The following is a 137,052-nucleotide window of genomic DNA, read 5'->3' as shown; positions in this document are numbered from 1 at the left end:
CCAATAGACACGGAATTTTGAAGGAAAGTTTTCACACTTTCTCCACTCTTCATTCAACTTGTGTTCTCATTTCTCAGTGGTTGTAAAAGTTTGAATAAAATGCACTCTCTAAGTCTAAGTAAGAAGAATACAGCTTAGGATGAGAATGTAATGAAAGATTAAAAGTATATTTCATTTCATTTCATTTTTATTTTTACTTTGCGCATAATCTTACACGACTTATTGACCTATTCAGTATTCAAGATCAGCGGCTCCACCAATTCTTTAATTTCTAGATATTTCACCAAGTAATTAATTTAGAAATTTATTGCAAAAAGCATTGAGCTTGTCATCTTTGGTGACTTATCATCGAACCAACTTAATTAATTTACAAGAAAGTCTCAGTTGGCCGAAAACCTAATGAGATGTATTTAAAGCCTTCTTACCATTCTCTAGCTAGCTAATTTTTTTTTTTTTTTTTTAGAATCAGGTAAATTTTAGGTTATATTATTAATTTGATCTTTTAACTTGAATATCTAACTGTAAAGTTCTATTTTATCCCTTAATTATTAATAGCTCCAATTCAGTCTCTCATGTTTTAAAATCAAGTCAATTTTATTCTAAAATATTCAATTCAATTTAAACTTTAATAAATATTAATGTGACAAATAGAACACGATTTCCTTTTTTTTTTTTTTTTTTTACTGAATAAGTATTTATACAAGGATTAAAACCCCTGAATTGAAAGCCACTAACATTGAAAGCCACTAACATGACTAGGTACACTTGGGCCAGCAGACCCGGTGGTAAATAGAACACGATTTCAATTATTTATTCCGATTGAATTTAAATGGACAAAAAACCTAAGAATAAAATTGATTTGACTTTCTAAGTCATCAATATTTGATGAACCACATTGAATTGATTGAGACCCATAAGCAATAAAATAATGGACCTTAGATAACAACAAAAATTCTTTAATACATATTCGGAAGGACAAGGATTTCCTGACACTTGTGTGGAGGAGTTGCTGCAAATAGGATTAGGTGGCAACAATCTATAGTGACACTTGTTCTAGTATCATGTGAAACGCTGGTTAGTTTTAGTTTGTATTGTCCGTCAACCAACGTTTTCTCTCTCTCAAACGTCAAACATCCATGTCTCCTCTAAAACCATGATTCTCATTCAGAAAAGAAAAAAAAACCATCACTTGCTCTCCTCTCTCTTCGAAATCATCAGACTCTCTATCCATCTTTCTTCCTCTCTCTTCGTCCTTCATTCTTCTCATCAGAAACCACAGCCACCTCAACTCATAATAAAAAACTGTTGCTGCCAATCTCAGAAGCTAAAACCGAAGATCCAACATGCAACAAGGAATCCTCCCAAAATTTAGATCTGATCTGTGCACAGTGAGGATTTTGGCTCCGGTATGTGCAATTTTTTTGGAAATCGGGGTTTAGATATGGTGCTAAATCAATTGGGTTTTATGGGGATTTTGCTTCTTTTTTTTTTTTTTTTGGGATTTTGGATTCTTGCTGTTTGGATGGCAAGAAAATATTTAAGACTGAAATTAATGTACTTTTTGATGAATGAAACTAATTCAAAGCTTCTTGAGATGAAGGCAGATTTATCGTGCTTGAGATGGCAAAGAGAGAGAAGGGATGGACGAAGGAGGTGAAGAAAAGACAGAGAAGGGATCTGGTGGCAGATGGCTTGATGGGTGAAGAAGAAAGTGAATTTGGACTTTGAGAGAGAGAGAGTGCTCTGCTATAATTTTAACGGAGAAAGTTAACTAAAATCTAACCATGTGCGTATGACATTATACTAGGACAAGTGTCACGGTAGATTGTTGCCACCTAATCCTGTTTGCAGCAACTCCTGCACATTTGTGTGCAGGAATTCCTTGTCTTATTCGGAATGACCTAAATGAGTGGGAACTAAGAAACAAACATCATAAAATATAAATAGTAATCTAGTGGGGTTGGCAAGTAATTGGGTGATTGGTTTCAAAGTGGCTATTTTGAGTTTAACTAGAAACGCTCTAATTTAAGTTCGGGCATTAACATTTTGAAAAAACTCTTTAGACCAACGATTTACCCCACTATGAGTCCATCCGTCGCAAACCGTGATTAATCTCTGGTTGAAAGTTTTGAAGAAACACCGTAGGAAAAAAAAATTATAAATCTTATACTATGTGTGGGTTTGGATTCACACGTCCACGGCCAATAGCGCATTTTCAGCCCTTTTTTTTTTTCCTGGGCGCGTGTCTGGTACTGTTTAAGTGTTCATTGTCCATGAACAGTGATTTTAGGCTTATGAACAGTAAAAAACAGAATGATCAGTAATTTTTCACACATTAAAAAATTATTTTCTTATAGTGTTTTTAGTTTTCAGTTTTTAGTTTCAGCAAAAATAAATTGTATCCGAATGGATCCTATATAACAACAATAGGTAACGATATAGCATTCGTCAAACCACTTGTGAGAGTGGACTTGTGGTTGGGATTTAAACTAACAGGCCTTAGGTCTTGTGCTCAACTCCTTTCCCCACTAGCAAAATAGTGGTATCCCTTGTACTTCATAAAAGTGAGGTCTTATACAAATACTAAATGAGGAACAATATCGAATGCGTTGTGTGATTCTCTTCAAGTTGAAGCTATAGCCTTCCTGTGGGCATTACAAATAGTGGAGGGAGATTCTAAGATATGTGTTGATGCTTCAAATTAATGTTTATCTTCGGTTGAGTGGTTTATTTTCTTTTTCTTTTTTTTTCTTTTTTTAAGTAATGTGTTTGAGTTTAGTAAATATTTTATCTAATGTGCTTTTAGCTGAGTTAGGAGAGACGTTAATTATATTGCTCAAGCTCTTGCTTGCTTTTGCCCATAGGATTTTTGGATTTTGTAACAAGCATTCTCTTCCTCTTGCTGTTGTTGAACAATTGAGGAAAGATGAAAATTGAGGTTTATCACAAACTTTCATTTACCGCAAAAGATTTCTTTTGTGGTTAATGAAAGTTGGGGTTTCACCCCCACACCCCCCCCCCCCCCCCCCCAAAAAAAAAAAAGAGAGAGAAAAGAGGAACAAAAGTACAAAACCGTAAAAAAGAAAATATTAATGATATGTGTGAGTCTATGTGAGGAGAAGTGGACAATAATACGAAGGCACCTCGTATACGGCACGTATACAAAGCCATTGAGCCCTGGTCTTCGTCTTGTGCGGCATGAATTTCATGCCGTGATTACTACCATTCAGATAAATCGGTCCAAAGTCAAAACAAGCCCAGCATTGTCTATTTCCAAAGTGCCAAATTCCAATTAAGAGCACCAAAGTTATTTTTAAAAAAATTAGAAGAAGAAAATCTCTCTCTCGCTATAGATAGAGAGAGTCAAATGGTTCGGTGTTAAAATTTAGCAATGTATCTCACAAACATGGCTATATTTTGCAAGGACCAAGGAGGCAAGGACTAGGAGGCTAGGAATGGTTTTCATGTTGAGGCTATATTCTTCTTTATTTGGGTACTAATGCCAGCCTAAAATTTTCTTGGTCAAGGAAATTCAGCCCAACTACGCAATATATATATATATATATTTGTGTGTGTGTGTGGGGGGGGGGGGGGGGGTGTTCAGGTCTTAAGAATTTTGGGTTAAATTGGACTAGCCTGGCCCATCAGGCTTCCCAGCCTGATTTGCTCACCCAATGGGTGATTTCCTTTCATAGTATTGTGCATGTTAAAATCCCTGGTTGAACTTTGAACTCTGATAATATAGCAAAGCAGAGCACCCTATGTAATTCTCTTTCATCATGTTTTGCATCCTCCAAGGCTTGACCTAATTAAACGAAGAAAATAAGAATTTAGTGTCTATTTTGATGGGACTGACGAATTCAACTTCCTTAGATGATCTCATCAAATGTATTCGTCCACCTTGACACGACACGAACAAACACAAGAGAGCCATTAATAAGAGCATTCAATACCTTGAATAGTTACCAAACAGTTAGCAGATCATTGAAACCTCATCAAAACCTATATTCATGAGCCTTGAGGCGTTACATAAAGAGCACTAAAGCCACAATTAAGGCCCCCAATGGCTAGGAGCCATGAAGCTGTATATATACACTCTAATCAAAGACAAACCAGGTATATAGACTCACCCAAAAATATCCTTAGATACTTTGATATTAAGTCCTCTTTTATTTTTCTCTAAAAACTTCTATATACTGACTTTGGCATCGGAGGTGTGGTGTTTTATTTTTCTCTAAAAACTTCTATATACTGACTTTGGCATCGGAAGCGTGGTGGCAAGCACCACACCGGTGACTAGTTTAAGGAAGCCATTATTCCACATTTGCAAAGGCAGTGACGATGACCCAACTCCATCTGGACGAACTTACAAGACTAACGATTTGCATTTCATCGTATTTATGTTAGAAATCAAATTGAATAACAATTAAAAAAATTTCTCCAAAAAAAATAATAACAATTAAACAATTAAATTTACTATTTTCAAAATATTTAAACTTTTGGACAAGTGGTTATAATTTATCATCCTATAATATTTTGACATTGACCATGTTTGCTCTACTTTCTAAAGAATATTTTTCTTTTTTGGTTTCAGTATGTAAGAAAAAGATAGGCTGAATACTCTTATACATATACTCTTAAATCTTAATTAGCTCAAAACCATTTCTGCGTATGCATCTTGAAACGCGCAACAATTTCAAGGTGTAACAAAAGAGAAATCAGTATGATGAGTTTCTACTCTTCTTGTTTCATGGTCATCATTAGAGGAAGGGCGCGCTGGACCTTCAATCTCAGAGAGTTCGTTTTCAGAATGGTAAGCCTTAGGAGAGCTGAGAACACTTTCAATGTCATTAGAATTGATTTTATACTTGTGGAGCAAATGTATAGGTGATGAGTTATGGCTTGGTGTATTCTCTCCGCTCATGAACCCAGATGATGAAATATCTGTCGCCCCGGCCTTCCTCAACTTCTTTCTCTCCCTAGCAGCTTTTTGCCATTTCTTTATAGCTTTTGCTGTTTGCTCTTCAAAGATTGCCTTCTTCATGTGAGACCCCCCATCTGCAAATTTTGCAAAGCTTAGTAGTGTTATTTTTGTGATTTCTATTAGTCTTGAATAAAAATCCTCAATGTGGAAGCACTCACTTGTGTCACCAAGGAATAGAGAGGGAAGGTGATGTAACTACATAAGACCTGAAGGGCTACACCAAGAAACACCCTTATCAAGATTTCTGGCAACTTTTCATGGAAGCACGAGGTCAACCCGAACTCATACTGCAGTGGATTATCTATTAATTAATCAAAAAGAATTTCATTAATAAGTGATTTTATAGACACCAGTATGCAACTGGAGTAAGAAATGGTTTCATTTACCCATATCCATAGAAAGTAAGCCATTTGGAATGCGTTCTGTAAAATTGAAAAGGAAACTAATTAGCTCAAAATATATTTGTCAACACACATGATCCAAAGCAGCTTAGGATTAACATGTATAAGTGCTTTTATTGTGACATATTGATATGATTAGTGGTGAAGGATAGCCATTAATTTTCACATGGACCAACCACTAACATTACTTTTATTTACCTCTTTGAAATTAACAAGTCATCAACAATGCTATACACCATATTAAATTTCATAACTTGTTGAAATGACAAACTGTGATTAGTACAAATTATTTTTATTGGGTTCACTACTACTTTTATCATACACCAATCATAACATATTACCTTAACAGTTATGAAAAATGTTGTGTTTAGAATTCTTGAATAAGGCATTATAAATTACCTGGAACAAGGTAAGATGTATCAAAAAAAGAATCCAATCAGGTTGATTGAACCAGAAATATTTGTTACTAGGCTCTACCACAGGAGCCCCTTTTACTACAGTTGTTCGATCTTGGATTTGTTGAGCCATTTCCATGATTATAACTTCAAGTTTTGTTCCAACTAGTAGAAGTGACTGTCTCGCATAATGAGGTCCATCAATCATAGTTATTTTCTACTATTCCAGTAATCCAATTTTGTAATGATGAAAACATTTGAAAAAGACATTCACAAAATTAAGCAAGGCTTTCTTTTTTTCTTTTAAGCATATAAAAATTTGTTACCGCTAGTGGCATGAATGATATCCATGTGAGTGTGTACCATCCTGTTCAAAGTACAGCATTATGGTTTTGTCAATGAAAATCACAAAGTCACCACAACTACAAAGTACAGGAAGAGAAGAAGATGTGAGATGTCCTACCATAGACATTTAAAAGCAGAAAGATGATACAGCACGTCCACAATGGTATACTGTAATATCAACATTGATTCGTGGTTATATGGTAGCGCTAGCACAAAACAAAAACATAGAGAGAGAGACAGAGAGAGAGTGTGAAAGAGATCAACCTAATACCTATTAGTGTATAGCTTAGACTAGTTTAGCCCATTGGGCTTAGTCCAGTATACTGTACTTGTAGTTTACTCTTTTTACTTGTACTGCACACATACCTAACCTATATAAGGCTCTCTATTGTACATTATTAGACACACATCAATATACAGACTATTCAGTCTTTCTCACACTTTATATTGTTAACATAGTATCAGAGTCATTCCTTTGACTTTCTGGTTCCTGTGGACATCTCCGGCGTTCTTCCGCTGCCCTCACTTTCATCCAGTAGTCACTATCAGAAACAAGTCACCGCCGTCACGCCCATAGTCCCAGCAACTCTCAGATCTCATTGTTCTGCTCATCCAACTGTCAAAGCAAAGGCATTGAGTGACAGAACAGACAATCCCGAGCAAAACTCAACCAAGAATGGCCAGAAAACACCTCACACGCGCCTCCACGCGCCAGCTGAAGTTTCTGCCTCACGAGCACGCGCCGCCTCGTGCCGTCAGTATCCCTCACGCGCCAAGACACATGGCCTCCACGTGCCCCACGCGCCTGCTCCGTTTCACGTACTGCCACGTCAGCCCTAGGGTGACATCACACTACCACATTAGCACACGTCATTCGTTGACCGTTGACTTGAGCAGACCATTGACCTTGACCAAGTCAAAAAATTTTCAATAGGACCTATCTTGCTCAGTTTTTCACGTAGATTCTGATTTTGGGCTCCGTTTCTGCATTTGAGGTCTCTAAATCTCACTTTTTGGTCATTTTCTTCATTATGGCTCAACAAAGTGAACGAGATATCATACGTCCTATCACCATTATGTTGGATAGTCCTACTAGCTATCATGCATGGTCTCAAAATATGACTGTCTTTCTCAAGGGTCGTAAACTGTAGAGATATGTGACTGGTTCAATTCCTAAGCCAGTACCAAATCCTAAGTCCAAAGCCACAGCTGCTGAAGAGTCTTCCAAGATTGCTATTACAACAGATGATTATGAAGAACGCCTAGAGGAATGGGAGAGTATTCAGAGTAAGATCTTGTCTTGATTTATCAATACCTCTATTCCCTCCATTCATAATCTTCTTCCTCGTCTTGAAACTGCTGAGGCTGCTTGGAAATTTTTGGCTGATCGCTATAATTGCACTAATGATTCAAGCTTGGAGTTTCACATTGAATCAAAACTTTATCAAATACGCCAAGAGACAAGTCAGTCTATTTCTGATTTTTATTCTTAGACTTCTACTATGTGGGAACAACTCTCTGCTGCAGATCCTCCACTGGTGTGTTCTAAGGACATTGAGCTATTTGTCAAATATCAGGATTGCCGTAAATTTATGCACTTCATGATGGGTTTACGTGAGGATTTTGAGCCTACTAGGGCTTCTTTGCTTAGCCGGTCTCCTACTCCTTCTCTTGATGCTGCAGTAAAGAAGCTCATCTCTGAGGAAAATCGTCGGCCTACTTATCACATGACATCATTTGATCATGTATTGACTACACCCTCACCACAGCCTCCCATTGTTGCATTCACTGCTCCTCCACAAATAAACTCCGAGCGTCCCACCTCTCAGTCTTCCAAAGGTACTTACTGCAAGTTTTGCCGTGCCAAAGGCCATGACATCTCTGTTTGTCGCAAACTACAAGTATAGTATACTAAGCTAAGCCCAATGGGTTAAACTAGTCTAAGCTTTCCATTGATCTTTTGATGTACTTAGCAAAAAGATGATACAGCACATCCACAATGGTATACTGTAATATCAACATTGATTCGTGGTTATATGGTAGCACTAGCACAAAACAAAAACATAGAGAGAGAGACAGAGAGAGAGTGTGAAAGAGATCAACCTAATACCAACGACCACCTTAAAATCATCTTCCATTGATCTTTTGATGTACTTATGAAAGTCAAATTTGCTATTAGGTGCCGGGTGGGCCTGCAAATTTAACAGGAACATTGTCGTGTTAATTTATTTTTTTGGTTTCAAAAAACGCTTTTTGCTGTCTGAAAGTGCAAACAATTCAGATGCAAACAAACGGGCACTTAGATGGTGATTAACTAAGTTGTGAAGCAAAAACACAGGAATCTAAGAGTGAGAATCGTGTTCAAAATATTTAGTCCATGTTTGGTAGCCAATAATTTTGCCTGGGTTGAATTTTATGGAATGGTCTTCACACTTTTGCTTAGTGAAGTTGATTCTTTTGTTTTTTTGCTTGCTTTTCTTTGTTTATTTTCACTCAGTGAGGGGGCCATTAAAATGGTTTAGAAAGTTTTGAGTCTTGAGTAAAACTTTTTTTTAAATTTATGATTTAATTGAAAAATATTAAATACCCAAAACTATATATAGGTGGAATTATCTAATATATCCTTCTTATTAAAATCAATTAACTTTTTGAGAAGGGAAAGGAAATATATATATATGAGGTCCCTAGGTAAGTCTTAATTAACACATCCTTTATTCGGTATTCAATATAAGATTTTCTCTTACCAAAAAAATAAATAAAGGCTTTCCCTAGCTAGCGTAAAGATCAAAAACAAAAATACGAAGTTGTACCCCCAACGAATATTAAAGAAAAAGATGTGTGTGTTTCACTGTTGTTTTTTTTTTTTTTTTTTTTTTTAGAGAGATAGATACTTTGTGGATAATACATACATTGATAAATCCGTGACGCATAGTTAGATAGTCAACCTTTGTTAGTTTGTTACTGAAGCAACAAATTGCCTAAAAAAGGCCACCTGAGAGAACAAAGAAGAGATCTTAGCATGGATAGAGTTGCACAAGATCAAGACCCCTTAAAAGCATAAGCAAAAAGAGCAGCAAAATCAGGGTATAAGCATCTAATTTATGAAGGAGATGTGTTAAATATGATTATTCCGCTACAAAGAGACTCACTCTATTCTCATTGCTCAATTCAACATATTATTGACAAAATTAAGTTAATTTTGAATTTATTCTCACATTGGTTTGTAAATCATACTTTAAGGGAGGCTAATTTTGTGACCCGTAATATATAGTAGCAAACATCATTAATTAATAATAAGGGCGAAACAATCAATTACTGAAGCTTATCACCTTTCGAACGAGGGAAATTACTAATATGCCAACTATAGTTAATCAACTTATTCATGATTTGATGCCTACCAATCCAACGTTGATTAGCCCCTCATGAAGTTTTAAGGCTTTAATTCTTAATTGGTTAGTAACTTTTTTATTGCTTTTTGTTTGCTTCTCAAACTAATTCCTTCCTTTACTTAGGAAGAAGTGAGAATCTTGGAATGGTGCTTTGTTTTTGTCTCTTAAAATTATTGTTCTCTGAAATGTTGATTTGGTCTTTTACTTGAAATAATCTAAATGAGAAATTAATGAAACATTCAACTTGAATATTATCTTGCCTACATAATGTTTATAGACATTTAAAAATAATAATAATTTAATCTCAAGCCAATCTCAAAGAAAATACTCTAACTATTGAGAGAGGGAAAGCTTCAACGGCAATGATGATAAGAGACTACAATAAACATCAATTTTAAAGCTTGTTAAATTATTAGTTGTCCTAAAAAATGTTGTTAGAAAATTGTGAACTTAATCATTTAACCTACCAATTGTCCCAATAATAAGCTATTGTGCAAAGACCTTGACCTACGTCCAATGATTTTGTGCATTAGACTCATCAAAATCATGATATGTGGCCAAAAGTGAATACATGTCATAATCCTGATAGGTCCAGTGCACAAGAGTATTGGATCCAATTTTTGGCCCTATACAAAATGACTTTAAGGTGTTTGTTTTGGTTGCGGTGGAGTTTGCAATGAATGAAAAATTTTATTATTCAAGGGGATGCTAAAAAAGTTGTAGATTTAATTATGAAAGCTTCTAAAATTGTAAGTTGGGATGTAAAGCAAACAATTGAAGACATGCAGGGATTACCTACTTGATGTCTAATTCAGCTTGTTCATGGGCCAAAGGAGGGAGAAATAGGGTAGCTTACCCACTACCTTATAAATGAGCTTCTTATTGTAAGGTTAATTGCTTATGTCTTTTCTTATTAGGGTGGTTGAGACCATTTCTAGGATGGTTCTAACTAAGTTTATGTTTTTTTTTCTATTGTTTCATTAGTACATTTCTTTACATATAAAAAAAATATTTTAAAAAAAAAGTACATTAGTAGATTTCTTTAAAGCAAAATATATATATATATATATACACACACTCTCTCTTAACTCTCACGTAAGATATGAGTTTGATTTATTGGGCCAGGAAAACCCCTGGGCCGAGAAAAGCCCACCCAATCTCAGCCCCAGCTGTTCCTCAGCCTAATATTTGAGCAGTATTATTTTCTCTCTCTCTTTCTGTGGGTGTGTCAGATTCAGACCCAAATGAAATCTTTCTATTTTTGTATTTAATTTAATTGTCCCGATATCTGAAGCATCCGTTGGTATTGGTAAAACCGAAAGTTCGATAACATCGAAGACGAAGAAGTGCTTAGCAAAGGTACAGTTTCAAATTCAATTCGAAACGGAAATGGCCGCTGCTGCTCTACCTACTTGTTTCTCTCCAAATCAAACCCACTTCTTATCCGGTAAATTCTCCCTCAACAATTTCTTCTTTTCAATCTCTTACTGTATCGCATAGATCTCTGCGAAACGTTTTGACATACTACTACGTAAATTTATTATTACAATCATTCTGTACTAGTTTAATTAATTATTTGATTGTTGATTACTAATTTTGTGTTGTTAATTTTGAAATTTAATTACAACCACAATTCTACTATATGCCGTTTACTTTTTTTTTTTTTTTTGAACTTTTCATCTTTTGTAGTTATTCACTGCATTCATACTCTGTTTCAACATCTAGTAGTTGGATTCTAATTTTATGTCTCTCAATTTTGCACCTTTTTGTATAAATAGTGCATACAATCTAATGTTTCATCCAATTATTCCCATTTATGCCATGCTTGTAATATGCTTTCAACATTATATCTTACTAATAGTATAAATTTTACTACGTAAGCTTTACAAATTGATGTTTTCGACTTTTAATAAATGACACAATCGAGATTTGGTCGATTGGTCAAGCCAAGAGGCTTGAAACTCAATGACATTGCTTGTTTGAATCCCCTTTTCAGTCCGCTTATTATAACAATTGAAGTATATGTATCTATGTATAACTTTTAAACACGACACGAAAAAGACGTATTTATTATGCTGTTGATGTGCATGTTAGACTTAGTTTGTATGAATTTTATAGAAAATTTGGTAGTAGCTTTTGCATTTTTCCTATATTTATTTACACAGATTTCAGTCCATCTAATTAATTCTTGAATATTTGAAGCCAGGTTCTTTGAAGCCAACTGACCGATGTCTTTTGAATATTAGCACCTGTGATCCATCTCTAACTCCTGGTTTTCAGCGTAAAGCAAAACTTACTACATCTAAAACCCCTTTTACAGTTCGAGCAGGGTATGTATACAATTTACTTGTCCATGAAAAGAAAAAAAAAAAAAGTAGTGTCATAAGATTTTTTGGACTCGCTACTTTGTTTATTGAGAATTATGGGTGAGTGTATGTGTCTTACTATATTTGAGCATGTACTTGTATCTTTATACGCATTTATACATATAAAAATGGCTACTGTGGTTAACATCTTTTTTGTAGTAGTTGTTATGTAGAGTACTGCTTATTATTTTGCCTTCCAACCATTTTTTGCATCGTTAGCTCAAAGTTGTTCACACAAATTTAGTTGGCCGTATACTCTTTCCTATAAGCATTCTAGCATTTAATTGAATGTGAAAAAGATGTGGTTAAGCTTTACTCTTCCTTTTTTATTTAGCTATGCACTAGATATGTTGGTGTGCATTTGTAGACCAAAAATCTTCTCTTTTTTTTTTTTTTTTTAAAAACCCCAAAGCATGAATGACCCTAAGTTTCTAATATGAGATTCTATGAGATACGTGCATGTCTTCATTCCCCTCCCTCCCACCCACCACCCACCCCCCAACCCCAAAAAAAAAAAAAAAAAAAAAAAAAAACCAAAAGAAAAATCAAATACATTGACTGGAAACCAAATACATTGACTGGAAACATTTACAATTTATGCAGTTATTAGTTAGTCTTGTTTCACTTCCTATTAAGGATTCTATTTTTCCTTGTTAGAAAGATTGATAGCTACTCCTCATGGCCTAAGGATATCCATTTTTTTCTAAACACTTTGTACTTTGTGCAAGTACAGTGCGGATGGTGGAAGACCAAATACTGCAAGTATCTTTGTTGGGGGCTTTGTGTTGGGAGGCATGGTTGTTGGGACACTAGGCTGCATATATGCACCCCAGGTATTGTTGAAGTATCTAGCTTTATATACCTACTGAAATCCAACTTATTTGGTCTTGGGTGTCTGTGTTTCCCTAGGTTATTAATTAAGTAGAGTAGTGTATGTGTTCGTTTTGACACTTTAATGATCTAAAATCTGGTTTATTTGATGGAAAACCAAACTGTGCAAGTATCTTTGTTAGTGGCTTTGTAATGAGAGTGTTGTCCATCTGTCTTCTTAGGTTCTAATTAATTGGAGCAATACATGTGTTTTTGTCACATTTTTGAGCCTATAGCATAAAAATAATTCATTTAAAGTGGTAGTATCAAGAAATATGTAAATGTATGTAATTATTTGGCCTAATTAAACAGCCATGTGATGCATCAGTAAGTATTGGGCTATTGATGTGGTCTATATACTATTCATACAATCAACAGCTCAGATGCACTGTTTATTTATTTATTTTTCAATACTTTTTTTAGGCTGAAGTACTGATGAGTTTACTTTTTGCAGATAAGCAAGGCACTTGCTGGAGCTGACAGAAAAGATCTGATGAGGAAGTTGCCAAAATTTATATATGATGAGGAGAAAGCTTTGGAGGTGAGAAGCTGTTCCTGCATTTGTAATCCTTTAAATTATTCATTGTGTGTAGGCATGTTTGTTAATGTGTTCAGCTTTGAAAGTGAAGTCTTTTTGGTTACAAATAAAGGCCTAGTTATGGTTGGTTGTCATAAGACAAACAAGAAAAATATAATAGTTCATATGTATAAGTAAGCTTTATGAATTGTAGCTTCAAGAAAAGAAATAAGAAAAAGAAACACTGTACAAATTGTTTGTGTTAACTTGTATTTTCATCCTCTTTTAACTATTATTGATATTGTTTTAGTTATCATTTTTTTTTAAATGTTTGCAATGCATTGATATTGCATTGGTGGTGTGATGACTACAGAGAACCCGCAAAATATTAACGGAGAAGATTGCTCAGTTGAATTCAGCCATAGACGATGTTTCTGCTCAGCTTCATGGAGATGATGCCCCTAATGGAGCTGCAGTGAATTCAGATGAAGTTGGAGCTTCAATGTAACAGAATATTTGTTGTAATTGCCATATAAATCATCACTACTTACGTGTGATTAGTACTGGAAAAACAGTGTTTTGAATCCTTTATCCATTTTAATTTTCTATTCTAATTTTCTATTCGGTTAATAAATTCAGGTTGATTGTACTTATATAAAATAAATAAATAAATAAATTCAGGTTGATTGTTAAAGACCATACCAGCAATTAGAAACTATCACAATTGCTGGAACATCTTTGCTGGGGAGTGGGCATCATAAACATTTTTATTCCCAATATTTTTTTTTTCTTCCTTTTCTTTTTAGAATGGAATTGGAAGGGAGGGCTGAGTACTGGTCAATAGACCACGGTCTTCCTTTTCTTTTTCTTTTCCTTTGTTGGGGGTAAAGGGTAAATGATAATTAGTAAAGCAACGGTATAAAACAATACTTGAAAAGTTTCTTTAAATTACATGCACAATAGCCAAACTTTAATATGTCTCTCAAAACAAAACAGACTACCAAGAAAGTGGCAGAAAACAAATCAGACTAACAAGAAAGTGGCAGAAAGAACTACTTTTACATTGAAAGTGTAAAACCCCCTCTTGCTAATTTTAGCAACTCGCCTGCTCAAATTGAGCTTTATCTGGGTGTGAGTTTAATGCAGGATAACCAAAACAAAATTGAAATAACAATAAAATAAAGGGATATGACCTAGGAGTCAGCACTTGGGCCTTGCTTAGAGTCAGCACCAAGCAGGGAAATCACTAGGAGTCAGCACCTAGGGTAGACCTGGAGTCAGCACCAGACCAAAAGAGAGACCGAACGGCCATTTTTTCAATTAATCAAAATATCAACTATCTCCTCAAGGAGTACAATAGGTTGCTTATAAAGAATTACTAAACTTTAGTTCTAATTGGCTAAAAATCCCTAATTGCCTTATTACGAAAATAACCTTGCTCCCAAATTAAAATACTAATAGTCTAATAAACTACTAGGACCTAAAACATAAAAAATACAATTGACTTGCAAACATAAATAATACTAAATAAAAATCTTCTTGCGTCTCCCGCATCATTTTTCTCTAGTTGGAGAAAACTTGACCTCGAGTTTTGAAGCATTGAAGGATTAGGATGCTGACAAATAACATTTGCTTCAAGTTTGAAATCACATTAGGGAGCACAAGGAAAAGAAAAACCTTGAATTCCACCACATCAAACTCATTTGGAATAACAAAATCAATGTGTGGAATCAGTATAATCTCTTCTTGAATCTTATGAACCATAGGAAGCACTGTGGTTTTAACCTCTTCGACTTCACCAAGATGTAGATCTTCAAGGACTGTGGAGGGTTGATTAGAAGCATGTTCAACAACTTCAACTTTCACATCATGTGCATCCTTAAGCTTGCTGGGTAGTTTTTGAGTGGGTGTCATTATCTTTTCTAGTTGGGCATTAATCCTAGTGATTATTTGCTCTCCCAATGTCCACGAAATAGGTGAAACATTCTAATTTGCCTTTCTTACAATAGCAAAAAGTGAACTAAGAAGATCCAAGGAAATGTCTTTACTTTCATTTATGACCAGACTCATAATTGTTTCGAGAGTTGAAAGTACAACAGGTGGATGGTTGGACCTAATCCTTGTTGATACCCATTTTTGCGACACATTTCGTACAAGCCCGATTCAAACAAGCCCGACTTCCTTGTAGGCTCAATTCATATATTATATTATATATTATTCTTTTAAGCATGGTCCAAACTCATGTAACTTATTGGGAAATTGAGAAAGTGTGGTTTGGAGGGTATGGGTTGGTTCCTTCGGACCTTTTGCATGAGCCCAGCCCATGCGTGCTACCAAGTGGGCAAGGGACGCTGGTAGTACCTCAGGCTCATGGAGGAGATCTTGTATCCAAAATTTCCACCCCAAAACAAATTTTATGTTCTGTGTGACTGTGGCCCAAAGTTTCTGCCTGAACCCTTTTTTTTCCTTTAAACATAGTTAGCTCCCATTGGCTAACTCCATTTGCTAGCCCTCACTTAGGTAAGCCTCCCAATGGTCTGAAATTTCTGACCAAAGGCAACCAATTAAAAGCAAACCCACTTTATTTCCAAAATCATGCTGAAAGCATACCAAACTCTTCCCTAAACAAAAGCAACCCAAGCCAAAACACCAAATTAGTATCATGGGGGATAAAAGTCTCTTCCACTACTCAAAAACCAGTCATTAGCAACACCCCAAACTCTATATAAAACTCTCTCTTCAGCTCAAAAATAGGGGCAGCCACGTTTTACCCACAAACCTGAAACTTCGAAGCAAAACTTCATTCAACCAATCAACAATCTCACAATTCCAGAGTTTGGGGGTGGAAATATAGGTACAGGGGAACCTTTCCTCTCTTCCTCATGACCTCCCTCAATTTCCTTTTTTGGGTGACTGTGGGTCGAAGTTTCAGACCTGTTGAACCACGTTTTCCCTATAGAGCTGAAACTTGAGAGCAAAAACCCACGAAGCCAGGAAACATTTCACAATTCTAAATCTTAGGGGTGGAAATATGGGTACAGAGGAACCTTCCCTCTCTTTCTCACAACCTCCCTTAATTTCCTCTTTTGTGTGACTGTGGTTCGAAGTTTCAGACCTGTTATGTTTTTATGCTTTTTCTACACTTTCATTATTAGCATTTTGATTCTCTCTTGTCAAAGCACCATTAGCCTTTGTTTTCTATACATTGTGAATTTTGGGCTTGATTCTCCATCAATAAACACTTTTAAAGAACCCAAGGGGAGATTTGGATCGTTTTCGCATTTTCGGCCCTTGTCGCAAAAACGTCCCCAACAATCATCTTCGAGAAACTTTGAAACATCTCAACAACCAATGTATCACACTCAAGATCCAACATCACCAAGCATAACTTGACCTTTGCAATGGTATCAAGAATTGAAGTCACCTTCTTATAAGAGCGAGTAGACACATAAGACATATTTTCACATGCTGCCACAATCAATTGAAATATTCCTTTATTTGCTCATCCTTATATGGGGCATTTGGTTCTGTTATTATTATAATCTCAATAATGCAAGATACAACTAAAACCTTCACATCCATTTCAGCATGTCTCAAAAGTTTATTATTGATCAGAGCCTTTACTGAGGGAAAAAGTGCATCTAGCATTGATTTGGATGGTACTTGCTCCACGTATGCTAACAAATTTTCAACTTCATCAAGAAGAGTAAGGAGGTCATCAATAGAGGAAGGAGGGTTAAGGAGTCTATTCCCAGCCTCCTTAAGCTACTTTTCAAGTTCACTATAAAAGGAAGTCTTTTTTTTTACTTTTTTTTTTTTTGTGCGTGGGGGCAGGGTCTTTTACTTTTAAAGGAAAATTGGTGTTGTATAAGCTGGGCTTAGGGCTTGTTAAAAGGATCGTGTTGTGGGTTTTGCAATAGGATGACTTTTTTTTTTAATTTTTTTTTTATTGGGTGCTGGCCTATTTGATTGAGCTAAATTTATAATGGGTTGTGTTGGGTTCTTTATTTGGGCCGGGAAAAATTGTGTTTGAGTGGCTAATGGGTCAGGTACAATTTTGAGACACAAATGCCTTGTTTTTTTTTTTTTTTTTTTAACAAAAAGCTTGGTTACGTAAATGGCTAAAGAAGGGAAATAGGGGAATTTAGACAGGCCAATGGGTTACCTCAAGAGATTAGATAGATGCAGGTTTGGCGTTGCAGTAGAACCAGTGGCGTGCGAGGCTGAGGCTTCCGATGGTGTTGTGGTTGCGGTGGTTGGCCCTTCCAGCAGCTTGTGATGGCTATGGGCAGCGACTTTGGAACGACGAGGTGAGATCGGTATTAACGAATTCTTGCGATACTGTTTTGGTGGAGTAGGTTATGGGTTTTTTGGATCTAGTTTCCTTTATGGTGGTTGGCTTTTGTGTGGGTATTATGGTTTGACGGGATGAGAAACATGGCAATGAATTTTTTTTATTTTTTGGGGTGATATTTTCTAGTTCATTCCTGCGATGATGCTTCAATAGATTGGTGTTTGCTCTGATACCAAAACTGACGCAGGACAATTAGAACAAAATTGAAACAACAATAAAATAAAGGGATATGACCTAAGAGTCAGTACCTAGACCTTACTTAGAGTCAACACCAAGCGAGGAAACCACTAGGAGTCAAAACCTAGGGTAGACCTGGAGTCAGCACCAGACCAAAAGAGAGACCAAATGACCATTTTTTCAATTCATCAAAATATCAACTATCTCCTCAAGGAGTACAATAGGTTGCTTATAAAGGATTACTAAACTCTAGTCCTAATTGGCTAGGAAACCCTTATTGCCTTATTACGAAAATAACCTTGCTTCCAAATTAAAATATTAATAGCTTAATAAACTATTAGGACCTAAAATATAAAAAATACAATTGACTTGCAAACATAAATAATACTAAATAAAAATCTTCTTGCGTCTCCCGCAAATTTTCCAAAAAATTTTAGCAACCGTGAATAGTAAGTTTGTATGTATACAACTTACTATTCATGGTTGCTAAACATAAAACACTAGTATCTAGGAATGCATACCAGTCTCTATTTTACACTTTAAAAACTTACTTTATCTATTTTATCATCTAATTTTATAAGTTACCCAACATCTCAATTTCTAGTTTTACATGCAACTTATTAAAATAATATAAACTACAACATTAAATAATATAAACAATCCAAAGGAGAGAGAGAAGTGGGAGAGAAGAGGAGATAGTTTTAAGTAATATATATATATATATATATATATATATATATTTGTGTGTGTATATATATATATATATATATTTTTTTTTTTTTTACATCCTAAGCTTCATTGGTTCTCATATATGATAAGCAATTATTCACAGGTGGTAAAAAAAAATACATACCCACCTCTTGATGTGTATTTTTTGGCTTGTTGGTAGCTAAAATAGCAACAGGGGGTTTTTACACTCCCAATGCTAGTGCTAAAATAAATATAGAAGTATGGTTGCTAAACATAAAAGTAAATATAAATGTACAAAAAAGGTGGAAGAGAGAGATGGGAAAGAAGAGAGAGAATGAGTTGATAGGGTAGTTTATGTTATTTTAATGAGTTGTATGTAAAAATAAAAACTGGGATATTTGGTGAGTTGTAAAATATGATGATAAAAATAAATAAAGTATGTTTTGAAGATATAAAATAAACACTTTTTTGCTTTCTTGAATGCTAAAGTACTTTTAAGAATCCGTTTGGTTGGAGTGGTGGAAAAGTGAGAGGATAGAAAATGGTGGGAGGGTGGAAAAGTGGGAGGATAGAAAATATTTTGTTTTGCTGAGGTGGAAAAGTAGGAGGATGAAAAAAATGAATTTGAATAAATTTACTCATATACCCTTGTTAAAAAATAATGCCCAATTAAAACAAAAAAGTGACAAATAATCACACAAAAAAAGAGCAATCACCCAAATTTATTATAAAAATAAAAATCATGTCCCAGAAAAAAAAAATCACATCTAGTAAAAAAAATATATCACGCCCAAGCCCTAGAAAATCAAAAAAAAAAAAAAAAGATTAGAAAAAAAAGAAAGAAAAGATAAGAGGCAACGTTAATGCCCAAGAAAAAGAAAGAAGACAAAAAAAGGCAACTGGCAACGTGATTGCCCAGTTAAAAAAAAAAAAAAAAAAGAAGAAGCAAAAAAAGGGGCAACGTTGTTGCCCAAAAAAAAAAAGAAAAGAAAAACAACAACGACTTGAAGAAAGTTTATATGCACATGCACATGAGCATTTTTGTCAATTAAAAAAAATTCATCCCCATTTAGTTTTCTCTCTATTTTTGGAAGAAAATATTTTGGTGGGCTCGAAAAGAAAATACTTTGGCCCCATCATTTTTTTTCTTCCTTCCTACCCAACCAAACACACTCCAAAAAAGTTTTCCTTCCTATTTTCTTTCCAAAGTTTTCCATCTACCCTATTTCACCTCCAAACAAACATACTCTAAAAGTAGCAAATATTGAAGTCATTCAAGTGAGTTTCCGTGAACTCTGACATTTTAAAATAATAACTTTTCTCCTTTTCTTTTCTTTTTTTAAATAGAAAAAAAGGGTATATCATGTTTGTGGGGCCAGAGAACTTGTGACCCCGGCTCACTTTGCGTTAGGGCCCAAGGTCCGAACCGAGGAGGGACATTGTCGAGAACATACAGTAAAAGTCCAAATGGCCTAGAGATATAGTCGAGGATGATTTTGTCCTCGACATCCCAAAACGCTCTTGAAAGAAAGGGGAAGTACGGTATAGGAGCAATTTAAGGAAACGTTGAACACCTCCACATTGATGGAGAAAGGACCCTTGGACAATATGGCGACAAAGGATAAAGGAAAGGCTGTCATTACTGCAATTAAATACTCTGCGCCTGACAGAGCAATGCTTTTCAGCTTTTACAACCACCCCCAACCACTCTAGATATAGGCTGATGGGACAAGTATCAGCCCTGGAAAGCTGAACCTACACGTGGACATTAGAGGAAGGGTAAAGGCTAGTATAAAAAGGAAAGATAAGCAATTCAGGAAGGGGCGGGGACATATCGTCTCCCAAGCCATTGAATCCTAAAAAAGGGAGAATAATACAAACATGAAACTTCTCGAACGAGGTCTAAGGATCGGAGCCGCTCAGGCCATGCCGGGGGAAAAGTCTTATTAGCTACGCTAAGTTCACCCTCTTGCGATCCTCATGAACACCATGACTAACTACTGTCCGGTGACCAAGGCCTAACCTTTCAGCCCACGCTCTACAAATTTTATTGTTTGAGCCTTTAACGTACGAACCCAATACTAGTTAGGGATCGTTACAAATTGAGTCCTTACAATGTTGTATTAGATAGTCTTTTGACAAAATACACCCCCTCCTTATCAATGGCTATTAAATTTTAAGATTTCCCAAACACAGGACAATTTTTTTTGTTCTATAATTATTAGCAAAAATATTGCCAAAGGTCTTTCCACTCCAATCTTTACAGTTACAGATACAGTAACTCAGGTCATTTAGGGTCTGTTTGATATATGTACTTAAACAATAATTTTTAAATAATATTACACATATTTTCATACACTTTTTTATCTATATATATTTTTAAAAAATACAAACAACGTTACTAAAACAAATATTTTAAACAAACCTTTAATTATTACCTAACCTACTTTTATTTTTTTTATTTGTAATGAAATATAATAATACTCATTAATCATTAGGGGATGATAATGATATGACTGCCGGATGCTCTCTTTAATTATTAGTGACAGAATCACATATGTTGGCAGTTGGCACATAAAAATTATAGGAGAAGAAAAAGCCACGTCCACGTACATGTTATATATTCATTTGAATTTCATAATTCCACGGATGGCCTGGCGAGCTGGCCTACACACCCACCAATAAAAGAGCTCAAATAATTAATGTGCTCGCCAGACTGGGTGAGAATTTGGGACCTTGGCGATAGCTAACTTTGAAAAAAACAACTCGTTCACGTGGTCTCCACAAACCATGTGACCAAAGTAGTAGCACCAAAATTTTTCGCTAACTTTTGAAGGATTTTATTAATATGTGTCGGTACATATTAATTTATATTTTTTGAGAAAATTTTCTTGAAAATTAAAAAAATAATGACAATTTTTTTAATTCTCAAAAAAATATTTTTAAAAATAAAAATTTTAATATGTGTCATAAAGGCACACATTAACCGGACTCACTTTTGAAATGTGTTTTTGATAGACTCGGTCAAGCTCGTAAATACTGAAGATGATGATGATGATAGTCATAGAAGAAGAGACAAACATTGGTGAAAGTGCCATCAAGTTCCTGGAATCTGGGGCAATTCGGGGGGTCAGTCGTACAAAGATTGTTTTAATAGTTCTATCCATGTGCTTCAAAAGAGTCACGACACTCACCACGCGACATATTAAAGGTGGTCGAATTAATCAGGTTCGCTTTTATTACTTGATTTTTATACAAATAAATAATTTTAATGACCGACCGGACCCACATGATTCAAAATAACACTTACTTTTAATCATACAAATAGATATAATGTTTTTATCTTCTCTTATATTTTTATAATTAAAAAAAAAAAAAAAAATTCTATCACGATTGTTATCTGTTACATGGTTTGAGACCATTTAATTTGCAAAACGTAGGAGTCAGAGTCATGCTGGATGAAAATAACACTTGCTTAATTAGAGTTAAAATAGGTTTTTGGATCAAAAACTGGTTTTTGACACAATTATAATGAATTGGATTGATTACGGTTAAGCATGCCATCATAATAAAATTGATGATCAATATTTATTAATTGCGTTAGAGTACTACTGGGATGATTTGCTTTGATATTAACACTAAATAACTCCAAAAAAAAAAAAAAAAAAAAAAATGTAAACGTATTCAAATGAATTGCGGTTGTCTTATCGGAGGCTCCAAACGAGTATGTAGTCAGCAGTATTGACATTTTAAAGAAGCTAGCCCACCACCGGTGCATTATGATTCATGGCATGGCACACTAGTACCTTCCACCAATTTCTAGAGAAGCATATAGTGGGGCCTTATGGGTAGGGCCCGGCCCACATGGGTTTAACATTTACCTACATTCATGAATTATTCATGTTTCTGTCATATTTTATGTGATGGGATCTTCAACTAAACTTTCCCTTTAAAACCAAAATTTTATCCAAAAAAAAAAAACTAAAGTAAATTTTTTATACTTAATTTCACAATTTATAAGTTTGTAATTTGAACAATACCATCCTTTTTTTTTTCTTTTTCTTTTTTTATGATGAATAATAATATCACTTTGATTATATATCAATATAAAAAATAAAAGAGACTTATATTAATAGTTGTGAAAAAATTATAAATAAATAAAAAGTTGTTTAAAAAATTTATAAAAAAAAATGTGTCACAAAATTAAATAAAGCATAGAAGGTGAGATGTTGGTAACCTGATATCAGATCGTAATCCGAAGCTGGGTGACATCAGCTCTTACGTTTAGTCACAATATTGGTTTGGAAAATTGAAGGCAGTGCTCTGTTTGTTTAGGGAAAATAAAAAGAAAGAAGCTAAGGCAGTGTTCTGTTCTCTCATCTCTCTTTGTTTTTTATATATTAGAAAATCAAAAAAGAATTCTAAAGCCTATTCATTCATTCATTCATTCATGGAGAAGATTCCAAAGCAAAGGCATGTGTTGCTAGCTCATTATGACTCCGATCAATCATTATCATCACATGCTTTTCAATTTTCACACCTTTTTTTTTTTTTTTTGCTTGCGTATTTTCACACCTTTTGTTCTAACTTATTAGAATTATCAAATTACGTTTCTCTTTTTGCATTATTGTAATTATTCAGTTGCGGGTCTATCATTACTTCTCTTACATCGTTGGCTCCTATAAGGCTAAAACTATAATGCCACGTTGGATTGATTTTGACATCATTACCATAATGTTAATTAATTTAGATATATAGAGGGGTGATCGATTAGTGATTACTGGTTCCAACTTCCCAGCTAAATTAAAACACGACTCACTATCACTAATATTATTGCTAACCGACTCTTTTCTATCTTTCTTTCTTTCTTTGGACAAACCAATTCCACTTCAACTTCTTCCACTCTGTATGGGCAATCATGTATATACTCAATTTACTTCTCAAAAAAAAAAAAATTGTATATACTCAATTTCGGACTAGATTCAATGTTACCTTTTATTTTATAGGACAATGTTACATTATTATTATTATTATATAATATTTTTAGTTTCAATGTTTTTTTTTTTATTACTCTAATACAATGGCGACTCTAGAAATTTTGTCTAGAGTGTTCCTTAAAAAATATAAATTACACAATCTTATTTGCTTTTAACCTTTAGGTAATTAGGTTTGATTTAATGTTATTAATTCTGTTCCATTCCGGTCGGAACGGCCGGAAAATACCGTGCCGATAAATAAACCGGAAAAGTAACCCACCCTATTTCACTTTGAAAAAATTTCAGGTCATTTCGGTCTATTTCAGGTGTTTCGAGGCATTTTAGTAAATATTAACCAAAATTCAAGATTTGGTCGACATGAAGTTTGTGTTTAAAAATAAATAAATAAATAAATGTTCTTAAATACAAAACAAATTTGCATTTTGTACAGCGAAAAACCTCAAAAAGAAAAAAGAAATGAACAAAGGTACTTGTACAGCTAAAAAAAAAATCGTATTGAGAAATTTGAAACTCAAAACTTGAGAAGAGACACTGCTGCACTAGTACTAGTAGAAGACACAGAAGTTACGAACAAGGAGGAAGGCAAAACGTAAATGTAAAAGTGTAGATGAAGATGTAATAAAATTTAAAACGTAGATGCAAAAGTGTTTGGGAACCGCTTATTTTACTAAAACTGAAAAAATTTTGCTGAAAATACCGTAGATAAAGATTAAAGTTAGCTTAAAGAGTACAGTAGGGTCCATGAATAGTACTAAAAAGTGCAGTAGGGTCCATAAATAGTAGCAAAAATAAACAAAATAGTAAAATAAGTTAGCTAAAAATAATTTATCCAAACACACATGAAGCATGCGTTTGGATTGAAATGAAAAATTAAAATTATTTTACTATTCAGCTTATTTTTACTACTATTTATAGGCCTCATTGCACTTTTTGAGACTATTCATGGGCTCTTTTTGATACTATTCATAGACCCATTGTGCTATTTGGACTAACTTTTACCTTTATCTACCGTTCTTTCAGTAATAAGTTTTTAGTTTCAGTAAAATAAATGATATCCAAACAGACTCGAAATGTAGAAATCAAGGAGACAGAAGACGTGTGTGGTTAAGAAGAAATAAGAGAAAAAAAATTAAAAATGAGAAGCTGTGGGGGCCAGTTAATCAGGAGGTACTGTTAAGGCTGTACTAAATGGGCCTATGGCCCGATCCGAGGATATTAAACCATTCGAGAATGTCCAGATAAAATTATAAGGAGAAAGGAGTAAAGAGAAGAGTAGAGATAATAAAAGACAAGTCCAACGAATGTCCGAGGAGAAAAGCAATCTCGGCAATGAGGGTCTGAGGTCAATAGGAGTGTCATATCATCATGGACCTTCTTCAAAGTTACGTCGCAACTAAGGGTTGGACGTTAGACAAGGGGAAAGAAATGAGAAAGGCAACAAATATCTTTAAAAGGTTGCTACCTCCGCATTAAATGCTTCCCAACCAACTCTCTGGTAGCATTAATGTGGAGGTGATACTTGAACAATGGTCAAGTAACTTTACAGCTATTAGTTGATGGTTCTGGGAGGTGTTGGAAGAGACAGGAAGGAGTTCCCCGAATCTAACCTACACATGTATGGTAGAGATGACACCAAGATTATAGTATATAGCATGAGAAGATGTACTAAAAAGGGGGGGGGGGGAAGAAATCAAAAGAAACTTTTTCGATAAGATTGTGAACTATTGTAAAATTGTTGAAGAACAAGACAATATAATATAAGCTCCTCTGGCCACTCCGAGGACAGATTTTCCTATCTTACTTGTGTTTACTAGCCTTAAATCAGCAAATTTTATCGTTTTTCTTCTGGAATAGATCTAGTTCTTTCATCCACGCTCTATAAATTTATTGTTTGGGCTTCTTGGGCTTAAACCCAATCCTGTATTGGGTCCAATCCAATTCCAGTCCCTATAGAAGTAATATATGTCTGGTGATGAAAAATAATAATAAAAAATAACAAAATTTGGAAATTGTGTTGTATTGGGTAGTGTGTTTAGTCAATAAATCAAGTCATTGCCCAACCTTTAATAGTTTTATTATAATTTTTTTTTTTTTAAGATTTTAGTTCAAATTTTTTTTTTGAGTTTTTTTTTTTTTGCTTGAAAAACTCCAATATATTGTTAAGTTGCTGAAATTGTGGACCAAAATTTAATTTTATTGGCATAAAAAAAAATTCAAGGTAGTCCCAACAAATTTTTTAAAGGTAAATAAATATAAAATTTTAAATTATTATATAAAAAAAATTCTAGGTCAGGATGGTCCTGGGACCACCCCGGTCATAAGGTGGCGCCGCCACTGCTCTATTATTAGATTACATTGTTTGTCAATGTGTTTTATGCTTCTAAAATATCAAAATAATTAAAAATAAAAATCATTTAATCAATAAAATGTTTAAATTTCAATTTTTTTTTAAGATATACTCAAAGAGCAATGATAAATCTATAACATTTTCACAATAACTTAATTCACAACAAATTTTAGGTGGCAAACTGTTATTAGTTCTAATTTAGGTCTACCACTAAAATTTTGGGTGTGTTTGGATAGAACTTATTTTGTTGAAACTGAAAACTGAAAACACTGTAGCAAAATAATTTTTAAATGTGTGAATAGTGCTGTGGGACCCATTTTTAATGAAAAATTGATAAAAAATGAAATTTGTGGGTCCATAAACAGTGCACGGACCCACTGATTGACAGAAATGTCAAAAAAACACGACCAAACAGTACTGAACAGTACTCCACTGTTGCACTTGTCCCTTGAAACGCGTGTAGAAAAAATAGAAAAGAAAAAAGAAAAAAAAAAAGCAAAAGCAAAACTCAAACGTGGATCCAAACCCACCCTTTATCTATCAGTAACAGTTAATAACAACTTATCACTTAAAATTTGTTGTAAAAATAAGTTTATTTATTTACCACTTAGGTGGCAAGCTATTTTTGTCAATCGTAGCATTTCTCATATCGAAAACATAAGTTTATTAATTAGATAATAAATACCCGTTTGGATACGGCTTAAAATCCCAGCATTTTTGTGTTTCACGTTTTTTTTTTTTTTTTTGAGAAGTCAGTTTTCACGTGCTTGCACTGTTCAGTAGGTCTCGTGCACTGTTCACAAGACCCACAAATCTCTTTTTTTAACAAAACTTTCATTAAAAATGGGTCCCACTGCACTATTCACATATTTAAAAATTATTTTGTTACAGTATTTTCAGTTTTCAGCAAAACAAGTGGTATCCAAACGGACCCTAACTAACATCCTATTGGTGTATTACGAAGAAACATGTAATCAAATTATGAGATTTTCAAAACATTAACCTAGGAAATAGCTATCAAGTAGTGTCATTTTTATATGTAATTACAAAAATATTGTCAAACATTCAAGAAATTTAAGTGAATGTAGCTTAAGGTAATTTTTTTCTTTAATTTTGACTAGTTATTTTAATGTTTGTCTTTGATGACATCAGTTAATTTATATAGGAGTATAATATTTAATTATCTTATATAAAATATTAATATAGTTATATAGTACGAATATACTATTACAAAAATAATATTATTAAAGTATAATATAACATGATGGTTGTCTTCTGTCCATTATTTTAAGAGTAATGTGAATAGTGGAGTTGTAAACCAAATAAACCCATCGTTTTTATTTTTCTATTCACATCTTAGCACGTGAATAAATGTAACAAAAATTATAAATATAGTATATTACTTAATTTTTTTAATAGGTGCAACCGCGCAAGTGGCAATAGGTAGTACCCCAATAGCATTTAGGAAATGGTCGGATGAGTTGGTGCCTAGCCATTCTTCTAGGGGTGTCAATGTTCAACCCAACTCGCGAACATGACACGAACCCGACACGTGTTTTTTCGGGTTAGGGTTGGGTTTTAATGGGTTTGGGTCATAAACGGGTCGACTTGAAAACAACACGATAAGAAACGTGTCATAAGCGGGTCAACCCGCGTAACTCGCAATAGACACGTTTGACACGTCAATTTATTTGTGTTAACCCGTAATGACCCACTTAACACAACTCGTTTAACTCGTATAACAAATAAATATTTATTTTATTTTAGATTTGTCAAATACTTTTTATATCCAACATATATTTTAAATTTAAAAAGAAAAGTGAGTAATTACAAAAATTTACAAGGGATATAATTGGAAATTAAAACTTTACAGACTCTAGAACTACTAATACTTTTTTTGGGGAGGGGGGGCATAGAACTTGCACAAATGAAATTGGATGAGCTTGCGGAAGATGTTACGAATTTGGACATCAGCAAAGAATCTATGGATGATAATCGTGGTCATAATTAGGTATAGTCTACTGTTTGCTCAAATTCTTTCAATATTGATACTTAGCATTTGGCGAGTTCCAAAGATAATATATTTTTGTTGAACTATGTTATTTTATTTTTGTTATTTTGAATTTGGTTTGAAGTGTATGCACTTCTTTTAGAGTGTAAATAACTTATTTCTAGATGAATGTTATATTTTTGTTGAATTATATTATTTTTAATATGGGTTGAAGACTTAAAGTGTATGCACTGCTTTTTGGAATGTAAAAAAAAAAAAAAAATTATTTCTAGATAGATGTTATATTTAATATTATGCAAGTTGAAATAGGTTGTGTCACATTCGTGTCAACCCAACACGACTCGTTTATTAAGCGTGTCAAATGGGTTGGGTCAGGTCAACCCGCTTTATTAACAAGTCGGGTTAGGGTTGAAAGATCATGACACGATTATTAAATGGGTCGGATTAGGGTTAAGTCATTTAGTCAAATATCCTTACCTCGACACGATACGAACCCGACACACTAACCCGAATGGACACCCCTAATTCTTCTCTAATCTTGAACGACATAAGATAAGTGTATGACGTAAGTTCCAATCAAAATTGCCTGGAGTGATACGAGTTTCCATGCCTCAATCATTAACGTCCACTAAAGCAACAAATCAAAAACTCCATAAACCTTCAAAGACACGTCTTTATTCTTTACACTTTTTACTTTATTTCATTCTTATAATTTACTACTTGCCGCGTCGGCCACGTGTGGTGAGTCTGTTTTTAGCTTGCTAGCTAGCTAGCTGCTCACTCCTCTTGAGGTTGTATAATTTTTTAGGAAAATGCTAACGATTATTATCTTTATGATACTTATTAAGAATTTAATTAAATAAATTTTTAATAAAAAAATAATTAATATTTTGATAGTTTTTTTTATTTTTCATAAAAGTGATATCAAAACTTTCTTTAATTGGATTTTTAACCAATGCCTTAGGACACTCGTTAACATGACCCAATTTTTTATTATTATTTATAATTATTGATATTATTCATTCTAACTAAAATATAATAATAATAAAAATAATATTAATAATAAATAAAAATAAAAGATTAAAAATCCTAACAAACCGTGTTGTTTATACTTATAAAAAATATTAAGTTTTATAACACGACATTTCATAGTATAATAGTTTTCTGTATATTTTATCGATAATATTGATGATATATATCCACTTTTATAAACATGTCACAATTATAAACTATAATTTTTCTGTTGAAAACATAAAGGTTTCAATTGAGTTTTATGATTTTAGTGACAACAATAGATTTTTAATAAGAGTATGTACCTCGAAATCTTTCCTTTTAAAATTTCAAAGCAATCTATAATTGTTTCTACGGCAATGTTGGGCCGTCACACTTGTCTTTTTGTAAGGATTGTCCTAATTTTCAGTTCATAAAAAATAAAATAAAAATAATTAAAAAAAGAAAAGAAGAAGATCGAAGAAGTGAGAATTGTTCTCTCATATCAGATATCACCTCCACCAGTTACACATTGATTAGAAGAAATTAAATTTCTAAGCACAAGGAAGAAATGAAATTATATTATAAACAGTAATTACGTATTTATTGTGAACCCCACCACAGCACACCGAACAGCAACACAAATTAAAATTGATCATGTATTTTGTAATTTGTATTTTTGTGCTTGGATGCATAGTTTCATTGGCTATATATAGAGAGGTGAAGAGGAAGGTGATGACACGGTAGAAGCAAAGCAAGTGGCCTTCCTATGAATACACCTCAGCTCAGGCTTTACAAAGCATCATACATGCATAGCTAGATTCTAGATTGGTCCAAAGATAGTACACAACAACAAAAGGTTTCTCATCATTTTTATGGCTTCTGCTTCCTTCGTTCCATTGGCTCTCCAGAATTTTCCCTCCAAATCCTCCTCATCCATGATTTCTGGAGCCCAATTTTCTCAGTCTCCCAAAATTGATTGCAGGTTCCGTCTTTTTCTCTCTCTCTATCCTTCTTTACTATTTTTGCTTTTTATTCTCTACAATCTCTCCAGCTCTTTAACAACCATTTCATGTTTGATTTTTCATAGTTTTGATTTGAACATCTTTTTTTTTTGGCTGCTGGGGTTGCTTTTTGTTTTTAATATTATTTGAAGGTCACGTGGATTATTTTGTACTAATAAGATCTTCTGAAAAAAAAAAAGATAAGTAGGAGTATTATATTGTCTTCGGTGTCTTGGTGGAACATATATCTGATTCTTTAGAGCTGTTTCTCGTGATTTTGTGGCAATATTGAAGTCAAGGCTTAACCTTTACCATAAACAATTTAATAATATTCCTTGTAATTTGTAAATACCAGTGGAGTCAATACCGTACCGGCCGGTACAGCCGAAATTTTTCGTACCGGCACCTTGACCGGTACAGAAACCCGGCTATTTCATACCGCTTTTTGTACCGGAGCTTACCAGGTTGTACCGGCAAAACGGGGAAAAAAATCGGATACCGGCCGGAAAAAGAATACCGGACAATAAAAGAAAAACAAGAAAAATGGAAATTAAGTGATTAACGGTAAAAGAAAATACCATGTAAACCATAATACCGCCATTGCCAGCACTGTTCCGAAAGTGATCAGCCATTCTTCTTCTTCTTCTTCACGCCCATCCGCCTCTCTTAGTTTTTAAGTATTTATTTCTGAAGGCTTTTTAGTTGTTTGTTTTGTTGTGACTTTTAACAGTAAAAAACTAAAAGTAAAGGAGGTTTGCTTTTTGTTTGTAACTTGTGGCAGTGTGCATATTGCAATACAAAGTAAAGTATTTATCATTAAAAAAAAAAAAAAAAAGTATCAAACGGCATTTTAATAACTTTTAACAAGTGAAAAAAGTTTTTGTACTGTCAAACCACTGACTGTGATATTATTATTATTTTTTTTTGGGTCAACGGATGATATATCATGATATTATTATTATTAAAGAAGTAGGAACATCAACTTCCTATTATTATTAATTATTAATATTACCTAGTTGAAATTTTAACTAGAGATTAACATATTAAATGAGATAAAGATTTATAAATTTAAACTTTTTTAATAAATTATTTGAATTTTGGTTTTATATGTATTTATATAAAATATTAGTAAATTTGAAACAGTAATCGGTACCAAAATATCTTGTTCTTTTGGTTAAACAGTACGAAATTAACTCCCTCGGCAAAAACTAGTAAATAAGCCAATGAGACCACGTTGGTCTCTTCTCTTCAAGTACAATTTTATAAACGTTTAGCAAAAAAAAGGTACAATTTTATAGACTTGAGCTGATTCTTTATCTGTTGCAACTTGCAACCACAATAATGGTTACACGGTACCTACCATCAAGTTGTTTCCAGCGCCTTCTTTAAAAAAAAAAAAAAAAAAAGAAGAGGTTGTTTCCAGCGCATTCTTTATTTGTATGGATTATCCTGTAAAAAAAAAACATTATCATTAATTTGCTATATATATATGGAGTAGGAGTAATGGTTTTGGCTTTTTCCTAATTAAAGCTTTTATATCAATTAATTGTGGTCTACAGTAAGGATGCGCTGGAAACAACTTGATGGTTGGTACCTACCGTGTGACAATTAACAAGGTGCTGTACTATACTAGGCTTGTTTGTTTGAAGTTTCCTAAATTCTAAGCTGACTGCTGTTGAAGTTTTTTAACTACATCTCTAAAATTTGATTAGTAGCCAATCACAATAAATCTACTCACTTATATTAGGGTTGCCACAGCAAAGTTCATTTCCTAACGCTTTTAAAAATAAATAAAAACTAATCTAATATTAGACAGTGCTTCGATGCACCTTACTAATTATATTTATTTTTTGAAAGTACTAATTTTTTTTTTTTTGGTGAGATCTTCCAAATTAAATTCAAAAGCCTGAATTTTAGCAAAAAATAATAATGTACATCATTGCTTAATGTTATCACCTAAAAGAGTAAAAAGAAGTAGAAAAAGAAAGTAATTTGTCCTTTTATAGCGAAGAATATGGACCACTTTTCCTTTCTTCTTCTTTCTCTTTTTAGATTTTTATATATATTTTATTTTTATGAGAATCCCTTTTTACTTTTTAGTCCCCCCACTTCCACTCTAGTGCCTGCAGTTCCATTCTCTTTTTATTCAGAGATTCATAATTTTATTCCCATCTTCTTTATCTTAATGAAAGAAAGGCTAAATACACGGCCAATATTGATTCAATAATGGTTTATATGAGATATTATTTGCAACAGATAAAAAAAGTTATATTAATAAGAAGTCAAAATAAAAATTAGTATAAATTTGTCTATTCAATTGATTGATGTGACAATACCCAATGCTTGTCCATAAATGGGAAAAGTATCTGTAATCTTTATGGCGGGTATATACAACCTTTCACGCTCTGCTCAAACAAGATTTTCTCCCATTGGATAGTAATAGGTAGAAATAAGTAACAAGGTGCTGTACACTGTACTAGGCCTGTTTTATTTTGTTTGTTTGAAGTTTCCTAACCTGACAACGGTGTTGAAGTTTTTTAACTAATAAATTTCTAAAATTTTAGACTAAAGTTGTTAGTATTATTAGTAGCCAATAACAATAATATCTAATCACTGATTAGATTTAGGGATGCCACAGCAAATTCATTTCCTAACGCTTTTCAAATTAAAATAAAAACTAATCTAATATTAGACAGTACTGCTTGGACGCACCTTACTAATTATTTTTTTTTTTTTTTTTGCAATTACTAATTATTTATTTTTTGAAAGTACTAATTTTTTTTTTTTTTGGGTGAGGTCTACCAAATTAAAGAAAGTACGTGTCTTTTTATAGCAAAGAATATGGACCACTTTCCCTTTCTTCTTCTTTCTTTTTTTAAATTTATATATAAATATATATTTTTTTTATTTTTATGAGAATCCCTTTTTTTTTTTTGCCTTTAGTCCGCCCACTTCCATTCTAGGGCCTGCAGTTCCACTTTTCTTTTGTTTGGGAGAACTCTGATGCTATTTGATGGGTCCAATATGTCCTTATTTCTACTTGGGGTTATTTGCCACTATTCGCTGTCATCATTCCAATTAGCTGTCAGAAAATTACTACAATTATGAAACTCTGATGCTATTCATTGTTCCAAGTTCCATTCTCTTTTTTATTCTGAGATTCATATTTCAATTCCCATCTTCTTTATCTTTATAATAGGAGAAGGACTAAATACACAACAAAAATTGATTCAATACCTGTTAATATGTCATGTTACTAGTAATAGGTATTAATAATAGGTCTAAATAAAAATTTGCCTACTCAATTGATGTGACATTTCCTAATGTTTGTCCATAAATGGGGAAAGCACCTACATGCCGGGCATATACACCTTTTATGCTTAGCGCAAATAAGATTTTCTCCCAGTGGATAGTAAAAGGTAGAGGTAAGTATAGATTTGTCGATTTCACATCAATATGTACATGGCAAAGTGTATTCATATGGGGAGTTCCAACCACAGCAGACATTAGTGGACCCGTGTTGCCCAAACACTTTTATTTTCTGCACCATATTGGCTCAAAGCATACTTCAAATATACCCTAGTAAATTATAGTTGTATTTTACTCAAATAAGTCAAATTCAGAATGCTATACATATGTGCTAAGTTACAAGGTTTTTATTTTTATTTTTTTTTAATTTAAATATTCCAAACAATCGAGATCCAAACTACAAAGTTGAGTGATACAAGAAGTCGAATTAAAACATAAGTCTACAATAAGGTGGCCAAAGTGCTGTACTAATTGACTATATATTACTGCAGATTAACAATGGCATGTATATGTATACATACATGTATAATACACTTACATACACGTTACACGGTGGATGAATCCATTGATCACAAGATATGGCCACCATTAATATTATATATAGTAAAAATAAGAATGAGAATATAGGGGAGGAGGAGCATTGAGGCCGTACTCCTCCCAAGTCCCAAGTCGTGCCAAGTGGTGGTACCTTCATGGTTCTTTCCTCCTCCTCCCTGAGTTATGGACCGTTGTTCATTCACATGTATGTACTATAATGTAGCATATGCATGTTGCAACTTACCAAAACGGCCACGGTTTAGCTTTAATTTGGCGGGTTTCCTCGTTACTTTGTCTCTTGTAACTTTATGATTTTGTTTTGAATTCTGATTACCAAATAAACTTTATTCACTCTTTCATTGTCTCTCTTTTGGTGCTGTTTCGCAGGATTTTCCTTCTCTTCTATTAGAAACTAAGCTAAGCTAAAATAGTGACATACATCAAAGTCTTTCCAAATAGCTCAGACAAGTACCATCAAGCTGTGAACAAAAGAAGCTAATAGGAAAGAGAAGGAATCCAAGAACATCTTCTACTACCTCATTGCCAAGTTTACACAACTAAAGGAAAACCAAAGATGGGTTTTTGGACACTCTTTGAGGTGGCATCCATGCCAATCTTACAAATCCTCCTAATCAGTATATTGGGAGCATTCATGGCAACTGAATATCTAAATCTTCTACCTGCCGATGCTCGAAAATCCTTGAATAAGGTAATGCATGCAATCCATGCATATATACATAAACCTTTTTTTTTTATAATAATAATTATTATTATTGGTTAGTTACACAACCTCAGTTGTGTAGCTCATTGGTTATATATATATACAAAGATAAACTTGTGAGAACCTACTCGTAGTTATGGTTATATGAGTGCAATGGGAAGAGGGTCAAGATGATTATGCTTTTCTACATGCTATTTTCAATCTTAAGAGTTATGGAATTATGAGTGTTTTTTTTTTTTTTTATGTTGCTTTTGTAGATTGTCTTTATGGTGTTCACTCCCTCACTCATGTTTGCGAATCTGGCCAAGACTGTTACGCTCCAAGACATTATTTCATGGTAGGCATCTTGGTGCTTTTTCTCTTTGTATTTCTTTTTGCTCTATTAAATTAGACATCCTTTTTACATGGCTGTTAATCTTTCTACCCGTCACAAAATGAAATGCCTTAAGAGGAAGTAATATAGAAATAGCATTTAACTTTGATATCTTTTGTCAGTGGTAAAAATGAAGAACTGAGGAAAAAATCCACTTGGTCAGTTTTAAATGTTGAACTATTTTTTTTTTTTTTTTGGGAGGGTGGGGTGTGGGGGGTGGTGAATTACTTCTCTTTGAAGTGACTATGCAGAGAAAAAATTCAAAAGGGTGAATTCCAGAAATCTCATGAAATGCATATTGGAAAGTTACATCTTACAACTCGACATCAACAATTTATATCATCTTAATACACCATTGCAATATCAGTTCTGGCTTAATTTGCTTAAAGAACACAATGCCTGAAAGTGATTATTCAAATTCCAAACATATTAAGACAACATATGGTACATTGCTTTACACAATTTCTCAATGCTGTGGCAACTTCTTAGTTTTTCACTAACAAGAAGTTAGTTTCAAGAATTGAGGCTAGCGCTTGGTTAGAATTCCACAGATTGACATGACATGTTCAGTTAATTTGAGGCTCGAGCCTCTGCCCTCTAAACACATTTACATTAATTGAGAACCCTACTCAAGAAGCAAGTTTTTTGGTATAAGCCTACACAATTTAGTTGGACCATTGAATTTCTTAAATCTTGTCTCATCTATTTCAGGTGGTTTATGCCAGTAAACATCGGGCTTACCTTTTTATTTGGAGGAATTCTTGGATGGGTAGCTGTAAAAATATTGAGGCCTAAGCCTCATCTGGAAGGCCTTATCATTGCTACATGTTCATCAGGTATTTGGTCACTATTGACAGCTTTCAACTCTTCTCAGAATCCATTTATGTGAAATCAAGTCCTCATAATTAGCTTGTTGATTAGGAAACTTGGGAAACCTTCTCCTTATCATTGTCCCTGCAATCTGTAATGAGGACGGGAGTCCATTTGGTGAACGTAGTAATTGTAGCTCTGTTGGACTATCATATGCATCTTTCTCCATGGCGGTAATGCAACCTTACTATTCCTAATCTACAATCACCCATGCTTGAATCAACATGAATCCTTGCCTTTAGGTTCAATTTTCATGTGAAGAGATCTTTCCTGTTTGTATTGGCTATTGCAGCTGGGTGGTTTCTTCATCTGGACCTATACTTACCAGCTGATACGAACCTCATCCAATAAACTCAAAGCACTACAAGCAACTGAGAAGATCTCAAAGACACCTAATAATGATTTAAGTGCTGATGCGGAAACTCAACTTCTCAAGGGAGAAGATCAAGAACGTGTTGCTATAATTGTATCATCAATCAAGTCTATTGAAGACTCTGAGGACCAAGTAGTAAGTCCACATATATATCATATTATTTACAACAAATTCAGACTTATCTATGGCAAATGCAAAACAAATTTTCTGGTTTAGACACATGCTAACGCCTCTTCTTATTGGTTGTAGATTGTAGCCCAAGGATCAGCCAGTGGACTGGAAAAGGAAAATTTGTCATTCTGGACTAAACTAATTGGATTTCTTCACCAGATTCTTGAGGAGCTATTGGCACCTCCAACACTAGGAGCTGTGAGTTTTCTCAACATTTCACCTACATCTGCATACTTAACAAGGTTTTAGAAGTCCTAATTTATCATTTATGCAAAAGAGAAGTAACAAACTTAGTTTTTTCTCTCTCTAACCAGATTGTGGGACTCATCTTTGGGGCAATTACATGGCTGAGAAACCTAATAATTGGAAGTGCTGCCCCCCTGCGGGTGATCCAAGACTCCATTCAATTACTTGGGTATGTATCATTCATATATTTACTTTTGGCCTTAAAATATCAATCATTAGGCTTGCATATTTCAAATGGTTTAATTGAACAACTTTTCATTTATATCCAAACTTGAATCAACTAATGTTTGAATTTTCATTGTCAGAATTGGCATTCAAACTGCCAATAATATGTTTACTTTCTCAGATAAATACAGTTAATATAATTACATCACTACTAACTAATAGCAGAAGCTCTGTGTAGGGATGGGACAATTCCTTGTATCACTCTTATACTAGGAGGCAACCTCACTCAAGGTGAACAGAACTCCGATCAACCTGTTTAATATTTAAACCAACATCAAGAGGAAACAAAATCTTACTCCTTTTTTTAACCATATTGTAAATTATATAGGCCTACGCTCGTCTAGAATGAAGCCGTCAGTCATCATTGGAGTGCTTTTAGTTCGGTACGTTCTACTTCCTGCAATCGGTATTTGGGTTGTTAAAGCAGCTGCAACTCTTGGCTTCCTCCCCTCAGACCCTTTGTACCGCTTTGTGTTAATGATTCAGTTCACCCTGCCTCCTGCCATGAATATTGGTAAGCAACTCTCGCAATATGCAGTCTCTAATAACTTTACAGAATCTTCATATGCTATCATTTCTTTCTTCTTTTTTAAGCTAAATGTGCTATCATTTCTTTATCCACGTAGTAATGATTTTTTAACATTAAACTTGCTACAAAATTAAATTAAATAATTTTGCAGGAACCATGACCCAACTGTTTGATGTGGCTCAAGAAGAGTGTTCAATTCTATTTCTATGGACATACTTGGTTGCGGCACTTGCACTCACAGTTTGGTCAACAATCTACATGTGGATTTTGTCTTGAGTGTGCCTTCAACTCAGGTTGAACATCTCTGAAAACATCAAACTATAATGAGAGAGACTCACTATATGGAGTAAAAACTAGAAGCCATTACAAAATATTCCATTAATTACATACATTACAATTTTATGTTGTTTTTTTTCTCACTTATGAAGTCAGCTGTTGATGTAAGTTATTGTCATTTGAAATTTTTTTGGTAGATTTTAGTTATAAACTGAGAACTGTATGTATTTCATGTACTCGCGTGTAATAAGGTAGTGCACAACAGATCTAGAGGACAGAGCCTGGATGTAGGCCGTCTGTATGAAATATTCTATGTTACATTGTTTTGCTTGGATTGAAAGTTTGCCTATAGCAGTTGTTAAAATTGAAATATTCCTACATCTTTTAATTGAATATAAGTATAAATATATATATATATATATATATAGAGAGAGAGAGAGAGACACACCCACTCATACATATATAATTGAATTTAACTCTTTCACGTCCATTTTATACTATTTTTAAAACTAACTTTATTGTCAGTCATTTTTTTCCCAAAATAAGGAACAAATGATTGCATTCATCGTAAGTTCCTGAACATTGCTCTCTCCAACCCTCCATAATACCTTTTTTTTTTTTTTTAATTCAATAATTGGGATAAGAGAAATTTGATCTCAGAACATTTTCATTAAAATACCAAAAGATACTGGTTAAAGTACAAGACTCTTGGCTAACAAAAATAATTAATGACAAGTAAATTCCTAAAATCAAAGATGAAGCATAGCATTTATAATTGCTACGCTCTTGCTGAGCCATATTCATGTAGTATTTCAATCCATGCAACGCACTTCGGTCCATTCCGGTTCACTTCAATCAATTCAGGCTACTTTGCCCATACGGTCTGTTTCGGTGCATTTGATCCATTTCGGTCTATTTAGTCCACTTCAGTCCATTTTGATTTATCCAATCCATTTCGGTCCATTTAGATCATTCTCGGTCCAATTTGGTCCATTTTGGCCTATTCAATCCATTTGATCCATTTTAGTCCACTTTGGTCCATTTTCTTTGATTGTTAGATTTAATCCTATTTTATTATAAATATAGCTTATAATAATATACTTTTATTCTATTCTATTATATAATATATAATATGACTTGAATAATTTGATGTTTATAACTATACATTTTTGTGGGGCCCGGCCCAAAATAATGGGCTAGTCTAACTACAGACCCATCCGAGAAGCATCCTGTCCGAGGAGAAGTCACAGATAAAGCATTATTCAAACCCAACTGTGGTAAAAGAAACCTGTCCGAGGAGTAACTCCTCCTCGGACATTACAAAGTCCAGACGAAGAACTTGCCCGAACCATTACAGTTCATCCTCCCAGCATATAAAAAGAATAAAATCCAAAATATCTCATGGAAAGCTGCCACCACCACATTAAATGTGCCACAACCACCCTCTTGGCCGCATTAATGAGGAAACGACCCCTGAACAGTACTACATTGGCCACTGCAACTCACAAGGGAGTGATCAGGGTGTCTGATGGGACAGGTGCTCAAGTAGATGCTTAGATGATCAACAAATGTAAGGTTCAGATAAGAAGGAGAGAGCTATATAATGTAGTGGAGTCCCTCAAAGAAAGGGGACAGAAAAACTGTATTCGGAACTAAAGAAATAGAATCTTCAGTTAGATATCCATCCTTGTGTTTTTGCTTCTGGAACAATATTGTACATGCATCAGACCGAATAAGCTCACTGAGGCTAAGTTCTTTGACCCATCCTCTACTAATATATATTGTGGATTGCGCCTTGAGCCAAGGCCTGATCAGTAAGGTTTGGGCCAGGAAAATCGTGCAACTACAATTTTATTTTTTGAATATTTTTCTCATCATCTTTTATTTAATGAATTTATTATTCTCTTTCAAAAAAGGTGATTACTCTCTCTCTCTCTCTCTCTCTCTCTCTCTCTCTCTACTTTAGGTTGATAAAAATTTATGTTTAATATCTCTACTTTAGGTTGATACATTTTAGTGTTGTGTTTTTTGAGTTTTCCATCCTAAGTCCTCTCTCTCTCTCTCTCTCTCTCTCTCTCTCTCTCTCTCTCTCTCTCTCTCTCTCTCTCTCTCTCTCTCTCTACTTTAGGTTGATAAAAATTTATGTTTAATATCTCGACTTTAGATTGATACATTTTAGTGTTGTGTTTTTTGAGTTTTCCACCCCAAGTCATCTCTCTCTCTCTCTCTCTCTCTCTCTTATAACTTTGGTTTGATTTTTGTTTGAGTTAATCCCTAGTTTGGAAATGAGTTTGAGTTTATATCAAAACACAATCTACATAGCTAAATATTTAAATGTGTCTATTATTTGAGTAACATCAATTGTAATTATGTGATAAATTTTGATTAGCATGATAATTTCCATAAGTAAATGAGAAATTTGAAACTTAAAAATTTTAGTTGTATAAAAAAAACTAGTAAAATATAATGCATAAAAACAGTAGTTAGAAGAATATGGACCACCTCAAAAAAAGATAATATCAATCAAAAACACCAAAAATAATAAAATTATATATTAAAAAAAGTTACTTTCAGAAATTATTTAATTTTTAGGGAGAACAAATTATCAAATATAAGATTTAGATAATAAATTATACATTATACTACATCACAAAATAATTATATATTCTCATGCAGTACATGAATTTGCGACTAGTTGTATGTAACTTCACAATTCTACACTCCATTTCCAACAATTATTGCACAAAACTCAAGGTGGGATGTCCCACATACACTAAGCAAGTGTATCATATTCTCATAATTTTTTGAATTCCTTGAACATATGAAATGTGATCTTTAGAATATTTGCTTTTCTGCGTCTTTTAGTAAATATTCTTTCTTTAAAAAAAAATCATTTTAAACCCTATAATTTAAGGGTATAGTAAATTAAACTATATAATTATAAAAGGAACAAATTAAATCTTGAGATTTTATAGAGTAACAAATTAAACCCGGAGATTTCAAAGAATAACCAACAAAACCTCAATCCATTTAGTTAGAACGACATTACATTTATAATTTAATAAATTCTGAAATTATACCACACAAGATTCAAAAAATCAATATAAACTAAATCAAGCTATATTACAGTATTTGTGCATTCCTATCCCTACAGTACTCCACCCTTAATTCAAACCAAACATTACAGCTCCATAAAACATTGCTATTGAAATACAATGTAAAATGTCATTTGACTCATCTAAGTAAGGGTGAGCTGGAGTTTTGGCCGGTTGGGCTGTGGCTCCACAACCTCCATGTGGATTCTTACCGTCTGCAGAACACTATAAGAGAGGCTACCATCCATCTTTTTAATCTTCTGCTGTTGCTCATCTACAAACCATTCCCCACCACCCTTCTCGCTTCTTGTTGTCAAGTACACGGGGCCTTCTATACCATACCTGAAAAAGAAGCGGAACAAGGGGAAACAAAATGTGAAACCCAGTTTATCCTCCACATGCATATTATTAACCTCCATAAGATTATATCTCGGCAACTCTTTCACAGAGCTAATAGAATGGCCATATTAACTGCTTTTCCTCAGAAGATACATCATCTATAAGATTAATGGATTGACTGTCAAGATTACAAGAGAGAATTCAGGGATTACTAGAAAGATGTAATTTTGGAGATATTAACTAGTCACGTTACACCAAAATGCCTTTTGCCTTTACATTTTTCATGTTTTCTTTTTAACTCTCTCTCTTTTACTTTCAGGGAGAGGTGGAGCATGGACGTGCAAAAGCAACAGAATCAAGCAAGAATGTACATAAAAGGTAAATGCTAACAGAGAGAGAATCCAGCAAGCAGTTAGAAAACATACTTTGGCACAAAAACAATAAAGCCATTGGATCTTATCTTCACTACTCTGGCCTCTGTGTCTGTGGGCCTACATCAACAAAGACAGATTACATTTCCATGTGTGCTTTTGTAAGTGGAGAGAGAGAGAAAGAGAGAGAGAGAGAGCCCTTGGTATGTACCGTTTTCTGAAGTAGATGAGAGTATGCAGCTCTACTGAGGCCCTGCTCGCCATCTGGGCATTTCTATGTCGATAATTTAAATCTGAAGACATTTACAAGCAGCAGTGTTATTAAAACTCAACACGTGCATTGGGCCCATTTAAACACTATGGGTGTGTTTGGATAGAACTTATTTTGCTGAAACTGAAAACTGAAAACTGAAAACACTGTAGCAAAATAATTTTTAAATGTGTGAATAGTGCTGTGGGACCCATTTTTAATGAAAAAATTGATAAAAAATGAAATTTGTGGGTCCGTATGCACTGTTCACTACAGAAAGTCAACATTTGCGGTTACTGTTCATTGAACAGTAACCGCAATACTCCAAAACGCGTGAAAACAAAAAAAAAAAAAGAAAAAAAAAAGGAACAAAACGCAGCTTGGAAACGCAAACTTGGAATCCAAACACACACTATATAGGAGGCTTTCTAAATCTAACCACAACATTGGGAAAGCTAGAGATAAAATTAATTGAGCTGACCTCAAAAAGACTTGATAAGTTCAATATAAGGAAACGAAACATCTTTAAATTTTGAAATATGAGACATGGTATTTAGAATAACCAAATTAACATTTGTTACCACAGCTCATAAGAACAGGAAGTGGTAGTACATGCATTTTATGTTCCTTCAAGCAAAAAATTGACTTTCAACAATTAATGCATAAATATATGCAAACTAGCTGCAAATAAATTATTCTTCGGTCATGCATAATTATACAGCATCCAGCAGCACAACTAATATAAAGAATGTAGCATGTTATGGTAGGGAAGAGTATTCCATACTGTCAGCGATACTAGTTAGATGGGGTCTGTCTTGGAATATTGATGGAAGCTTGTATATCCCTAAAGATGCAGAAAGCAGACGGTGTACAATGACGTCTGCAAGAAAAGTAAGTTCCATACTCAATTTACAATATAAGATTCACCAACTGAGCACCACATGATAAATCTGACACTAACCTGCATATCTCCTAATAGGGGAAGTGAAATGAGTATAAAGAGGTGCTGCAAGCCCATAGTGATGATATTCTGGAGGACTGAGATCCCCACTACAGAAATAAACTGCCTAAATTTGTAATGCAGGGCATAAGAATAGATATTAGGAACATCTCTTAAAGACATAATTCTGAATTCACTCAAATATTCAGGGGAAGTTACCTGTGTCATGCATCTAGTTGCCAATATCCTGATCAGCTTATTAAAGTATGGATCATCACCCTGGCAAATAAGTAACGGAAAATTTTATTTAAAAAAAAGAAACCAAGTACACTGAGGGTGAGAAACAATCAAACTCTCAAATTTCAATGTTCAAACAAATCAAAAATAAAAAAATAAGGAGAAGAATGAAAAGCAACACTCCAATCTAATAAAGTACGAAAGAAGAAGGCTTTAATGTCAAGGATAGACCGTTCACATCCCTGGCAAACATATAGTTTGTTTTTTTACCTCAACAAATGTGGAGAGAGAGAGAGAGAGAGAGAGATTTGATTATTTCTCTTAAAACATAGTTAGAAACCTGACATGCCAATGCATTTGTATATAGTGAGTGTATAACTGATGTATGTTTAGCAAATCCACAAGGTTTCAAATGGAAAAAATCCAGAGCCAGACAACGTTCATAACTTAAATAAGCCAAATACAAAGACTAACCACAGCATGATCAAGTGACTCAGCCAATGCTTTTGATGACGAGACATCCAAGTTGAGGCCAACAGCAGCAGCTGTCCGCAGCAAAGGTTCAAGCATCTCCCTGGTTGGACTAGGATGGCGCCTGCAAACAGAATCAATGCTTATAAGGAAACATAGGTTGGCACAGTTTAATAACAGCAATGACATTATCCTGCCACAACCACTGAAATTGGTCCCCATCTACTAGTAGCATTTAGATAAAAAAAATCTACAGGTTTAGCAAAGATGAATACATCCAATATTCTTCCAACAAATTTTAAAATGAAGGGCATGTGCTACACCCACCATTATTAAGCATTTGAATCCTTCCTAAACTAAACACAATATCAATGTCCAGTAACCTACTAAAAATATAAATCAGTAAACAGGTTGCCATCAGTTCCTGGCCAAAACTTTTTAAATCATATTAGGCAACTTGCAAGCTTTTTCTCTATGGTAGATGAGTAATATCTTAGTGATATTCATGAGAAGACATCATGGATTAGTTGTTATTCTGTAAATTTACAGTACAAACTAAACATTAAATTCTGAATGTATCTTCTAGTCAAATGATAGACCATAACCCACATTGACAAGGTTAATAGTGAAAAGGAAAAAAGAAAGTGGGGAGGGGGGCTGCAATTTACCTTAATAGTGAACACAAAGAAAAGTGTTTAAGGATTTTGTCTGCAACTGCAACATTGGCAGCAAGCATAAACTCCTCCACCATTTGGTTTGCTTCCCGAATCTGGTACATACCTGCAGAAACAACTCAACTCTATGTCTTAAGGATATCAATATTCCCAAAAAATTCAAAACAGACACCAATCAAGAAAACCATAAATCTCAGTGAACCATTAATCCACATACAGTGTATCATTAAGATTAGTGGTGAGAAAATAGAAAAAATTAAACTCCATGATTCTAAAGCATCATTGGGCCATTGATAAATACTAAATAGTACATACTTTATGGATCCAGATCGTTTATTTAGAAATTGATCAAGAAAATGGGACAGGTGTCTCATTTTCATCACAAGTAAACCGATTTGCTAAATTTGGATCTATTGAAAAAGAAAACTTGACACTCAAAACAACATACCAATATCTAGAGGGTCATGAGTTTCAGTGTCAATTTGAAATTTGACTTCAGCAGAGGCTAGAGTTAAGGCTCCTCTCTCAATACGCCTAGACCTCATTTTCTGCCAGCAAGTCAAAAGCACTCATTTCAGAGAAATCAGACAGAAAATGTAAATCAGAGCGTTCTTACTATTATCTCATGAACAAATGACCGATTTAGTCTCCAAAGTAGGTGTGTACCTTTGCCAAAACATTCATATTTCTCAAATCTGTTGTTAATGGATCCATCAATCGACTGCAAATAACATGAAGCAATCAAACAGTTTCAATATAAAATTGAAAGACTTTTAAATAATAATAAAATTTACAAACGGAATTAAGATTGCATTATATTCATCACAAAAATAGAACAGATGATATGTTCTGGATCTTGCCCCTGCAGTTTTTGGATTAGCAGCAATCAACATAAGATAATAAAAACAATGAATTTCATACTACCAACAGGAAAAGGAGAAAAGAAGATACAGGTTAAAAGAATGGATTGGGCCCACCACAATTTGTGGTTTGTTATTTTAAACAATTTAAGAGATAAATTAAAGACAAGGGATTGAATGTGAGAAATACCAATTTGTCAACAGGCAGGAAAATCAATGAGGTTATGGTCATCAACATGAAAAATAGATGATGAGGGAACAAGTTGTTCCACAGGGAAATCAGAACAATGGGCAATTTAATCCAATGGTTATAAAGCCTCTCATGGGAGAATTAGGAAATTTTGTGCAGGTGCAAGTAGCTTCTTATAGAAAAAAATTCACCACCATTATAATTGAAGAAGAAATATATATAGTATCATACATTTTGCTAAAGAACCAGTCCAAAAAATTAAGTTAATCTACAGCAGTCAACCAAAATTGAATAAAGTCGCACCTGTCATCCATCCTCGCCTGAGCTTCAATGTAAGACAATGCTGCGCAAGATTTTATCACACTTTTCGTATATCTTGTAGAAATAATATCCGCTTCAGGTGTCATTTCCTGAAATTTAAACAAATGATTTGTGTAAGACCAAAAACAAACAGATAACTTGGACATGGTCATCCCGATCAGCAACTCTGAGTGTGTGCATGCACATTTGCATAGAATTATATGCTTGGGTATGACTACTAATGAATGTGTCTATGCATGTCTGCAACATTGGTTTCATACCGATGATATCTATGGAAGCAAAAAAGCAAAGTTCAACATCAGAAAGAATAAATCATGTGCATTAATAATACCTCTCTAGAAAGTATTAATACATGTAAGTATGTAGGAATGTGTATATATATACATGCAAGGAAAGAACAGTATCTCTCTAAAGAAATAAGTTTCTATCCTCGAGAAGTTATGTATTAATATTAACAAATGTGTATCCACAATATAGACACTTGAAAAACTGCATAGGTCTGTCATGGCATGTTGGTAAGTTGTGAATGAAATTGCTAATTGTATTAAAAGAGTGGCTAAAGAAGTACTTAGAGAATCTAAGAGATGTGGGTGACCAGCTTAGGAGACTTGGTGATGGAATGATAGGATTCGAATTGAAGAAATTTGCTTAAAGATAAGGGAGGGCCTTTTTTTTTTTTATAAATAATGAATTTTATTAAGATCAAAAGAAAAGAGTCACCCAAGTATACAAGGCATATACAACTGGGTACAAACAACAAATTACGAATATTTATCAAATCGCTGACCGAGGATAGAGAAAAACTATGTATTATCCAATCTAACAAAGTTTTTTTTTTTTTTTAAATTTGAGATCCGGCAAAGATCTCTCAGAATCCTCAAAGCTCCAGCTATTCCTCTCCCTCTAGAGGCACATCAGACAATGGGAGGCAGCCATCCAAATAGAAACATTTTAATGTTGACCAAATCTCCCTTGCCAACAAGCTAGTAAACCAACAACAGTCTTCAGCAGCAAAGGCACTCGTATCCGCTTTTGGCATGATAGGTAGATTGGGGATGATACTCTAAAAGATCTCTATCGTGAGCTCTATGTGTGTTCAACAGTTAGGGATGCTTGTATCTCTGAGGTTCTGTGGATTCCAGAAGGGGGTACTGTTAGAGTATGGGATTTAAGGTTTTATAGAGCCTTTGAAGATTGGGAGCTAGCTGCATCTTATTCCCTATTCCAGCTTATCCAAACTCGTATTCCTCGAGGTGATAGGAATGATACTCTTTGTTGGCGGTTAAAAGGTGATCGTAAGTTTGACATCCGGTCTTATTACCATGCTATTCGAGGTGCCTCGAATTCTTTGTTTCCTTGGAAGGGTGTTTGGAAACCAAAGATTCCTAGGCGAGTGGCATTCTTTTTGTGTAGTGCTGCACATGGTTGGATCCTCACTTTAGATAATCTAATGCTTAAGGGTCACCCGTTGGCTGCTTGGTGTTGTATGTATTGTTGTGATGGGGAGTCGGTAGACCACCTTCTTCTTCATTGTCTTGTTACTCATTCCCTTTAGACTTTTAAGCTTCAGGCTTTTGGTATTCATTGGGTTATACTAGGATCAGTGGCGGACTTGTTATCTTGTTGGCATCAGTGGCCTGGGAAACATAATTCTGACATTTGGAATTGGGTTCCAAGGTGCTTAATGTGGATTGTGTGGATGGAACGAAATCATCATTCCTTTGAGGGTAATGAGAAGACGTTGGATGAGTTAAAGGTTTTATGCTAACGTAGTTTTTTGGAGTGGTCTCATTGTTGGGGTTTTACTGATTGTTCTTCTCTCTCTGAGTTTATGTCTTCCCTTAGCTTAGTTTCCTGATTTCTCGTTTTGCTGTGCTGTTTGTTCTTTTTTTTCTTGTTGTTCATCATCATGAACAACTTGTACTTTTCCTTTTTTTTTTTTTTCCTCATTAATAATAGTTTTATGATTACCTATCAAAAAAAAAAAAAAACCCCAAACAAGCCAAACACCATTGACTACAACTTAGAAGCCATGGGGCAATGTAGTAAAAGATGGTCAACTGTTTCCCCATTTCGTTTGGCAAAGTAGCAAAAGATAAGGGTGGACCTATTAATGAAAACATGAAAGAGAGCCGGTTGAAATGATTTGGTCATGTGTTGAGGAGAGCTGTTAATAAACCACGGAGGAAGTGGGGGTTGACTCAAGTCAGGATGCATGAGTAGATTCACATCGAGGAAACGAGAAAATGTGGACGAAGTCTTAAAATAATATTAGTAGATATAGTAAAAAAAGATATGTTAATTAAAAAAGTGACAGCGGGTAGGATTTTAGATATGATAGAATTGCCAAAAAAAATACATGTAACCAACCCTGATTAACCTATTATAGATCCATGATCAATCCTAAGTTTTGGGACTAAGACTTGGTTGTTGTAGCAAATTGCATATCTACAAAAATTTTGCTCATTCTAACTTTCACTTATTAAAGAAATGATTATTTCTTCAAAATAAAAACAAAATCAGAAATGCCATATGTCTTATCATGATCAAATAATGAAGTATCACATACCCAAATAACAGAAAAGGCTAGTCTTTCCACGTCAGACCGAAGAGAACATATGTCTGCAATATAACAATTAAAATTAATGAGCTTTAACACCCCAAAGAAATTAACCATAAGACCATGCAATACTTTATATAGAAAAATGTATTCAACAGATACAAGGATGAAGAGGAAAAGGAAAATGGTTTACCTTCTGTTAGAGGTTTTGGAAGCATGTCAATTCGTCGCTCAACAAGGTAGACAGATGTGCCCCTTTGTGAAGCCTCATCATCAAGTGGGGAGCCAGGGTGCACAAAATTGGTTACATCAGCAATATCTAATTGAATGTCATTAAAGATGAACATTGTTGCCTCCTATTTACGCCTTTTTTTTTTAACAAATACAATAGAATTTGAAACCTATGGCATATATTCAATAGTAGTTACTCTTTACCATCAGTCCAAAACACTAATGGGTTTATTTTTGGCAGACGCGATATTTGAACCCAAGTCTCTTATTCGACAACAAAAAGACTTTACATCAAAACAGTGAAGATTCACAAGAAACTCCAGATGGAGAAAAATAATAATAAAATGTCAATAGGGCCTCAAATTATAAATTTGAAGGATTATAAACTTTTTCTCAAAGCTAAAATATCTAAATAAACTATACCATGTGCCAAATCCTATATCATCCAAAGGTGATGGATCAATACTTAGTACTGACAACTAACTATCGAAATCCAAAGCTTTTGAATTTCCCTTCTGCAACCCAATAATTTATACATTAAAACATATAATATGTAAATTTTCCTTTGAATGCACAGTCAACCTTAAAATGAAGTTAATTCATTTACATTGAAATTTTCAGCAGGTAATAGGATACGAACTCCAACTTCAAAATTTCCACTTGGAAGAGCTGTACAGTGTAGTGCATCGTCAATATCTTTGCATCCTGCACAAACGAGATGGATGCAGTATGTTATTCTAATAACTAACTAAATATCTGTCCAACATCAAGAGACATCATAAGAAACAAATCAATAGTATATAAAAAGAAGAAGAAGATAATGATGATGATGACAACAATGACAATAAAAAAAATAGAAACCAAAAATGGGTCACATACCTGGGGGATCCACACTAAAGACACGCAAATCTCTCAAATCCTGCCTAATAGGATTTGCCAAATCTTCAGAAGATACTGACCATGGCAATGGTGGCAAGCATGCTAGAACTTGAGAAGAAAACGGTCTCGAGTTTATATCATTCTCTATCAAGACCACCTGCAGCATATACAAAGCTCATTGACGTTTTCTTCATGTAAATTTATCAGTTAATAGGAATATCAACTGAGAATCTAGGTTGTTTGTCATCTCTCCCTCTCCCTCTCTCTCTTACATACCTCACTTTCAGTATCTCTATCACCTATTTCTCCTATGGTCCGTACATAGTGTCCAGAAGGATATCGAGAAAGACGATCCCAAGAATCAACTGCCACAATAATTCTCTTGTCGAGAAGATTCTCAAGCTGCCGGGTATGGATTCGAATCTTAGGAATTCTGCGATCTTTGGAGACAAATAAGGCATGGGCTGTACCACCACTACCTGCAGGCATAGGCATTGGCTCCAAAGATCCACAATAACTGCACAAGATTTAAGATTATTGCAGACATTTGAACCCATAGCCAGAAAAAAATGAGCAAGACAACTGAGAGCCTGACACTAGCCAGAGCATTAAACAAGATAAACAAATATAAATATTTAGCAAACTAAAATAAATAAAAGTAAATTGTGACCTACAAGAGTAACACTTTATAAGTTGATACACAAGAGGTTCACATGCACAAAGCCACAAATATGACAGAGATATATTAGGTATAAGCGTCATCTGCACAAGGCTTAATTAGAGTTCACTATTGAATTTCTTTATATGAATGTCAGACAAGCATGTTACAAGATAATATAAGGACAAATATTAATTCACAACTGTCACTATATCATTTAGATGCTGATGGTACAATACCATGCATTGAAGGATGGAAAATAAAATAGTTACAACAAACATACATTTAGAGAACACATAATAAGAACAGGTTACGAATTCCACAATTAATCAATATATATATATAAAAGAGATGCCCACTATATTATTCAACAAAAAACCAGAATCTTATAAAAAAAATTTATTAAAAAAATCTATATACAGCAAGCCAATCCTGGTCTACCATGAACTTTACCAAATAAGACACTGAAACAACTTACGAATGCCAGTTCCGCTTTATAATACCAACAACACAGCCGGACGGACGAGATGAGACAGCATTTGTGTCTCCAGCAGAACCTTGCACTAGATTGGTAGTTCTAGGAGCATCATCAGCGCTACTTGGAACCAGATGAACATCTTCTTCTTCATCCTCTGCAGGTAGTGAAAAAACTATTTAAGACTGTGTGTGTGTGTGTGAGAGAGAGAGAGGGAGAGAGTCAAGTTTACTCTCAACCAAAAGTATAGTTTAAACAAGCAAGAGAGAGAAAATCTAGTTCAGTTTCAAGTTTCAACCAGAACTTTTTCTTTCTTTCTTTCTTTTTTAAAGGCACGCTATGCAGGCAACCTCTTTTGTCCTCTTGCAAATACAGGTTCCCATGGTAGGACAGCCGAACTGTCACACTAGATCTTTGGTGGACCATTGGTCAACACTTCCTGGGGCTTTGACTCCAATATCCTATATAGGCTCTTAAATTCCTTTGTAATAGTTTTATCCCACTTGACCTTTTGATGTAGCTATACTTTATCTGTTCTTATTCTCTCTTTCTAAAAGAGATTTACTTTGTGACCTCTCTATTCTTAGTGTTTCTTATTTCCCACAATCCCATCCCAAAATAAAAAGGGAGTTATAAACTTTCAAGCCAACCCCAGTGTCACATATTCAAACCCCAACCCAGACATGCTGCTGTATAATTGTTAAGCACATGTTTTTCCGTTGTGTACCTGCATGGTTCTTTCATGCTAATAATTGTTAAGCACGTGTTAAATTTATTATTGCTACATGAAATTGCCAAACCAGGTTCTCTCAATAAGCAATACAAATAAAAATTGCATTAAGTGAATGATTTGTATTGCATATTGAGCTAACTCATGCGTGCACGATTAGAATCAACTAATGAGCTAAAAATTTATTGCAATATGAATTCCTTCTTCAGCAAATAAACAACAGCTGAACCCAGTAACAGTGTCAGGAACTCACATCTAAGGAACTTTCTTCTGATGGAGGAGTGAAGAAGAGTGGATATAGAGATAGACATTAAGAAGAAAGATCCATCAAATATCCTTCACATTTAAGCAACTTTTTTTAAAAAAAAAAATCACAATTATACATCTAACGCACAACAATAATAATATGTTTAAACAGGTGTCCACCTTCTAAGAGGCCCAAAAGGCATGAGAACCAACATACCTTCATCTGCTATGGATAGAGACTTCTCCTCATGCCACTGGTCTTGGGGCAGAAGTTCTACTGCCACTATATCACCATCAAAAGCCCTATTCATGTTTGTACGCCCATATATAATTATTTCATCACCGATACTCTCACTCCCAACATAAGCTTCAAATGGATTATAACGGTTAACACGAAGCTTTCCTTGATGGTAAATTCCACGATGCAAACCAGAAGTAATCTCAGACATGGGCTTGTGCTGAAAAGAGAACAGAGATCAAGAAATTTATGAAAACCATATTTTTGTTTCATGTAACTTATAACTAACCAAACCCAAAAGCTATGAAGATAGACAAACTCAATAACAAACCTCTGTATAAATGACTTTCCTCTTTGACGGTCTCAAATCTTCAACTTCTTCCATTTCGACATCTTCTGATGAAGGTTGCACTACCAGGTCAAGCAAATCAGGTCGATCCAATGATTTCACGTATGACTCAACTGAAAACAATACAACAATTCACAAGTAAGCTTTGTACACAAAGTTATTCTAATAAATAATCATGAGGATGAGGATAAGGATGTTGATAAGCCATATCTAAATCATGCAGATATCAGACCCAGTGATTGGATGCCAGAACTACAGCAAAGGATATCTTACTTGTCTCTGCAGAAATGCCCTCTGCAATAGCTTTCCTTTTATTCTCCTTATCATTAGTTATAAGTAAAACGCGAGCTGCACCACCAAGATGACTCTGATACCACTGAGCAGCCACCCGTATTGCTGAATTGAGACTTATAGATGTCAAAACTTGGAAATTTGAAAATGCAATCCATGAGATAAGCCAAAAATCATAGCTACCAAGCAATGATTATCACACACTTGAAACACGTGCATGAATAAAATTTAGGATTTAATTATTGTTGGAGAGGAAGGAGAGAAGGTGGGGTGAAAGAAAAGTATTTGAAATTAGCAGTCATTTACAAGAGGGACAAGAGGGGAGCGCAAGGGGAAGGAACTACTGGTTAGAAAAGTTTATGCACTTCATACCAATTACCAAATTATTGTAATAAGGTTTACGTACTAGTTTTTTCCTATGAACTAAAATTTTAAGCATCAACTGACTTCCATGGAATGGGAAAGGATAATTTTGTTGTTGAAAACCTCATGAGAGTCTTCTTTCATGAAGGCTAGAGATGAAGAGCAACATAATGGTAGAATGTGTACAAACGCAGCAGAGCATATGACAAATTGACAACAAAGAGCAAACAAACCTCTATCATTTCGATCATTTTTACTTTCTTTAGCCATTTCCTTGACAAAAGTATCCCTGCAAGGAAAGAAAAAGCAAAAAAATATCAAGAAATGTATAAAACCCCCATCAGTAATGACAACAGTATAGCCAACTAAGATAAGCACACATATTAGTAACAATGCATAATACAGTAAGTCAAACAAAATTCCACGACAGTGAAGGTGACAGGTTGTGATTGGTGTACAATAAAAGCAGTGTTAGTGTAAAATTGATCAAGTAGTGAAATCGTTTGTGTTTCTTGTAGCATTGCTGGCATGAATATAGGCAATATGGTTTTAATTAGACATAGAGTAGCAGAAACACGCAATTAAAGAGAAAGCAATAGAATACATACTTATGGTGTTCATTAGCAAAGACGAAAAATCTCCTTAAGGAATTGCTGCAGAGAGCTCTAACTCTATTGTAGACACCCATGTTCTTGTTCTTAACCTCGTCCAGCACCACCGATAGCATGACCACATCGTCAATCGCCGGGTTCTCAAGCAAATCAATCTGCAATTAAGCGTTGCGTTGCGCTGAGATTGATTGAACAAAAGAGATAGAGAGAGAGAGAGGGAAAGTGAAAACAAATAAAAGACCTGGTTGAGAACGACATTGGTGTCGAGAACGAGAATGGTGGAAGCAGAAGGACTCAAGCGAGCAGCTGAGGAATCGCAGAGTTTGCAAATAGGAGCTCCACAGTATATATCGTCTCTCAGATAGTGCTCTCTTACTTGCTGCGCCAAACAAACAAACAATTATGGTTCAAGGAAAATGGAAAGAGAGAGAGAGAGAAAAAGAGAGAGAAACCTTGTTAACTTTGCCGCCTCTGGTTTTCTTGACGAAGGTCTTGCTGTGCAACATGTTTCTGTGTCGTATTGAGTTCCAAGAGTTTCTTGATTTCTCCAAATCTCAATCCTATGTTTGCTGCTGCCTTTGTTTTGTTGCCCCGTTGTAATTACTTCTTCTTGTCTGCGCACTGCTCTCTTTGCTTTTGCTACTCGGGGACGGGGAGTCGGGATTTCCTTTTTCACACACTATCCCTAGCCCACCCCGTACTTGTCTATTCTTTATTTCTTTTTCTCTCACTCCTGTCAAAAACAAATTCCCACCGTTTTAAATTTATAGTTAAGGGAAATCTTAACAAGTAAGGTGCAGTGCTTATTAAGATTTTCCTGGGTCTCACTTATAAAAATAAAAAAATAAAATTGTCAAAAAAATACTAAAAAAGATTTTAAAAAACTAACAAAAAATTATTGTTAACAAGTATCTTATGGTGTCCGTTAACACAACCCTTACAATAATAAGAAAAAAGAATTTGAGTTGAAAACATATTCGTTGAAAATAACATCACGAGCAAAAATAGCATGCAACAATGAATCAAAACCCTTTCAGTTTGTTTGCCTTGGAGTAGAGAGGATATATTTTATGGTCTGAATTAAGTTTACTTGAATTTTAAGGTTTTACTTGATGCTACATCAATTAAGATTCTATTCCATTGAATAATAAATGATGACTACTTGTAAATATGATATAACTGTGTTCGTCTTTAACTACCACATCATTTCAATGAGATCGACTCCCTGACTCCCTCAATTTCAAAAGAAAATGAAAGGACCTTTGATGCAACAATCAACCTCCATATATACCTAACCAGCCTTCTTGTCCTCTCCTTGAGACACTAGAAGCTGCAAACCAATGCTTTAATATTGTTTTCCTAATGAGACTTAACAACTTTCATTTAAAGGGGCCTAGGTCTTCCTTTTTCTTTTTTACAATAAGGAAAATGGAGATTTGAACCATAGTTATCCTAGTAAATTAGAGTCAGCTATGCCACTAAGTGACAAAGGTCTCAACCCTACATATTGCTTCTAGAAAAAAGGTTTCATCATAATGTTTGTTTTAGATTAAAACTCGTCATTTTATGTCTACTTTTTCAGTCCATATTGTGATGTGCTTTGGAAGCGAATTTTCAGTCCATGTGATATATTTTGGAAGTGGATTAGGTCCGTTCTTCTATTCATTTCTTGTTCTGAAAGCCTTTGATTGCCAGACATAATTTTCAAGGCTTTTCTTTCCCTTACATTCTCAGAAATGTACAGCCGCTTGAACACCAGGTTGATGAACTTCATTTTGGATGTGTCCGCTCCCAGTTAACTTTGACCCCCTCTATTTTCAAACTTCTCACAAACTTGATTGTCAATTAAAATTTTGGGCTGGTATGCATTAAGTCATTTGCCAATTTTTCAACTAGTTGCTTATTCAATTTTGTAAGAGCAATTCTGTCATTAAAACGCTACAAGACTAGGACATCACCGGCTGATGCTAGCACCCATTCAACTACTGATGTACAACAATTTCCCTCATAACGTCAACAGCTGTAGCTCAAAAATACAACATGACCGGAGTCGTTAAATTCCATATCGATTTGGGAAGCCAGGCACATGTAAACAACATGGCGCTCACAATCGGTTATGTGACCCCAGAAGAAATCTGATCATAAATGCTAAGAAAATACATGATGGAGATCCAATGCATCGCAATGAAATAAGTTATCCCCTCTACTGTGTGTTCTGTTACAATCAATACAGAAACAATAAATAATAACTAACTCAAAATTTATCAAACAAGGACTTTTCAACTTCTTCAATTAATTTTACAATTTGCAATAGAAGAAAAAAAAAAGGGAAGTCAGATCACAATTATATAGCCCAAAATTGTAATGGCAAAACCATCCTGTCAGCTGAGCAGCACACCTTCGAGGTGAACCGAGCAACAATCTTTCATATTTAGAAGCCTGCTCTTCTGTTTAGTAAGAGCAAAGGTAGATTTTGTTTCCATCTCTTCCAGCAAAAAGAGTCAAAGACAAAAAGTGTTTTGACATCAAAAAGACTCCGGACTTGTTGAGGGTCTAATTCTTGCAGGCATTCCTCTAGGTTCTTCTAATCCATTTGAAATCCAATAACTCAATGGATTCCGGGGTGTGATAGACATTTTGCTCACATCAAGATCAAGCTCTTCCTCAACAACATCTTCATCACTAATACATTCATCATCATCATATGGAGGTCTGACCATTGACCAATACACAAAGTGTGGCCGAATGAACCTTTAGATAATGAAGAAAATAAGTAATGTCAGTAAAACATTCGAAATATATATAAAAACAAATGTTAAATTTCTTGCAACAAAAAATGTTGGACAAAGTTTTCCTCCAATTTGGAGAAATATCCTCCAACCCATGTGGCAATTCATTAAAATATCCATGTAAACTAAATCATACGTCTCATTAGATTATTTAAACAAGTAATATGACCAATTAAATAGGACATGTGACTAAAAATACACAGATAGTTTTATGAATTGTAACATAGCAAGGTTGGGGAATTTCCCTCCAAATCGGTTTGGAGGTAAACTCTATCCAAAAAGGTTATCCTTTTTATCTAAAGTAGAACTTTTATTGGTAAAATGTGGAGAGCCCACCAAACAAAGTTGGTCACCAGTATCTAGCATCCTTACAAAATGAGCTTCATAAACATGGCAAAAGTTTTATTCTCACCATGAGAAAACCAATCAGAATGTGCTCGTGTTATATTTTCCATCATTTCATGGTAATTTTTAAATGGGCTACGAAACATATATAATGCCAAAATCTATAATGCCAACCTGTCACTTTTTTTCAGCAAACATGGGTCAAATGGGAAGAACATATCAAGCCTTTCCATCCCACCAAAAGCTCTAGAATGTTCTGACTCCAGCAAGTCATTAAAATTGAATTCCTCAGATGAGGTAAATAGCTGAGCTGCTTCTGCTTGTCTGCAAAATTCCTCTACAACGGAAGGCAGACATACCTGTCATAAAATGATAACAGACGTAAGACAACGCACAATCTGACAACGTTTAGATTGCCTGACACAATCCAGTAACACTGAAAAATTAAAATAAATAGGAAAAAAGGGACTAAAAAAGGTACATAGTCATAATTTTATTTTTCATTTTTTGATAACATAGGGAACCTTTCTAAAGAAGAGCCTTTTGGACTCTCCTCTAGCTAATAAAACCTATGGGCAACTGATCCCACCTGCCAGAACCAGTTGTCAGGTAATCCAAGGACATTGATGAGCTTGGCAGTTTATGCTCATGCCCAGGAGCACAAGTTACACAATCATAATAAAACATAAACTCTCCTTAATGTCAAAGAAAAACAGGTACTTTTACATATCAAAACTGTAACATATACACTGAGTACTCCGTTTAAGAGTTTTTGGCTGTCCCCCAAGACAGCTCCTCACCTTCAATGGGCTCAATTTATGCTTCAAGATTTGCTCTATAAGGAGAAGATGCGGCTTGAACCAAGCAACATCAATCATTGATTTCATTCGGAAGCAAAGAACATACATGATGGCCTGTGTACAGACAAATAACCATCAGTTTGCAATTTATCAAAGCAGTAAATAACCTCCCTGTAGAATCGAGTTTAATTGCCCAACAGATATTATTGTATAAATAAGGAGCATAGGCACAGGGATCACATAATGCTATTCATAAAGAAACAAGTAAATCTTAGGTTATCCACAGAAAACATTTCATCAGTTTAAAATGGGCTTGTCTAATTCACTTCAATAAAAATTATTCATATAAAAATTAGACTATCAAAAAGGGATTTTGTTAAATTTGTAGTGTAGGAGATTAAATGTTCTCAGCAACACACAGCCAACAAACCACTCATTATAGGCCATTTTCTTAATTTCCAAAAGATATCAAATGTACCAAGTAATGTCTGTGCGCACGCATGCAAAATGGATAAATCAATATTTCAGAAGGCAACTATGCTGGATAACATTACTCTCTATGAACATTTTCTTACTAACATAAGGTACAAAAATCAAAGCTTCTAGTCCCAATTATTGCTAAAGCATAATATACCTGGCATCCAGAGTAGAAAAGTCTATGGGATGTCGGGTTCATTTCACCACCTTTTCTGTTGCAATATTCAAAACACCAATCCACCAACCTGAGAACTCATAAACAAAAGAAAAGTACATTAACCATTAGTTGTTGTAACAAAATATAAATTGCATTCTAAGAAAATATAATGCTTAACAACCTTTTCAAGATGCTAGCAACCAAAGGAGCTGACAGAAAATTCCCACGAGACAAATAACTCGCCAGATAAGCAACAGCACTCATCCTGCAGAGAAGCAGAAAAAAAAATTAGCACCATAGATGATGCTCCTAAAAATAATTAAAATTATATTGCAGAACTTTCAAGTAACTAACTATAAATTCAGACCAGACTAGATATGGGGGAACTGGAGGTGCAAGAACTTAGATGGGATGGTGAAAGAAAATGAGTTATTCCAACTATTGCATGCACTTCAGCTATACAAAGACAAAATGACTTCAAACCAGGTAGTTACCCCTCCTCCCACCCATTGACCACCCCCACCCCCACCCCTGGGCACCCCCCAAAATAAGTCTTATGAGATACCATGTGAGACAGAAAATCAGGAATATGCAACAAAATAATTTAACACCATGTGGTTTGGTTTGGTTTGGTTAAATGTGCCTGGAAAGCACATGAATAACGGGCAAGACGAACAGGCCCCAGACCAAACTTTCAGCTTAATAACCATAATAGGTACTTCACACAATTTGTGGTTCCTTAACAAAGTGCCAAAACCAAATACCTAGAGTTGTTACCATACCAATGCAAAGTGGACAGAATGTACAGAACCAAAAAATAATTATATAACCAATACATAAGTACAAAACACAATCAATTGAAAAAGAATAGTTTGGATCAACTTGGAAGTTCTTCAAAGACAACATTTCCTAAAATACCAATGCAAAATATTATTGTTACCTAAAACAAAAGGTTTGACACTGAAAAATAAAGTCTTTTAATTCACAGCAAGATCATTACCGGAAAGACAGAGGGTAGTCTTCACAAGCAAAAATATCTGCCAGTAACACGGCAAATCTCACACCACAGTTTTCAGGATCTAGAGCACAGGCATAGAACATCACAAACTGCATTACAGAAAAATAAAAGCAATGCATTTTAATGCTGTCAAGTACCAAAAAACCACTAATTATTTAATATTGAGAAACATATGAGAGAAAACACATAAATTTGATGAAATATCTATACCTGAGCAAATTTTGACTTGTATGCAGTAAGAACAGTAATCCGGAATGAGGCTAAAAGAGGTTCAAAGACCTGATCACCACATTTCAATAATATAATAAAATTGGACATTAGCCACAGAGAGTAGTTCAACAGCATTAAAAAATTGAGCATCCAAAAGTACCTCAGTCAAACGGCCACTGACTTCACATGATTTGAGATGCTCAAAAGTTAGCACCATCAGGCTATCTAATTTTTCAGCAGTTGAGTTTCCTCCCAAACTCTTCCGACTTAATTCTCTTGGAAACTGTAAGAGTATATCCTAGATTACTTTAAATATCAGGCTAATCAATCTCAAGCATTCTAGAAAATCAGCAGAGAACAAGATCACATAAGTAAACAAAAGACTTCCCAAACAGTATAATATACCAAAGGTTTAAAATTTGGCAGGAACCAATACACTTTTCTCATATGTATTTTTGCCACTAGGGCATTCGTTATTAGTGGTTATCATGTGTTCGGATAATTCAGGACTGGGACAAAAAGGAAGGACTAAAACAAAGAGTTGAGGCAGGATAAACCAACATGAATGTCAATGAATCAATGGAATATAAGACCATAGATTTGAAAAATGATCCAATCTAAGACACAATCAAAGCCAGTGAGTCAAATCCAACAATCTGATACCATTTCTTCATTCAGAAGATTATATGATGAAACAAGATATACAGCAGTTTTGAATATAGTATATCTACCTCAGTGCCATCTTCCTCATCATAATCTGCAAAGTCATCCATATCTTCAATCTCCATCTGAAATATTCCTTTACTAGAGTCGTCATGTAAAATGCCATCCCATCCAATATCCACCTATACGAAGTTAATACATGATTATATATAGATGCAGTGACATTTTTTGCGACTAACTTGTTAGGGAAATTCAATCTACTTACATCCAAATCTATGAGAGTATCCATCAATGCCATAAGCATAGTGCTACTAACAAATTCTCCAATTGCACCACTCTCCAGCTTTAACATGTTCTCTGCATATACGACCACCATCTACAAGAACAGTGAGAATAATTTCAGATCTAATAATCCACAGAAGTAATATTCCAATCAATATTAGCAAAAACTTTAAGGCAGCAAAACACAGTCCCAAACATACTATATAGGAAACTGAAACCATGAACATAATAATAAAAAGTTATGAGAAAGAAGCCAATGAGCTATAGCTCTAATCCCCCCATACTAATGGAATGGAGGGTGAAGTCTTGGGTTCAAGACCCACTAGGTGCATGTGTAACTACTTACTGATAGTAAAATAAAATAAAATATAGTAATAGGAAGGAACAATCAAATTTTCATTAGGGACAAATGGCAAACCACGGATGTCGTCATATACAAGTATACAACATTAGCTCCAGAACAATACAATCATCAATGTTTTATTTGATGGATAAACAACCAAAATTCTGAAACTGGAAAGAGTTTGTTTCAAAGCTTGCAAAGGTGAGCTCGGTAGTGTTCACCTAGGCACTCGCCTCTGAAGCCTTGAGGCAATGCACAAGCCTTAATGAGACACAATGTTGGTAAAAGCGAGCTCTGAGCATGCCACAAAGCTTCATACTTGAAGTGCTTCAAGTAGCTAAAGCGAAGTGTATTGTGCCTGTTCTAATAAGCAGAAAGTCGCACTTTTTGCATCTTTTATTTGTTGTCTAAAAAAGATAAATAACTTATTGGACTCTCAATTTTTTATACCAATTTTATTGTGTTATACAACACATCAGCCAAATTCTCATTACTTATCAACACAATAAGTTCTAGAATAAGAGAGAGAAATGAAAGGGTGGCCAACGGGTTCAAGTTCCAGTTCACAACATACTCCAAATGAGAAAGAGGTTAACTAAGATGAAGTAGATGGGGAAGACGATGAGAAAGATGATAAGGGTTACAAATCTTGTGATGACAATGATGATGGTCCTATGCATAATGAGAATGATGATTATATAATATAGGGTTGCACTACATTGCCTATGTTAGGCATAGAATTCAGTGCTTACAATTCTAGTGCTTTTTGGCTTTGCTTTTTGGGTAAATTTTAATTCAACCATGCACCTCATTTCAATCATGGCTATCAAATATCGGGGTTGTGTGTATTTTGTAAAGAGCAAGAGTATTGTATAAAATGCTATATGATTACTTGATTATTAGATTGTTATATTGTGCATTTTTATTTTTACTACATAGAAAGTTTAAGAATTGATCTAGCCTATGTAGGATTTGAAGCTACAACCTCTTTGCAATTGCACAAGACTCTAACCATTTGAGTTAATGGGCGAAATATATTACTAATTTCATTTTTTTTAATTATATTTTATAAATCCTTCAACTAAAAAATATTATACATTAGTTTTGGAAAACGTGTGATTTACTTCAATCAAGTGCGTTCTTAAGCTTTGCACCTAGGCTGCTCCAAAGGCCTTTGTACGTAAGTGCACCTCAGCTCTTGGAATACATATTTTGAACCCAACTTCCATGTTGTGGATAAATTAGATCCATAACATGGAAGTTCAGTTCATAATATGTATACTAAATGTGTTGATAACCTAGTGTCTTACTTCACTCAGGTGAGTGCCTTTTTGACTTTCAAACCTCACGCAATACAAAACTTGGTGTCTTGAGATCACCTTCAGCCTTTAACAACATTGGTTCATTATAACCAATTGCTATAATTTGAATGTTAAACCATCAAAACAACAATGATATGCATGAAAGATGACCTGCAAACTAAAACCATCAAATTGCCATGGGGGTTATCAAGAGGTGCACCACCTTACCCCGCCCATTTGGCCCCAAATATAAATGCCATATAACAATTAAAAACTCACGCGTAATAACTTACAACAAAATTTTGCAAAAAAATAGGCTAAAGTACACTTTTGGCCCTTAAAGTTAGGGATTGTTCTCATTTTGGCCCTTCATGTTTGATTTGTTTTCATATTGGCCCCTAACATTTCAAAATCTTCATTTTGGCCCTTCGTGTTTGATTTGGTTTTCTGCTTGGCCAAGCAAAAAAACAAATCAAACGTGAAGAGCCAAAATGAAAACAACCTGAAACTTTAAGGGCCAAAAGGGTACTTTTGTCAAAAAAACCATATCATGTTTGCACTCAAAGTTCATATTGTGAAGTGCTTATTGAACTCACGGGTTCCTTCTCATAGATTGGCATTTTCCGAGAAATAATTGGACATAGCTTTGAAGGAGCAAGAGGCACCAAATCAGCAATGTGTTTCAGAGCTAAATGCACACGAGAAAGAACTTGGTCTTTTTTGGCAATACCACGTGGCTGCTTCAGCATATCTATGAAAGAGAAAGGTGGTGTGAAACTGCTCACAAGCATTTCCAAACATGATTCAACATATTTTCCATTCGAAGAAGCCTGCAGTATGGTAAGGTTAAAATCAATCATAGAAGGTTCACCATACTTTCTTCAGAGGGAAAAAAAAGTCATCAAGTATAGCAATATAAGTGATGCCCAAAACCCACATACCAAGGATATTATTAGTCCAAGCAAAGCATCCATCACATCAGGTCCATAGTTCCACATGTTCATGTCAAAAATCTGAAGAACACTTGCCATAAAAAAAATTTAAAAATTCAACAAAACATAACAGCATCAATAAGCACACAAATCCAAGTATCATCTACTCACCGAAGAAAGAAGAGCTTCATGAAGAGAAATATCTATATAAGAAACTGCTCCAGATAGCGCCTTTAAACTTGTCTGCAGGGCATATGTAAAGAAGAATTTATGATTCAAAAGAATGAATTAAGAGGTGAATAAATAAAAAAACTAAATCTTTGGGGGGGGGGGGGGAAATTAAATAAAAGCATATCTAAATAAAGGTAAAGGGCCTACCACAAGCAGTGCCACCTCATCAGGGGCAAGTCCTTTTGAATGGTGCATTACCCCAACAAGCTGATTATAACTGTCACAATCACCCTGTTGCAAGTAGAACATATTGTTAAAATATAAGATGAAAATTAAACACTTGACAATAAACTTCGTTCAGCAAGTGAATAATTAAACCAATAATTTCACTATCAATATATTATTTTTACCCAACCAAAACATGAAAGAAGGCAAGTCAATTGTAGAAAATCAATTCTAAGCCTGCTAATTAGAAAATTTTGCTGATCTATATTTCAAAGAGCTGCCCTAAACTATGGTGCCAAGAAGAGATTGAGCATAGACAACATGATTGTGTGATGGACAAACTTGAATGATATATTTACAAAGCTGATGAAAGGAGAGCAAGGAAGTCAAACCAAAAAATCAGAGAAAAGAATAATCACAAGCACATTAAAACCCTGCAAAAACTGCCATGATTATGAAGCCCACCAAATAAATTCCCGTTACCATACTTTCGTAATTAAATATAACTAAAGCCGATGAAAACAAGGTGACTACTAAAACGATCATATTAAATTGAAAGAAATGAAAAGTGTGCAAGTCACAGAGAAAGCAATTGCTTACCGATGAGACAGAATTGAGTGCGTCCCTAACATGGTAGACTAACTCTGAATCACTGAAATGATTAAAATCATCATCCTCCATTTCATTAAATGTCTGCTCCTTGATGTTGTAACCAAATTCTTCGGCTCCCATGACCCTACTGATCGTCGTCGTTTCAGCAGGGCCTAGGAGTGCCAACTTTTAATGATAATTAATTAATTAATTAATACCTGCAAAATGGATAAATACGGAAAAAGTGAACCTCAAAAACGGTCTTGGTAGACTCTTTAAGTACTAGACAAAAGATGAACATGCCAAATGTGAGAAAAACACAACTCATAAAATGTATGTCAACATACAGATGGAATGTAACTATTTTTTTTTTTTTTTCACATAGCTATATGTTATGAGTCGTAATTTATAAATCTAGTAAACAAAAAGGGGTAGTGTTTAATTGTATGATAAATTGATAAGGAGCAAATATATGAACCGCAACAGCAATAATAGCTTAAACAGTAATACAAATTATAACTGGAAAAAAAAATCATAATAATTGAAAAAAGAGTGATACAAAACCTGAACCAAGGATGTCCTTGAAATCATCGGCGGAAAAGGGTTGTGTTGACTGCCAAAAAGGCCGACAAGTACGCAAGCAGCGACAACCTTTATCTCTGCTAAATCAAAGGAAAAACAATCTCGGGAAATAAAGATGAAACTTATATATTATTCTTGTAGTTTGATCGGAGAGGGTGATTTGGTTTTTTTTAAGGTGAGGTAGCGCCTAGGGTTTACAGAAGAGGAACGAGCTGGCAGGCAATACGATGTAGGCGGTGGCTAGGGTTTACACACTGCTTGTACCTAAGTTTTCTTTCTTTTTTGTCGTGGCTGATAATGACATGGAGGGAGAGAAGGTGCCTTTTGATTTGACTTTTGTTGACCTTGGGAAGTTGTGATTACTGATTATTTATTATTTTAATGATTACTTCTCTCTTTTCTTTTTTCTCAGCCAATTACACTTGTACCTAGTTTTGCGCTGGCCTTTTTTTTTTTTTTTTTTTACGTGTGCTTGTTTTTTTATATTGATTTTCCCTAATTTCGAACAATAATAATCGTATCTTATACTACTACACCTGCTACATACGGCGTTTGGACAAAATATTTTCTCCTGATTTTGTCAAAAGGAAACAATCGAATTTGACACTTTTGAAATGGTAAGATCAAAAAAACAATGCCCTACAATAGGGTCATTCTACGGTACCCACATATTTTTTTAGTGGGTACCGTACTCACCCAAATCTTAACCGTGTATTTTTATTGTTTCAATCCTGACCATTTATTTAATTTAAGTAGTAAACCTATTACCGGCTGAATGGGTAGTGTATAAATAAAAAACCAAAAAGAAAAGAAAGAAACAGAGGACGAGCGATGGGTTAAAAAAAAAAAAAAGAGAGAGAGAACGAAAGAGGGCCAAGAAGATGAACGAGAGACCAGGCAAGCAATGTTCCACCTTCAGATCATCTGCCACTGTCATTGTTGATCATTTTTTTAGCATTTGAGAAGATGTTTATTTATTTATTTGCTGTGGTTTTTCGAATTGATTTCTCAGCTTCTTTGTGCTGATTCAGATTGATTTTAATTCTGATTCAGTTGTTGGGTTTTGATAATTTTCTTTTTTCGATTTGAATTCTAGGGTTTCGGAAAAAAATTACGGCAGGAGCATCCAGATTTTTGCTACGCTTTTTTGAATTTGTTGTAAGTATTCTATTTTATTCCTGGTTTTTTTTTTTCAAAATAATTGTTTTGTTTTTGATAAATTTATTTGTAAATAAGTTTAGGTAATATATTTGATTGATTTTTTTTTTTAGGGTTTCTGTTAATTGTGTAGTTGATGTATATATTGTGTTAATTATGGTTAATAAATGATGATTGAGAATATATGGTAAGAAGAAATTGTATTTCCGTTGCGACCATTTCAGAGTCTGAAATGCCTAACAATCTGGATCCTTTTGTTCTTGTATGTTGTGGCCCTTGAGCCTTGAAGAGTAATTTAAGTCTCATAAACTTTATGTTGTAGTAAATTCTTCATTCTAGATTATTTTACTAACATTGTTGGATGGTTGAACCACAATGTGGAAAGGAGGGAGAAGGAGTGTATATTATTTATTAAATTTATTGTCAGCATCTTTGCTTCCCTATAAAAGAAAAAGAGAAAAGTCTAAAGGCTTAAGTTTAACGCAATATACAGAAGTTGAGTACAAACTATACTGTGTTCTGTGTTTGGTATTCAAATCTGGATTTTGATTTTTAATCCTTTTCCTCTCTATTTGTTGAAGTCACCCTATAACTTGTTACTTTTATTACTAAGATTTGTAAATATCAAATTTCATTTGTGGTTTCATAAGTAATTTCTACTGTTGTTTTATAATGTTCATTTCTATGCATAGATTTGGTTAATGTAGTTCCTGATGAGCAGAACTGATTTGGTCTGGGTGCACAAAGAGTTCGGTATCACTCTGGTTGTTGTTCTTTCTTATTTTTGCAAACCCCTAGTGAGTTTGCAAACTATGAGAATAAAATCTTAAATTTAGTAGGCTTCTTTATTTTGGGGTCAAATATCCTCCATTTAATTTGTGTTTCTTTTAGTCCAAATTGTATGTATTACTATGTTATTTATTTGTACACACTATAAAGTTTATAACTTTGTGTTATTTAAGTTGCAATGTTTTAGTGGGCATACGTGCTAGGCGTTTGGGGGAATGACTAAACATCTATACTTGCAATTAGCATGCTCTATTTCTGTTTTGTTAAAACTTAAAAACACTGTGGTCATTGTGTGGTTTAGAACTTTTTAACTTTCGTTCAAGTAATATAGAGTCATAGACTTTGAAAGAGATAGTGAACCCCATCTTTTGTTTTCATTTTAAACTGGTTCCTGTCTAATCTGTAGGTTGTTTTTGTTCTCCAAGTCAAGAATATTTCATCTGGGTCTTACTGTTTTTTTATTTTTTCTTTTGGCCTTTAAATATAATAAACATGATTACTGCTTAGTTTTTGAATTTGATTGAGTTTTCTAGGTTCCTATTTCATGGTTTTGGAGATGCTTGATTCTCTTCCACTCATTGAGTGCAGCAACCTGAGGTTTTTTTTTTTTTTTGGATAAATTGCAGCAACCTGAGTGTTTTTTGATAAACTGCAGGCTGCAGCAACCTGAGGTTTTTTGATAAACTGCAGCAACCTATTGTTTGTTTGATAAACTGTAGCAACCTATTGTTTGTTTGATAAACTGTAGCAACCTATTGTTTGTTTGATAAACTGTAGCAACCTATTGTTTGTTTGATAAACTGTAGCAACCTGAGGTTAGTTCTTTTTCTTCCTCCTTTATTTGGTGGATATATGATGGCTTGTGGGAGATCTGCTTTTGGTTGTTGCATTTGGGAGTTTTGAACAACATTTGATGATTTGTTCTAAAAATGCACACCATGTGTTTGATGTTTTGTTCTATAAGCTTTGTAGTAGCCTAGTGGAGCTAGTGTGCCTATCTTATGCAATTTTAACTAACTAATTTACTTAATCATGGAGTAAAAGATTGAAAAATTTTCAATCAAATCTTGATGCAAAATAATAGATAGGAGATTGATAATGTTATTTGGATAGTGTCTTGTCGAAGTGGCATAGCATCTTTTTCTTTCTCTTTTTCTCTCCTGCTCAAAACTTACATTTAATATGAAGTTAAATCATTTTGCAAGGGTAGGATGAAGAATTGGCTCATACAATTGAAGTCCATGTAACAAGACCAAGCTCTAAAATAGAGCTGAAACATTGATATGCACCCACAATCATTTACATTATTACTCAACTTTCAGATAATAAGAAACCTCTCAAAGGTTCATTATATGATTATATCCTTTTTTTAGCATGTTGTTGTTTACTAGATTTTTTTTATTTAATAAACTTATTATATATGATTTTGAATTTGTTGATATTGTCAGGTTGAGCTAGATGAGCCAAAGTTCTTGAATAATAATAGTTATATAAATAAATATCTAAGGCTCTATGCAAAGAGATTTGCTCTTATGAACATCTCTCTTTTTTTTTTTTCTTTTTTTTTTCAAGATCTAATAGTTATATCATGTAAATGCAGATATTTCTGTTGTCAGTGGATTTGCAGAATGGATAATAAGAAATTGCTACAAGTTAGAAGTTGCCCTGTTGAGAACTTAAGAATGAATGATCCAGAAATGCATATGCTTTTGATTGTCTCTTTTTCAAATATAGATGTGAACAAGACACATTGTAGTGGATTTTTTTTTTAAATGATTTTTTTCCTTTAAAAATGGATTTCTTTGTAGTTTGTATGCTTCTTTTAGATACTTTACAACAAGAGACCGGCCTGTAGTTCATGAAAGTGAGTAATATATCAACTTAAATTATAAATATTATGAGATGAAAATCACCATATTTAGATCCAAGTGCAAGTAGGTGGTCTGATTTCTTTGGATCATCTATAGCACATACAAACAAAATTAGTGAATTTTGTTATTTCATATGTGAATTTATGGAAAAGTGATTTCTTAGTAAACAAATTGTGGCATATACATATGGAATATTTCCCTTGTCAATATATTAGTGGTATACTTCTTGATTTTAACTAACCTAGTAATCATAATAGATTTAATATATTTAGCAGTAAAATCTACCCCCACCTTATTGTGTTTAATACGTGTAAGTGACTTGTTGGAACAACTCATAAAGCCTAGTTTGCCTATCCAAAAATCTATTCAAGGAGGCATTCATGGCTTCACTATGTTGTGTAGTCTTGTACCTAGAAAAAAATGACTTCTCATGTAAGATAATCTTTTGCATGAATGTGCATGATTGTCCATAATATCTAGATTGATTATAATTGTACTCTCCATTGATAATGATTATAATGGAACAATAAAAATTATTTTTAGTAATATGATAAATTCATATTTTGCAAGTCCAAGTTGTTACTAATAGCAAATTATTAGTTGGATATGATGACAGATTTTTACTCATTATCTTGTCAATTAGGTTATCAATGGCATTTTCATTACCTCATGTATTTATTAAAAATGTTACTAAAAATGTAGAAGGTCTAAGAAAAAAAATATTTTGAAAAAATATTTTATGATCTTAAATTCAAATTCAAATTTAGGTATCACAATGGAATTTCAAATCCTTTGTTATATAAGAAGACCCAAACAAGGAATTTTAAAATCAATAGATTACAAATCAGGGCATTTTAAATCCATTGGTTCAAAATAATCCAAATGTTGTCATCCAAATGAATTTCAAATATTTCGGTCATTTTTTAGGTTTTAGGGGTTTTCGATAATTTTTTAGGTTTCAAGGGCATTACGGTCATTTTTTAGATTCTAAGGGTTTTTTTTTTGTCTTTTTTTTAAATTAATTTATTTATTTTTATTTTCTTTTGGTATTTTGGTCATTTTATAGGTTTTAATGGCATTATAATCAACTTTTAGGTTTTAGGGTCATTTAGTCATTTTTTTTAAATTCTAAGGGTATTTTGATCATCTTTTAGGTTCTAAAAATATTCCGGTAATTTTAGAGGGTTTCGGGGGTATTTGGGCCATTTTATAAGTTTTGAGGGTATTTTAGTCATTTTTAAGTTTTTTAGTCATTTCGGCCATTTGTGGCAGAAATACTATCATATATGATATTGGTACTACTTAATGTGATAATGGAATCATTAAATGTGAGGAAAAAAAAAGGGAACTATTGAATGTGACAAAAGTACGGTTACATGTGATGTTGGTACTACCCAGTGTGACGATGGAACTGTTAAATGTGAGTAAAAATTAAAGTACCATCGAATATGAGAAAAATACAGTCAAATAAAATGTTAATATTGCTTAATGTGATAATGGAATCATCAAATGTGAGAAAAAAAAATGAATCACTGAATGTGACAAAAGTACAATCACATGTGATGTTAGTACTGCGCTTTGTGAGACTGGTACCATAAAATGTGAGGAAAAAAAATAAGAGAACCGCTGAATGTGACAAAAGTACAATCACATGTGATGTTGGTACTATGCAATGTGAGGATAGTACCATAAAATGTGAGGAAAAAAAATAAGGGAACCACTGAATGTGACAAAAGTACAGTCACATGTGATGTTGCTACTGCGCAATGTGAGGCTGTACCATAAAATATGATGAAAAAAAATAAGAGAACCACCAAATGTGACAAAAATACAATCACGTGTGATGTTAGTATTGCGCTTTGTGAGACTGATACCATAAAATGTGAGGAAAAAAAAAAGAAATCACCGAATGTGACAAAAGTACAGTCATATGTGATGTTGGTACTGCGCAATGTGAGGATGGTACCATCAAATGTGAGGAAAAAAATAAGAGAACCACCGAATGTAACAAAAGTACAATCACATGTGATATTAATACTACACAATGTGAGGATGATACCATTAAATGTAAGAAAAAAAAGTAAAGGAACCACCGAATATGACAAAAGTACAGTTATATGTGATGTTAGTACTACACAATGTGAGGATGATACCATTAAATGTAAGAAAAAATAAGGGAACCACTGAATGTGACAAAAGTACAATCACATGTGATGTTAGTACTACACAATGTGAGGATGATACCATCAACTACGAGAAAAAAATAAAGGAACCATCGAATGTGACAAAAGTACAGTCACATGTGATGTTGGTACTGCACAATATGAGGATAGTACCATCAAATGTGATGTTTTGGTAACCTGATATAGCAGGTTGCCTATTAGTGGGTACCATACCCCCCAAAAAAAAAGAGGGGTACTGTAGAATTACCCCCTACAATAATATCATTATTAGATAGATGATGCAAAGCAAAATAGGGTTCGTTAGACTATCCAATATAAACTATAATTTGGCAACTATGACTCTAATTTAGGCTTCATTGTTTTTTTTTTTTTTTTTTTTTGGAAAAATAAACAATGTTAAAGTTTGGTTCCAAAATAGTTAAGAGTTATTTTTTCTAACCTATTACAAGGGTGAATTATAAAATTGTTAATATGTATTATTTAAACAAGTTACATGACCCATTAAAAAAAATCATATTTTTTATGTTGTTTATAGTATTATAAATATTAAATCTAGTGGGTTGAAGAAGAATCCTTCAATTAGAGGACAACCTTGTTCAAACATCATTAAAGCACTTGTTGAGCAATTCAATCATTGTAATTTCAAATCACCATTCCCCAACTTGACCAAAGAGAGAGAGGGAGGGAGGACAAAAAGAGTACAAGAAAAAAAGAAAAAAAGATGAATGGAAATACACAAATGTGTGGGATAGAATTAAAATGATAAGAGGTGTGAAAATATATTTTCCCTTAATATGAAATTTGTATCACTTGAATGAGTTTACTGGTAAGTTATAGGCCAAATTGGCAATCTTGGAAAATCTTGTAAATTTCTATTGTGGTATGGCAAATTATAATCCATAATAACCTCTGTGGGGGCCAACTATCTAGAATGTAATATTAAAACTGTATGAATTGGGCCTATGGCCCAATCCGAGGATATCAACCAATCCGAGGATGGTTAAATAAGATTATAATGGAAACGGTATAAGAAGAAGAAATAAAGATTGTATGTGATAGTCCAAAATACGTCCGAGGAGATAATTCACCTCGGAAACGGGGATCCGAGATCGGTAAGAATATCTTATCATCCCAGGCATCCTTCAAGGTTGCATCACAACTAAGAGTTGGGCATTGGATAAATGATGAGCAAATGGTGGCAACAAATATCTTCAAAAGCTGCTACCTCCACATTAAATGTCTCTCAACCAACTCTTTGGCCGCATTAATGTGGAAGTGATACCTGAACAGTGATCAAACAGCCTTACAGCTATTAGTTGATGATTCTGGGAGGTGTTGGATGGGATAAGAAGGAGTTCCTAGAACCCAACCCACATGTGTATGGTAGGGATGATACCAAGATTGTAGCATAAAGCATGAGAAGGTGGCCTAAAGGAAGGGATTGGAAAAAATCAAGAAATCTTGATAAAAAAAAATATTGCAAACACTTGTAACTGTGTTCTTCAACAAGATATTATAATATAAGCTCCTCAGGCCGTGCCGATGACAGATTTTCTTATTTTACTTGTGTTCAACAACCTTAATTCAACAACTTTTATTGTCTATCTTTTGGAGTAGAATTAATTCTTTCACCCACGCTCTATAAATTTATTGTTTGGGCTTGTTGGGCTTAAACTCAATCCTACACTAGGTCCAATCCAAATTGAGCCCTTACAACCTCGTAATAATCATTTATGAATGACCATATAATCAATGAAGAGTTGCCAATGAAATGACACATTTGAAAGGTCGCTTTATGTCAAGATAGGCATTCTAAAATATTGCCAATGTTGTTACTAGTTGTTGGGGACACAATCATGTTATTTGCCTCACATTTCCTCATAATTATTAAAAAAAAAAAAAACATATTTTATGTAACGATCTCACTCAAGTGACAATTAATATTGTATGAATGAACTACTCTTCTCACTTGAGTAAGATTGTATTGCATAAGCAAATTCTTTGGAAATTGTTTTAAATTCTAAACATAAAGTTTTGCACATCCCTCACTCATATCACACTCAAAGCAAGGTTTAGACAAACTTTGCTTATTCTTGTTCGTCCCTCACTAAAGTGAAACTCAATCTCACTGAAGTGAGACTCATAAACCCAAAATTTTCTTCTTGTTAAGTATTCTTCGATTTTCTACTTTTAAAGTACCATTTGCATTTATATACCTATGTGTGCAACGATTATGATTTATTACACAAGTAAGAACCTATTGTATAATTGCAAGAGCTGCATGAACCATGGTTTAGGAGTATTCATAGTTTTCTAATCTGTTTAATGTTAAGTCTATTAATGAACTCAATGGTAGGAAAGTGTAAGTGATAGTTAGGATACTCATGCAATTTCCAACTATAATAATTGTATCTTATACTACACCTGCTACATACGGCGTTTGGACAAAATACTTTCTCTTGATTATGTTAAAAGGAAACAATCAAATTTGATACTTTTGAAATGATAAGATCAAAAAAACAATGCCCTACAATAATATCATTATTAGATGATGATGCAAAGCAAAATAGGGTTCATTAGGCTATCCAATATAAACTATAATTTGGCAACTATGACTCTAATTTAGGGTTCTTTTTTTTTTTTTTTTGAAAAATAAACAATGTTAAAGTTTGGTTCCAAAATAGTTAAAGAGTTATTTTTTCTAACCTATTACAAGGGTGAATTATAAAATTGTTAATATGTATTATTTAAACAAGTTACATGACCCATTAAAAAAATCATATTTTTTATGTTGTTTATAGTGTTTTAAATATTAAATCTAGTGGGTTGAAGAAGAATCCTTCAATTAGAGGACAACCTTGTCCAAACATCATTAAAGCACTTGTTGAGCAATTCAATCATTATAATTTCAAATCACCATTCCCCAACTTGACCAAAGAGAGAGAGGGAGGGAGGACAAAAAGAGTACAAGAAGAAAAAAAAAAAAAAGATGAATAGAAGTACACAAATGTGTGGTATAGAATTAAAAGGAATTAAAGTAAAGATAAGAGGTGTGAAAATATCTTTTCCCTTCATATGAAATTTGTATCACTCGAACGAGTTTACTGGTAAGTTATAGGCCAAATTGGCAATCTTGGAAAATCTTGTAAATTTCTATTGTGGTATGGCAAATTATGATCCACAATAACCTCGTAAATAACCATCTATGAATGACTATATAATCAACAAAGAGTTGCCAATGAAATGACACATTTGAAAGGTCACTTTATGTCAAGATAGGCATTCTAAAATATTGCCAATGTTGTTACTAGTTGTTGGGGACACAATCATGTTATTTGCCTCACATTTCCTCATAATTCTATTAAAAAAAAAATAAAAAAACTATGTAACGGTCTCACTCAAGTGACAATTAACATTGTATGAATGAACTACTCTTCTCACTCGAGTAAGATTGTATTGCATGAGCAAATTCTTTTGAAATTGTTTTAAATTCTAAACATAAAGTTTTGCACGTCCCTCACTCATATCACACTCAAAGCAAGGTTTTGACAAATTTTGCTTATTCTTGTCTGTCCCTCACTAAAGTGAAACTCAATCTTGCTGAAGTGAGACTCATAAACCCAAAATTTTCTTCTTGTTAAGTATTCTTTGATTTTCTACTTTTAAAGTACCATTTGCATTTATATACCTATGTGTGCAACAATTATGATTTATTACACAAGTAAGAACCTATGGTATAATTGCAAGAGCTGCATGACCATGTTTTAGGAGTATTCATTGTTTTCTAATCTGTTTAATGTTAAGTCTATTAATGAACTCAATGGTAGGAAAGTGTAAGTGGTAGTTAGGATACTCAAGCAATTTGTTGAAAGTATTAGCAATTAGGTAAAATTAATGTACAATTATTTTTATGATATTGCCAATAAGTGGATTCAAAGTCAATTGCATTACAGATGCATGGTAGAATATACTTTTATAATAGGGAGGACTAGTAGTGCGTTTTCAGGACGAAGCCAGAACTTTGAGTTAGGGGGCGGTTTTACTGTTAGCTGTTTGCAGTGATTTCAACCTCTAATTCTGCTACTTAGCTGCAAAGTTTTTTTTTTTTTTTTTGTAGGTAAGAACAAAATTATTTTTGTTTAGAATTTTTTTAAAGGGCAAGGTTATTTATTTTGGATAAAATTAGTTAATTGAGTTTAATTTTGTTTTTAGTTTTATTGGTAATTTTTGTTGTTGAGCTATTTTTTTTTTTTTGCTTGTATATTTTATTTTAGATTTTAGATCTATAAATTTTTTTATGGTCACTAAAATTAGGAAAATACTAGGACTACAAGTTTTTTTATTATAAATTATTAATGTAATAAGTGGTTACTGGTAAGTTAAAAATTTATGTAAATGGTGTGCCCATATGCGAACCAATAAGAATTTGCTACTGTAAGGACACGATTCGTAACGAACCGTAGCAGTGTTGGGTTCGCGCGTAAAAAGACCCAAACAATATCATTTGTAGAGCGTGGGTTTGGAAGGCTAGGCCTTAGTCACCTGGTGGTGGGTTTTTCGTGGTGGTCATACGTGGTTAAGTTTTCTTCACCCCTGGAACCTTTCTCCTGGAGGTGGGCTGGGAGGCTCTGGTTTTTGGCCATTTTTCCCAGCCACGTGCTTGGTGCACCTACCTTTTTATTATATAGTCCGTCTTGGTTGATCCTGGCCCTCCACTTGTAGGTCAGGCAGGAGCTTATTTCTGTATCCATCCCATCAACCGTCCTGTCTTACTTTCTATTAGTTGCGAAGATCGAAGTTTACACCGTCCAAACGTCTTTTCTCATTAATCAGCTCTGGGTATTGGCAGGTGCATTTACTGAAGAGGGGACGCACTTTCCTTGGTCCAATTTTACACCCTGCTTCCCTGTGGGCCCCATTCCGTTCATATCCCCTTGAGGGGGCTGTTTGGGGATTGCCTCCACCATGATGTTGGTCTTCCCATTGAAGCTCTGGAATGCCGAGGACATGGTAGTTTCTCAGCCGTTCCCCTTGCTACCCCGACCATTGATCATTCGTCCTCGGTAAGAGACCTCCTCGGCACAGGCCCTGGGCCCAGATAGAGTTTGGGCCGGATTGCAGACCTCTCGGACCCACAATAGCCCCTCAAAATCCTGCTATCCATCTCCTCGGACGAATAGAAGGGTTTTGATGACATCAGAGATCTGTCAATGCCTATCAATCCTTGTCATCTATCGATTCCCGAGGTTTTTCACCTGCCCAAGGCACGTTCCTAGAGCCGTTGGAAGGTGAAACGTGGCCTCATTAAATACGGGCGGCTTTATGCTTCCCACGTTCTACGGTATGATAGAAATCGAACGGTGGTGATCTTCTGGTCTTTTTGGGCGGGAAAAGGCGTGCAGTTACCGTAGAAAGTATAAAAGATTTTTTGGAGATGGATCCGTCTCTTCAGTTCTGTACTTAAGAGTTTTTGTGCGTATATCCTGGGTTCATCTGAACTTCCGCCCAAATTCAATTCTATCTCCAGCACATAAAACCTATCCGAAGCGTAATTCTTCTTTTATGTAAGTTCCCTACCTCCATTAACTCGTGCTTTTTTTTTCTGAGTTTATTTCTCTTTGGCTCCCTTTCTTTCCCGTCGCGGGTTAGGTTTGTTTTAGCAAATGACAAAGACAACTAAATTGAGATTGAGGAAGTTAGTTGATACTGAAGAGGCGATGAATAAGTTCATCGTTGATTATAGGATTCCCCCCAACGTAAGTCTGGAGCACTGTAAGATGGGGGAATGGCACTATAAGAGGGGAACGGGCGCGGTAGTAATTCCCGTCCTCGCCTTTGTTGAGGGAGGCATGAGAATCCCTATGGGGCCAGTGACGAGGGGTTATCTCAGACATTTCCGTCTAACCCCCACTCAATGTGCCGGCAACGTTTTTAGGATTCTGGGGTGCGTGGATGCTTTGAATGAGAAGATGGGGTTAAGACTGACCCATCATGACGTGAACTGATGCTATAACCTCCAAAAATTGAAAGGGAAAACCTACTACATGAGGTCGAGGGACGAAAGGGTTCGGTTGATCCAGTGTCTCCCTGACTCCAACAAGGGACTGAACAAGGATTTCCTTATCGTCTCTGGGGAATGGCACGATGGCGATCCATGCCCCGTAGTAGAAGGAGAACCAGGTGGGGTACTGGGAATGGAAGGGATAACCCTTTACGCCATTCTAATCTAACGTTGTTCGATAGCTAACTATACATATATGTTTGTTGTTTTTTTTTTTTTTGGTAGATGAACACGCCTACACACGGCATTTTCACTTAGTCAATCGGGCGGACTTGGAAACCGTTTTACAAGCGGCGGTTTTTGTGAATGACAGAGATGGCCAAGTCCGAGCAGCTCACAAAATACTAGGGTACCCTCTTGTTCAGAAGTCGTTTGGGGACGCAAGGCACGTGATTAGTGCCCGCCATCCTTGGCTTCCCAAAATTACCGTAGTTGAGACGGGATTTTTAATCTCCCAGGAGCCAGCTGTCCCCGAGAACATCCCACAGGTGGGTCCCTCCTCGTCTCACCCAGTAGCAGAGGACGAAGACGAGCCAGATCAGCCCGAGGAAGGTTTTGGGGTATTTGACCTAGTCTGTCAATCCGAGGACCCTCCTGGTGACATAGGTGACCCAGCCTTGTCCGAGGCGGAATTGTCGTCAATAGGCACTTCTTCTCAAGCCGAGATGGGAGTCAAGAGAATACCCTTGACCCCTCTTCTACAACTCCTCGAGGGCCAACCAGGGAAGGATACACAGGAAACACCACAACCCGATGCTCCTCCTCCACCACCTCGGCCCCTTACAATCCAAACCAGGTCATCCTCCACCAAGTCTCAGCCACAATCCACCCGCCCCGAACTTCCCACTTCCTCCCAACCAGCTCGGCCTCCTCGACCTGAAGGTGTTGATTCCAAGAGAAATAGGAGCCCCAAGGGCAAGGACATTGTGGACGAGGGAAAATCCCAACCTCCTAAGGAGAAGGATGAGACTCCGCGCACAAAACAACTGAAGGTCGGACCCCAAGGCAAGGGCAAAGGAACTGAAGTTCAAACTTCTCAAGGCAAGGGAAAGGGAATTGATTCCCAGTCCCTACCGAGTGCCTGGCTTCCTGCCCCAATGCTTCACGGGGGTCCATTATTGGAGACGGCCTCTTTGAGGGACCTTGGAGACGGCGAGGGTGGCTACGTGGCGGATGCATTAGGGAGAATCATGTTACTCCCTAATGACATGGATGAGCTGAGGAGAATGAGGATGCAGGAGGTTTTTCTCAGTACTAAGAGATACTTGGGCATGGTAAGATTTCTTAAAACCTAACACTTTATTAACTCTTGTCACCGGTTTGTTACTCACTACACGCTCATCTTTCTTGACAGGCTCTCCAGGCAACCTATAGGATGGAGGAAGAAGTGCATGACAGGAGTAAGGCGGCCGAGAACGAACGCAAGAAGCGTATAACGGCCTCAAAGACTCTCGAAGCTTCTGAAAATGAACTTGCCAAAGTCAAGGATGACTTAACAATAACTACCCGCGAGAGGGATAACGTTTCGGCGGGCCTTGCTAATGCCCAAAAACAAGCCAAGGACCAAACAAAGCGCGCACTTGAAGCCGAGGACCAGTTACGAATAGCCAAAGACCTGATCGAGGATTTAAACAAGCAGCTGGCCGCGGCTGTACATGAAAAGGGAGTGGCAGAATATGCCTGAGATGAAGCCCAAAGGGCAAAGCAGGAGGCTGAGTTTGCCAAGAATGAGGCAGAGGCTGCCAAGAATACGGCCGAAGATGACGGTTACAACATGGGAGTCGCCCGAGACCCAGGCCACCCTTAAGGCGCAGATTCCTGGAGTGTGTAGGTTTTATTGCTCCCAGGTTTGGGAAGAAGCATTGAAGCAAGCTGGGGTGGATGCTTCATCTGATTTGTGGAAGGCGGAGAGCATATTCTACCCGGCGGCCATTCGTGAGGCCACTTCTACCAACTCCGCGGCTACGTGTGATCAACCCGAGGAAGAGATCACCCCATCGGAGGACTTACAGGCCAGCGGTTCCTCTAGCAAGGCGCCCAAAGAAGGAGAACTTCAGGATGTGATAATGATATCTCAGCATACGGGTCCTGAGGCACCTAAAGAGGTTACTGAGCCCGTAGTTGGCATTCAGGTGTCTAGTATAGAGGAGCCAGCCACACTTGCACAGCCGCCATAAGCCATTCCCCTTGCTGTGGTCCCTCAGAGTACCAGCGCTGGCCCCGTTCAGCCTTCCCCAGAAGGGACCATCCTCCCGGGCATCGAAGCTGATCCTGTTCCTTCCTCTCAGGACGTGACCGACAAAAAAGCAGAAAAGTAGAGATCTTGGCTAGGCTTTTGTATTCATTTTTATTTTAACGATTAACTTGTTTCCTTTTATTTCAAAAACCTCCTAATTTGTTGATGATTTGCAAGCATTTGAACATGTATATATGAAATCTTGTTTATCCTTTTTCTTTCTGGTTACATCGTTAACTGCCCTCGTTGATACGCAATATTTGTTTATAAATTCAGCGCTGTTTCATTTTATCATGTACGAATGTCTATGCATGCAATACACTTATCATCATGTTCCTCAAACCCTAACTTATTTGCACCCGCAGAGGCTTTAGATTTATTTCTAACCCTCGTTTAATGAAGATATAGGCACCATTTTCGACGTCACGCATAGTAGCTAAGTCTTGCTTAGTGCCCAATTTTCTCATCCAAGTAGTTGGTTTTCCCATAGGCTTGAGTCCGAGGACCATGCAATGCCTTGGTTCTGTCCAAAACCTAGTTTTCCTCATCTAGGTAGTTGGTTTTCCCATAGGCTTGGGTCCAAGGACCATGCAATGCCTTGGTTCTGTCCAAAACCTAGTTTTCCTCATCCAGGTAGTTGGTTTTCCCATAGGCTTGAGTCCGTGGACCATGCAATGCCTTGGTTCTGTCCAAAACCTAGTTTTCCTCATCCAGGTAGTTGGTTTTCTCATAGGCTTGAGTCCGAGGACCATGCAATGCCTTGGTTCTGTCCAAAACCTAGTTTTCCTCATCCAGGTAGTTGGTTTTCCCATAGGCTTGGGTCCGAGGACCATGTAATGCGTTGGTTCTGTCCAAAACCTAGTTTTCCTCATCCAGGTAGTTGGTTTTCCCATAGGCTTGAGTCCGTGGACCATGCAATGCCTTGGTTCTGTCCAAAACCTAGTTTTCCTCATCCAGGTAGTTGGTTTTCTCATAGGCTTGAGTCCGAGGACCATGCAATGCCTTGGTTCTGTCCAAAACCTAGTTTTCCTCATCCAGGTAGTTGGTTTCCCATAGGCTTGGTCCGAGGTGCAATGCCTTGGTTCTGTCCAAAACCTAGTTTTCCTCATCCAGGTAGTTGGTTTCCCCATAGGCTTGGTCCGAGGACCATGCAATGCCTTGGTTCTGTCCAAAACCTAGTTTTCCTCATCCAGGTAGTTGGTTTCCCATAGGCTTGAGTCCGAGGACTATGCAATGCCTTGGTTCTGTCCAAAACCTAGTTTTCCTCATCCAGGTAGTTGGTTTTCCCATAGGCTTGGGTCCGAGGACCATGCAATGCCTTGGTTCTGTCCAAAACCTAGTTTTCCTCATCCAGGTAGTTGGTTTTCCCATAGGCTTGGGTCCGAGGACCATGCAATGCCTTGGTTCTGTCCAAAACCTAGTTTTCCTCATCCAGGTAGTTGGTTTTCCATAGGCTTGGGTCCGAGGACCATGCAATGCCTTGGTTCTGTCCAAAACCTAGTTTTCCTCATCCAGGTAGTTGGTTTTCCCCTAGGCTTGGGTCCGAGGACCATGCAATGTCTTGGTTCTGTCCAAAACCTAGTTTTCCTCATCCAGGTAGTTGGTTTTCCCATAGGCTTGAGTTCGAGGACCATGCAATGCCTTGATTCTGTCCAAAACCTAGTTTTCCTCATCCAGGTAGTTGGTTTTCCCATAGGCTTGAGTCCGAGGACCGTGCAATGCCTTGGTTCTGTCCAAAACCTAGTTTTCCTCATCCAGGTAGTTGGTTTTCCCATAGGCTTGGGTCCGAGGACCATGCAATGCCTTGGTTCTGTCCAAAACCTAGTTTTCCTCATCCAGGTAGTTGGTTTTCCCATAGGCTTGAGTCCGAGGACCATGCAATGCCTTGGTTCTGTCCAAAACCTAGTTTTCCTCATCCAGGTAGTTGGTTTTCCCCTAGGCTTGAGTCCGTGGACCATGCAATGCCTTGGTTCTGTCCAAAACCTAGTTTTCCTCATCCAGGTAGTTGGTTTTCCCATAGGCTTGAGTCCGTGGACCATGCAATGTCTTGATTCTGTCCAAAACCTAGTTTTCCTCATCCAGGTAGTCGGTTTTCCCATAGGCTTGAGTCCGTGGACCATGCAATGCCTTGGTTCTGTCCAAAACCTAGTTTTCCTTTGGCGTTGGAACTTGGCTTTAGGGGAGTTAGCTCCTCGGCCAAGCCCCTAGAATTATCCGCGCGATTAACGCTACCAAGCGTAGCCCCTAGTCAAGAAGCATAGCCCCTAGCGGAACTTTACTCTAAAACTCTATAGCCAATTGTCAGAAATGACAAGGGAACTCTCTCGACCCACCGCCTATGCCAACACACAAGCCTTTCCCACAGACGGCGCCAATTGTAAGGGCACGATTCGTAACAAACCGTAGCAGTGTTGGGTTCGCGCGTAAAAAGGTCCAAACAATATCATTTGTAGAGCGTGAGTTTGGAAGGCTAGGCCTTAGTCACCTGGTGGTGGGTTTTTCGTAGTGGTCATGCGTGATTAAGTTTTCTTCACCCCTGGAACCTTTCTCCTGGAGGTGGGCTGGGAGGCTCTGGTTTTTGGCCATTTTTCCTAGCCACCTGCTTGGTGCACCTACCTTTTTATTATATAGTCCGTCTTGGTTGATCCTGGCCCTCCACTTGTAGGTCAGGCAGGAGCTTATTTCTGTATTCATCCCATCAACTGTCTCGTCTTACTTTCTATTAGTTGCGAAGATCGAAGTTTACACCGTCCAAATGTCTTTTCTCATTAATCAGCTCTGGGTATTGGCATGTGCATTTACTGAAGAGGGGACGCACTTTCCTTGGTCCAATTTCACACCCTGCTTCCCTGTGGGCCCCATTCCGTTCATATCCCCTTGAGGGGGCTGTTTGGGGATTGCCTCCACCATGATGTTGGTCTTCCCATTGAAGTTCTGGAATGCCGAGGACAGGGTAGTTTCTCAGCCGTTCCCCTTGCTACCCCGGCTATTGATCATTCGTCCTCGGCAAGAGACCTCCTCGGCACGGGCCCTGGGCCCAGATAGAGTTTGGGCCGGATTGCAGACCTCTCGGACCCACAGCTACCAAAAAGGTTTGTAAAAATGTTATAAAAAAGTTTGTGAGTATAGCATTACTCTTAAAAGAATCAATGATATTATTAAAGGGAAATAAAATGTAATTTTATAGAATAAAATTGCTAAAATTAATATACACATATATAATAATATTTTTAAAAAAAAATTAGGGGGGGCTATTGCCCCCAGTCCAAGGGTAGTTCCACCCCTGTGCGTTTTGATAGTTCATTAGAGTAATCGAAGTAATAGTTTAGAATGAAAAAAAAAAAAAAGTAATTTGCCCTCTATTAATCAAAAGGCAAAAAAAAGAAAAAAAGAAAAAAAAAGTACTAGAATGGGCTAAGAACCTTGTATTTTAAGTGATATGGTCCGTTTAGTAATGTTATTCTAGTAATGTTGTTTATATTTTTTGAAAATACGTGTAGGTAGAAAAGTGTGTAAAAATATGTGTAATATTATTTAAACACAAAAAACTGTTATTTGTCATAGGCTTTGTAGCTGAATTGGCACATTCTCATATACAAAGTGCTTGGAGGTCTAGGCGGAAAAGAGATCGAACTGCGGAATTAACAGCACGTTGTAATTATCTCTAAACAAAAGAAACTGTTATTTAAGTTCATGTAGCAAAGGATTCTTAAAAAAAAAAGAAAAAAAAAAGAAAGAAAAGGTGCAGGTACTAAACACTATCATATTTTTAGGGTTTTTAACCAAGACGTCAATAGACACAGTGTCTATATTCATCCCCCATCCTAAGCATGGAAGTATTAAAAAATAAAAAAAAGAAAAGAAAAGGAGATTTTGGAGACAAATAGCAAAACCGTTAAGACAAAAAAATTGTTAAAGACAAGCCAGCAAAGGTGAGGGGTTTGGTTTGGAGATCCTAAAATTGCAGCTTGGGAAGAAGCTTAGAATCTTCTTCCAAAGCTGCCTTATTGTCGCTGTTCTCTTCTCTCATGATTATGATTTCGACCACGCCACCTTCTCCTCTACTCCCTCATCATCTTGACCAATATTTCTCACACCCTCTCTAATTTGATTTCAGTTTCCAGATGAAGAAACACCACTTTATTCTTATTCCTACCTTAATATTCTGCATATTATTATTCACAATCTCGATGTCTTCAAGCGTAATAGACGACTTGTTGTTGAGCTCCGAAAGCTCGGAGTTGTCGCTTTGGGATCCTCACGGGGATGATGGCTTGACTCGAAGCCCGACCCGATCTCTCCTGTCTATCTCACCGTGAGTTCTTTTTTTTTTTTTTTCCTTCATATTTTGTCTTTTAATTATATTCACAACTCAGAACTCCATCTAATTTTTGAAATAGAGTTTTATGGAACATGGTTTGGACTAGGTTTTTCTCTTACTATATGTTGAATTAATTTGTTCAATTATAATGCAAACTTTGTATTTCATGCACCTTGTATATGCTTTACATTGATAAATTACCACTTGATCCCAAAAGCGTTAGCTGTTAGGAAAGGGTTTATTTATTCATTTAACCATTATTTTAACTTTTAAAATGGGAGGCAGATCGGTGACAGAGTTTGAATTGAGGACTATCTGATTTGATATCATGATAAATTATCGATTGTCCTAAATGTTTAAGTTGTTAGGAAAGGGTGAATTTACTCGAATAACCATTATTCTAATAGGGGGTAGGGTTTGGATCACATTCTTGAAACACGTGATGCAAATACAAATTTAGCTTTGTAGATACAAATCTTTTTGTGGGATAATGACTATCCAAACTCTGCTACTTTGCTTTACATTTGATTTTTCCATTTTCCATGGGAACAGTAAACATAGTACTGCACTGATTGCTGGCTTGGATGGGACAGTCCATTTGGTGGAGAGTAATTCTAAGAGAGTTATCTGGTCATTTGAGTCTGGAACACCAATTTACACTTCATATCAAGCTGCTTCTGGGCAAGATAATGACAAAGAAAATGCATCTGACCCAAGTGGCAGGTTCTTCATAGATTGTGGAGATGACTGGGATTTGTATATGCACAGTGAGCACTTTGGTAAAACGGTATGGTGTCTTGTCTGTGTTTCTTATATCAATGCTTTTTTTTTTTTTTTTTTTTTTAAAGGTGAAGGTCTACTATTATTGGTCTGTAGCTAAAGCTTCTGCTTCTTAAACTGTTTATGAACTTAGTCACATCTGTTTGCCAATCTTCTCTAGTGTTTTACTTTCCTCAACGTTCATTTATCTATTGGTGTATTGCATATTTCTCTTATAACATGTGGGAAGGCATCAATCATCCTTGGAGCTCTTCAAATAAGATTGTTGTATTAGCGTTTTGTGTGAGGAGATGTGGACAATCAATATCTGTCCATATAAGTGGATCCTCTCTCCAGTTAAGACTCCACCTTTCCTTGAGTCATTGACTATTGCCCTTATATTCCAAACTCTGATGGGTCCTAAGGCCAAACTCTGATGCGTTCTTAAGAGACATTATAGATCTTTTCTTATGGTCTGAAGGAAGCAAAAGAGAGACAAATTATGAAGACCAGGTTGTCAAAATGGGTTGAATTGATAAGTTGACTCTCCCACCCCCTCTCTTTGTTGCATGGCTTGAATTGGATTACCTTTAAAATTTCGGGACTGTGCACAACAACAAAATACTTAGTTGTATTTGAATGCTATTAGATAACCACTTTGCTGAATCTCACAAATATATACACATGCACATATATTGGCCTGGTTATTTGGTTCTCTAAGAGAAAAGTGCTGCAAATTAGAATAGGGAAATAGAAATTTATCTATTCTTTGTAATTTGGGAGAGAAAGCTCTTTGGGTGCATATGGGGTTTGTGTTTTTTTGAGAGTGCCTATATACTACCTTTGTAATCTCCATATTTGTTACTAAAATTGTCTCCTTGTTGCTGCTCATGGATGTAGGCCAAAGGCCGAACCGCATAAATCCTTGGTGTTCTCATGTGTGATTATGTTTTTATTTATTTATTTATTTCTATTTTTCTTAGTTCCATTTATTTGTTTTGGAGATCTTTCTCAAGCCCGTAATAGTTTTCACAATCAATCTTGTTTGGGAAGGCTTTCTATGGCCTTTTCACACAACTCCCTTTTCCTCCATTTGGAGCTACTCACATATCAAAATAGGGAAAAGAAAGGTTTAATTGGAGAAGTGCTTTCATATTAAGATGATAGAACTTTGCTTATTCTTTTTTCTTTTTTTTCCTATTTTTTGCATAGGTAGAGAGAGAGAGAGAGAGAGAGAGAGAGAGAGAGAGGGGGGGGGGGATGGGGTTCAAACTACAGACATAGGAAACCACAAAGGTGCCATTACTGCTAGGCTATCTCTTGAACCCTGGAACTTGTGTTATTCTTTTGTTAAATTTTTCTTTTTTTGGGAAATAATATGGGCTTTCTATTTATCTCAATGCCATGGTGACTTCTTGGCACCTAAGGGATTTCTTGGCTCTTCTTTGTGACTTAACATCTGTAGTTGCTAGACATTGATAGCCACTACAAACTGTCATATACGTAGGTATCATTTTTCTTCTTATCAATTAATGAATCTGGACATTGCCTAAAAGATGTCCTTGTTATGAATTCAGTATTATGCTACCAGGCTTATCCTGTGTGTGTGTGTGTAACTGTGTAAGTGGAGTGATGAGGAGATCAAGGCAGGGTCACCTGACTTGAGATCTGAAGAGCGAAATGATCAAAGTGAACTGTTAACTAGCTAACAAGAGGGCATAGTGTAAGCATAGTGAGCTGGTGCACAAGCAAGAGAGGTAGAAGCTCTTTTCTATAGATTTTGAAGTTCATCAGTTTGGGAACACAGGACAGTGAATCCAACAAAGCTTAATGTGCTTTCAAATCAAATTGTCAAGGAAGCAGGAAGGCGCTAGACAGCTACAGGTGCAAGATAATTCGAGAGTAAAAGAGAAGTCTTCAATACTTAGTAGGGTACTTTCTATCCTTCCCTTTATTTGGTCAGGGTAAAGGTAGAACTCTGCAACTTGTTAGGAGTAGGGGCTTTCTTCAATCCTACTACTATTTGATTTAACATGAATATTTAGGGCTTTTGCTGCTGGCCCAGAGCAAGACATGCTGCTTTAATGACTAACCAGTCAGAAGGATTTGAACTATTTCTGAACCGGCCTTCGAGATGAAAGAAACAAAAGCAAACAACATGAGTATGCTACTTCCTAAGAGAATGCATTCTAATGGTTTGCCAGATGCAAATATGTAGGTGCCCTTTTAGCTGCTCCTCTGATTGTAAAAGGACAAAAGACTAACCAGAAACAGAAAAGAATACAGGTCGTGTCTTTGTTCGGAGGCCAAATAGAGCCTGGTGATGTCCTGTCTTTCGATGAGTTGGAAAATTTGGCATGTACTGTCTCATCAGAAGCATTAATATATATTAGTTGTGTGTTCCTACTGTATCCATGATTAGCTCTTTTTTTAAATTTGTATATGCCTTATTATTGATTCAATGTTGCTGTTGCAGAAACTTTCAATGTCTATTGATGAATTTGTCAAAAATACACCATACATATCAGAGGATGGAGCTGTTACACTTGGATCTAAGAAAACAACTGTGTTTGAGGTTGATCTTAGGACTGGAAAGCTGATCCGGGCTTATGCATTTGATTCTCCATCAACGTTGCAGAGTGTTTCATATAATAAAGCATCCAATAAGGAGTTGGTAAAGTCTGGTCCGAAGAACCTAAATGTTGTTGATTTGCGACTGTACATCACAAGGACAGATTATTTGCTGACGTCCTCTGTTCCAAATTCAGAAAAAACTTCATGGAATATGACAATTGCAGAAGTTGGGGCTTCTTTGCTTTGTCTAGACGCTTCCAGTGGGGCTCCTATGAATTTGCCTGATAAGCTTGTTTCTGAAATTGGCATTGATTTTGCTATTCCATTGTCATGTCACACAAAAGGCTCTATTTTTCGCCATCGAAATCATATTTTGCTTGAATCATCCGGGCCTGAAATACTCACAAGGGTGCCTCCTGAAGATTTGATGCTCCCAGTGCCTCCATCAGGTCTGATTATTGCTTCAAAGTCTGCGGTTGATAAATTTGTAAATGTTCATCACGAAGATATTATGCACCCAGCCCCTACTGCGGACTCCTTGTTGCCTCTGCAACCTAAAACAGACTTTCATCACAATGATGATAGTGAAGCAATGCTTCCTTTGCCTCCCATGAAGATTGATGATACAGGGATATTTGATATGATTAGCATAAGGATTTCTCCTAATCATCTGTTAAGCATGTTTTTTGAATGGTCACCTGCATTTCCTCTTATTTTGTTCATGATTGGCCTTGTTGTGGGCTTGATTGTTAAAGGTTATACTCTGGCAGTTAAAGAACAAGCTTTCTTGAATCAGCAGCCCAGTAATTCTGGCTCAAAAACTGCATCTTCCAAGAGGAAGAAAATTCAAAAATCAGGAAAGAATGGCAGTGTCGAAAAAAAGGATAAGCATGTATCATCTGAAAATGGAGATGCATATGTACATACTGATGGTGATAACCAAATGTCGTTGCACCTTAATAAACTTGTAGATGGTGGCACTGATGGGCGTAGGATAGGTAAACTATTTGTATCAAACACCGAAATTGCTAAGGGAAGCAATGGTACCATTGTCCTTGAGGGAATCTATGAAGGTCGACCAGTTGCTGTGAAACGTCTTGTCCAGGCTCATAATGATGTGGCTTTTAAAGAAATTCAGAATCTCATTGCATCTGACCAGCATCCAAACATTGTTCGATGGTATGGAGTGGAGTATGATCAAGATTTTGTCTATCTCTCTCTAGAGCGTTGTACTTGCAGCTTGGATGATTTGATCCAAATTTACTCAGATTGTTCACAGAACCAAGTGTTCAACAAGAACAAAGCAGCAAGAGCTATGATTGAGTATAAAGCTCGCTTGGAGTCAGTGAAGAATATTTTTCCAGATCTTAATTTGTGGAAAGCAAATGGCCATCCATCACCTCTGTCATTAAAGCTGATGAGGTTGGTTAGCAGTCTTACTGACACAAAAATGTTTTATACTAAGAGATTTTTATCAGTTCTTGTTATAAATGAGACTGTTTATTATTTTTATACAATAATATTCATTGATTTATCCAAAGAAAGGAGAAAGAAAGATGAAAATGGTCCTTCCTCATCATCACTATAAAGCCTTTTTGTGTGTGCGCGTGTGCTTTTTTTTTTTGGGAAAGGGAAAGGGGGGGGTGTGGTGTGGAGGCGAGGTCCTGTCTCTAGCTTGACATAACAAGCAAGTGATCTTTCTGATGATTAGCAAGTATGACCACATAATGTGTAGACCCTGTAACAACCATTGGAGCCCTTCAATAACTGGCCATAACTCGTTAGTCAGGAATGTTTTGGAAATTGTCTTGTTTTGTGTTTTAATTACGCCATTTTGTTTCTCACAACTTCTTAAATGAGTCTGATTCATTTTATATGCAGGAGCAGTTTTGAGGATTTTCTAAATAATGTGTTTCCAATTGATTACTGATATTTGTAACAGTGGTATTTTATAGAAGATCCATCCTAGAGGTTGGGTTGTTGTCATTAATGCTATGAGGGACAAGGGATAGTGCCACACTCGTGATTTCAATATACATCTTCAGAAGATGTTCTGATAGAACCTTGAAAATTTTCCTTGGACCTATAGGTCTTCTGAACTGCCCATAAGTTCACTGAGTACATGGATGAACTGCATACTGTATATTTAATTTCAATGCTCTAATATGGCTCTATGTGCATGTCAAGACCCATGTGAACACAAGTGGAGGCTAAATGCTCGTCCAGTTTTCATGTTAAGTAGGCATTTTTCATGTAATATTATTCATATTTGATCTGCATCTTTCTGACCCTCTAGCTTGTATTTGTAACAGAGATGTGGTTTCTGGGCTTGTGCATTTGCATGAATTGGGGATAATTCATCGGGACTTAAAGCCTCAAAATGTGTTGATAATCAAGGAAAGATCTTTATGTGCAAAGCTTTCAGACATGGGCATTAGCAAGCGCCTTGTTGGGGATATGTCTTCTTTGGGTCATCATGCTACTGGCAAGTGCACTCACCTATTTTATTATGTGAACTGTTTGCACCCTTCATCTACTTACCAAATGCAATGCTAATGGCAGCTATCATGTAATAAATTTTCTTGATATGTCCTTTTTCTAACCATCCTGTTGGTTGATATTTTTCCTCTGGTCCATTAAGGCCTAAAATTTAAATCCAAGCTGTGAAAATTGCTATTGAAGTGGGTGCTCTGGAGCAGTATATCACTGACTCCCTTAATATGCATTGTGTATTACTATATCCTAGTTATCAATCTGTAAAATCTGTACAATTGTTAATTTGTTTAGCTTGGTATTGAATGACTTATTGCAGGTTGTGGCAGTTCTGGTTGGCAAGCACCAGAACAGCTTCATCATGGACGCCAAACACGCTCTGTAGATTTGTTTAGTTTAGGCTGTCTCCTTTTTTTCTGCATCACTGGAGGTCGACATCCATTTGGTGATAGTCTTGAACGTGATATTAATATTGTGAAGAACCAAATGGACCTCTTTTTAGTGGAACATATCCCTGAAGCTGTGCATCTTATTTCTCGTTTATTGAACCCTGACCCTGAATTGAGGTATTACTTTCCTTCAAAACAGGCTCCTGCCTGGCAATATATTTTTTTGATAGGCAATAATGCTTTTCTACCATAAAATGGATTTTCAGCCTGCTATTTCTTAAATCATTTTTAACCATTCTAGCTGTTGAAGTTTTTTTCTTCTATGACAAGTGATTGTCCCCGAGGTAAAAGTATACCATTTGACTGAACCTACTGGTCATTTGGTAAGGCAGTACTTGGATGCCCCATCCAAAAAGAAGAATTCATTTTGTTTCCGATAGCATCTCGTTTATAGATTGAAGTATTGACTATTGACACATCATGATTGGGCTTGATCTCTAGTCAACCTTGTATAGGTTTACTGGCAGGAGGGTGGTCTGACCATGGATTGTTTTCTTTGAACTGATATTTTAAAAATATATATTTAAATGATGTTCTTGCATGGCAATTTAGGAGTTGCCAGAGTTGATTTTATACTACTGAAAAATAGTTCTTGTCTTGAATGAACATAGAACATAATGAATCAATTTGTAGTTGACTCTACTATGCATTAATTGGTACATAATATATAGTGATCATACACTCTCATTTAAGCTTGCCAAACTTTTAGTTATAAATGCTTCCTTTTGTAATATATTCATTGACGAACTTCCTCTGATTTGCTCTCAGGCCAAAGGCAATGGAGGTGTTGCACCATCCTCTATTCTGGACTTCTGAAATGAGATTGTCATTTCTTCGGGACACTAGTGACAGAGTAGAGTTGGAAGATAGGGAGACTAATTCTGATCTCTTGAAAGTGTTAGAAAGTACCGGACCAGTGGCTTTGGGTGGGAAATGGGATGAAAAGATGGAGCCTGCATTTATCAATAACATTGGCCGTTACAGGCGTTATAAATTTGACAGTGTTCGAGACTTACTGCGTGTCATGCGAAACAAGTTGAACCATTATAGGGAACTTCCCAAAGAAATTCAGGTATTTTTCTTGGGCTAGGAGAAGTGAAAGGTTTCGTGGATGCATGAGTAGCAACTGTTTCATTGAACTAAGCTGCTTTACTAATAGCTTATTTTGATATGATCTGATCCAAATATAAAATGGATTGGAAAATTCAAGCCTGACCCTTTGAGATAACCATCGACCTAAATCTAAAACCATATACGTGTATGGTTGTGCATAAAAAGGTCGTCACAAGGCTCCTGTTTCTGGGGTCTAGAAGAGGTAGTTAGCAGATAGTTTGGAGAGGCTAATTCTTAAACTTAAACCTGCAACACATTTGTTGAGTGGGGGTTGATTCTCATGTATTATGGAACAAAATGGTAGGATAAATAAAGGTCAACCTGAATTTGGTCTGTTTATGAGTAAACTTGTATAGGTCAACTTGAGCCGGAATCTTCTCCTTGAATGGATCAAGAGGCTAACTACTCTTCTAGGAAGGATTGGGGGGGTTTGATAGTCCTCTTTGAAACTGCAGTTGTTAGGCTGTTTGGCCTCACTAAGAAACATTTTAGACAGATTTATAATTATACTAACTTTCAAACAGTTAGTAATAAATTGTAAGAGTAGTTTTCATTGTGATCTTGATGTAATCTTTTAGTATGTAACCCTGCTTCCCTAGAGGAGATCCATATCTCTAATTGTTTTTGTTGGTGACCTTGTTGACCCTTCCATGTGTGATAGAAAACATCCTTGAAGCATTTTTTTTTTTTTGGGGGTGGGGTGGAGGGATAAATTATTTTTATCAAAAGTAAATAAATTATATCATACTCTATTGGCATTGGTAATGATTAGATACCTATAGGCCTTTTTATTATTATTATTTTTTAATACAAGATAACTTTTTTGCTCTAGTCTAATCCAAGGGTGCGCAGTGGTCCTAAAGGCCATTTAATCTAGTTTGTTTAGGATTTGTTTTTTATGTACATATAGTTGATGTTCACTTTCAATTTTGGTGGCTATTTCAGGAGCTTGTAGGACCAGTACCTGAGGGGTATGATCGCTACTTTACAAGTCGATTCCCAAGACTCTTCATTGAAGTATACAAGGTTGTTTGCAGAGACTGTATGGAAGAGGAATCCTTTCAAAAGTATTTCAAAAGCAATGTTGATTAGCTTTTTATGCTCTTTCTAATTGCTTAGCTACTATCTATGGCTTTTGTTGTATATATTATCCACTTTCCGTTAACTATCATACGCAGGTCGTTGACAATTGTTAACGTAACTGTAATATAATAATGTATAAATGTATCATCAATTAATTTTATTAAATGTTTTACTTACCAATAAAAAGAAAAAAGAAGTGTTGCTGCTATAGGCCTAAAAATCAAGTGACTACAGACAAATGGATGGCTCGTTATGTCATTAAAGTTCTTTTTTGAGTTATTAAAGCCAGAGTGGAGGGAAAAAAACGGTGGGGAGGAACAAAATAACAGAGAAATATGTGTTTAGTATTCAATATTAATTAAAGTTTATCTTGAATTCAAGTTTGATGAATTTATGAATTTACGCTTCAGATTGTAGAATTGAGGATTAAAAACAAACGAATCAGATCTTTTTCAACATTTTGATAATAGCCTGTGATGTGTAAGTTGCAAGGCTTCAATTTATGAAAATTGAAATTTCCACAGAGATTGTGCTGCGTGGAGAGGAGCAGCGAGCTGTAGTTTGCGTGGTCTACTGTCAAGTAGGCACTACTAGTGTATGTATCATCTCTCTCACAACATGTCTATCCCACATGTTGAAGAGAGAGAGAGAGAGAATAGGGGTTACAAAAACTCTAGATCATTCAGTATGCAAGCAGCAATGGATACCACATTTCAGGTCATCAATAGCTCAGATTTGTACGCCTAAACTTGAATGCATTCCCAGGTGACCTTAGTTACAAAAGAAAATACATAGAGGAGGTATGCTGTCATTTGATGATACATCTACAAATACATGCATATAAGGCGCAAAAGATATATAGAAAGGTAAACTTGTTGAGGAGCAGTAATTGACTAATTGCAAAAAAAGTTGCAAAGGCAGACTGGAAGAGATTTTGAGGTCTACAAGAAAATGTGTAAGAAATATCTATTTAGGCTTCTTCACATCTATCCAAACTTTTACTTGAGCATGATTCAGTATATCTTCTCTTAGAACTATTGGTTGATTCATCTTCACCAACAGATCTATTTGAGGCCTTCTCCATTTGCCTTCTCTTGGAGCGGTTTTTGACTTCCTCTTCCTTTTCATCAACAAATGTAAGAAATGTTTGAAAACTTTTAGATCCTGAGCTTCTACTGGAAGACTCAAAGTCATCTGAATAGTGCCTGCTAAACTGGCGCACCATCAGGATGAAATATACAATGAGAGCAAGCAGGCAAGCGAGACCACATATGAGAAAAAGGCCCCAAAAGCTTTTAAGCTGAAGCCGATCCACTTCAAATGTTGTGCTTTGTGAAGTGCAAGCACTTCTCGTGAGCCATTTGTCATGGATTCTCTCAATGTCTCCATTCTCTGACAGTCTTAAAATTGCAGTTGACATGTCAATCGCTAAAGGTGAGTCCCGTGGGAAGGCCTGATGATACATGGAGAATAAAACCAAGTTATTATAAACCAACAACTACAAGAAGAAATAATGTCATTGTTTTGGATGTTTGATGATGCTAGGCATGTAGACCTGGTGTAAGAATATACACAGATTATATTCAATATAAACTCAAGACTCCAGATGATTGGATTTCAGGTATTTGCAGTGTTTGCGCAAATTTTGAAGATTGTCACAATCTTTTAGGACAATTCAAAATTAATATCTTCCAATATTCCTGTTTCTGCAATGAAAATAATGAATTGATAAATCACTTTAATTTTTAGTTGACTTGAATTCATTCATTTTGTACACCAGTTCTTATAGTATAATCCAGGGCCATCTTAATTTCATTCTTTCTCTAAAAGTAACCTTATATTGGACTACTGTAGAAGACATTAATATCAATGTTATAATAAAAAGTCCACAAGAATCTGACATAAATTCCAGAATCAAGTATTACAGGGAAGTATAGTGTCATTGATAAAGAGAAACTCACAAATCCCCATCCGGCTTTGGTGAACTCTTGACCTACAATACTGAATTCACATCGGGTTGAGAGGAAGAGGTCTACATATGCTCGTTCATCAACAACTGCAGCAACACCACCTCCCCGGGGACCCTTTTTTAAGGCTTCAGCAAAATCTTCTGGCATGTTAAGAGGAACAAGTCTGGACTCATGGATGCCAAGTTCCTCAACTAAATAATTTCGGGCATATGAATTTTGCTGGTAGCCAATTGGATCCTTGCTGTCAATTAGACTTTCAATGCCTTTAACTGAAGAAGAAAGCTTTTGCACTGTAAGTATTGAGGTCAAACTTGCAGTGTAGCTTGAAACGATTATAAGAACAACAAACAGCCATATTATGAGCACTAGGCGACCAAGAGTGCTGACTGTATTTTCCTCTACAGAAAACAGAAAAAGGGTTAACTTGACAAGCTAAACACAGGCTACACTGTTACCTATGGTTATTAGAAAATACAACTAAATTAGAGCCAACACTTACTATGGGAAAAGAACAAAGTTGATAAGCTAAACCTGCAGAATCAAAAAAGAGATGCAGGTGATTGGAGGTTTATTCTAAGAAAATGCAATTTAAACACGATTTAATTCACCAACGAGGCATTACGTAAGAAAGAAAGAAATATTCAATACAAAACAATCTCGATGTAATTTTCAACAACACTCAAGTGTTTCATATTTGTGTCATCAATTCCTAACAAATTTACCATTTCCTATCTATGAATACTTTTTTCTCTATAGTAAAGGAGAGTAAGGAGGAGTTTCTGCTTTCCCTAAATCAGAAAGATCATAGTCATCTGCATTGTCTCAATCCTATGTCAATAAAGAAGGAATGGAAAAAAGAACTTAAAAAAAAACTAATGTTGATATGCTTACACTAATCAAGTGATAAAACTAGTAGGAAGATCTTCATGGATTTGCACTAAGCAAAGAGTAACAAGTATTATGCAGTCATCATAGGACATGTTATGCGTAAGTCCTCACCACAGAACAGTGACAACTTGTTTTTTTGGGGGACCTCGGAATTCATCATTTATTCTATGCTCCAAAATCCAAACAACTGCTCCCACAATGAGAAAAAAGATAGCTGTGACACCCCACATCATTGGAGTGAATGGCCTTAAAAATGCCCAAGCATTGGAATTTAACCTCCTCACTGGGGCCACAACTACTAGCCCGGATTCAACATATGGCTGCGTAAAATCCACAATTTTTGTTCGGTTAGTGATAATGGCAATGTCACCTATTGCTGCGTCATAGACCTATATGGAAAAAGAAAACCAGAGAATCAGAAAGTTAATGAAAAGCTTCACAAAATTCTAAAACAATTTTTGTTTATAGTACTTACGCCCGTTGTGATCAAATGCACAAGCTCAGAGCTACTCGGGTTATTAATACCATCCCCAAATGGAACTAATTTATATGGGACAGCATATGGCAAGAAGTTCAATGCAGCGGTAAATACATCAATGCAGTACCCTTTGAACAAGTCAGTGCCTTCTATTTGTGAGACAAATTCACGATAACTAACTCGTTTTGGGACTCCAATATTCAAATGCCTTCCGTTGTTTGGGAAAATCCACCCACGAGGACGCTCTGTTGTTTGTCCAGGCCAAATTACGGGATATAGTCTTTGACTTTCACTAGAACGATTAGGTGGCTTTGCGTAAAGCATTTCTGGAGGTAAGACTGACAAACCAGAATAATTAGACCAATATCCAATCCTCCTTAACGCTGTGTCAATGACATTGATGACTTCAAATGCAGGATAAATGAAGTTCCTATCTGAATTAAACTTGATTGGTCCTGTTACACCAGTCATATTGACCTGTAAAATGTTCTGAAGCAACAAATTCCCTCCATTGAAGATGCTCATAGCACCAAGATTCAAACTCCCTCCATGAAGCTCAGTTAACCTTGAATCATTTGAGAATGAGATAATTCCGCCCTGATTGAAAAATGCATCAATTGCATGAGCAAGCAACCAAACTGTGTCATAGGCATATAGACCATAAGAACTTAGTCCAAAAGAGCCATTAGTACTCTTTCCACTAGTCAAGTTATTCCACCTGGAAACAAATTTTCTTTTGAGTTCTGAATCTGGTGCATACATTCGCAATGTAATAACTCCTTGAAAATCATCCATTGCATCTGAGTCTAGTGGAGCATTAGTATCTAGTAAGGTAGTGAGCCAGTTAGTAGCTATCCACACATACCCAGTTCCCATCATCCCAAGATACTGTGCAACATTAAGCACCACTGGACCTGGACCAGCATAAGTGTGAAGAACAACAATCCGAGACTCCATTAATGCAACCTTAACCAGTAGATCAGTGATCTCATCCCGGGTTGGATCGGGGGACATAGGTGCTTTGTATGAAATCCTGCATCGTTTCTCAGCAAGCTTATCCCCTAACGCAGCAATCCCATTTCTGCCATGGTCATCGTCAACATAGATTGCAATCACCTCTCTCCATCCATAGTAGTTGACGAGGTCTGCTATTGCAGCCATCTGATATAGATCATTCTGGGCAGTTCTAACAAAGAAAGGGAACTGAAGTGAAGACAGGGTAGGGTCTGTTGCTGAATATGACAATAGAGGAACTTGGAGCTCGTTAGCAATGTGAGATATTATATGAGCTGTCACGGATTGTTGGGGGCCAATTATGGCCACAGTGTCTTTCTCCATGAACTTCAAGGCTGTTATGATAAATTCAGGGGGGGAAAAAACCATAATTTATTGGTGATTCCAAGTACACCTACCTTAAAAATAGGAAAAGTGAACAGACAAAGAAACTAATAAGAGATATAACGAAGAATTTACCCTCAACAATGCTTAGAAATCCACTGTAATTGGAGTCCTGCATTGTTAGTTCGATCTTAGTTCCAGGGAGAACAGTTGGATCAGAATTCACATCTTCAACAGCAGCTTCTATTGCGACTTTCGCAACTTTGCCAATAATAGACTTATAAGAGAGAATAGCCCCTACATTTACAACATCAGGCCTTGTAGAACTATTTGTAACAACCCCATTTGAGGAAATCCCATGGCAGACAGCTGCTAACACTAGAAGCCAAACTTTACTCATGGTGGTAATTAAACTGTCAGACACAAACCCCCAACTCTCACCTTTTTCTGCGAACAACACAAAAGTACATCATCAAGAAATGAAAGCACTAATAGAAGACTCTAGTTTCAAACACTAACACACTCCAAATGATATGTTAGATTTAAGAAATGCCTGAAACAAAGTCCAAGCAATACATATATATGAATTATCTAAGAACATAAAGCAAAGAATGGTACTAGAAACTTGCACAATCTAGCTTAAAAGTATAACCCCTACAAGTAGAAAAAGCAAACAATATACCAACATGAGCTCGAAAACAAGTGTAGCTTCTGTTCTATAGCCAAAACCCAACAGACCAAAACTACGCATAAAGCAAAACAAATACCACTTTAGAGTAAAAAAGCAGTAGCTACAAAAAAAAACAAAAAAAAAGGCTAGCTCAAGTGGAAAATTCACAAGTAAAAAACTAACTTTATTCAAAATCCACAAGTAAGAAAAAAAAAAAAAAAAAAAAAACTTTAATCAAAAGTGATGATCAATACAAGGGACATAATTGTGGGATCACAAAAAGCTTCAACTTTACAGAAAGTGTAGGCCTGAAATGATAAGGAAAAAGAACTTACACAGTAGCAGTAGCGGCTATAATTTGTGACCCACAAACTAGACCGTTAACACTGCGTGTATGAAAGAGCTGTATGTTTAGAGATGTAGTAGTATCAGTTAATGAGTTCATAGTTATACTTGTACGCTTATTATTATTATTATTTTTTCATGGTTTACAGCACATGAAAGTGTGATAAGACTTGAAATCTGGGGTTGACAGAGTTGGAACTGTAAGAGAATAGTCCGTATGGTTAAGAGAATCAACGTGCGGACAAAGAAAGGGATACCATTGGATCTGATTAGATGGGTGGCCATGTCGTGGAAGATGATGCCAAGGAAATTTGAGTGCATGGTATTGGTTGGTGACTTGGTGGTGGCCCTGCGTTATTATTAACCATTCACTAAGACTAAGAGAAGCATAATTATGATGATGAATGTTCTGGACATTGGTAATGTCCCTTTTGATACTTGTTATCTACGTACCAAAATCTTTCCAAAAAAAAAAAAAAAATATATATATATATATATATATCTACCAAAATAAATAAATAAATATCAGAGAAATGATATGTCCAGTTACCAGTTAGAGTGTGGTTCTTGTTTTTCTCCGTGAAATGCCAAGTACCAGTTACCGTTGTTGGTACAACTTTTAAAGTTATAATACTTTTGTTAACTTTTAACAAATAACAAATCATTTTTCAATACAAAATTAATGCAAAACAAAACTTCAAATTTGTGACGTTGGAAAAATAGTTATGACTCGTTGACTCCCTGTATTTTTTTTTTCTTTCAAAAAAAAATAAAATAAAATTACAGGGAGTCATAACTAGTAAGACAAGAAGAAAGATGATATTGGTAGAGTAATACTAAGAGTGTTCATGGTTGCATACTTTTCTCATGGAGTAAGATTGGTGTCAAGAATGACCTCCAAAATAGAACTTCATTTTTCACTTCACCAGCACAGCTCGGGCAAGTGAAAAATGAGAGGCTATTGTGGGGGTGTTGTTCCTGCCACCAAGCTTACTTGCTAAGAAAGGTATGCATTACTGGACATTGTTACTCTGTCGATTTAATCTCTTTTTTCTCATTTGTTTATTGACTTAACCATCGGAGTATCTTTGACCAACTTCTTGGGATATATGGAATTATTATTGTTTGGCCATAGTTGAAGTCTTTATTATAGTTTCATTTATTTCTCAGATATTATAGCAAGGACGGCCTAACAAATTTGGAAGTTTAAGGCGATATATTTAAATGGGGCTTTTTTGTTATCACTTAAATAGATAAATAAATTTTTTTAAGAATGCACTTAAATAATATTTAATTAGTGTTTAATATCATAATTTTTTTATAACAAAAATTCATTCTTTTATTTTGTAATATGCTCTCCTTTCTTTTCTTTTTTTTTTTTTTTTTTTTTTTTTTTTTTTGGAAAAATGCTAAAGCTATATGAAATTTTACTAAAAAAAACTTACAAATGATGTAACAATGGATGTGATTAGTGATACTTTAAGAAGATAATAAACAAGTATTTGAATAAATGATGTTAAGGATATTATAAATTTTACAACATGAGACTTACAAAGATGTATCAACAATCACAAAAAGTAATTGAAAAATAAATTTAATAGGTTACTGACATTCATAAATCATATTAATTGTCACATCAATTTGTAAAGGTTTGCAAGTAAAATTAATAATATTTTAAATATTTTTCTATCTGGATTATTTATTGCGAATAATACACATATATTTGTAAGATCTATGTATTTAAAGTTGCATTATCTTTAACATTATTCAATTCTTTGAGATTTTTTAAAAGTGAAGGAAAAATGTAAAACTAATTTTTTTTCCTATATCTCCAAAAAAGTAATTTAAAAAAAATATATATAAACTTTTGTCCCAAAATTTGGAGCCTCTCGCTTAGGGCCCTAAGCGATGGCCTAAGTGGCCTAAGCCTAGGGCCACCCCGATTACAACACAACATATATGGTAACAATTAAATTTAACTATACAATCAATTCGTTAATGTACTGATGTGATTGAATTTAGCCAATGAACTTAAATTAAAAGGAAAATGATTTTCTTCATTTGAAAGGGAGAGGAACTGTCTAAAGTAGAACAAATATCCCATAAAAAAAGCAAAAAAGAAAAAAGTAGAACACATAACTGTACATCCAAACCCCACTAAATCTGTGGAAAGAGAAGTCCTAGCCTCCCCACTAATCTGTGGAAAGAGAAGTCGGTATGGTTGACAAAAATTTAGTACTGTCCAGTAAAGGGTATATAATAAAAGTATCAAGTAAATGTGTGCCCTTAGAGCATACATTAACTATTTATTTTAAATTTTTTATGAAAAATTAAAAAAAACTGTTAAAATAGTTAATTATTTTTTCATTTTTAAATAAAAAGCTTTCTAAAATGATTTACTAATATATATCCTAAGAGCACAGTTTGTAAATCCCATAATAAAATGTCAAAAGTTGAAAGAATAAAATATTTTGCAAAAAGCACATAGGTTTTTTTTTTTTTTGGGTGAAGGGTGCATAGCTTTTTGTTGCCGCTGGAGGACCACAAATTAAAATAGTGATCTCAACTATTGGAAGAGATAAAATAGTGATCTCAAGTCTCAACTCAGATAGAATGTTCTACTTTTCGCTTTTCTGAGATTCTTTTTGACACAAACATAGCCACTATCCATAGTGGTAGAAATTAGCGAACCCACTACTTGTACCTGTTCCCCACTACTCTCTCTGTCTTTGGGCCTTTTGGAGCTTGGGTATTTCTCTGGCCCAACTAGAATGTCTGGTCCAGTGGACCTTTTAGCGATAGGGGCAAATTTAACCGTTTAATTGATTTTGGGCCAAAATCTAACACACTCTTTAAGCGAATTTGTTATTTTGTCCATAATTATTTTTAATAATCATTTTAGTAGTCAAACGTTAACATTTTTGTCAAATTGATTACCCCCCATCCATTATTGTCATAAAGCATTAAGTCAAATACCATGTATCACATATGATAAGGGTGATAGTTTTATAGACGGCAATTGACATAATGACTAACTTGACAAAAATATTATAATTTAAGGATTACAATGGAAAACTTAGATCACAGTTACGAAAAGTACTCAAATTTTTATAATTTACAGTTTTATTTCTTCCTCTAAATTTTATTCCCTTCTCTCTCTTTTATTAGTTTAATTTTCCTAATAGAAGCTTGAGTACAAGGGTACAACAATTGAAGCCTTTAATTCAAGCATAACTAATTAGGTGCATAGACATCTTGTTCTTGATGACATGTGTTTAGTTTTTTTTTTTCCTTGATGGAAACCTAATTTTGATTTTTTATGAAGATTACCATACTTTAAGTGTGTGTGGATTTATTATCATATCATTGACATAGCACTATATTTCTAAATTATAAAAATATATAATGAATAATCATGCAAATAATAGTTTTTGGACTCACACACGTGTGTGCATGTGTGTATACACTTTATTGTTGTACACTAGGTTTTGAAGAAGAGTAATGATTACACACGTACAGAATGTGTAACAGTAAGTGTGTAACAAGATTTAACCTTTGAAGAAATGTGGACTGAAAATGTTGGCTTATGTTCTGTTATTACTATCTCCAAAAGTCATATTATGATAAGGATAAATGACAAATTTTAGTTACAAAATTAGTTGTAGTCTTAGGTTACAAACTTATTTAATATCTTTTTATTAGAGGTGAATTTTGACAAATTCACCATTGGATTATATATTCTTCTTATATCCTCAATTCTTACAAAATTTCAAGAAAATTAAAGATTAATAGCTATGTCATCAATAAATTTTTTAAATTGCAAGTTTTTGTAATTTAAAATTATGCACAAAATTTAAGCTTATAGATCATATAGTAAATAATATTCGATTGATACAAAATTTAACATGTGTATTAAGAGCGTAAAGAACATGCAATTCAATGGTTAGATTATCAAAATATGTTGTAATATTTATTTTATTGAGTGAGTTTGTAACCGTAAGTTACAAACAATTTTGTAGCTAAACTTTGTTTTTATGATAATCACATAGTTACTAATACTAGTTTACTCTTGCAAGGCATAGGATATAAGTTAGTAAACATATTTACAGTTAAAACAGTGCCAACCCAAACATTTCAAAGAGAGTTTGATAACCTACATATGTAAATTCATTCTTATCGATTAAGAAAAACAAACATATGGAGATTCATTACTTAACTAAAAGCTTCAAGAAGAAGAAGGAACCAATTATTAGGCTTCATATCCTGCATAAACACCACGATTATTGGAACCATCTGAAGTTTCATCTTCATGCACTCTTCCAATTGAGACCCCCTCACTTAGCCTTCTCTTGGCTCCACTTTTGCATTCCTCTTGCATTTTATCTGCATCCTCTTCCTTGTCTTTGACAAATGAAAGAAATGATTTCTTGGAGCTCCCATCGGAATGCCTTGTGTACTGGTGCACCATCTTAATGAGATACAAAAGAAGAGCAAGAAAGCAAACTGAGCCACATAGTAAAAAGAGGCCCCAAAAACTTTTAAGATGAAGGCGGTCTACATCTTGCTTTGCACCTTCTGAGTTGCATGCACTTCTTGTAAGCCATTTGTTATGTATCCTCTGCAGATCCCCATTCTCTGATAGTTTCAGGATGGCAGTTGACATGTCAATTGCTAATGGTGAGTCCCGTGGAAAAGCCTAATCAATGAGAAATATAGAACAAGACTTTATCTTTAAAAGCTGATAATGCTGATAGACATAATCAACCAGTTAAACCCAAGAGGTTGATTGTGTACATGATCATAATATATAGGTCAAATACATGTTAGTTATTTTCCGTTAACCTATTTGCTTATCTACAGTTTTTTTAAAGCTTTACTTTTCTAAGTATAACTATACTTTTGCCAACTTTCACCAAATAAGCAAATAACATTTTCAGCAAAAACCTAATCAAAACACACATATATCTAATCTATATAAAATAAAGCAATCTAAACTTCAACCTTCACTGAAACCAATTCTATCAAGAAACTAGAACAGTAAACATCTAAGTCAAATACATATATACTACAGTTCTGTAATGTGTGTTTGACTAATGATTAAATAATTAAATTCATCATATTTCTTAACTGTTGAGCATGTTTGAAAAATACGAGCATGAACAAATGCTAAAATGGAAGATGTACATTTTTTATGGTTCACCAGTTTCACATTCACAAGAGCAACTAGTCAGCTCACAGAAATACAATTCTATACTCTTCATACATTGTTTTGACAATAATATTTTTTGTTTGCGGAATTAGTAGCTCTATGAATGATTGGTGAATGAACCACAAAGGAATTTTCCATGGGAGATGTTCCCTGTTACTGTCAAAGAAAAATGGAATGTTTAAAAATGATACTTACAAAACCCCACCCCATTTTGGTGAACTCCTGACCTACTATACCAAATTCACATCGGGTGGAGAGGAAGAGATCCATGTATGCGCGCTCATCAACCATTGCAGCAATACCACCCTTCTTTGGACCATCCCTCAAGGCTTTCTCATATTCGTTTTGCGAGTTGAGAGGAACAAGTCTGTTCTTTTGTATGTTGAGCTCCACGGTCAAATACTTTTCAGCAAATGAACCACGCCGGTACCCAATGGGATCGTTGTTTGATATTAAACTTTCAATCCCTTTGACAGATGAAGAAAGCTGTTCCACTGTCAGTATTGAGGTCAGACTTGCAGTGTAGCTTGAATTGAGTATTAGAACTACAAAAAGCCATATGAGAAGCACCATGCGACCAAGGGTGCTGGCAATCGTTTCTCCTACATAAAATAGGAAAGGAGAATTTGAGTAATTCTTATCAATAAGTCTAAGGACAAAACATTTTTTAGAAATTTTTTCACAACTGCTTGTATGACTTGTTGTCATTGGTGCAAACTAAAAATGGTGTCGGTGTGAACCCAGGTAATAGTGAAGTTGCTTCAATTACAACAGGTCATATCAGCAGCAAATTGATAGTGATAGCAGCAAATTGCTAGTGAAGACTGAAGTAGAAAATTTTACTTACTATGAGAGGAAAACAAAGTGGAAAAGCTGAACCTGCAAAGTGAAGGGACAAAATTAGCAAAGCGGAGTAGACCAAAATTCAAGAAGATGCAATCCTGGTAGAAGATAAATGAAAATGAAAGATGAACCATTCAAAACATTCCAGGTACAATCATTCTCTTTTAGCATCCAAACTATCATCACCACTAAAGGAAACTTTCTTGACTTGACAATGGTTACATTACTAACCATTTTGAAGATGACATGTAGGTAAATATATTCTGCTTTAATTTTTTTTATAGATATGAATGGCTTTAGGAAGTAGAGCGCACTATTCACTATTGTGAAGATGACCCATTTGGCATTGCTGTAGGAAGTAGAGAGCTTTATCTGCAGAACTTTAATATTAGAATTTTTATGATATGAAGCTTTTACTTAAAATCTATCTAGCGTTTTGAGGGTTTAATAAATTATAGTGAATACTGCTTTAAAGTTCTAGATTTTCAAAGGATAAGCAGTGAATTGTAGATCTTTTCCTGAAAGCTCCAAATTTCAGCTTTAGCCTTAAAGTTGGGCTCTTTGATGGAATTTCCAAACCTTTGATAATTTCTGATAAAGAGCTTTAAGACTCTTAAAGCAATTTTCTAGTAGTGTGTCCCACCCACCTGCCTCAGCATTATCATTTGCTTACAAAGAGTGAATGAATGAAGAGTAAACATAAATGCACATAACTCATAGCCTAAAAATTGGTTAAAGTAGTTCCTAATAGAAGTATAATATTTCTTTGGGCTCACCATACAATGGTGACAAATTGCTTTCTAGGAGGGCCACGAAATTCATCATTTGTCCTGCGCTCCAAAATCCAAATAACTGCTCCCACAAGAAGGAAAGATATTCCTGTGACACACCACATCGTTGGAGTAAATGGTCTTAGAAATGCCCAAGCACTAGAGTTCAACTTCAAAACTGGGGCCACAACCACTAGCCCAGACTCAATATATGGCTGTGTAAAATCCACTATCTTTGTCCTGTTTGTGGTAATTGTAATGTCTCCAACCACAGCATCAAATTCCTATATATATGTAACATGAAAACTAGTGAATTAGGAACTTAAAAAACAAATAAAAGCATATTACTTATGTTAAATTACCGATTCTTCTAAAAGCTTACGCTATTAGGAGATGATGAATTTAATCATTTAACCACATAGTTCTAATACTCCTCATGAACTCAAACTCTCTTTTAATAGGTGAAGCCCAATAGGTTAGATTTTAGCATTTTAAATGGGAGATAGAGTAAAGACAGGGATCAAATTCAGGATCTCCTACTCTGATACTATGTTAAATTACTAATTCTCTCAAAAGCTTAAGCTATTAGGAGATGATGGATTTAATCATTTAACCACCACATAATTCTAAGAACCTATAACAAAGTTTGCAAAAAATTCTTGCACTTCATACTTACACCGGTTGTGATCTTGTGAAGAAGATCTTGGGTTATTATATTATTGTGTCCATCCCCAAATGGAATAAACTTAGACGGGACTGGATATGGTAACATGTCCTTTGCAGCATTATAAACATCAATGCAATAACCACCAAACATATCAGAGCCTTCAATTCTAGAGACAAATTCACTATAGCTAACATGTATTGGAACTCCAACTCTCAATTGCCTTCCATTGCTTGAGAATACCCATCCACGAGGCTTTTGAGCTGTTTGTCCTGGCCAGATTACACCATAAAGTGATGGTTGAATTGAAATGGAACCATTTGGTTGTGCATTGAGCTTTTCTGGAGGCACAATTGATAAGCCAGACGAATTGGACCAATAACCAATTGTCCTAAACCCCGTGCCAATCACATTGATGACTTCATATGAAGGATGAATGAGATTACCATCAGGAGTGAACTTAATTGGGCCAGTTACACCACTCATATTAACCTGTAAAATGTTATCACGTAACTGTTTCCCTCCTTCAAAGACACTCATAGCATCAAAATGCAAGTTCCCTCCATGAAACTCGTTTAAACTTGAATCATTTGAGAATGAAATGTTTTTACCCTGATCGAAAAATGTGTCAAGTGCATGAGCAAGAAGCCAAACAGTGTCATAGGCATACAGACCATAAGAATTTAGTCCTACAAGGCCATTATCTGTGTCTCCTGCAGCAGTTAAGTTTCTCCACCTAGAAACAAAACTCTTTTTGAAATCTGAATCCGATGTGTGCATACGCAATGTAAGAACCCCTTGAACGCTATTCAATTTTGATAAAGAGAGGGAAGAGTCTGTATCTAGTATTGTAGAAAGCCAATCAGTAGCTATCCACACATATCCACTTCCCATTATCTGCATATTGCGTGCCACATCAAGTAACTCTAGACCCCAGGTATCATAAATGTGGAGGATAATAATCCGAGAGTCCATCAAAGCCACCTTGACCAGTGCATTGGTGATGTCATTATGGGTTAAGTCAGGGCTCATAGGAACTTTATATGATATTTTACATCGTTTCTCAGCTAGTTTGTCCCCTAAGGCAGCAACCCCATTTCTCCCATGATCATCATCAATATAGATTGCTATTACATCTCGCCATTCATAGTAGGCTACAATTTCTGCTACTGCAGCCATCTGAAAGAGATCACTTTGCGTTGTTCGAACAAAGTAAGGAAACTGAAGTGAATTCAGGGTGGGGTCAGTTGCTGCATAGGATAATAGAGGCACATGGAGTTCATTCGCAATATGTGAAATTACATGAGCCATAACTGAGTACTGGGGACCAAGTATGGCCACTGTATAATTCTCCATCAACCGTAAAGCTGTAAAAGGACATGAATAACATAGCCTGTATAAAATTCTCAACTTGCATTATGGAGAAAGTGAAAAATTGAGAATGAACAGACAAGAGATGTTACAGAGAACGTACCCTCAACAATACCCAGAAATCCGCTAGATAATTTGGTATCCTGCATTGAAAGTTTCAACTTAGTTCCAACTAAAACTGCTGGATTGGAATTCACATCTTCGATTGCAGCTTCTATTGCGACTTTTGAAACTTTGCCGATGGAAGAATTGAAAGAGAAAATAGCCCCAATGTTAACCACATCTGGTCTTGTAGATACACTAGTACTAGTGTTAATAAAAAGCCCACTGCAGAAAACCATTAATACCAGAAACCTAAACTTATTCCTGGTGGAATGCACTGCAAACAAAAAACAACCTAGTCAGAAACAAAGAAATAAGCAGGGAAAATCTACATACTGACACTGGTTCTTTCCAAATGGTATATTAGACAAAGGCACACACAAGTACACACAACCATGTATACATAAACGCACACACACATGTAATTTGTAAATATACATGGACGTACATATATAAGGATATGTACTGAACCAATCAAGCTAGATATAGACACAATCTACTGAGATCGGTCAACCAAGAAATCACAGCCACAATATGTGACTGATTCAGCCATCACAGATTCTGCAGATCACAAGTATGACAGTTTTGTCACTGTAATGCAGGTTAGATCTTCACTTCCACAGTTTGAGGAATTTGTCAACTTGCTGTCTATATATGAAAGAAGCCATAGAGACTGAAGGAAAATGAGTAAATGTGCACCTAAGGTGTTGTATCTATAGAGATACGAACACTTACCTCTAGGTTTTGACAAAAGCAATTTGCATCCTATAAAAAATTCCTCACGGGGACACTCAATTTGTGTATATTGGCTAATGGCTATGGGCTCATTACAATTTACCCGGTTTGGCCAAAATTTAAGTTGTCAACACGTGGTTTGAAATTTGACACTTTACCTATATGAGAGTAGTTCAATTAGGAATTTGTTACCCAACTCTGTTAAAAATAGGACTAGATATGTATTTTTTCTCAACACCTTCAACTACTTGTGATACACGATGCACCTTCAATGTTGGTATTCTATTTAAGCCTATGGTCAATTTGCAATTTCACAAGTCATGGAACGTCTGAGATAAGTGTTACCCATATTTAATTTAAGCTTTTTTTTTTCTTTTTTTTTTTTAATGTTTTGTGAGGAGAGAGGCATAAAAGAGAGTAAAAATATATATTTAGCCTCATTTTTAACAGAGGTAGATAACGAAACCCTAACTGAGTTAACTTCAGGTGGGTAAAGTGTTAAATTTCAAACCACGGATAGGCAACTTAAATTTCGGTCAAACCACAGGTGGGTAATTAATTGTATTATCCCAAAATGCAAAATATAAAGGCAAAACGACTTTTTTTCCCCCTTTTCTTTCTTTAAAATTGAGAAGTTAATCAGTCCATCTCACCTAAACCAAACACAACCTATTGTTTACTTATTTATTATGTTAGCTTCAAATGTGCTAGTGGCTTTTGTAAGTAAGTTGATGGTAGGAATTAACTTAGTAGAAAGTTATTAAAAATAACAGGGATCAAATTGATTGCAGAAAAATTAAAACCGAGTTGAAAGTTTTATTCTTATGTATTGGACACTCAATTGAATGGGAAGGTAGGGAGTAGAAACCTAGGTTTATAGGACCTTTCATGATTAGGAGATGAATTATGTTTTCTCTTTCTTTGAGTTCATTTCCTTAGTTTCCCATGGGGAGGGGGTGGATAAGATGAGATAGTGTGGGAAGATGTTTTTCAAATGTAGGATTTAGTGAGTCTTGGTGGGGAGTGTTGCTTCTTTGCTATTTAACTTGAGAAATTGGTTTGGCAAATAAGGTTCGGATATTTGGAACTGGAACATGGTGTTAGCTTTATTTGATGTGGCTTGTTTGGAAGGAGCAAAATAGTTGTTCTTTTGAAGATAGGGAGAGCTCCTTGGATCAATAGAAAACTTTGTTTTCTCGCACTCTTTTTTATTGGTTCTGGAATTGGGGTTTTACCCATTTTTTTTCTCTCTCTCTATTTTAAAGTTTTAAGTTTCTCTTATATTTTCATTTTGAGTTTTCTATACATTTTTTCACTTTGTGTTCATTGTGAACTTAAAGTTTTTTTTCCCATCAATAATGCTATATTACTTGCTTTAAAAAAAAAAAAAAAAAAAAAAAAAACTCAAGTAGCTCAGTAACAAATTGGATTTTATTTAACAAGAAAATAAACAAAACTTGAATATGTAAATGTAATCTTTTTTTTTTTTGAGAAACACATACACACAAGAGAATGACGTGTAAATATATAAATTTTGTTTGGTGATATGTACAAGCTCAACTCATATTCAAAATAAAATTAGATAAACAAGTTTAGACTTTTACTACTTGGCTTGACTTTGTTAATAGCCCGAACTAAAACCCTTTTTCCCTTGGTAAGTAGAATTAGGACTTTGATCAAAACATTGTTTATATTCATGTATAAAAATAAAATAAAAAAACAAAAAAAACCTAGATAAACATAATATATAGCAATTAATAAGCTATTTATTATATTTAAATAAATATGGATTTTTCTTGGATTAAAATATCGCATAGCATAACCTAGCAAAAAAAAAAAAAAATCGCATAGCATTCTGCCCCCCTCAAATTAAATCTTATAATTCCTCATTGATCTAGAAGACTAGATCCTCTGTATATAACATGGAAAAGCAAGCATCAGTTAATTAAGAGGAAAATAAACTAGTAAAAAAAATTGTCCAGTTAAAAGATTGATAATCAAAACAAAGGACATAATTGTGGGATCACAGATCACTAGTGTCGAGTTCACAGAAAGCAAGGGACAAGAGAAAGGAGAAGTTTGATTCCAGTTGCGAGGGAAGAGATGACTTACGCAGTAGCTGTTGCAGCCATCGTCTTTGACCCACTGCAGAAACCCCCACAACTCGCCCGTTAACACTATCTTTATGAAAGAACCGTGTGTTTAGAGATATGGTATAAGTTGATGGGCTCATGGTTACATGCATGAAAGTGTAACACTGAGAATCTGGGTTTAATTTGGTAGTGTTGGAACTCTCTATGCAGTGCCGGTATGTATAATTGTCTATATGGTGAAAAGCTGAAAATAATATGTGTCACTTCTTTTTTGGATATTTATCGCTAGAATATATTCTTGTGCATGGGTCATAGATATACGTGAAGAAAATTAACACGAGAGACAAAGAAAGAGACACCATTTGTAATTTGTTCTGATCTGATTAAGTGGGTGGTCGTGACCTACAAGATAATGACAGGCATTTTAGTTTCTTAAAATGAGTGGTGTCCCTGTATTATTGCTAGAAAAAGTAGATAATATAATTCACTTTACGCGTCATTGATTGTGGAAGAAAAAAAAAGATATTGATTCCCGAGAAAATCATGTAATTGGCTAAAATTTTAATTAAAGGACTAATTGTTGGAACAAATTATGGGATTGCATATAAATAAATGCACTTTTCGTTCCTACATTTTAGGGTCATTTTTATTTGGTCCATATATTTCTATTTTATCACTTTTAGTCCCTAATCCAATTAACGCGTGTTATTTTAGTTTTTTCTGTCAACCAACAAACGGAAATAGCTGACGTGGCTGACGGAAGAATTAAAATATTATTAAAAAAGCTACATCAGATAAAATAATATAAAAAATTTCTAACCTTCTTATTTTAAAAAAAGAAAAAGAAAAGAAAAGAATTAAATTAATTTTGTTTCTCTTTTTTTGGGAAGAACATGAAGAATCTAGAACATGTATTCTTCCTCGTCAATCATATTCTTCATTTTCTTCCTAGCAAACCTTGCCCAGAAATTTAAAAAGTCAATATTTTTTTTTTTCTCTTTTCTTATATTTCCTTAGCAACAAAACCCATAAAATCAGTTAGATTTACAAACACAAAGACATGCCCACAGATTTACAAAACACAAAAACATTCAACAATTACTCTGTCATTCTTTCACATTCCCATTACAAACACAAAGACCTTCAAGGATTCAAAATACCTTCAACAAACCCAAGTCCTTACACGCCTTAATCCAAATTTACAGATCCAAGCAAACCCAAATAGCAAAAACCCCAAGTTCAAGATTGCTTTCCTTTTCCTCACCAACTCTGACCTCCACTTCGCCCCTCTTTGGCAACAGTTTTTCCAAAATGCCCCTTCCAAAAACCTCTACAATGTGTATGTCCACACCGATCATTCCGTCAAAGTCACCCGCCCTAAGGGCATCGTCTTCGAATTCCGCTTCATTCCGATGAAAAAAACCTACCGCGGCTTGTCGACGCTCATCTCCGCCATGTGCCTTTTGCTTGCCACCGCCGTCATCGACGATCTGGCCAACGCATTCTTCTTCTTCTTCTTTTTTCTGTATCAGATCTCCTTGGAGTTCGGATCCGGGTTGATAGAGCCAGATCTGTCTTTGGGAACCATTTGGGTTTGTAAAAGTTTTGGAGATTTGGATTTGTTTGGAACAAGTGAAAGAGTCAGAAACGGTGTTTGAGGAAAGGAAGGAAGTGAAGGTGTGGGTTTTTATAGAGGCAGGTTAGAAAGAGAGAGAGTGTGTGCGTTTAAGAGGGTGTGGGTTTTGTGTTGTTGTGATTTGGGTCTGGGTTTGTGTTTGATCTCTGTTTTTCTTTTTTTCTTTTTTCGTTTGTGTTGTTGTAATCTGGGTTTGAGTTATTGGTTGCTGGGTTTGTGTTCTTGTAATTTGGGTTTGAGTTCTTCGTTGCTGGGTTGGATTGGGAAGAACAAGAAGAACAAGTTGTAGTGTTCTTATGAAAATTAATAATGATAAGTAATATATTTTTTAAAATTAAATTAGATTTAAGGTTTTTTTTTTTTTAAATTTTAATAATATTTTAATCATTACATTAGTGCCACATCAGCGCCACGTCAGCCAATAGAATGTTCCGTTAGCCACGTCAGCTATTTCCGTCTGTTGGCTGATAGAAATGACTAAAATAACACGCGTTAATTAGATTAGGAACTAAAAATGGTAAAATAAAAATGTAGGGACCAAAATAGAAATGACCCCAAAATGTAAGGACGAAAAGTGCATTTACGCCAAAATTCAAATTCAAATTATCATTAACTTTTATGAGTATTCTCTCTATCATAAATAATATGGTATGAATTCCATTGTAATGTATTATCAAATGATTATCAACTATTTGGTGTGGGGATGATCACATTACGGTGTGATCACTGTCCCACCACCGTCTTCTATTTGATTACACATTATGTGGGACTTCACTTCATAACCTAGCCGGCATGCAGTCCCGATACCAGTGTCTATGTCCCATGCCAATTCTCATCATGCCTTCTGCACAAAGAGTAGCGTTAAGTGTGACTTGGCCAGCATGTACACATTTTTGTCACTCCCAGTTTTGACCACTACTTTCTTCACACTATTTCAATTAATGACAGTATACCCCAAGTGACTTTTGAATCACTATCTTTCGTGTGACCAACATCAATCTTCACAGTTGTGAGGAATAGACCATTCATTCGTACACCACTATTTACGACTTCAGTTGTAAACATTCCAAATATGAGTTGACTCACGCCAAAATTATCATGCGTACTTTCTTTTAACAACTTAAGTGAACCTAAGTGATATTGATGAATACAGGTGAAAGTTTTGTGAATTCTAAAATTTGAAGTTTCTTTAAGCAAAGTGTGTAGTGTGTACGCATCATTGAGAATGTTTGTGTACGTATGCTTGAGTATGTGTACACGTTTTGAGCCAAAATAGGCAAAATCTATTGCATGATTTGTTTTACATATGGCTGCACTTTTCAGTGGCGGCACCATGTTTAAGCAAGGTGATCCTAGGACCACCTTGACCTGAAAAAAAAAAAAAAATATATATATATATATATAATAATAATTAATTTTTTATTTATTTATCTACCCTTAAAAAAAATTAGGAACACCCTCAAAAAAATTAGAAACACCCTCAAAATTTTTTTATGCCAATAAAATTAAATTTTGGTGGATTATTTGTTCTACTTTCAAGCAAAAAGAAAAAAAAGCTCAAAAAAAAAAAATTGTAACAGAGCAACCCAAAGGAAAAAGCCCAACATCAATCCTAAACAAAACCAACCCCACCAGATTTTTAAATCAAAATAATTATTAACTCAATACCCAACGGCCAACCCAAATGGATTCTCAAAAAAAAAAAAAAAAAAAAAAAACCAACCAAAACCCAATACACTCCACCGATTCATCATTCATCAAATGGTAAAGAAAAAACTAAAATCAGAAACCTAACCTAAAGAAAAAAAAAACCTCATCAATGAAATGACCAACGTACCAAGCATTGAAGCACATCGGCGTGACAGCGCCTCTACTTGATATTCGAGCAACAGAGCACATCGGTCATCGCATCGGGCCTCAAACTTGAGTAGTAGAGCACATCAGGCATCAAAGATCGGAGATCGGTCCGATTGGATTAGAGCTTGCGATGCTTCGGCTTGGCCTTGAGTCCTTCCTTGCCTCGACGTGCTGCAGTGGCCCACGGCGTCGCCCCTCAAGCCTCCCTCAAGGCATTTAAGTTTTCTTTTTCTCTCTTACATCTTTGGGTTTGCTGTGGAGTGTAGACTGTGGTCTGAGAGAGAGAGCTCTTTCTCTTTGAACTGAAATGAGAGTATGAGACTCTCTCTCTATATATGATTCTCTCTCTTTCTCTTTGAACTGTAATTGGCTTGGCTTTACTTTATAACTTTACAATTATTTGCCCCTGTTTTGACTTTATCCATTGGTGTGTTTTGTGTTGGTGAGTTTGTCTTTTAGTGTATTGTGATTTGTGAATTTATCTGATTAACTCCTCTTATGACTCTTCATTGTTGAGTGGGGGGTGGATGGGGTGGGATATTTGAATTGGGGAAGTAAAGGCATGTAGAGGCAGGCACCAATACATTATAAAAGACAAAATTAAATTATGTTAGACACTAGGTAGTGGGTTGAGTTGTGGATAATGCACATGGAGTGTGTGCTATTGTATGCTAATGCACAGTGGGGTGTGTGCTAGACTGCTAGTAGTTAGAAAAAAAAAATAATGAAGCAACTAAACAACAATAATTAATAATTTAATTAACCAATCTATATATTACTAAAAGTTGAAGCGTAGCGTTTAATGCTGTTGCTCTCACGTTGCCCCACATCAGCTGCCACGTCATTTTTTTTTTTTAAATATAATTTCTCCTTCAATTTTAAAATGGTTTTTACAATTTTCAGCTCTATAAATGCACCCCACTACTTATTTATTTACTCCCACTATCACCCTATAATAAATTGTAAGGACTAGGATTGAGCACTTCTTCTGTTAGATGAGTGGACTCAGGCCCAACTAGCCCAATACAATGAATTTATAGAGAGTAGGTTTAAGAACTAGGCCTAAGTGAGGGTTACAACAACCAGATATGGTTATCAGTGGGTTGAGTAATAAGGACATCGACTAAAGTGTGAAATTCAATCCTCAGCACTCATCCGAGGAGCTTATCGTTCCTCTTGTTTCTTCAATGCTTGGTTACAAAGGTTTCAAAGATGATACAAACTGCTATAGTATTCTCTATTTCTAATTTTTGATCCTTTTCTTCCTCCCCCTTCTTACTGGAGGGTTTCTCACATTATATATCCCCTTCCAGTTGATCTTGGCCCTCCATCTGTTGATCATGCAAGTCACCACTTGAGTGCTTGTCCTATCAGTCGCCTTTCCAAGCCTTCTGTGAGTTGCAGCAACCAAGGCTGCACTGTTCAGGGGTTATTTCCTCATTAATGCGGCCAAAAGGTTAGTTGTGGGCATTTAATGCGGAGGTGACAGTTTCTCCTTGAATTGCTCCTCCACCATGCTCCCATGGCTGTCCCACTGTACTTGTCATTTTTCTTGGGATGCTCTGGGAGGTTGCCTTCGATGGCGTGCCATTTTTCCCTTCTAGGATCTCGGTTGGCCGAGGACAGGGTTGTCCTCGGCGACGTTTCTTAGCAATTTGGGCTTTCTTAATTTGTCTTCGGGCATTTCTTCCTCCTCAGCGTGGGTCTTAGGCTTAGTATAAGGTGGGTCGGGGCTGCCAAATTCTTTGACCCCATATAAATCTAGCCCACTACTTATTTATTTATTTCCACCATCACCCTATAATAAATCTATATAATTAATTAATAAAACCCACCTCTTATTTATTTAGTTCCACTATTAAGCCCAACTCAAAGTATTTTCAGTTCAGTTTTAGAGTTTTGTGTGAGCCTTTTCAGCTTATATATATATATATATAAAATAAAATAAAAAACCTAAAGTTGAAGCGTAGCGTTTAATTATTACTAAAAGCTGAAGCGTAGTGTTTAATGCTGCTGCTCTTACATTGCGTCACATCAGCTGCCATGTCATTTAAAAAAAAAAATTTATCCTACAATTTTAAAATGGTTTTTACAATTTCCAGCCCTATAAATGCACTCTACTACTTATTTATTTACTTCCACTAGCAATAATAAATCTAGCCCACTACTTATTTATTTATTTCTACTATCACCCTATAATAAATCTAGTCCATCTCTTATTTATTTAGTTCCACTATCAAGCCCAACTCAAAATCTTTTTAGTTTAGTTTTAGGATTTTGTGTGAGCATTTTCAGCTTAAAGGAAGAAAAAAAAAAAAAAAAAACTAAACTAAAGCTGAAGCATAGCGTTTAATGCTGTTGCTCTCACGTTGCGTTACATCAGTTGCCACATCATTCTTTTTTAAAATATAATTTGTTCTACAATTTTAAAATGGTTTTTACAATTTTCAGCCCTATAAATGCACCCATTACTTATTTATTTACTTTCACTATCACCCTATAATAAATCTAGCCCATTACTTATTTATTTACTTCCACTATCACCTATAATAAATCTATATAATTAATCCAGCCACCTTTTATTTATTTAGTTCCACTATCAAGCCCAACCCAAAGTCTTTTCAGTTAATTTTTAGAGTTTTGTGTGAGTTTTTTCAGCTTAAAGGAGGAAAAAAAAAAAAAAAAAAAAACATTGAAACCTTTCAGGCTTTAGGTTTTTTTTTTCTTTCCAATTTTACTATAATTGTTTTTAACATTTTTTTTTAATATTTACACTTCTCCAACCTTTCTCTCTTCTTTACCATTTTATCTCCCCACTATTTCTTCAGTCTTTCTCCCTCCCTTACCTTTTCATCTCCCCTCCTTACCTTTTCATTTCCTCACTACCCTTTATATTAATATCATTCTTCTTCTTTCCCTTCATCTTCCTTTATTTTTGTCTTTTCTTACTCACACCCTCTTACTATAAATTTGTTACTATCTCTTCTATTCTATGCATAGTTTTCGCTCATAAAAAAAATGGTTCTCTCTCTCCCCCCTCTCTCTCTCTCTAAATTTTTTGGTGGATTTTATTTATTTATTTTTCTTGCATCTCTACTTTAGGTTGATAATTTTTTATATTCTTTAAAACTCTATTTTGGGTTAATGCAATTTAGTTTTGTTTTTTTAAATTGTTGTTTATTTATTTTTTATTCTCTTTGATTGTTAAATGTTATCCTATTGCGTTCTAAAGAATTAAATATAGTATATAAAAATATAATATTATTCTATTACATAGCATGATTTGGATGATTTGGTATTTATTCTGTTACATAGCATGATTTTTTATAGTGCTCAATTTAAATGTTAAACTATGAGACTTTACTAATTTTTGTTTATTTTCTAATCCTTTGTGGTGGACAAAGCACTCTTAATAGTTGTATTAGAAGTACTCTATAATGCCATTCATTTAAAGAAAAGCAAAGGTTAGCCAAACGAAAATAATCGGATAGGTGACAAATTTTAACTTTTGCAATTTTATTTTAATTATTATTATTTTATAACAATGCATGTATAGAAATTTAATTCTTAGATTTTGCTAATAATTGTTTATTTGATAATATGTTTTGGGTGGCCAAAATTATAATTTCTACAAAGAAAATAACCTTAATAGATTATCAAAAACAAAATTTTATCCTAATATCGGTTCAATTAATCATTGTTAAGTTTTATTAATTTTTTTTTAGTTGACGTTTTTTTTTGGTGTTTTGGATTGTTCCTTTATTACATTTATGATTGTTCTTATAATAAATAAAAATATAATTATGAAATACATTACTCATTATTAGATTAGTTTAAATTGTAATATTTTTTTTAATAAAATCACCATAAAAATAATTATCACGCGCAATGCACGGGTTCGCGACTAGTACATTATAAAAGACAAACAAATTAAATTATGTTAGGTTAAACTATAATTAATAATTTTATAATTAATAAAGTAACAATGCAATAAATTATAGTTTATGCTTCTTAAGGAACACCCAGAGAAAAATTCCTGGAGCCGCCACTGGCACTTTTGCAGCTTTGTTTTCATTAAAAACTCCTACACTCATTCATACAAACCGTACATGGTTTTTATTTTTGGGTATAAACACATGCACAGGATACAAATCAGTTAACATAATTAAAATTACAACAGTTCCAACCCAAACATTTAAAAGAGAGTTTGATAGCCTACGTATTAATTGACTAAAGCTCCAAGATGGAACCAATTATCAGGCTTCATATCCAGCATAAACACCACGATTATTGGGACCATCTAAAGTTCCATCTTTATGCACTCTTCCATTTGAGACCCTCTGATCATTTCGCCTTCTCTTGGCTCCATTTTTGCCAGCTTCCTCTTGCATTTTATCTGCATCCTCTTCCTTTTCTTTGACAAAAGAAAAAAATGATTTCTTGGATGAGCTTCCATCTGAATGCCTCATGTACTCCCGCACCATCTTAATGAGATACAAAAGCAGAGCAAGAAAGCAAGCTGAGCCACATAGTAAAAAGAGTCCCCAAAAGCTTTTAAGTGGAAGGCGGTCTACGTCTTGCTTTGCACCTTCTGAGTTACATGCACTTCTTGTAAGCCATTTATCATGAATCCTCTGTAGACCCCCATTCTCTGATAGTTTCAGGATCGCAGTTGACATGTCAATTGCTAGTGGCGAGTCCCGTGGAAAGGCCTAACCAATGAGAAATATAGAACAACACAAAACAAAATATAATTAAGAAATTTATATATTATGTTGTATATGTGACATCAATCACATTTATTATTTATAAGTATTTTGTAATAAAATCGATAATAACTTTAACATTTTTTTCATGGATATGACAGACATGAGCAATGAATTAAAAACAAGTGGCTAATCCAATACAAATATACTATGTCTAATCAAGTCAAACGCATGCATATGTACTATGGTTCTCTAATGAGTTTGATATGATATATTATTTCAGGATTCAGATCCACTAGATTTCCTAGGGTACTCTACTAAATAAATTTCCTTAAATTTTAACAATTCTTTAATAATTTAATGGTCTGGATTTTGTCATGTCAGCGTTTCAATAACAATAATCTTAATTGTTTTGTTTGCACCATTATTATATTATTTTAAGAGTATTATTAGTGGAATACTGATATGACAGAATTTAGACTCTTAAATCATAAAAGAATGGTTAGGATTTAAGGAAATTTATTGGTAAAGTACCCTAGGAAATCTAGAGGATCTTTGATCGATTAACCATTATTCTAGGACTCTCCTCACTTGTGAGTTCAAACTATCCCTTAATAAGTAGGACCCCATACATATGCATGTAAGATTTTAATTTGATGTCATTGTAATTTACCACTTGTTCCAAAAGTTTAAAATGCTACCAAATGATAATATCAATTACCATCATTCTATCATGATTATGAACAAATGCTAAAATGAGGAAGTATATTTTTAGAGAGGTGTTATATTCACAACATTTTCACAACAAATCATAAGTGATTAGTTGTTATTCGTTCAAATTTGAACCTAACACTAAGATTACTTTTTTGCTCCAACAATAATAACTAGTAACAACCCGTCACTTAGGATTTGTTGTGAAAATGTTATAAACATAGCATTTCTCATATTTTTATGGTTCACCAGTTTCACATTCACAAGATGACAAGAACAACTAGTCATCTTACCGAAAGTTTTGACAATAATATTTCTGTATGCTGAATTAGTAGAACCATTAATGATTAGTGAATGAACCCACAAAGAAATTAAATTTACCAAAGGGGATGTTCCTTGTTACTGTTAAAGAAACATCAAATGTTTATAAATGATACTTACAAAGCCCCATCCCATTTTGGTGAATTCTTGACCTACTATACCAAATTCACATCGGGTGGAGAGGAAGAGCTCCATGTATGCACGCTCATCAATCACTGCAGCAACACCACCCTTCCTTGGACCATCCCTCAAGGCTTTCTCATATTCGTTTGGAGAGTTCAGGGGAACAAGTCTGTTCTTATGCACGTTGAGCTCCTGTGTCAAATAATTTTCAGCAAATGAACCCCGCAGGTAACCAATTGGATCGTTGCTCGATATTAAACTTTCAATCCCTTTGACGGGCGAAGAAAGCTGTTCCACTGTCAGTATTGAGGTCAGACTTGCAATGTAACTCGAATTGAGTATTAAAACTACAAAAAGCCATATGATAAGCACTAAGCGACCAAGGGTGCTGGCAATCCTTTCCCCTGCATAAAACATGAAAGGAGCGATTTAGTAATCCTTATTACTAGTAGATCCAAGAGATAGTCATGTTGCATTAATTACAACAGGTCATGTCAATATATAGCAATTTGCAAGTGACTGCAGCAAATTGCTTGTGAAGAATAAAGTAGAGCATTTTACTTACTATGAGAGAAAAACAAAGTGGAAAAGCTGAACCTGCAAAGTGAAAGGCACAAAATTAGCAATAGGGGAATTGATAAAAATTCAAGAAGATGCAATCTTATAGAATATTTTTGAAAATGAAAGACGAACCAATAACAAAACATTCCAGGTACAATCATTTATTTACTTTTAGCGTCCAAACTATCATCATCACAAAAGGAACTTTTCTGGACCTGACAATGGTTACATTATTAGTGAAGGTGAAAAGTAGGGAAATATGTTCTACTTTTTTTTGGATGTGAAGGGCTTCTAGTGATCTCTACCTCAGCATTATCATTTTCTTACAAAGAAAGAATGAATGGAGTGAGTTTTACCATAGTAACGCGTGTAGCTAAGCTGTTCCTAATAGAAGCGTAAGTGATGTTACATCTACTATAAATTTTACTATATAAGTTAGACAAACTGAAGCGTCAACTTTAAATACAAAATAAAAATGTATTTCAAAAATCGCATTCAATGTCTTATAAGTTTAAATAAAATTAGTAGTAGCTTTAGTATTTTTTTTCTTCTTAAGAACTCACCATATAATTGTGACAAATTGTTTTCTAGGAGGGCCCCGGAATTCATCATTTGTCCTGCGCTCCAAAATCCAAACAACTGCTCCCACAAGAAGGAAAGATATTCCTGTGACACACCACATCAATGGAGTAAATGGTCTCAAAAATGCCCAAGCACTAGAGTTCAACTTCCAAACTGGGGCCACTACCACTAGCCCAGACTCAATATATGGCTGTGTAAAATCCACCATCTTTGCCCTGTTTGTGGTAATTGTAATGTCTCCAACCACAGCATCAAAGTCCTATACATATGTAACATCAAAACCAGTGAATCAGGAATTATAACTAAAAGCATGAAAAACAAAAGCATATCACACTATAAGAGTAGGATAGAGGATTTTTATTCCAATGTCTGTAGAGAATTGATGTACTTCATACTTACTCCAGTTGTGATCTTGTGCAGAAGATCTTGGTTTATTGGATTCGTATGCCCATCTCCAAATGGAACAAACTTGTACGGGACTGGATATGGTAACGCGTCCTTTGCAGCATTAAACACATCAATGCAATAACCACCAAACATATCAGGGCCTTCACCTCTAGAGACAAATTCACGATAACTAACACGGATTGGAACTCCAATTCTCAATTGCCTTCCATTGCTTGATAATTCCCATCCACGAGGCTTTTGAGTTGTTTGTCCTGGCCAGATTACACCGTATAGTGATGGATGAATTGAACTGGAGCCATTTGCTTGTGCATTGAGCTTATCTGGTGGCACAACTGATAAGCCAGAAGAATTGGACCAATACCCAATTGTCCTAGACCCTGTGCCAATCACATTGATGACTTCATATGAAGGATGAATGAGGTTACCATCAGGAGTGAACTTAACCTGGCCAGTTACACCACTCATGTTAACATTTAAAATGTTTTCACGCAACACTGACCCTTCATCAAAGACACTCATAGCATTAAAACGCAAGTTTCCTTCACTAAAATCACTTAAACCCTTATCATTTGAAAATGAAATGTTTTTCCCCTGACTGAAAAATTTGTCAAGTGCATGAGCAAGAAGCCAGACAGTGTCATAGGCATACAGACCATAAGTATTTAGTCCAAAAAGGCCATTGTTTGTGTTTCCTGCAGCAGTCAAGTTGCTCCACCTGGAAACAAATTTCTTTTTCAAATTTGTCTCCGGTGTGTACATGCGCAATGTAAGAACACCCTGAATACTATCCATTACTGATGAAGATAAGGAAGATTCTGTATCTAGTAGAGTAGAGAGCCAATCAGTAGCTATCCATACATATCCATTTCTCATCATCTGCATATCCCTTGCAGCATCAAGTACCTCTACACCTGAGGAATCATAAATGTGCAGTATAATAATCCGAGACTCCATCAAAGCCACCTTGACCAGTGCATTGGTGATTTCAACGCGGCCTAAGTTAGGTCTCATAGGAGCTTTATACGAGATTTTACATCTTTTCTCGGCTAGCATGTCCCCCAATGCAGCAATCCCATTTCTACCATGATCATCATCAATATAGATTGCTATTACATCTCGCCATTCATAGTAGGCTACAATTTCTGCTACTGCAGCCATCTTGAAGAGATCACTTTGCGTTGTCCGAACAAAGTAAGGGAACTGAAGTGAATTCAGGGTGGGGTCTGTTGCTGCAAAGGATAATAAGGGGACACGGAGCTCATTCGCTATATGTGAAATTATATGAGCCATAACTGAGCGCTGGGGACCTAGTATGGCCACTGTATCATTCTCCATAAACCGCAAAGCTGAAAAACAACAACTAAGCTTTAGTCCCAAAATAGCGCAGAGTTTGTAAAAGAAGGTGAAAAATATAGACTATGAAATTTTATGACTTGCGCATCATGGAAAGGATGAAAATTTGTGAATGAACAAAAAGGAGATGTTACAGAGAATGTACCCTCAACAATTCCCAAAAATTCATTGTCTAATTTGGAATCCTGCAATGCTAATTTCAGCATAGTTCTATTTAGAATTGTTGGATCGTCATTCACATCTTTGATGGCAGCTTCTATTGCAACTTTAGCAACTTTCCCAATGGAGGAATTGAAAGAGAAAATAGCCCCAATTTTCACAAAGCTGGGTATTGTAGAAACGTTAACACTAGTATTACTAGTGCTAATACAAAGCCCATGGTAGAAAAGCATAGATACCAGAAGCCAAAACATATTCGTGGTGGAATACACTGCAAGAAACAAAACAACGTAGTCACAGACGGATACTTCCTTCTACCAAAAGGCACCAACATGTACAGAATACAGATAAGCATTTATGTTAAAAGCTTCAAATATAAGTGGAAGCAAGAAAATTTAATGAGGTTCGGCTTATGGCATACGTCCATAGTGGAAAGCTTAAGCGACTACATCTTTATTGCTATATTGAAATGTGTTCCAATGAATCAATGTAAGTATACATAGGAATATATTAAGTTTGGTATGGTAACTCTAAAACTAGGGTATCCCATGGTATCACAAAATCACAGTAGCCCTTAATTTTCTACAAAACTATTGTTTGCGTATATATGATGAGATGCTAATATATGTATGTATATAATATAATATAATATCATATATAATATATACTAATATATTCTAACAATACACACATATACACACGTAAATATACATAATATAAATATGTATTTATGTATGCATATATACATTATAAGGATATGAAGCTAAATGGCTTTCAAAAAAAAAAAGGATATGAAGCTAAATGAGCGAAGCATAAGTTGTTCTCTCAGGCCTATGCACATGTCACAAGAACAACAGAAAATACCTCTAAAGATTAGTTCTTAAGAAAATTGCAGTGTAGTATGTTTAGATGTATTTGTGTGCCTATGTGTGTGTGAATATATATGTATTTATATATTTATATTACCAAAGCAAATACAAATAGCAATGACTAAACAGAGTCATGAAACACGTAAAAGAAGACCCACCAAATAAGACAAAATAAGAGGGTGTTTGGATTGGGAGTATTTTAAAACTCAAAAATCAAAACTCAAAACACATCACTCAAACTGAAAAAAACCCATCAATGTTTAGAGAAATTGAAAAAAACATTGAAACACAAACAAAAGCAAAACAGAGCACCTGAACAAAAACTTTGAAATACAAACATTGAAATTTAGAGGAATACAAAACAGAGCAAGGTGGGTTTACGGAGGGAGAGAGAGAAAACGTGGTCACCTGGGCAGAGGTCGGAGCTGATGAACTGACTGATGTCGGCACAGGTGAGAGATGAGCTTGTCGGTGGTGCTAGGCCTTTGCTTGGATGGGTTCTTCTCTCAATAGATGTTGTCACGCGTGAGATTATGAGATGAACTGAACCACTGGAGTTTGATATAAAGGTTGGGTATCAGAAAAGTCAAGGAAGTGATTTTATGTTGGTTCAGAGAGGTGGGTGAGATGAGTGAATGGGGAAGTTGGGTTATGAGTAATGTCATCTGAAGGAAGAGAGCAAAAAATGAGGGAAAAGGTAGTGTAAAACTCTTGCTTAAGCCTGGGAGAAGCCAAAAAAAGAGAGAGTTCCAACTATCTGAAATTTTAGGTGACTACACACTGCACCGGGTGCCACATAGTTGTAAGTAATAACCAAAATGCTATCAAACTCAGTTTTTGAAAACTGAAAACACCAGGAAACCTATTATCAGTTTTCATTATTATATCTCAAAATTTTGAGAAATAAGTTTTGGAAACAATGACCGAAAACAAAACCAAACAAAATGCAACTCAGTGGAGCCCACGAAATTTGAATTTTGAGTTATATAACTCAAAATAACCCAATCCAAACACCCTCTTAATTTCTTAAATAGTTTTGAAAACGTGCTCACTAACGAAATTGTTTGAAAATCAGTATTATTTTGAAAGGAAAAAAAACCCTATTTATTAGGTAAGCTTCAAATGTGCTAGTGGTTTTTGTAAGTAAGTTGATGGTAGGGATTAACTTAGTAGCAAGTTATCAAAAAGAGAGAAGCCACGTCCATAACATTTTTACGATATTTTTACAACAAATCATAGGTGGTTAGTTGTTATTGGTTCAAATTTGAATCTAAAACTAAGATTACTTTTTTACCCAATAATAACAACCAGTAACGATCTGCTACTTAAGATTTGTTATAAAAATGTTGTGAAAATGTTGTGGACATATCATTTTTCTATTAAAAATGATAGGGATCAAATTGATTGCAAAAAAGTTAAAACTGAATTAAAAGTTTTATTCTTATGTAGGGTTTTACTAATGTATGTGTGTCCTAGGGCATACATTAGTAAACCATTTTAAGAAATTTTTTTATGGAAAAATGAAAAAGTTACCAACTTTTTAAATAGATTTCTCATAAAATATTTCCAAAAATGGATGATTAATATGTGCTCTAAGGGCATACATTAACTGGACCCTTCTAATGTATTGGACAATCAATTGAATGGAAAGGTAAGGAGTAGAAACCTAGGTTCATAGGACCTTTCATGATTGGGAGGGAGATGAATGATTTTTTCTCTTTCTTTGAGTTCATTTATCCTTAGGCTCCCATGAGGAGGGGGTGGATAAGATGAGATAGTGTCTTAAGGGGAATGCTATATTTGATACCGGACTTTTTATAAGGAGATTCAGGGAGCTACTATTGTCTCTTTTCCTTGGAAAGGTATTTGGTTCGTGAAGGTTCTCGAGAGGGTGTCGTTCTTTTTGTGGACAACAACATTGGGAAAGATTTTTACTTTGGATAACCTTACAAAGAGGGTTAGTCATTAGTAAATTGGTGTTGTATGTACCTTTTTTTTTTTTTTTTTTGGTTAAGAGGGATCTGTATTAAACTTAGTTAGCCATGAAAGGCAAAGTATTGGCTACCCGCCTTACATAGTACAGACCAGTGGCATCTTTATTAACAAAAGTTACAATATCAGGGGTAGGGGGATTGAGCAAAATAACAAACTCTTCTTGCTACATACATCCCTCGTTTGCCAGTCCATCAGTTGCCCTATTTGCTTCCCGATAGGTGTGATTCATCCTGGTTTGTTGGAACTTGTTGAGAAGGTACCTACAATCATTCAAGAGAGAGGAATAGTCCCTGTTAGTGACTAAATTAGACAGAACTAGGTCAACCACCACTTTTGCATTGAGTTCAACTTCCAGGCAATCAACTCCCAACTGCAATGCAAGCTGTAGCCCGTCTCGCAATGCCCAAAATTCAGCTATAACACTTGTAGTGAATCCTATATTACGAGTGTAACCTTTGATCCAAGCACCTCTATGATCCCGAATCAATCCTCCACCCCCTACTCTCCCTGGATTTCCCAATGATGCTCCATCTAAATTTAACTTACACCATCCTTCCATTGGTCTATTCCATTTGACACGGGAGTGCCTTACTTGTATGGCTCTAAATGATTTCCCCACACAGTACACATACTCAATGGCTTGCTTCAGACATGAGTCATGAAGTTTTGGGTTTAGTGTAGTGTTTTCAAACACTACCCTGTTCCTATGTTTCCAGAGTGACCAAACAGCAAAGGTGAACATTATCTTCCACGAACATCCTTTCACCTTAATCAACAAGTTGCGCACACAGTTGGTTTCGAGCCATTTAAGTATATCAAGACAAAGGTGGATTTCAAATCAGATGACACACCAATTTTTCTCCAAAAAGCTGTTGCAAAGGGGCAATCCCTCAACATATGAATTATAGTTTCTGCATCAGAGTTGTAGAGAAGGCACACGGCTTCACATTCAATTCCTCTCGATGCAATTACCTCCCCAACTGGTACACTATTATGATGACATAGCCAGAGAAAGTGACAAATCCTTGGTAGTGAGTTGATTTTCCAGATCCAACTCCCTTTGAAACCATTGCTGTGCTCCTCCTCAGGTCTTGCCAAAGTGTACGTCGATGCCACAGTGAACTCCCTATCCTTTGAGACTTTCCAACTCATTGAGTCCCCTTTCTCCCCCATATAGCTGAATGGGTGCAACAAGGATTCTTCCTTTTATACACTGTGGCAGATAAAAAGAAATGGCATTCCAATGCCATTCACCTCCTTGTCTCATATCTTCAATAGTGATTTCTTACTCTGCCTGGCGGATTGGTCCCTGAATTAGCTCTTTAATTGATTTGCCCTCGACCCAATTATCATACCAGAATTTTAGCTTGGAGTTACTCCCTACATTCCATCCTATTCCCTTCATGAAAACAGGGAATCCCTGTTTAATTGCTTTCCAATTAATAGAACAAGGAAGTTTGTCCGGGTCCCTGGCATTTTTTTGAGCTTGGGTGCAATACTTGTTCAGTAAAACTTTCGCCCACAAGGAGTCGCTTTCATGGTACATTCTCCAGTTTAATTTAGCTAGAAGAGCTATATTTTTTACCTTTGCTGTCTGAATGCCAAGTCCTCCTTCCTCTTTAGTTTTGATAATTTTACTCCACCCACCATATGCATCTTCTTTTTTTCTTGCGTGGTGCCCCATAGAAAATCCCTACTGATCTTGTCAAGCTTATCACACAGATGGGAGGGAAGGGCAGAACCTTGCATAACATAGTTTCGAATGGCGGACATGACTGATTTAACTAATACTGTCCTTCTGGCAAAGGATAGAAGCTAAGCTTTCCAACCAGCCAGCTTGCTAATGACCCTCTCAACAACAAATTTAAATTGATTCCGATATGAACCCTTATGTTTCAAAGGAAATCCCAAGTACTTTCCCAAGTTGTTGGTGGCTTGGATATTTAAGTTTTCACAAATCTTGGATTTTAGACCAGCTTCCAAATTTTGAGAGAAGTAGATCCGAGACTTAGCTAAGCTGACTTTCTACCCAGACTCATTGCAAAACAGATCCAGCACCTCCTTTATGGCTTCACTCCCTTCCTCATTAGCCTTCGCGAACAATATTAAATCGTTAGCAAAAAATAGGTGTGATATCTCTAAATTTCCTTGGGAAGCCTTAATTGGGGCCCAATCCCCTTCAATGCATTCCTTGTCAATGAGGCTTCCAAGGTACTCCATGCAAAGAATAAATAGGTATGGGGACAGCGGATCTCCCTGTCGAATGCCCCTTGAAGGTTGGAAGGAGTCCATCATGCTTCCATTAAATAGGATAGAGATACTTGTTGAGGAGACACAACTCATTATTAGAGTGATCAACTTGCTAGGAAAATGATAAGCTTGGAGGACTTTATGTATAAAATTCCATTCAAGCCGATCATAGGCTTTCTCCAAATCCACTTTGATCGCCATGTACCCCTCTTTCCTCCTTTTGTTGTCAATGGAGTGGATCAGCTCTTGTGCAATTATAATATTGTCCAGACCTCTCTTGCTTGGAACAAATGTAGCCTGAATCGGAGAGACAAGTTTGTTGAGGAGAGGATGAATCCTTCCCACAACAATCTTTGTAACAATCTTATACATGGAGTTACATAGGCTGATGGGCCTATAACTTCCAAATGTCTCTGGATGCTGACATTTAGGAATAAGCGAGATTAAGGTTCTATTTAAGTAGTCAGGCATAGACCTCGAAGCAAAAATCCTCTTAATCTCCATACACACTGATTCTTTGACATCATGCTAGAAATACTGAAAAAAACCTGCATGAAGACCGTCAGGCCCCGGGGCTTTGAAGGCCTTAAGAGCCCACAAGCCTGCTCTGATTTCTTCCTCCGAAATTTGCAGACTAAGTCTATTTTTTTCCTCTTTGGTCAGAAAGCAGCTAGAGAAATGGCTGACCTCTGAAGAGAGAGTATACTAAATCAGCTCAGTTGAGAATAGCTTTTTATATCCAGTCAAAATGAACTCCTTAACTCCCTCTTCCTCCATGATCCACTCCCCATTGTTGTCTTTAATGCACTAATTTTATTTCTATTCCTTCTCACCACAGTTGAAACATGAAAGAAGGATGTGTTCCTATCCCCAAATGAAGCCCAGTTTAGACGGGACTTAAGTGCCAAGTGTTGTATGTACCTAAGTAATAGGAAAATACCAAAATAGTGGATCATCTTTTAATCTATTGCAATGTTGTTTTTGCTTTGTGGGAAGATGTTTTTCAAATGTGGGATTTAATGGGTCTTGGTGGGGAATGTTGCTTTTTTGCTATTTAACTTGAGAAATTGGTTTGGCAAATAAGGTTTGGATATTTGGAATTGAAACATGGTGCCGACTTTGTTTGATGTGGCTTGTTTGGAAGGGGTGAAATAGTCATTCTTTTGAAGATAGAGTGAGCTCCTTGGATCAATAGAAAGCTTTGTTTTCTCGTACTCTTTTTTATTGGTCTCGGAATTGGGGTTTCATACATTGTTTTTTTTTTTTTTTTTAATTAATTTTTTTATTTGAAGTTTTAAGTTTCTCTTAGATTTTCATTTTGAGTTTTCAGTACATTTTGTCACTTTGTGTTCATTGTGAACTTTTAAGTTTTTTTTTTTTTTTTTCATCAATAATGCTATATTACTTCCTTATAAATTTTAAAAAAAAAAAAAAAAAACCTCAAGTAGCTCAAGATTTAAGTTTATCTTAACAAGAAAATAAACAAAACTTGAACATGTAAATGTAATCTTTTTTTTTTTTTTTGAGAAACACACACGAGAATTATGTGTAAATATATAAATTTGTTTGGTAATATGTTCAAGCTCGACTCATATTCAAAATAAAATTAGATAAATAAGTTTAGACTTTTACTACTCGGCTTGACTTTGTTAATAGCCCCAACTAAAACCCTTTTTCCATTGGTAAGTAGACTTAGGACTTTGATCAAAACATTGTTTATATTCATGTTAAAAAAGAAAAAAGAAAAAGACCTAGATAAACATAATATATAATGAATAAGCTATTTATTATATATGGATTTTTCTTGGATTAAAATATCGCTTAGCATTCTGCCCCCCTCAAGTTAAATCTTAGATTCTTCACTGATCTAGAAGACTAGCTAGATCCCCTGTATACAAGTAAACATGGAAAAGCAAGCATCACTTAAGTGGAAAATCCACTGGTAAAAAAAAAAAAAAATTCGTCCAATTAAAAAATTGATAATCAAAACAAAGGGCATAATTGTGGGATCACCGATCACTAGGGTCGAGTTCACAGAAAGCAAGGACAAGAGAAAGGAGAAGTTTGATTCCAGTAGCGAAGGAAGAGTTGACTTACGCAGTAGCTGTTGCAGCCATCGTCTTTGACCCACTGCAGAAACCCCCACAACTCGACCGTTAACACTATGTTTATGAAAGAACCGTGTGTTTAGAGGTATGGTATAAGTTAATGGGCTCATGGTTATACACTTTGTACATGAAAGTGTAACACTGGGAATCTGGATTTAATTTGGTAGTGTTGAAACTCTCATGCAGTGGCAGTATGTATAATTGTCTATATGGTGAAAAACTGAAAATACTTTCTCTGTCACTTCTTCTTTTTGGATATTTATCACCATATATATTCTTGTGCATGGGTCATAGATATACGTGAAGAAAATTAACGTGAGAGACAAAGAAAGAGACACCATTTGTTCTGATCTGATTAATTAGTGGGTGGTCGTGACCTACAAGATAATGACAGTGAAAGTGCAAGCTCAGAATATTCAAATCATGAAGGAGAAGAGGCTACTGTTCCAACGGCTATTCCCAAATCCAAAACGGTGTCGTCTGTGATTAAATATAAAACACGCCTAAAGTGTAAGGGTGTCGTTTCTCATTAAACCCAACGGCGTCGTTTCTGTCATATCAGTTATTGAAGGATTCAGTTACCTCACGTGTAAGATTCTGTTATGGCTCGTGTGAAGTGGTTACAAGCCTGTTGCACCAGACTTCGTTGGGCTTCTCTCTTCTCCCTTATCAGGTGAATCTGTATATAGATATCTATTCACTTGTATTCATTGTATTGTATTGTACTCTTTGATAGCAATAATACTTGAGATTCTTCAGATCATTTTCTGCCTCTGTTTTCTTTTCTGATTTGGTTGATATAGTAACAGTGAGATTGAGAGAGGTTTATTTGAGAGACTTTAAGAGTGTTTTTACTGTTGGGTGCCGACACCCACATGTCCAGCCCACCCTTTTGCTTAGCTCATTGAATAAGCTTGTTGGACAAGTGCTGAGAAGTCAGCAAAGTGAAATGGGTTTTGCTGGAGTAGCTTGACCAAAAGAGAAGAATTGGATTCATCTTTTTCTCCATAATGATGTACAAAAGTTCAGCAATATTTATGAAGTGTTGTACAAAAGTCAAGCCACATAAATGAAGATATGATGATAAACTTGTGAGACACGTTGAAGGAAGAAAAGAAGAAAAGGATGAAGAAATATAAAGTACACCATTCGGCCAGTGAGCAAGAAGAGGAGAAGTCCCAGTGACTGAGACTGAGGATAGTGCAGTCTTGAAGATCTGTGTGAGTGAGACAGGATCGGCTCAACAATTTTGAGGGTTTTAGGTGAAAATGTTAAGTGAAGTTTTTTTATATATTTAAATATTAATTAAATAATATATATTAAAATTTTTTATTTAAAATCTATTTTTCTTGATTTGTAAGATGCAAAATTGTTAATTAAGTTTTTGTATTTAAACTCCTCTCACATTTCTTTTTCAGTTGAAAATATAGCTAATCTACTTAATCTTAAATAAGATTTAATTAATTTTAATTTTGAATTTTTGAACAATTTATAATTAAAAATGATAATTTAACTAAAAATAAAATTTTAAGTATAGAATAATAAAATTTGGTTATTACAATTTTTCTAAAGTCGTGACTACTTTAAGTCTAAACTTGCACAAATAAAAATTAATTTATTACATGGTTCAATAAATTAGTGTCACTATAATATAAATGAGTTGATATGATACACATCAAATTATTAATTGGTATGATAATCTATATCTATATATATATTACTAAAAGTTAAGGCGTAGCATTTATTGCTGTTGAGCTTCTGTTGCGCCACCTTATTCGCCACATAATTATTAATTATTATTTATTCCTTTTTTTTACAAAAAATATATATATATATATATATATAGATTATTGACTTTACATATTCATTTTTGTCGGTTTTAACATCTATATATATTTCTTTTTTATTTCCAATTTTCCTATATATATATATTTTTTACATTCACTTATTTTTTAAATATTTACACTTTTTTCAACCTTTCTTCTTCTCTTACCTTTTCATCGCTCTACTACCTTTTACTTTAATCTATATATTACTAAAAACTAAGACATAGCATTTATTGCTGCTGAGCTTCTGTTGCGCCACCTCATTCGCCACATAATTATTAATTATTATTTATTCCTTTTTCCTTACAAAAAAAAAAAATATATATATATATATATATATATATATAGATTATTGACTTTACATATTCATTTTTGTCGGTTTTAACATCTATATATATTTCTTTTTTATTTCCAATTTTCCTATATATATATTTTTTACATTCACTTATTTTTTAAATATTTACACTTTCTTCAACTTTTCTTCTTCCCCTACCTTTTCATCCCTCTACTACCCTTTACTTTAATATTGCTATTCATCTTTCCCTTCATTTTCCTTTATTTGTCTTTTCTTATCCCTTCCTTTATTACTAAAAGCTGAAGCATAGCATTTATTACTGCTGAGCTCTTGTTGCGTCACCTCATCGTTACGTCATTCACCACATAATAATTATTTATTATTTATTCCTATTTTTTTTACAATATATATATATATATATATATATATATATATATATAAATAGATTATTGACTTTACATATTCATATTTGTCGGTTTTAACATCTATTTATATTTCTTTTTTATTTCCAATTTTCCTATATTTTTTTTAAAATTCATTTATTTTTTTTAAATATTTTCACTTTCTTTAACCTTTCTTCAACCTTACATTTTCGTCTCCCCACTACCCTCTACTTTAATATTGCTATTCATCTTTCCCTTCATCTTCCTTTATTTGTCTCTTCGTATCCCTTCCTTCTTACTATAAATTTGTCACTCTTTTCCATTCTTTGTATAGTTTTCTCTCACAAAAAGGCTCTCTCTCTCTCTCTCTCTCTCTCTCTCAATGTTTTGGTGGATTTTTATTTTTTATTGCATCTCCGCTTTAGGTTGATAAATTTTTGTGTTTTAAAGAACTCTAATTTAGGTTGATACGCTTTAATTTTGTGTTTTAAGTTATTATTATTATTATTATTATTTTGCTCTTTGATTGTTAAATTTTATCCGATTATATTATAAAAAAATTAAAGATAGTAAATAAAAATAAAATAATATTCCATTACATAGCATAATTTGGATAATTTAGTGTTTATTGTTGTGGGGATCGGCCCAGAATAATAGGTTGACTGGGCCCTGGGCCCGTCCGAGGAGTTGTTCTTCCGAGGAGGCGTCGTGGTCCAGAATCCTTATTTAGGCCCACTGGGGCAAATAGAACATGTCCGAGGAGTAATTCCTCCTCGGACATTCCAAAATCTGGGTCAAGGGTGCGCCCTAGCTATTGTAGTCCTCCCTCCAAGTACGTAAAAAGAAAGGAAACCCAAAATATCTCAGCAAAAGCTGCCTTCACCACATTAAATGCACCACAACTACTCTCCTGGCCGCATTAATGAGGAGAAGACTCCTGAACAATGCTACCTTGGCCACTACAACTCATAAAGAACTGATAATGGTGTCTGATGGGACAGGTGCTCAAGTAGGGGTTTGGATGATCAACAAGTGTAAAGCCCAGATGATAGGAGAGGGCCTATATAATATGTAAAGGTCCCCCAAGAGAGGAGGAGGAGAGACGGAGAAAAAGAGAGGAGAGAACACTGTAGAGAACTTTTATTTGCATGAATCTGTGCCTATTAGTCAAGTTTGAGACTTGATCATTTGAGAAGGATCTCTCTTCACTGCTAGCTCCTTTTGTTCTTGTCTCTGTATCCCCTGAGTCCATGCAACAAACCGTTTAAGCTAACTGAAACTAAGTTCTTTAGCCCATACTCTATAAAAAAATTCATTGTGTGGGACCTTTTGGGCCAAGACCTGACCAACAATGATCGGGTCAACTAAAATTGTGTCCCTACAATTGTTATATTTTTTAATTTTTTTTTCTTCGCTTCTATTTTACTCAATACTGAAATTCAACCATATCCTCCTTATCATTAAATTATTTTACTTAAATTCAAATAAAAGAAAATTGTACTCATTTTTTTTAACATTTACACTTTCTCCAACTTTTCTCATTCTCTTTACCTTTTTCATCTCTCCAAACATTCTAGCTTGATATCACTCTTCGTCTTTCCTTTTATCTTCCTTTATTTTGTTTCTTTTTATTATCATCCTCTTAATATAAATTTGCCATTCACTCTTCCATTCTTTACATAATTTTCTCTCACAAAAAAGTGGTCATTTCCCACTCTTTCTCCCTCAATTTTTTGGAGGATTTTTACTTTTATTTTTCTTGCATCTCTATTTTAGCTTGATAAAGTTTTGTATTCTTTAGAACTCTATTTTGGTTGATGGGATTTAGTTTTGTGTTTTAAGTTTTTATTTATTTTTTATGACTTTGATTGTTAAATATTATCATATTGCATTATAAATAATTAAAAATAGTATATAAGCATGTACTATTATTATATTACATAGAATTATTTGGATAAGTTAGTGTTTATTGTTATGTATTTTTTTTTTCTCATATCATTTTATTTAACATTTAAATTCAACCACATCCCCCATATATATCATTAAATTATTTATATTTCCACTCATTTTTTATGTTAAAAATTTAAAATATAATATTTTGCCTAAATTAAATAAATAAAATTGTCCATATTAAGTGGATTAATGCTAGGGAAACACTCATTCTCACACCCAATGCATCAAAGGAAGAATGAAATACAAAACAAATCAAGTTAAAAACACTAAATTAAAAAAATATATAAAATAAAAAAACTAATAATGCAATGTCATAGAATCATCATCAAATTTTGGAAAACGATAAGTTGCCAATGAAGAGAGAGAGAGAGAGAGAGATGGTATAGAAAAAACCAATACAAAGTAATAAATAGTAGATAAAGAAAAGAAAAAAACAACCAAACGTTAATTAGTAATCGTTGATTGGAAAACAAAGAGGTCATAAGGAGAAGTAAAAAATAAAATAAAGATTACCGTGTGGAGAATATTAAAAAGTTTACAGTTTAGTAACATAAACCGTTAAATTCACTTAAAAAATTAAATCAACAATCAACAATTAAATACAATCATAGTACTAAATTTAAATTTAAAACTAATCAAATTCTAACTATGGAAACCATATTAATCATAACTAAAAAAGAGATGTTCTCTGATAGTAGTAGAAATTACATAAGAAATAAAGTTAGAAAATTTAAAAAACCATTTTTTGACATTTTATTTAACATTATTTATAATATAATGAACAATGCTACCTCTCATTTATCGTTTTTGTTATGCAAATCATCAGTTAGTAAATATATGATAATAGTAAGAAGCGTTACAAATGAGATCACTAAAAAAAAATATATATATAAAATTAATTAACCACTATCATTATGGAGTAGTAGTTTATAATTTTACGCATCCAAAAAAGTGGAATATATAGAGTTTTCTTAAAGGTATGCGTAAAGATTCACTATATATATATGTGTGTGTGTGTGTGTGTGTGTGTGTGTATAAAGGTAAAAAAATGTATATTTAAGGTTTTTATTAACTTAAAAACTAATGAAAAACCAATGGTTAATAACTAAAATTATAGTATTAATAAAATATTTAATGAGACCATTTTAAAATAATTATCACGCGCAACGCGTAGGTATGCAACTAGTTTATAATAATTGTTAAAGTAAGAAAACATGTTGTCCTATGACTGTGGGCCGTGCAGCCTATGCAGCCTGTGCAGTGTGCAGTGTGCAACTATGCAGTGCGCACTACACAGTTGCACACTGCACACTGCACAGGCTGCAATGGAGTCTTTTTAATGCATTTTATTGACCAATAAAAGTACTTAAATTTTTTTAATTAAAATATATAGATAAATATATTATATATATTGTAATGACCAGATTTGAGTCCCTAGCCCAAAAGGTGGATGGACTTACGCCCAAAAAGCCCAAAACAATGAATTTGTAGAGAATGGGTTGGAAAACTAGGCTAAAATGAGTTGGACAACAAACAAGGTGGATTCGAATGACAAGAAAAAGAAGATAGACAAGTTTTAACTACAGAAAATCGTCCTCGGCACGGTTCGAGGAGATTAGTTCTTATATATTGCTCTTAGGTTTGATTACAAGTTTGGTTCTTGATTGTTACAGTATTTCTTTATCTCCTCCTCCCATTGCTTCCTTCTTCTTTCATACTCGCTTTGGCTTTCATCTCTACCCTCCACGTGCTGGCCAGATGGTTGGTATTGATATTTGTCTCATCAGCATCTTCCTAAAGTCTTCATGTAGTAGCTGTAAGGCTGAAAACCACTGTTCAGGTATTACCTCCACATTAATGCAGCTAGAGAGTTAGCTGTAAAGTATTTAATGTGATGGTAGCAGCTTTCTCCTTAAATATTTTAGGATTCCCCTCCGTCTCATGTTTCTACAATGTTTATCCGTACCAATAGAACTCCCTCAAACGTTCCCCAGGATGGCAAACCAACTATTCGAACCTCGGCTTTGGTTAGCCAAGGTGACATTTGTCCTCGGCCTACCTTCTTGTGCCATTATGACCAAAACTGACCTCTTTATCTACTAACACAGACTCCCTTGATAATGTTTACTCCTCCTCGGACAACCTCTAGTCCTCGACTTGGGCTTTAAGCCCAATATATACATGGATAATGAGCTCCTAGGCCCAATACCCCTACAATAGCCCCTCGAGATTCTTCTTTCATGCTCCTCGGGAAGAAAGGAGGATCTTGATATCACCGTAGTTGCTCTGAGCCTATCGCATCCCACCTCTGCCTATGAAGACGCCTTTTTAATTGCCCAAGACACACTCCTGGTGCTTCGGCATTCGAGACGTGTCTTCATTAAATTCTTACGGCTCCCTGTCCCCCACGTTCTACGGTGTGATGCAAATCCAACAGTTGAGGATTTTGCTGGGAACCAAGCGGGAATTTTCCCGCTCCTAGCTCTCTCCTTGGTATAAATACCCCTCAAATCAATTAATCACCTTATCTTAGCATTCACTTCACTCTAGCATGTATACACTGAACCTGCCAATTTCTCCCTACTCACTCGTGCCTTTATAAATCCTAAAAGCCTGTCTGAGGATACTTTTCTCCTTCTTGTAAGTCTTTATAAACTTTTATACTCTATTTTTCCATATATTTTTCTTTTTTTTTGTACTTCTTTTCTCCTCGGCTCCATTTTCTTCTTTAAATCTTCTTAGTTCCCCCAAACCTTCCTAGAAATGGGTAGATTCAGAAGCCTGGTAGACTCTGAGGAGGGGATAGAGCTCTGTATAGGATCCCACCAAGGGTGTCCATTAGATACTGTAAGGAGGGTCAGTGGCACGAAAGAAGGCAAGAGGAAGAAGTGGTGATCCCAATGATTGCCTTTATAGAGGGTGGGATGAGGATTCCCTTGAGTACCGTTACTAGGGATTACCTTAGGGCTCATAGGTTAGCTCCCACCCAATGTGCCCCAAACATGTTCAAAATATTAGGGAGTGTAGACGCTCTTAATGAAAAAATGGGTTTAGGTTTGACCCACAACGATGTCAACTGGGTCTATAACCTTTACCATCTAAATGGGTAGGGGTACTACCTGAAATCAAGGTACCCTGAGGTTAGACTTATCCAACGCCTCCCTAAATCCAACAAGGGGCAGAAAAAAGATTTTTTGATCGTGTTAGGGGAGTGGCACGATGGCCTTCCCTACCCAACGAAAGAGGGGCTACCAGGTGGGGCTTTAGGTTTTGGAAGATTATTTTATAATTACCTCGTTCCCTTTAATTTGTACCGTTCTTGATTCTAATGGCTCTTTTTTTTTTTTTTTTTTTTTTGTCTCTTTGATGATTTTGCAAATAGACATGCCGCCGAGCCAAATTTCAACCTGTCAACAAGGATAGCCTAGACAAAATCCTTCGGGCCGAGGTATTTGTTAACAAAGACGGTCAATTACAAGCGGCTCACTTGATCCTAGGATACATGCCAATCTCGACCAATTTTTAGGCGCCTAAGTGCATCATTAAAGCCAAAGGCCCCCGCCTGCACCGGATAAATGTCGCTGTCCCTGGTTTTCTCCTTCCCGAGGGCACGCCTATCCCAGAAGGAGCTCTCGTCACTCAACCTATCCCAGAAGGCGTTCCCAAAGTAGCTTTTCCATTTCAACACACAACTAGTGAAACTACTTCCTCCCAACCTACCAACAAAGAAGAAGACGAGGAAGAAGGAGAAAAGGAAAAGGAGGTAGTAGACATCTTAGACTCGGATGACTTCTACGAGGTCTTTAACCAGCCCTTGTCTCCTGAGACATCAACTGGTGACCTTGGCCAGCTTTCTCTACCTCAATCCAGTCACCTTGAAGGAGCCACATCTTTATCGGACGAGATGAGGATCCAACGGAAGCAGAGGTCAACCCTACAAGAACTGTTGGAATCCTAGTCAGGGAGGGACACTCCCGAGAAGCCTGCCCAGACAAAGCTCCCTCCCCTCCACCTATCCCAACCCTTCGAGCTGACCTTGCCTGTCACATCCCAAACTCGATATCCAGATTTGTGACCATAACCGACATGCTAATATCAAGCTTAAATCTGATATTAACAAGAACCAACTTAACTTTTACAAAACTATTACAAAAGCTTCCCTCTTTCTTTTCATTCTTATTTCTTTACTTCTTGAGATATAACTTTTCACTTGACATTCAGAGCATCTATGTTGTACTCAAAGAATAACATAATCCACCAGTTATTCAAATTCCACACTTTCACATAATACATCTCTTAAATACTTTAAGATACCACTTTCATTGATCCTAAAATACACAATACTGCAAAACTAAACATTAAATTGCTAATTTGGGATCTACACTTTTAAACTAAAACCAGCTCCTTCCAAAAACTCAACTAAGGCTCCCTCTGCTCCAAACTAAAACCTGTTGACTGAAAGAGTGGAAGGGGTGAGCTACACAGCTCAGTAAGGGTAAGATACATAAGAATTTAATAAGAATGCATGTAAATCAAATCATTTCATTTTATAAATATTCAGATAGGAGAACATCTTTTCATTTTATACGCTTTTCATAGGAAAAATAATTGTTCTCATTTTTCTTATCAGAATAATATTACTAAAACCTTTCGGATTG

At 35.2% G+C, this 137,052-nt stretch overlaps 8 protein-coding genes, 2 long non-coding RNA genes and 1 pseudogene across 19 annotated transcripts; 4 read left to right on the top strand and 7 right to left on the bottom strand.

Annotated features, from left to right (window-relative positions):
• Positions 1 to 4,696: 4,696 nt before the first annotated feature.
• On the bottom strand, positions 4,697 to 9,509 carry LOC115950493 (annotated as a pseudogene).
• A 1,197-nt stretch (positions 9,510 to 10,706) lies between these two features.
• On the top strand, positions 10,707 to 13,951 carry LOC115993890. Its single transcript, XM_031117874.1, has 5 exons — positions 10,707 to 10,961; positions 11,721 to 11,844; positions 12,614 to 12,713; positions 13,205 to 13,291; positions 13,641 to 13,951. The coding sequence occupies exons 1-5, from the start codon at positions 10,904 to 10,906 to the stop codon at positions 13,773 to 13,775; spliced, it is 504 nt and encodes a 167-aa protein (XP_030973734.1). The 5' UTR covers positions 10,707 to 10,903; the 3' UTR covers positions 13,776 to 13,951.
• Positions 13,952 to 29,492: 15,541 nt separating this feature from the next.
• On the top strand, positions 29,493 to 37,831 carry LOC115995061 (protein PIN-LIKES 7-like). Of its 2 annotated transcripts, XM_031119478.1 has the most exons (12): positions 29,557 to 29,818; positions 31,397 to 31,453; positions 34,071 to 34,392; positions 34,662 to 34,741; positions 35,489 to 35,613; positions 35,699 to 35,820; positions 35,940 to 36,155; positions 36,270 to 36,389; positions 36,506 to 36,606; positions 36,841 to 36,893; positions 36,991 to 37,176; positions 37,343 to 37,831. In XM_031119478.1, exons 3-12 carry the CDS (start codon positions 34,258 to 34,260, stop codon positions 37,465 to 37,467), a joined length of 1,263 nt encoding a protein of 420 aa, XP_030975338.1. In that variant the 5' UTR covers positions 29,557 to 29,818; positions 31,397 to 31,453; positions 34,071 to 34,257; the 3' UTR covers positions 37,468 to 37,831. The 2 variants fall into 2 exon arrangements, with proteins under 2 accessions (XP_030975337.1, XP_030975338.1); XM_031119477.1 differs by lacking the exon at positions 31,397 to 31,453 and having other exon boundaries at positions 29,493 to 29,818.
• A 2,643-nt stretch (positions 37,832 to 40,474) lies between these two features.
• On the bottom strand, positions 40,475 to 53,598 carry LOC115994569 (exosome complex exonuclease RRP44 homolog A). The gene is made up of 24 exons (XM_031118774.1): positions 53,299 to 53,598; positions 53,088 to 53,225; positions 52,844 to 53,001; positions 52,469 to 52,524; positions 51,855 to 51,977; positions 51,564 to 51,694; positions 51,212 to 51,452; positions 50,022 to 50,175; positions 49,162 to 49,402; positions 48,886 to 49,042; positions 48,643 to 48,711; positions 47,969 to 48,094; positions 47,785 to 47,837; positions 45,198 to 45,304; positions 44,511 to 44,565; positions 44,293 to 44,392; positions 43,839 to 43,950; positions 43,174 to 43,294; positions 42,682 to 42,741; positions 42,484 to 42,589; positions 42,307 to 42,402; positions 41,484 to 41,565; positions 41,327 to 41,392; positions 40,475 to 40,904 (listed from the first exon to the last, which is right to left on the bottom strand). Exons 1-24 carry the CDS (start codon positions 53,350 to 53,352, stop codon positions 40,706 to 40,708), a joined length of 2,805 nt encoding a protein of 934 aa, XP_030974634.1. The 5' UTR covers positions 53,353 to 53,598; the 3' UTR covers positions 40,475 to 40,705.
• A 1,253-nt stretch (positions 53,599 to 54,851) lies between these two features.
• Positions 54,852 to 64,055, bottom strand: LOC115994915 (RNA polymerase I-specific transcription initiation factor RRN3). 3 transcript variants are annotated; one of them, XM_031119255.1, is made up of 16 exons: positions 63,715 to 64,053; positions 63,160 to 63,368; positions 62,542 to 62,625; positions 62,335 to 62,406; positions 62,173 to 62,244; positions 61,828 to 62,061; positions 59,571 to 59,681; positions 59,374 to 59,487; positions 58,803 to 58,925; positions 58,643 to 58,711; positions 58,415 to 58,521; positions 57,596 to 57,679; positions 57,415 to 57,502; positions 56,781 to 56,894; positions 56,155 to 56,339; positions 54,852 to 55,597 (listed from the first exon to the last, which is right to left on the bottom strand). In XM_031119255.1, exons 2-16 carry the CDS (start codon positions 63,289 to 63,291, stop codon positions 55,372 to 55,374), a joined length of 1,815 nt encoding a protein of 604 aa, XP_030975115.1. In that variant the 5' UTR covers positions 63,292 to 63,368; positions 63,715 to 64,053; the 3' UTR covers positions 54,852 to 55,371. The 3 variants fall into 3 exon arrangements, with proteins under 3 accessions (XP_030975115.1, XP_030975114.1, XP_030975116.1); XM_031119254.1 differs by having other exon boundaries at positions 54,874 to 55,597; positions 58,803 to 58,940; positions 63,715 to 64,055; XM_031119256.1 differs by lacking the exons at positions 63,160 to 63,368; positions 63,715 to 64,053 and having other exon boundaries at positions 54,874 to 55,597; positions 58,803 to 58,940; positions 62,173 to 62,254.
• A 771-nt stretch (positions 64,056 to 64,826) lies between these two features.
• On the top strand, positions 64,827 to 67,577 carry LOC115994172. The gene is made up of 2 exons (XR_004093135.1): positions 64,827 to 64,890; positions 67,280 to 67,577. It is a non-coding gene; the product is annotated as an uncharacterized LOC115994172 (long non-coding RNA).
• LOC115994173 lies at positions 66,293 to 67,022 on the bottom strand. Its single transcript, XR_004093136.1, has 2 exons — positions 66,490 to 67,022; positions 66,293 to 66,431 (listed from the first exon to the last, which is right to left on the bottom strand). It is a non-coding gene; the product is annotated as an uncharacterized LOC115994173 (long non-coding RNA).
• A 14,278-nt stretch (positions 67,578 to 81,855) lies between the features above and the next one.
• Positions 81,856 to 90,987, top strand: LOC115994507 (serine/threonine-protein kinase/endoribonuclease IRE1a). 3 transcript variants are annotated; one of them, XM_031118679.1, is made up of 7 exons: positions 81,856 to 82,345; positions 82,904 to 83,138; positions 85,587 to 87,106; positions 87,997 to 88,169; positions 88,497 to 88,743; positions 89,395 to 89,698; positions 90,685 to 90,987. In XM_031118679.1, exons 1-7 carry the CDS (start codon positions 82,155 to 82,157, stop codon positions 90,829 to 90,831), a joined length of 2,817 nt encoding a protein of 938 aa, XP_030974539.1. In that variant the 5' UTR covers positions 81,856 to 82,154; the 3' UTR covers positions 90,832 to 90,987. The 3 variants fall into 3 exon arrangements, with proteins under 3 accessions (XP_030974539.1, XP_030974541.1, XP_030974540.1); XM_031118681.1 differs by lacking the exons at positions 81,856 to 82,345; positions 82,904 to 83,138 and adding exons at positions 84,372 to 85,042; positions 85,156 to 85,469; XM_031118680.1 differs by lacking the exons at positions 81,856 to 82,345; positions 82,904 to 83,138 and adding an exon at positions 84,372 to 85,469.
• Positions 90,988 to 91,524: 537 nt separating this feature from the next.
• LOC115994508 (glutamate receptor 3.6-like) lies at positions 91,525 to 96,713 on the bottom strand. Of its 2 annotated transcripts, none has more exons than XM_031118682.1 (7): positions 96,502 to 96,713; positions 95,632 to 95,943; positions 94,156 to 95,507; positions 93,792 to 94,069; positions 93,292 to 93,323; positions 92,784 to 93,190; positions 91,525 to 92,275 (listed from the first exon to the last, which is right to left on the bottom strand). In XM_031118682.1, exons 2-7 carry the CDS (start codon positions 95,894 to 95,896, stop codon positions 91,793 to 91,795), a joined length of 2,817 nt encoding a protein of 938 aa, XP_030974542.1. In that variant the 5' UTR covers positions 95,897 to 95,943; positions 96,502 to 96,713; the 3' UTR covers positions 91,525 to 91,792. The 2 variants fall into 2 exon arrangements, with proteins under 2 accessions (XP_030974542.1, XP_030974543.1); XM_031118683.1 differs by lacking the exon at positions 96,502 to 96,713 and adding an exon at positions 96,179 to 96,266.
• Positions 96,714 to 100,669: 3,956 nt separating this feature from the next.
• Positions 100,670 to 108,569, bottom strand: LOC115994780 (glutamate receptor 3.6-like). Of its 3 annotated transcripts, none has more exons than XM_031119041.1 (7): positions 108,318 to 108,569; positions 105,472 to 105,747; positions 104,010 to 105,364; positions 103,340 to 103,617; positions 102,568 to 102,599; positions 101,916 to 102,322; positions 100,670 to 101,207 (listed from the first exon to the last, which is right to left on the bottom strand). In XM_031119041.1, exons 1-7 carry the CDS (start codon positions 108,448 to 108,450, stop codon positions 100,761 to 100,763), a joined length of 2,928 nt encoding a protein of 975 aa, XP_030974901.1. In that variant the 5' UTR covers positions 108,451 to 108,569; the 3' UTR covers positions 100,670 to 100,760. The 3 variants fall into 3 exon arrangements, with proteins under 3 accessions (XP_030974901.1, XP_030974903.1, XP_030974902.1); XM_031119042.1 differs by having other exon boundaries at positions 100,971 to 101,146; XM_031119043.1 differs by lacking the exon at positions 108,318 to 108,569 and having other exon boundaries at positions 104,010 to 105,390; positions 105,472 to 105,547.
• Positions 108,570 to 115,839: 7,270 nt separating this feature from the next.
• LOC115994015 (glutamate receptor 3.6-like) lies at positions 115,840 to 122,156 on the bottom strand. Of its 2 annotated transcripts, XM_031118027.1 has the most exons (7): positions 121,993 to 122,156; positions 120,702 to 120,986; positions 119,195 to 120,549; positions 118,777 to 119,054; positions 118,218 to 118,249; positions 117,650 to 118,056; positions 115,840 to 116,503 (listed from the first exon to the last, which is right to left on the bottom strand). In XM_031118027.1, exons 2-7 carry the CDS (start codon positions 120,967 to 120,969, stop codon positions 116,048 to 116,050), a joined length of 2,796 nt encoding a protein of 931 aa, XP_030973887.1. In that variant the 5' UTR covers positions 120,970 to 120,986; positions 121,993 to 122,156; the 3' UTR covers positions 115,840 to 116,047. The 2 variants fall into 2 exon arrangements, with proteins under 2 accessions (XP_030973887.1, XP_030973886.1); XM_031118026.1 differs by lacking the exon at positions 120,702 to 120,986 and having other exon boundaries at positions 121,993 to 122,066.
• Positions 122,157 to 137,052: the final 14,896 nt, after the last annotated feature.

This window comes from Quercus lobata, chromosome 6 (genome assembly GCF_001633185.2).
Source record: "Quercus lobata isolate SW786 chromosome 6, ValleyOak3.0 Primary Assembly, whole genome shotgun sequence".
Classification (NCBI taxonomy): Eukaryota; Viridiplantae; Streptophyta; class Magnoliopsida; order Fagales; family Fagaceae; genus Quercus; species Quercus lobata.
Note: the sequence above shows the minus strand (reverse complement) of the source record. Positions and strands in the feature narration are given on the sequence as shown.

Excerpts from the sequence above, each read along its gene's own strand:
- LOC115995061 (XM_031119477.1), top strand. The coding sequence starts at position 34,258 with ATGGGTTTTTGGACACTCTTTGAGGTGGCATCCATGCCAATCTTACAA. Across the intron at positions 34,393-34,661 it reads CTCGAAAATCCTTGAATAAG|ATTGTCTTTATGGTGTTCAC; the intron begins GTAATGCATGCA and ends TTGCTTTTGTAG. Across the intron at positions 34,742-35,488 it reads CTCCAAGACATTATTTCATG|GTGGTTTATGCCAGTAAACA; the intron begins GTAGGCATCTTG and ends CATCTATTTCAG.
- LOC115994780 (XM_031119041.1), bottom strand. The coding sequence starts at position 108,450 with ATGCATGTAACCATGAGCCCATCAACTTATACCATATCTCTAAACACA. Across the intron at positions 105,748-108,317 it reads ATGGCTGCAACAGCTACTGC|TGCATTCCACCAGGAATAAG; the intron begins GTAAGTCATCTC and ends TTTTGTTTGCAG. Across the intron at positions 102,600-103,339 it reads CAATTTGTCACCATTGTATG|GTTCAGCTTTTCCACTTTGT; the intron begins GTGAGCCCAAAG and ends TTCACTTTGCAG.
- LOC115994508 (XM_031118682.1), bottom strand. The coding sequence starts at position 95,896 with ATGAGTAAAGTTTGGCTTCTAGTGTTAGCAGCTGTCTGCCATGGGATT. Across the intron at positions 94,070-94,155 it reads TGCATTTGATCACAACGGGC|GTCTATGACGCAGCAATAGG; the intron begins GTAAGTACTATA and ends TTTTCCATATAG. Across the intron at positions 93,324-93,791 it reads CAAGTTGTCACTGTTCTGTG|GTTTAGCTTATCAACTTTGT; the intron begins GTGAGGACTTAC and ends TTGATTCTGCAG.
- LOC115994569 (XM_031118774.1), bottom strand. The coding sequence starts at position 53,352 with ATGTTGCACAGCAAGACCTTCGTCAAGAAAACCAGAGGCGGCAAAGTT. Across the intron at positions 48,712-48,885 it reads CTTTAGTGTGGATCCCCCAG|GATGCAAAGATATTGACGAT; the intron begins GTATGTGACCCA and ends TCGTTTGTGCAG. Across the intron at positions 43,295-43,838 it reads TCTTTGTGTTCACTATTAAG|GCGCCATCCTAGTCCAACCA; the intron begins GTAAATTGCAGC and ends TTCTGTTTGCAG.
- LOC115994507 (XM_031118679.1), top strand. The coding sequence starts at position 82,155 with ATGAAGAAACACCACTTTATTCTTATTCCTACCTTAATATTCTGCATA. Across the intron at positions 88,170-88,496 it reads TTTGGGTCATCATGCTACTG|GTTGTGGCAGTTCTGGTTGG; the intron begins GCAAGTGCACTC and ends GACTTATTGCAG. Across the intron at positions 88,744-89,394 it reads AACCCTGACCCTGAATTGAG|GCCAAAGGCAATGGAGGTGT; the intron begins GTATTACTTTCC and ends ATTTGCTCTCAG.
- LOC115994915 (XM_031119254.1), bottom strand. The coding sequence starts at position 63,291 with ATGGGAGCCGAAGAATTTGGTTACAACATCAAGGAGCAGACATTTAAT. Across the intron at positions 62,062-62,172 it reads TTGGACTAATAATATCCTTG|GCTTCTTCGAATGGAAAATA; the intron begins GTATGTGGGTTT and ends ACCATACTGCAG. Across the intron at positions 56,340-56,780 it reads ATAAATTGAGCCCATTGAAG|GTATGTCTGCCTTCCGTTGT; the intron begins GTGAGGAGCTGT and ends ATTTTATGACAG.
- LOC115993890 (XM_031117874.1), top strand. The coding sequence starts at position 10,904 with ATGGCCGCTGCTGCTCTACCTACTTGTTTCTCTCCAAATCAAACCCAC. Across the intron at positions 12,714-13,204 it reads GCTGCATATATGCACCCCAG|ATAAGCAAGGCACTTGCTGG; the intron begins GTATTGTTGAAG and ends TACTTTTTGCAG. Across the intron at positions 13,292-13,640 it reads ATGAGGAGAAAGCTTTGGAG|AGAACCCGCAAAATATTAAC; the intron begins GTGAGAAGCTGT and ends TGATGACTACAG.
- LOC115994015 (XM_031118027.1), bottom strand. The coding sequence starts at position 120,969 with ATGTTTTGGCTTCTGGTATCTATGCTTTTCTACCATGGGCTTTGTATT. Across the intron at positions 120,550-120,701 it reads ATTTTTGGGAATTGTTGAGG|CTTTGCGGTTTATGGAGAAT; the intron begins GTACATTCTCTG and ends GTTGTTTTTCAG. Across the intron at positions 119,055-119,194 it reads TGCACAAGATCACAACTGGA|GACTTTGATGCTGTGGTTGG; the intron begins GTAAGTATGAAG and ends ACATATGTATAG.